The 142,388-nt window shown below is 46.7% G+C and overlaps 4 protein-coding genes across 8 annotated transcripts; 1 reads left to right on the top strand and 3 right to left on the bottom strand.

Annotated features, from left to right (window-relative positions):
- Positions 1–32,182: 32,182 nt before the first annotated feature.
- On the top strand, positions 32,183–52,904 carry Zscan2 (zinc finger and SCAN domain containing 2). Of its 3 annotated transcripts, none has more exons than XM_052763537.1 (3): positions 32,183–32,212; positions 33,702–34,212; positions 51,343–52,904. In XM_052763537.1, exons 2-3 carry the CDS (start codon positions 33,807–33,809, stop codon positions 52,782–52,784), a joined length of 1,848 nt encoding a protein of 615 aa, XP_052619497.1. In that variant the 5' UTR covers positions 32,183–32,212; positions 33,702–33,806; the 3' UTR covers positions 52,785–52,904. The 3 variants fall into 3 exon arrangements, with proteins under 3 accessions (XP_052619497.1, XP_052619496.1, XP_052619495.1); XM_052763536.1 differs by having other exon boundaries at positions 32,197–32,312; positions 33,705–34,212; XM_052763535.1 differs by having other exon boundaries at positions 32,197–32,312.
- Positions 52,905–75,385: 22,481 nt separating this feature from the next.
- On the bottom strand, positions 75,386–84,952 carry Wdr73 (WD repeat domain 73). Its single transcript, XM_052760027.1, has 8 exons — positions 84,884–84,952; positions 84,359–84,426; positions 84,052–84,140; positions 82,568–82,656; positions 81,996–82,060; positions 78,587–78,751; positions 77,937–78,302; positions 75,386–76,022 (listed from the first exon to the last, which is right to left on the bottom strand). Exons 1-8 carry the CDS (start codon positions 84,922–84,924, stop codon positions 75,787–75,789), a joined length of 1,119 nt encoding a protein of 372 aa, XP_052615987.1. The 5' UTR covers positions 84,925–84,952; the 3' UTR covers positions 75,386–75,786.
- Positions 84,953–85,935: 983 nt separating this feature from the next.
- Nmb (neuromedin B) lies at positions 85,936–94,782 on the bottom strand. Of its 2 annotated transcripts, none has more exons than XM_052760028.1 (3): positions 88,536–94,782; positions 87,790–87,962; positions 85,936–86,202 (listed from the first exon to the last, which is right to left on the bottom strand). In XM_052760028.1, the coding sequence occupies exons 1-3, from the start codon at positions 88,984–88,986 to the stop codon at positions 86,068–86,070; spliced, it is 759 nt and encodes a 252-aa protein (XP_052615988.1). In that variant the 5' UTR covers positions 88,987–94,782; the 3' UTR covers positions 85,936–86,067. The 2 variants fall into 2 exon arrangements, with proteins under 2 accessions (XP_052615988.1, XP_052615989.1); XM_052760029.1 differs by having other exon boundaries at positions 86,054–86,207; positions 88,536–94,773.
- A 3,955-nt stretch (positions 94,783–98,737) lies between these two features.
- Sec11a (SEC11 homolog A, signal peptidase complex subunit) lies at positions 98,738–140,817 on the bottom strand. 2 transcript variants are annotated; one of them, XM_052760030.1, is made up of 7 exons: positions 140,480–140,817; positions 122,601–122,710; positions 114,201–114,350; positions 108,852–108,971; positions 108,179–108,232; positions 99,530–99,587; positions 98,738–99,258 (listed from the first exon to the last, which is right to left on the bottom strand). In XM_052760030.1, exons 1-7 carry the CDS (start codon positions 140,528–140,530, stop codon positions 99,208–99,210), a joined length of 594 nt encoding a protein of 197 aa, XP_052615990.1. In that variant the 5' UTR covers positions 140,531–140,817; the 3' UTR covers positions 98,738–99,207. The 2 variants fall into 2 exon arrangements, with proteins under 2 accessions (XP_052615990.1, XP_052615992.1); XM_052760032.1 differs by lacking the exon at positions 108,179–108,232 and having other exon boundaries at positions 140,480–140,811.
- Positions 140,818–142,388: the final 1,571 nt, after the last annotated feature.

The following is a 142,388-nucleotide window of genomic DNA, read 5'->3' as shown; positions in this document are numbered from 1 at the left end:
TTGACAGCATGGACTTTGGGGAGGGTGGTCCAAGTTGGCTACTACACGGATTGGTGATTCACTCAGCCATTAAATGCCATAACGCATTGGGGGTCACCAGGAAACATGAGATGATGTTTTTTCCTTAACGAGTTTGCAGTAGAGAGGTTGGGGAGGTGGCTGAGATAAAGTGCTGGCCACAAAGCATGAGGGCCTGAATTGGCATCCCCAGCTCCCAGACAGGGCGGTTGGTGCACATCAGTAACGCCAGCATTTGACAGGGAGTGCAGCCACAGGCAGATTTCTGACCAGCCAGACCAGACAAATCTGTACTTCCAGGTTCAGTGAGAGACCCTATCTCAAAAATTAAGGTGGAGGGTGATTGACATTGACCTCTGACCTCCAAGTGCATGCACACATCCACACATGCATATAACACACACACACACACACACACACACACACACACACACACACACACACACACACACACACAGTTCCAGTAGAAACAAACAGAAGTTAGCCAGTTGATCAATCACCTGTTACTAAGAATTCTCCATTTTAGTGGAAAAAGAATCAGATAGGGATGAAGTCTCTGTGTTGCCCCAGATGTAATGGAACTCCCTCTTGTGGTGATATATTGTGTACCCCAATAAAGCTTGCCAGAGGCCAGACAGTGGTGGCACATGCCTTTAATCCCAGCACTCGGGAGGCAGAGCCAGGCAGATCTCTGTGAGTTTGAGGCCAGCCTGGTCTACAGAGCGAGTTCCAGGACAGGCACCAAAACTACACAGAGAAACCTTGTCTCGAAAAACCAAAAACCAAACCAAACCAAAACAACCAAAAAAACCAAAACAAGGTGACGATGATGATGATGATGATGCGGGCTGGAGAGATGGCTCAGTGTGGCTCACTGCTTTTCTGGAGGACCTGAGTTCAGTTCTAGCATCTATATCAGGCAGTTCATAACGCCTGTAACTCCAGCTCTGGGGATCTGATACCCTCTTCTAGCCTTCAAAGGCACATGTATACATGTGGCGCGCGCGCGCGCGCACACACACACACACACACACACGCACATACACACCCTTAAGTAAAATTAATTAAGTTTATTTTTTAAAAAAGTGATGAGTGACTAAGGAAGACATCCAAATGTTAACCTCTGGTCTCCACAGGCACCACAGGAGCAAGTACACCCACACACATTCATGTATCACACAAACACACACAGAGGAAGAGGGTGGGGAGTTGGGGTTGGTGTGGGGTGTCCCTCTGAGCCTGGGTGGTACACAGACCCAGGGGCCCCACAGGGTGAAGGAGTTTTCTGTGGGCTCAAAAGTCTAAGGGCAGTTTGAACAATTTAACAAGATCCTGGGGTCAGGGAGTAGAAGGGGGAGGGAGGCTCTTGTTTACAGATATCAGAGTCAGGGACCCTCTTTGTGGCGGGAGGGGAGATTTCTGGGGTGCTTCCCACCACCTCCTGCCAAGAGCTGAAAACCAACTTCCTTTCCTGCCCTTGAACTCCACATGGCTTATAAAAGACTTCTCTGTGTTCTGAGAGCCCTGTGATGAAGCTGTTGTGACCTCATACATTAACTAAGAGGACAACCAATTCTCTATTTAATGACTCATGCTGAACTCACAGCCCTTCCTTCCCCATGGGAAGTTTCTCATTTCTTCCAACAGAACATTTTATTTTTATAAACACATAGTAATATAAGTTCATTTTTAAAAATATAAATACAAGTAAGTAAAAATGAGAAAAATACTTCATTTAGGGGAAAAAACAACCACCACCAAAAACTCACTATTGCTGCATTTCTTTCCGTAATAGAACAGCAGTTCTCAACCTGTGGGTTGTGACCCCTTGGGTCAAAGGACCTTTTCACAGTGGTTGCCTAAGATCAGCAGAAAACACAGATATTTACGTTACGATTCTTAACAGTAGCAAAATTACAGTTACGAAGTAGCAATGAAAATAATTTCATGGTTGGGGGGGGTCACCACACCGTGAGGAGCTGTATTAAAGGGTCACAGCGCTAGCAAGGTTGAGAACCACTGGAATAGAAAAAGTTGTCTAGAGGGCCAGGCAGAGTGGAACAAGCCTGAAATCCCAGCCCTTGGAAATTAGAGGCAGGAGGATCAGGCGTTCAAGGTCATCTTCTGCTGAATAGGACTTTGGAGGCCGGTCTGGGCTACATGAGACCCTGCTACCCACCACCCCACCTCAAAACAACGAGAAAAAGAAGGCTTGGGGCTCAGGAAATGGCTCCACTAGGAAAGCTTGCCTGGCTGAGTGCGATTCCACAGAACCCACTTGAAAATTCAGGGCACAGTGGAGCCGGCTTTTAACCACCCCACCCCCATCCCCAGAGTTCACTGAGGAGCTCCAGGCCAGCCAAGAGCCTCTCTCACGGATCGACCACTTCCTGAGGATGAAACCTGGGTTTGTCCTTGGCCCTCCACAAACTGTCATGTGCACCCACATCTACACATTAAATATGTATACACACACGTATATAATCTTGTGGGTTTTCGTTTGTGTAGCCCACGCGAACCTGGTACTCACAATCCTCCTGCCTCAGTTTTGAGTGCTGGAATAACAGGTGTGTGCACCTCTAAGGGATTTCTAGGTTTTGCTTTTGTTTTGAGTTGTTTAAAGAGGCACAGTAGAGTGGCAGGGGCTATTGTCTCTGCAGAGGGCGGGCCATGGTTCTCTTCACGTGGCTCTGAGGTGGGTTTCATGTGCTCTGAGGTCTTGAGTGATCTGGTTTACGGGCATCACAAGAACAAGCAGGATCCCCATCTAGCTTCTGCTGAGGCCTTCCCCAGTGCCGAGATGTGGGCCTTTGACTTGGGACTGAGGAAGGTAAAAGCTGATGGATTCCTATTAGGTGGCCACATGGTGTCACATGAGTGTGAGCAACCCTCCTTCAAAGCCCTGGAGTCCGCCCACCCGTGTGTGTGCCAACAATACATTGGGAAGAGCTGTGGGGAAATGGCCTTCATATTTCCGTGAGGACATTCCCTTCTCACCGTCTGCAGCAACAAGATGCTGTCCTGTGTGGGGCTGACAGGCTCCAGCCTGGCATTCAGAGTGGAGCGCTTCCGGGAAGCCTCTGGGCACAGTGGCCATGATGTCCGTCCTCACCAAGCTGCAGAATAAGGAACATGTGGCTGAAGTTCTGCCAAGTTCAAGTTCCCTGGCCACAAGATGATCCACCTCTCAAAGAAGTGAGGCTTCACCACGTTTAATGCGGATGAATTTGAAGATAATGGCAGCTGAGAGGCGGCTCATCATAGCTGAGGGCTCTCATAGCCCCAATCATCCCCTGGAGAAATGGTGGGTGCAGTGGTCAAGGGCTTCCATTGCGCTGGGTCCTGTACCATACCAAATTGTATCCAGTAATAAACCTCACATCCAGCTTGGAGCCAAGAGGGGAGTTTTGGTGGCTGGCAGGTTTGGGGAGAAGAGAGGTCCAATTTCAGGATAGCCCGAGGTCTGGCTGCTTTCTCCTGCCATCCCATGGACAGCAAATGAGAACAGAGTTGGGAGGTGACTCTGGCAGGTGACACTCTACAAGCTAGAACCTGAGGAAGAACATTCCTTTTACAGCCAGTCACAGGCGGTGGTACTGCCAGGCGGACCACGCCCTAGGGGAGGCCTAGGAGGAGGAAGTTGCTGGAGATGGGGATGGGGGATGTGGTTCTTGCGTAGAGAAATGTGACAGAGCTGGGGATTCCCAGAAGGGGAGAGTTTTTCCCTATGAGGGAGGGGGAGAAAGACCCTGCAGTCTCATAGCCAAGGAGATGGTGTTTCTCAAATGTCAAGTTTCACAAGTTACCAGGTGAGCTTCCTGAAAAGCAACGGAACAGAAAAGCCTCACATTGCCTGCCCTGCCCCACCACCCCCAATATTCAAGAGCAAACCCCCAAGGCTTCCTGTGCTTGCTTGGCCAAGTGCTGTGGTACCTCCAGTCTTGGTTGGCAACTTTACTTTTGGTAATTTCTCTTCCTTCCTTCCTTCCTTCCTTCCTTCCTTCCCTTCCTTCCTTCCTTCCTTCCCTTCCTTTCTTCCTTCCTTCCTTTCTCTCTTGTTTTTGTTTTTGTTTTTTTTTTTTTTTTTTGGTTTTTCGAGACAGGGTTTCTCTGTGTAGCTTTGCGCCTTTCCTGGAACTCGCTTTGGAGACCAGGCTGGCCTCGAACTCACAGAGATCCACCTGGCTCTGCCTCCCGAGTGCTAGGATTAAAGGCGTGCGCCACCACCGCCCGGCTGTTATTTTGTTTTTTGACACAAGGTTTCACTGTGTAGTCTTGGCTGTCCTGGAACTCTATCTGTAGCCCAGGCTGACCTGGAACTCACAAAGCTCTGCCTGCCTCTGCTTCCCGAGTGCTGGAATTAAAGGCGTGCGCCACCACGAGCCTCTTTCTCTTTTTTCTCATATGTATGTGTGTATGCATGTCTACATTGGTGTGGACATAACTGTTTGGCCGTGAAGGCCTGCTTTACATCTGGTACCCTCCTTAATGGCTCTCTATTAAGGCAGGGTCTCTAGCTGAACCTGGATCTCCCCAGTTCCAGCTTACCCTTAGGGCCACGCCCCCAACGCTGCCTCCCAAGTGCTGGGATCGTGCCTGTGAGGGCATCTTGCCTATGAGGGGTTTCTATAGGTTCCATAGGTTGGGTCTTCACCTACATGGTTGCATGGCAAGTGCCTTTTCCAGGGAGCCATCCCCGCAGCCTGCCTGTCTGGTTTTGGTTGTGTGTGTGTGTGTGTGTGTGAATACAGATTTATTAGGAGAAAATGAGAAAAAACTGACAGTGGGACTCTAAGATTTTTGTTGTTGTTTGAGACAGAGTCTCACTATGTAGCCCCTGCCAGCCTGCTTTCTATGTGGACCAGGCTGGCCTTGAACTCACAGAGCTCCTCCTGCCTCTGCCTCCAGCGTACTGGGATTAAAGATGTGTGCCATCATGCCTGGCCAACAGCAGTATATTTACAAAGAACCTTTTACATTACAGTCATAGGGAATGGTTCAAAATAAATCCCCAGGACTTTTGAGTGGGGAACTGAGAACAATAAAAACCAGATGATGTAACCTGGGTGGGGGACTGAGAACCTTAAGTCTCTATTTTTGAACATGGAAATTTAAGACATTAAAGTAGACACAAAGCTCTAGTGTTGATTAAATACACACATTTAAAAAATGAGATTAGAATCATGCTGTGAACATTACTTAGTAATTTGCTTCTACAACTGTGGGGCGTTTACCCAACCACCCCCACAGTTCCACAGAGTTTTCTTGAGTGCGAGCAGCAGGAAATATTAGATAGAAGGATTTATTGCGGAGAATATTGCGGAGATAAACAGATAGAAAATAAAGGATAGCCTCGAGAGGGCCTGGAACCTATTCCAACGGGCCCTGACTGTCTCTGCCCCAGGGATTTTATAGAGACACCAAGGGGTGGAGCAAAAGACCTCCTCCCCCAGCACAGCCAAGTGCAGACCATCCCAGACACCTGCACTTAGGCCCATGGTCTAATCATCCTCTATGGGGACCTGCTGGGTAAAGCCACGAGGAACCCGAGAACGTGCTCCCACATACAACTTAGGTAGGAACATAATGACTTAGCAAATAAATGCACAAAAGACTCCTGACTCACCAGGTCTGTACTGGAGCAGTGTACAGACCATCAGGTCTCTACTGGAGCAGTGTACAGGCCATCAGGTCTCTACTGGAGCAGTGTACAGGCCATCAGGTCTCTACTGGAGCAGTGTACAGGCCATCAGGTCTCTACTGGAGCAGTGTACAGGCCATCAGGTCTCTACTGGAGCAGTGTACAGGCCATCAGGTCTCTACTGGAGCAGCCTGGCTTCTTTGCACAGGTGTTGGGCTCTATTCTTTTGTCCTAGCTGATGAGCTGTTAATCCTTAGCCTTCAGTTAGTCCTGCCTCACTCTAAACTGTTATTCATCATGAGCACAAGAAATAACTTGTTTCACAGCCTGGACTTGACCTTAGCTCACATTTAAAATACTGTTTCCAGAAGAAACCACACACTGTCCTGTTAATTATATGAAGTCGCTTATTACGGATCTCTATCCCCCCTCTTTTTTTTACATTTTATTGTTTATTTTGTGTGTTTGTGTGTACTCATGTGTGAGTGAATGCATTTTAATTGAACATGCCAAAAAATAATTTTAGCACATAAAGAAATGAATTTAAAAAGAGAATTGAAATGGCTGTAATGTGTTAAAAATCTTTGACATAAACAGCATATGAAATCAATCATAGATACATGAAAACAATTACCATAGACCCATAACACAATTACATGATAATAGGGCATCCAGATTAGAAAAAAAAAAAAGTTAGAAAGCTTATCTCTATTTCTTTAAGATGATAGGGGAAGTAGTTTGTCCTGTAAACTTAAGGTAATCCCTTTCTCACTCTCTCTAAATGGCTGACGGCAGGGGGTTGGGGGGTGTTTTTTGTTTTGTTTTGAGAGACACACGTGTTCTTTCCTTCCATCTTGTGGGTCCAGGGTTGACAGCATCTGCCCTTACCTGCTGAGCGATCTTTACAGCCCCGCCTTGTCTTTTTCCTCCTGTGCACGTGCAGGTATGTCTGCGCATGCCTGTGGAGACCTGGGGTTGATGGCAGGAGTCACTCCGTCTCTTCTTCCCTTGTCTTTTGAGGCAGTGTTTCCAGACTCCACGCTCACTGTGAAGTCTCAGACCCTGGGATAAATGGCTGAGGTGCCTATTTTACATATCAAAGTGGACCTGGCCGCCCGGTTCTCCCAGCATCCTTCAGTCTCTACCTGTTGGAGACTGGCATACCCCACCCTCTACCCTGAACTCTCCCGCCCAGGGGTTGGGCTGCTCTTCCTTATATAACCCAGGCATTTTGGTTACCGGCTCCTTTTGTACCCTTGTCCTCTAGGCTGTTGCACCTCCCCCTCTCCGCCCACACCCCGGTCCCCATCCCCGCCCCTGTCCCCGACATGGCCCAGCTCAGTGTAGTCATGCCCACTCTGAACTCTCCCACATGTTCCTGCCTCTGGCAATGCTCTCCATAAATCTATAATAAATTTTCTCCTTCACCACACCTAGAATCAGTCATGTTCTTTCCTTTTGTGTGTGTGTGTGTGTGTGTGTGTGTGTGTGTGTGTGTGTGTGTGTGTCTGTGTGTCTATGTGTCTCTGTGTGTGTGTTTCTGTGACAGGGTTTCTCTATGTAATAGCCCTGGCTGTCCTGGAACTCACTCTGTAGCCCAGGCTGGCCTCAAACTCATAGAGATCTGCCTGCCTCTGCCTCCCGAGTGCTGGGATTAAAGGAATGAGCCACTACTGCCTGGTACTTTATTTCTTTTTTTTAATTCACTCACCAATAACAGCTAGTCTCACTAGCAGCTTGTTTCTAGTGTAATGATAAATAAAAAAGAAAGGCAAAGTGAGTACCTTTCGGGAGGCCCAGCCAAGGTATGCCACTAAGCAGACAGACAGACAGACAGACAGACACACACACACACCCAGAGTTAGTGCAAGAGGTTTATGGGGGAGGGGAGCAAAAGGCTGTGTTGAAGTATGGACATGAGAGAAGCAGACAGACAGAGAGACAAGAGGAAGAAGAGGTGAGAGAGAGAGAGAGAGAGAGAGAGAGAGAGAGAGAGAGAGAGAGAGAGAGAGCGCTGTGCCTGGCAGGCCCTTTTAAGGGATGCACATGTCACATAGCTGACGTGAAAGACACTTGGTGACAGGTGATAACTGCTTTGGTGGCAGAGGCAGGCTGTCGGGGGCAGAAACTGACACCTAGACCCATCCATTCTAAGCTTCTGGATCATACTTAGTAACATGGTGTTTCTGGGAAATGTCTTTGTAAACGTGATGCCCCCATTCCTGTACAGTCCGGTAGATATGAAGGTTCTAAAGAAACTTCCGTGTCTCTCCTGCTGGGAAAAGGAAAGGGCGCCAGCCACAGAGGGAACTTGTCTGTCTGAAAGATTTCAGACAGCTGTAGGGACTTGTCAAACCCACCTCATAGGATGAGCCTAGACCCCAGATGACGTGTCGCTGGTGAGTATAACTGTCTCTTGACCAGGATTGCTTAGATGTGCATACCCTTGGCCCTCTGTTTAAACTTTTTTGGTTCAGGACCCTCAGGTGGACTTGAGGGTTTTGCTGGATCTTTGTCCTCACTTCCCAGTATGAACACATTGAATAAATCTTCTTTTTTCTGCTTTTTACTTTGAATTTGGCTCTTTTTTTTTTTTAATTAAATTTTTGCTTGTTGTGGAAGGGTGGCCAGACCTAACTTGGCACAAGCTGTGACCTCCAAGTTACCTGCTAGAAAGCAGTCTGGGACACAATTAAAACCAAGCCGAGGGCTGGAGAGATGGCTCAGAGGTTAACAAAACTGGGTGCTCTTCCGGAGGTCCTGAGTTCAATTCCTACCAGCCACATGGTAGCTCACAACCATCTGCAATGAGATCTGGTGTCCACTTCTGGCCTGCAGGCAGAATACTGTATACATAATAAATAAATCTTTGAAATAAAAAATAGAGATAAGCTTTCTAAATGTTTCTAAACTGGATGCCCTAGTTTCATGTAATTGATATGCATCTATGATAATTGTTTTCATGTATCTTTGGTTGTCTTCATATGCCATTTATGTTAAAGATTTTAACACATTGTGGTCATTTCAGTTCCCTTTTTAAATTCATTTCTTTTATGTGCTAAAATTATTTTTTCTGGCATGCCCAATTAAAATGTATGAGCAGATTCAAATTTAAATATTGTGATCATATATTAAGGTCTGATAAATACTTACTATTCTATAAATTTGAGTACTCTAAACATCTTAAAACCTATTAAAATGATATCTTTGGAGTATTAAATGTTTTTATAAACATTTAATGTTATATACATAGATTTTGATAAGGATTTCTTTCCAAAGCAGATTCTCATTTATATAATGGGTAGGGTAACAGAATTCAGATGATTCCTTCCAAAAACTTTTTTCATATAAAATTGTTAAATGCGCCGGGCGGTGGTGGCGCACGCCTTTAATCCCAGCACTCGGGAGGCAGAGCCAGGCGGATCTCTATAAGTTCGAGGCCAGCCTGGTCTACAGAGCGAGATCCAGGAAAGGCGCAAAGCTACACAGAGAAACCCTGTCTCAAAAAACCTAAAAAAAAAAAAAAAACTTTTTTCATATAAAATTGTTAAATGCGCCGGGCGGTGGTGGTGCACGCCTTTAATCCCAGCACTCGGGAGGCAGAGCCAGGCGGATCTCTGTGAGTTCGAGGCCAGCCTGGGCTACCAAGTGAGTCCCAGGAAAGGCACAAAGCTACACAGAGAAACCCTGTCTCGAAAAACCAAAAAAAAAAAAAAAAAAAAAAAAATTGTTAAATGCAGGGGTTTTTATTAAGATTTGACTATATATAAATTAATAGATACATGTTTCCCTTTCATAATTAGGATTTTAGAAAATATAATTCCAACAAATAATGAAGTTCAAATTCTGTTTATTAAAAGAAAAACTTACGTATGATTGTGTATATGAACTATTTATCTATGTGGTTATATTTTATTTTTACATAATCCATTTATTGCCCAATTGGCTTGTGAGAAACTGCTCATGTTAACAAAGAAATGGCTAACGGTCCTAAATCTTTCTTTGAGACGTATATCATAAGTTTTTAAATTAAAATTTTTTAAATCTGCTTTTTAAACAGGGTGTGGTGGCATACGACTTTAATCCCAGTACTCGGAGGCAGAATCAGTAGGATCTCTGTGAGTTTGAGGCCAGCCTGGTCTACAAAGAGAGTTCTGGGACAGCCAGGGCTACACAGAAAAGCCCTGTCTTGAAAAACAAAAAACAAACAAAGAAAAGAAAGCAAAAGAAAAAAAGATGATTACTCATTCCTACTGCAGAATGTGTTTTTTCTTGTAGACAGTTGTCTTCCCTTGAGATACCAAACTCTTTAGTCCAAAGATTAAAAGGATAATTTATGTCTGTGCTCTTAAATATGTCTTGTTTATATATGAGTGTATAGATAAATACAAACATTTAAAATATATTTTTGACTACTACTGCTTTAAAAATAAAAATAAAACAAATAGTTTTTTTTTTTTCAAGATCCCTGCTTTAACCAGGGTCCACGTAAGAGGAAATTCAAGGTATTTTCTGTTTTCTGTTTGTTTGTTCTTGAGACAGACGGGGTTTCCCTGTGTAGCCCTGGTTGTCCTGGAACTGGCTCTGTTGACCAGGCTGCCCTCAAACTCTCAGAGATCTGCCTGCCTCTGAGTGCTGGGATTAAAGGCATGCACCACCACCGCCTGGCTACTTTTTATTAGTATTTTTTGAGGCATCAAGGTAGGATAAGGCATCTAGAACAGGATAAAGTTTGGCATTTAAGACTTTAGTATCATTTTAACTAAAAATAGAGATGAACACTTTAAAATATATCATTATGGTACAACACATTAAGATGATCTGTAAACTCTAAGATGTTTATGTAAGCCTCAAAGTACATTTTCAAAATGACAATTAAAAATACTTAGTTCCTCGGGAGGCAGAGGCAGGTGGATCTTTGTGAGTTCGAGGCCAGCCTGGTCTACGGAGCAAGATCCAGGAAAAGGCGCAAAGCTACACAGAGAAACCCTGTCTCAAAAAAACAAAACAAAAAAAATACTTAGTGCTGCCAGGCAGCCTTGGCACCAGCCACTGCCTTCCATGCTCCTACTAGTATGGCCCATTAAGCAGTGCTTAAAGCATTCCACTGCTTTCCTAACCCAAAGTCTCAAAGTCCACATTCCTCCAAACAAAAGCATGGTCAGGCCGATCACAGCAATACCCCCTTCTGGTATCCACTTCTGTCTTAGTTGGGGTGTCTATTGCTGTGAAGAGATACCATGACCATGGCAGCTCTTATAAAGAAAACATTTCATTGTGGTGGCTTTCATTTTCAGAGGTTTTGTCCCATGATCATCATGCTTCGATATGATGGGGCATCCTCATCTATATCGGATCCTAAGAACAGGCTTCCCAGCTATGAGGGACCTTATAATATTTAATAAATAATAATACATAAATTGTGACATTTGGCCAGTAGGGAGCACTGTGAATGAAAACTCTTGAAAAGAAGCTGTGAAGACTGACTGACTGACTGACTGACTGACTGACAGACAGTATTTCAGTATTCAGTATTGTGGGACGATTGGAATGTTGCAGGTCCAGAGGTTAATTGTCTTACCTTGGGCTAACTCTAGCCTCAGAACAGCTATCCCTTACAACACTCAGGAACATTCTCTTCCCTTGCCACACTCTTCTATGTTCTCTTTTTTCTCCACTCACCAGTCTGGACTCCAAGGTCTGCTCTTCAACCTTGCTCCTACTAGTAGGTCAGTTTCCCTGTTTCACATTCTAATCCACCAGTTTCATTCTCCAGCAGGGGATTCCTCACTATCTACTTCTGCAATTTCCAGGCCGGTTGACATGCTCTGTGTGCTCAGACAGAGAGGTGTGACCAGCAAAGACAACTCCATCTAGTTCCTGTCTCTTTCCTCCCAGCGGACCGGCCTGGGGAGTGAGGAGGAGATGAGAAACTTATAAGGGAAGCAAGCAATAGAGAACAGTGCCTTGGGCTACCCAGCCCAAGCAAACTCTTTTCTTGCCTCTTCCTCCCTGAGATCTTCCCGATGTCCTAATATGTACATAAGAGCTTCCATGTCACTGGGAAATTACTTTCACAAATGTTCTTATTGTCAGTTTGGAACTTAGGGCCTGAACACAGGGACTCCCCCAACGGCACCCTAGCTCCTCCAAAAAGAGGCTAAGGGTAACAGAGTAGAAAATCGAATTCACGGAAATAAAAAGCCTGCACCTTGTCTAGTTGAAAACTTGGAAATGTGCGTGACTTTCTTTTGTGTATCCAGCTACACGTACCTGTGCGCGCGCCCACACACACACACACACACACACACACACACACACACACACACACACACGGAGGCCAGAGGTCAATGTCAGGTGTCTTCCTCTATTGCTCTCCACCTTACTTTTTGAGACAGGGTTTCCCACTGAACCCAGACCTCAGCAACTGGCTAGACTGACTGAGCATCAGGTCCCAGGGATCTCTTGTCCTGCCTCCTTGCTGGGACTATGGGCATATCACTTTAGCTAGCATTTTATATAGGTGCTGGATCCCAGCTCAAGTCCTCATGCTTGACGGCAAGAGCTTTGACTAAGCCATCTGTCCAGCCCCTTCTTTCCTTCCTTCTTTCTCAAGACATGATTTTAGCTCTTCATTTTATTCTGTTGTGAGACAGGGTCTCACAATGCACCTGAGGCTGGCCTGAAACCCAGACTCCTCCTGTGTTAGCTTATGATGGTGTTTATGCCCGAGATGAAACTGATCTGTACATAGGCAAAAATGTGCTTATCCGTATAAAGCAAAAACCAGTGCTGTGCTTTGGGTTGGGAGCCTTAGCCTTTAGCAACTGAGGCTTCTCTCCAGCCCAGCACTAGGAAGGCAGAGGGAAGTGGATCTCTGATTTGAGGCCAGTCTGGTCTACATATTAAATGCCAGGCCAGCTAGAACTACAAAGTGAGACCTTGTCTCAAAAAGCAACAACGAACAAAACAAAACAAAACAAAAAAGTGACTCCTGGAAGCAAACCAAACCAAACCAAAGTAACTCAGGTCCATGGAACCAGTGGTGTGGTTTGTGCCAGATTCCGAAGCAACCTCCTGGCACAGGCTGCTGGGCACAGAACCTGCTTGATGCTGCACCCCATGTGGACTTAAACTAACAGGAAGCAAATAAGTAAAAGTAGATTGGGGGGGAGTCTAAATAAATACATTAGCTGGGTATGGTAGTACTTACCTCTAATTCCAGCACTTGAGTAGCTGAGGTAAGTGTATTGATGGCAGGTATGAGGCTAGCCTGAATTACATAGAGTTTAGGGCTAGCCTGGGCTACATAGTGAGACTTTCTTCCTGCCTCAGGCTCCTAGGCACTGGGATTCAGGCTGTGCCCCGACTGCAGAAAGGTAAGCACCATCCTATATGCTGTTCGTATACAATAGTGCAAGCTTTCTGGGAGTCTTGCAGCATGCACAAAAGGACTTACAGGTGGTTTTGCCTCAATAATTCCAGTACTATTTCTTCCATAAGGAAACAGTCAGGAAGTAATATAAAGATATGAATAGCCTGTAGAAGCCAAGCATGGTGGCACATGTCTTACAAACCCAAGCACTTAGGAGGATGAGGCAGGAGGATTGCAAGCTTGAAGCCAATTTGGGCTTCATAATGAGTTTAAGTCCAGCTTGAACTACAGAATGAGATCCTTCTCAAAAACCAAACCAAACCAAACAAAAGGTCCCTATGGCCAGGTAATAGAAATAAGCAAATTAGGGCTGGTGTGATGGTTCACCAGGTGAAGGGACCTGCTGCCAAGTCCAATAACCTGAGTTTGAGCCCCAGGACCCACTTTGTGGAGGTAAAGAACTAACTCCAGAAGTTGTGCTCTGACTTCTCCATACTCTTCATTGCATGTACACACACACACACACACACACACACACACACACACACACACACAATCAGGAGTTGAGTGTTGCTCAGTGGTTAAGTATATGTTCAGCATTTACAATAACACGGGCTCAATTGCCTGAACATTAAAAACAGAAACAAATAAATCAAATCAGGGTATGGACTTTTGTATGTGATATTTATAGCCATATAAAAATATATGTTCCTGCCGGGCGGTGGTGGCGCACGCCTTTAATCCCAGCACTCGGGAGGCAGAGCCAGGCAGATCTCTGTGAGTTCGAGGCCAGCCTGGGCTACCAAGTGAGTTCCAGGAAAGGGGCAAAGCTACACAGAGAAACCCTGTCTCAAAAAAACCAAAAAAAAAAAAAAAATATATATATGTTCCATTTATCTATTTATAGCTGAAGACACAAACTTGTGAGTTGTATTTCCACTATTCTACTAGAATGCCAAAAAAAATCTCCCGCGACTGACTCCCACAAGGTCCCAGTCCTCCCGGGGAAATAAACAGAATTAACTGTTGGAGAGGGCTGTTCCCTCTGAAGGCTGTCGAGTTCACCGTCTGGGAAAGTGGGGACCAGTAACCAACCTTTTGGGTGAGGGGGCGGACAAAGAAGACAGGGATGCCAACACAGTACTAGAAATGCCCTTTGGACTGAGTGTGGTGGCATGGACTTGTAATTGTAGCACTTGACGGACAAGAGGGTCATTATAAACCGGAAGCAAGCCTGGGCTACAGAGTAAGACTGTCCCAACTCAAAACTAAAACCAGAAGTCACTGTGGGTCCACACCTGCGATCCTAGTTCATGGGAAGACAAAAGTTAAGGTCTTACATAGACAGATTCCAGACCAACCTGGGGTACGTGAGACCCTGTCTCAGAAACGGACAAGTCAGCCTTGAGAGTCGGTGAACTTTGTATCTCTTTGATCTGGTGAAAAATTCATATCAATGAAATCCTATTTGTGGGTAGAAAAATCTCTGGAAATGAAAGTGGTTTGTTGTCTGGACCAGGAAAGGGACTCTGGTAGCTGGTAGGAAGTGGGATCTTACTGGTGTGTATCTGAAGGACCGGCAATGTCACCCTGGGGAGAACTTGCAGGGCCATCAGAGAGTGACACCTGGTGGTGGTCGAGAGTAACAACAGAAACAGTCCAGTGCTTGGGAGAGTGGGGCTTTCCTTCAGCAGGTGTGACAGGCCAAAGGGCCTCTATGGGGAATTACTCGGGTCCTTAGCCTCGGTGAACCTTGGAGCGGGGACAGCTTCAATAAAGGTAACTGGCTATCCTTCAGTCTTTGAAGGATAGTTAGTTTTTAGTTTCACTTATTTTGGATTTTTTTTTTTAAGAGACAGGGTCTTACTATGTAGCCAAAGCTGGTCTTCAGCTCAGGATCTTCCCGCTCCAGCCTCTTGGTGCTAGGATTACCTGGCTGGGGGGTGGGGGGTATTTACTGAAAATTCTGATTGCTGAGCTGGACACGATGACTTATATCTGTAATCCCAGCACGAAGGATGCTGAGCAGGAGAGCAGAAGTCTAAAGTTGCCCTGCGCTGTGGTGAGTTCTAGGCAATACTAAGCTACAGAGTAAGATCCTGTCTCAAAAATCTCAAGCCAAAAACTCAACCCCATTGAGATTAAAGGTGGCGGTGGCACACGCCTTTGATCCCAGCACTCTGGAGGCAGAGACAGGTGGATCTCTATCAGTTTGAGGCCAGCCTGGTCTACAGAGTGAGTTCCAGGACAGCCAGAGATACACAGAGAAACCCTGTTTTGAAAAAAAATGCACTCACATGATAAAATGGAGTTAAGAGCAGCCAAACCACCACCAACAAAGCCCCCACCCTCGTGTTTTTCATTCTCCCTCACTAATACAAACCATTATCAACATTCTTTGTGTGTATGTGCAGTGAACCTGTGGGCCCGGGGAGGTCAGAGGTCGACCTCAGGTGTTGTTTTGAGGCAGAGTCTCTCCCTGAGACCTGTAGCTCACCCATTAGGTCAGGCTGGTTGGACAGGGAGCTTCGGAGATCAGTCTCCCCAGCCATACCATGAACACTTTCTGATGGACAGAGCAAGAAAAATGTGACCAGGACCTCGAAGACTACACACTTGATGTTTCTTTAGCTGTTCTCACGAGGGGTGTCATATACATGCACACTGCATTGCTCCTTGTCCTTTCTACCCCCTTGGGGACCGTCTGTGTTAGCACAGAGAGAGCAAGCCCTTTCTCCCCTCCTCCTCCTCCTTTATCTCCTTATTCTTCTCCGGGCTAGCCCCTGAACTCAAGGCCTGCAGAAGCCCTGCTCTCTATCTTTTGTTCTTTGCGGCCTCCCCCCACCCACTTGCCCCTCCGGGGTAATAAATCTCTTTGTGCTGAGAATTTGGTGTCTAGGGGTGTCCTGTACTGAATCTGGGGGCAGACCCTCCCTTTCACACTCCAAAACAGCTGAGGAAAAAAGACAAGTTACTAGTGGAGTGGAGTTTATTTTTCCTTTATTTCTCTTCTGTGATCTGTTTGTTTATTACCTGTTGTCTTGTGTTGTGTGTGTGCGCATGTGCTCATTTGTACAAAGTCACAGTAATTAGAGACCAGCACCTTGTCCTATGTGCTACAAATACAACTCACTTGTCCTTGGACTTCATTTGTGGTCATTTTTGGTGGGGAATGGAGTTGGTGTGTGTGTGTGTGTGTGTGTGTGTGTGTGTGTGTGTGTGTGTGTGTGTGTGTGACATTACACGTGTATGGGCCTGTGCAGATGACAGAGGGTGTCCTTCTCTGTCTCTCTCTGGTTTATCCCCTTGAGACAGGCTCTCTCACTGAACCTCAGACTATGTCGGCAGTCAACAAGCCTGATCCTGTCTCCACCTGTCTCCCACCCCTGCAGTATGAGAGTTACAGGAACCTATAGCCATACCCAGCTTTTCACTTGGTCCTGGGGATCTGAACTCAGGTCCTCATGTTTTCACAGAAGATGCTCTCACCTACAGAGTCATCTCCACAGCCACCTCACTTCCTTCCTTCCTTCCTTCCTTCCTTCCTTCCTTCCTTCCTTCCTTCCTTCCTTTCTCTCTCTCTTTCTTTCTTAAGACAGGGTTTCTTTGTGTAGCCTTGGCTGTCCTGAAACTCCCTCTATAGACCAGGCTGGCCCCGAACTCACAGAGCTCTGCCTGTCTCTAACTCCCAAGTGCTGGGATTAAAGGCCACCATCGTCTGGCTCACTTTTCTTTTTAAAAAAATATTTTAATTTTTAGTTTTGTGTATGAGAGTTTTGCTGAAATATATGTCTGTATACCACATATGTGTCTGGTTCCCACAGAGGCCAAAAGAGAGCACTGAATCCTCTGAAACTGGAGTTATGGGTGGTTATAAGCCACCATGTGGATGCTGGGAATCAAACCCAGGTCCTTTGGAAGAGCAACAGGTGCTTTTAACTACTGAGTTATCTCTGTAGTCCCCCAGTTTCCTTTCCTTGGAACGGCAGTGCTACAGTGAGACCAGGGCCTTGCCCATACTAGACAAGCGCTCCAGTCCTTAGCTGTGTCTCGATCCACTGAGGCCTTTCCATGCTGCACCAATACTTTAATTTTATGTGCTTTGTTTTTCTTATCTGTTCAGCTTAGTAGATGTGCTGTCATACCTGGTCAGGTTCTGCTCCACTCCCATTTTTCATGTGTGCGTGTGTGTCTACATGACTCTTCCTGTGTGTGACTGCACTTGCATGTGGGTGTGTGCCAGGCTGATGTGGCTGGCGGATGTGGGGAGTCCTCCTCCACTGCTTTTCCACTTCCTTCAGGGTCTCCCAATCAAACCCAGAGCTCACCGATGTGACTTGTCTTGCTAGGTGGCTTACTCTGGGGATCCCCTCTCTCCACTTTCCAAGGCTGAAATTACAGGTAGGCCATCATGCTTACCTGGCATTTATGTGAGTTTCTGGGGATCCAAACTCTAGTCCTCAAGCTTGCAAAGCAACTGTTTAATCTGAGCCATCTTTGAAAGCCCGTTTTTCATTTTTTTAAGACATGTCTTGCTATGTAGTCCATGCTGGTCTAGAACTCTATGTAGCCTAAGCTGGCCTTGAACACGTCATCCTCCTGCTCTACCTCTTGAGTGCTGAGATCGCTGGACTGTGCCACTGTGTCATACTTATTTACACATGCAAATTTGTCTTTATTTGTTCTGATTTCTTTTCTTTTTGTCTTTCGTTTTTTCAAGACAGGATTTCTCTGTGTTGCCCCGGCTGTCCTGGAACTCGTTCTATAAACAAGAGTGGCCTCGAACTGAGAGATCTGAATGCCTCTGCCTCCTGAGTGCTGGGATCAAAGGTGTGCACCACCACTACCCCCGCTTGTCCTGATTTCTAAACGGATTACTTTTTGTTTGTTTGTTTGTTTTTTGGAGACAGAGTTTCTCTGTGTAGTTTTGGTGCCTGTCCTGGATCTCACTCTGTAGACCAGGCTGGCCTCGAACTCACAGAGATCTGCCTGACTCAGCCTCCCGAGTGCTGGGACTAAAGGCGTGCACCACCACCGCCCAGCTTGGATTACTTCTTTTAAAAATTCATTTAACCCTGTCTCGAAAAACCAAAAAAAAAAAAAAAAAAAAAAAAAAAATTCATTTAATATATTTATTTGAAGTAGGGTTTCATTACATTCATTATGTAACCCTGTCTGCCCTGGAACTCACTATGTTGTCCAGGCTGGCCTCCAGCTCATAAAGACCTGCCTGTCTCTGCCTCCCGAGTGCTGGGATTAAAGATGTGTGCCACTACGTCTGCCTGCTTTTTGGGTTTTTTTTTTTCCAAGAATAAATTCAAGTTGCTTGTGTGTGAGTGTGTGTGTGTGTGTGTGTGTGTGTGTGTGTGTGTGTGTGTGAAATCAAATACATAATAGTGAAGTTCATTAAGTGTAATCTTTGGCACCAGACAATTCCCTGAGGCGATCTCAACTTTCCCAGCTGTGTGGCTCAGTTAATTTCATAGTTAGCAGTGGGATTTGGGATAAGAACAGCTAATGGTTAAGGAACTTGCCTGGAAACCGCTTTTGTTTGTGACAAGTTCATTATTTTTGCTGAAGGTTACAAGATTTTTTTTTCTTTTCAATAGCTAGGTAACTATTTTAGCAAAACCTTTTTTTATATATAAATTAAATAGCTTCTGTGTGTGTGTGTGTGTGTGTGTGTGTGTGCTCCCTCCCTCTGTGTGTGTTACATTTTTTCTTCTTTTTATTTCAAGCCTACCTTTATAATTAGTTTGTAATACCTTAGGAAGCATCATAAATTATGGAGATGAATCCCTTCTGAGACACACCCTGTCCCAAGCTCTCTCTGGTGCCGCTCATGTCTCTGTGTCTTGGCAAGAATCATCCCACACTGGGACTGCCTCTGAGTCATTTCGTTCAGCCTGGAGCACCCTTGTGCCTTCCCATAAATATCTCTGAATAGAGAAATTCAGACTAGGGCATGGGAACCAGCCAGAGGTTGCAAATCCATTCTCCTCCTTCCTCTTGGCGGGAAGGGGCTGGAATAGAGCCTAGCCCCCAGTCCCAGTGAAGCTCTGGCCAGCACAGACAACTAAGAGAAAAGCCAGCTTCCCCTGAGGAATAACACAAGGTCCTAAGGGCCCAAACCGCCTCTCTGTCACACTCAACGCAAAACATGAGTAAAAAGCAAAAAAAGCATGTGACCACAGAGGATGGAAAAGTCCAGTTTTGAAAGATCCCAAAACCTTCCATGTGTTGTAAGGGAGGTTGGTGTTGGTACAGGACACACCCAGACACCATATTCTTAGCACAAAGGAGATTTATTACCCCGATGGGCAAGCTGGGTGGGGATGGGGTGGGGTGGAGAGGCTGCAACGGTAGCCGCAGCCAGAGCAGCAGCAGCAGCAGCAGCAGCAGCAGCAGCTGCAAGTGCAAGGGAAAATCAAGAGAGTAGGAGAGGGTGTTTCTGCAGGAGTTGGGTTTTTAAGGGGAAAAGGGGGGAGTTTGTGCTACAGTGAATTGGTGAATCTTGATTGGACATGTTAGCCAAATAATGAATTTTGATTGTTGGAACTTGGTGTTTTGTCTCAAGAATGCGTCAGTGGCCAAATAAGGGAATGGACCTTATGGGATAGTGAAAGGACCAAGCAGATGCTTAACAGGCTGCTCAGTCTTCTCTCAGAGATCAGGCCTCAATTTCAGTTTCCTGAGACGTGAGCAAGCAGTTTCTGGGAGGGCCAAAAACAAAAGACATAGTCCTTGCAGTAGCTCCCTTTCTGCATGTACTCTGACTGCTCAAGGTTCAGTCAATTGTTTCCTGTCTGGGACCCCTCTCCAACTTAGAGCTATGTGCATGGGTCAATGTGAATGTGTGAGGCCAGCCAGCCTCCATGGCAGCTCAAGGACAGAGCCTGGGCCACAGAGTCAGCCCCCACAGTCAGTATGTGCTAGGCCAGCCAGCCCCCATGGCAGCTCAAGGACAGAGCCTGGGACTTGTCCAGGCCTGCCCAAAAATAACTGTAACCCCCAACCAGTAAATTCAAAGGTTACATACCCTCACCCAATCATATGATGCAAAGGCTTGTACCACCCTGCTTGTGGGTTTTTCCCTTTAAAAACCCCTCACTCTGAGAGCTCAGGGCCGTCCTCCTCTACCTGCTGTGTTGGAGTGTTGGACATGGACCAAGCCCAGGCTTGCTAGTTATCAATAAACCCCTGTGTGTTTTGCATCGGGTATGGGCTCTGTGGTGGTCTTGCTCGGGAGTCTCACGACGAGGGCACAGCAATAGCTTTAGGAACGTCATGGTTTTTAGCAGGGGAGCGGAAAGGGGGGAGAGGGGCAAAACCTGTCTGCAATGCTTGCCATGCTCGGCCTGTTAGGGTCCCTTCATGCCTAGCCATCTGGAGGCAGAAGCAGGAGGCTTGTCACAGCCTCAAGCCGTCCTGGTTTACAAAGTGAGTTCCAGGCTAGGAAGACCCTGTCTCACCAAAACCAAAACCAAAATGCCTGCTCTGGTTTTCTCTTCATATGTCATGTCATGTGATACTAATTTCACAGCTCTTCAGTGACACTTCCTTGTTGGAGGCCCCCACTGGTCAGAGGTTGCCGTCAACCATAGCTTAGCAGTTCTCCCCGGGCTCTGTACAATAAAGAGGACTCCCTTCCCCTCTCCCCCAGTGAAGGCGTCCCTGCTCTCTACCTAGTCTACTGGAGGATGTCTCTAGGCCCAGATGCCTGACTAATCTCGGGGATGACACAGTTCCCTGCGGACGCTCTTTCCCTGCTGCCCACATGGTAATTAAGTAGCATGCTCTAGCTGTTTTCATAGGGCCATGCTATGTGACAGGAGCGTGCCACCTAATGCAAATTAGGGCTTGCCCCAGCTACCACCCCAATCCTGTATATCCCTATACTCTGGAAAAAAGTTGAGCTGTCTCACTGAAGCTGTCTCCCGGAAGGCTGTTTCCACCTTGCTCACAGGCTGTTCAAGGTTCTCTGTCATCGATTTTGCCCTTTTGTCCTCGTGGGCTGGTGGCCAATGGACCTCGAAGAAGAAGGGGACCCCACATTCCCTTGGACTGAATGCCATTCTTTCTTTCTTGAGATAAATGTTTCCCCCATCCCATTTTCCAGTCTCTTTCTGTCTTAGTGTTTTGTTTGATTTTTTTTTTTTAGTCTTTTCTTTCTCCTTAAGCTGGTCTTACTACTTCCTGTACAGTGTGCATTTAAATGGTCTTTTACGAATCACATTTAGCAGCCTAGGCCTACGGTATAACTATGAACACTGAAACAGCACTGTGTTCAGCAGGAAGAGGCCCCTGAGGAACACCAAGGAAGGAGCATGGATTAAGCAATGATGGGGCGTTAGATGGCCCAAAGCTTCTCTGCCCCAGTGACTGGATCTCATCCTCAGGGCTCGTCGGTCCTGACTGTGAACAGGTGCCCTGAGAAGCAGGCTCTCCTTGTCCTTACCCTGGCTGTCTCCATCAACTCTAGAAGAGCAGAGGGCCTCAGGGGGACTTAGGCTGGGCATTCCTTGAGGTGAGCATCCTTCTTGCTCAGCATCTAGAGAATCAGTGACTACACAGCTCCTAGCAGACTGTCACAGTCTCTGCTGGAGAGCCTGCTTCTGTGTGGGGTGGTAGTGAGGAAAGGTTGAAGGCCAGAGCCACCCACTCCAGACTTAGTACTTCTAGGGAGTGGACATGTGACTTAGAATCAGCCTGTCCAATGTTCCTCCCTTCCTCTCAGGAGGTACAGTGAGGAAGAAACATGGCTGACTGTAGTATTGCCAGGACTCATGGGTGGGAAGGCGGAACTTTGGCTAACGGATTACTGTTGAAGTTCTTGGGGGACTTACACTTTGTTCTGTGGTCCCCAGATGTTCCCAAGCCTGGCTACTCAGCTCCCATCAACTCTGAGAGTTCCCTAACAGTCTTCCGATTTGTTTAAATTGGCTATAAGCAGTTTCATGAGGGTTGTTTTATCTATTTTATTTTATGTGTTTGAGTGTTTTGCTTGCATGCATGTCTATGTACTTCATATGTGTCTGGTGTCTTCAAAGATCAGAAGATGGTGTTGAATCCCTTGGAGCTGGAGTTACAGATGGTAGTGAGCCACCATGTGTGTGCTGGGAGTCAAACCCAGGTCCTCTGGAAGAGCAAGCTTTTTTTTAATCATGAATTCTTGGTGGAGCAGAGCCACTCTTTCCCTGTGGTTGGCCAGTGGTAAGAGGAATCTCTTGGAGGAGGTACCACAAACTTATCTGTATTTCTTTCTTTCTTTTGTGGGGCGGGGGGTGAGGGGGGTTGAGACAGGGTTTCTCTGTGTAGCTCTGGCTGTCCTGGATCTCACTCTGTAGCCCAGGCTGGCCTCGGACTCACAGAGATCCGCCTGCCTCTGCCTCCCGGGTGCTGGGATTAAAGGCGTGCGTCACCACCGCCCGGCTCTTGCTGTGTTTCTAAGAGGCCTTGTCAGCCGAGGCAAGGGTGGAGGCACAGCTGTCCTCTGATGTCCACAACAGCCTGACTTTTTAGTGATCTTGACTCAAGTTAAAGCCAGGTCCTTCGCTTTGCTGCAGAAAATAGTTGCAGGGTAAGCCAGTAGGAAGCAGAGGAGAGGTTTGTTAGGAGGTACGGGGGCTCGCGAAAAGACTCAGCTCTACCGCTCAGCTTTCCTGTCTGCTTCTCTGCAGAAATCTTCACTGGCTTCACACCTCCGTTTACAAAGGTTGTCTCTTGCACGTTAAAAGCTGTGTACCATCACTGCTCTTTCCGATTTGTCGCTTTATTTATTGGAATAGGATCTCACTGTGTAGCTCTGGCTATTGTAGAACTGTGTAATCCAGGCTGGCCTCAAACTCATAGAGATCCACCTGTCTCTGCCTCTGAATACTTAGATTAAAGCATGCACCACCATGCCTGGCCTTCTGTCTTTTACTTTAATGTGTATTAGTATTCGTCCGAATGTATGTATGCGTACCTACCACATGCATGCCTGGTGCCTTTGGAGCCCAGAGGAGGGTGCCAGTCCCCTGAAACTGGAATTAGATACTGTGAGCCCCCAAGTGAATGCTACTAACTAAACCTGAGTCTTCTGCAAGAGCAGCAAGTGCTCTTAACCATTGAGCCATCTCTCCAGCACCCTCCTTTCTCTCTCTCTATATATATATATATGTATATACATATATATACATATATATATATATATTTTTTTTTTTTTTCTGGTTGTTGGTTTTGTTTTTAGACAGGATCTGTGGCAGTTTGAATGTAACTAGCCCCCATAAGCTCATAGGAAATGGCATTATTAGGAGGTGTGGTTTTTTTTTTTAAGTAGGTGAGGCCTTGTTGGAGGAAGTGTGTCACTGTGGGGGTGGGCTTTAAGGTCTCCTTTGCTCAAGCTTCACTCAGGGTGATGCTCAGATCACTTCCTGTTGCCTATGGGATCAAGATGTAGCTCCTTCTCCAGCACCATGTCTGCCTGTGTGCCACTATGTCCTGCCATGATGCTAATGGACTAAACCTCTGAAACTGTAAGCCAGCCCAATTAAATGTTTTCCCTTATAAGAGTTGCTGTGGTCAGCCAGGCAGTGGTGGTGCCAGCCTTTAATCCCAGCACTTGGGAGGCAGAGGCAGGTGGATCTCTGTGAGTTCGGGTCTAGCTAGCATGGTCGACAGAGCTACACAGAGAAACTCTGTCTTGAAAACAAAACAAACAAACAAACAAAAAGACAAAAAAGTTGCTGTGGTCATGGTGTCTCTTCACAGCAATAGAAACCTTAACTAAGACAAGATCTCGCTGTGTGTATCCCTGGCTGTCCTGGGACTCACTATGTAGACCAGGCTGGCCTTGAACTCACAGAGATCCACATGCCTCTGCCTCCCGAGTGCTGAGATTAAAGGCTGGCACCACCATGCCCAGCCTCCCTCTCTATTTTCAATAAGTAAGTTACAGGATGGACCTAGAAGTGTCTTGGATGTGATTATAATCTGATAAAGTTAAACTAGGGTCTCACAAAGGGGTCAGGACATCTCTTCTAGTGTCAGGTGCCTAGAAAATTGGGGACCAGTGAGCTGGACTGCTCATCCGTAAAGGACTTGCTGTTAAGCCTGATGACCTGAATCCCAACCTGGGACCTGCCTGCATGGCAGGAGGAGAGAGCTAACTCCTGCCAGTTGTCCTCTGACTTCTACATTTGCACCGTGACTTACACTCATGTGCACACGCATGCACACACATGCACAGCAGATAAATGAATAAAAATGCAATTAAAATACTTCTAGAAAATTACAGGTTTATACCTGGGAAAGGAGAAGAAGCCTTAAGCAAATGTAATTGTGCTGGCATTCTTGATTCTCAGCTGGTGAGAGGTTTGAACCAGACTCCTGGGTGAAGGGCTCTTTTTTCTTCCCATGTACCCATAATTCCCCCCTGGCTGTCTATCCTGCCTCAGCCTTTCTGTCCCATGGGGGGGTCTCAGAGGCTAGGTTGGCCAGCAGGCCCCTAGTACCATTAGGCCATGAGTTGGTCTCACATATGACTTATTCTTTGTTTCACCTGGGATGGTTGACCTAGGCTAAGACCAGCTTCCTGGAGCCTGAGTCACAGGACAGCCATGGCTGGCTGTAGGACACTTCTGTGACAAACAGCTCCAGTCTAATGGTCCGCGGTTGGTTTGGGATGGGAGCAAATACAAATGGATTCTTGGACTTCTGGAAAATTTCAGATGGGCACCAGTGACCCATCCAATCTTTCCCTTGTGGAAATGTCCACTGGTGGTGAGGATGGACATACCAAGAGACAAATCTTTGTTGATATCAGGTCACCCCCTGAAGTCATCACTGGCAGTATTCTTTTAGCTCTCCTCTCCAGGCACACTGACAGCAGACAGCAGTGGCCGGCAATTGCATCCAGGACCTTAGTGTAGACTTCTCAGGCTGGCCTGGAGGTGGCGCTGTTTGCACGTGGTTGGTTTAGGATTACTAAATTTAGACGCTATCAGGGAGCAACTATATTGGTGATAAGATTCAATCTTATACCTACTAGCAAATCTGAATGCTACTTGGACATCTTTTTTGTTGTTGTGTTTTAGATTTATTTTATTATTTTATGTGTATGAATGTAAGTGCATCATATGTGTGCCTGCTACCCGCTGAGGTCAAAAGAGGTCCTTGAATCCCCTGGAACTGGATTTACAGACAAATGCTCTTAACCTGAGTCAGCTCTCCAGCCCATCTTTTGTGTTTGAATTAATGAGGTTAATTAGTGAAAAATGGTGAATTCAAATGATCTTTGGGGTGGTGGAGTGGTTTTTCTAACATAAAACTCAGAATCTATAAAAAGGACCAGGATGAACAAAATTGACTGGATAAAAATTCAGTGATTAAGAGCACACACTTGCTCTTGCAGAGGATCCGAGTTTGATTCCCAGCACCTTGTTGGGCACCTCATAACCTTCTGTAATTCCAGTTCCAGAGGATCCAATGCCTCTGGTCTCTGTGGGCACCCAAACTCATGCACATACCCACAAAGAGACATATAATTAAAAATAAAATGTAAACCTTTTTAAAAAGCCAACTATTTTTAAATCAGAAGCTTTTTTAAAAAAATACTTTTTTTAAAGATTTATTTATTTATTATGTATATGGAAGAGGGCGCCAGATCTCATTACAGATGGTTGTCAGCCACCATGTGGGTGCTGGGAATTGAACTCAGGACCTCTTGAAGAGCAGTTGGTGCTCTTAACCTCTGAGCCATCTCTCCAGCCCTAAAAAAAATATTTTATTTTGTGGTGTGTTTGTGTATGTGTACAAGTATTCTATGCTTATGTGGGCGCCTGAGGAGAAGAGAAGAATGTTGTGGGATATTTGTACACTGTGGGAAGATGTGTTGCTGAGATTAGTGTATTAAAAAGCTGAATGGTCAGTAGCTAGGCAGGAGGGATAGGCGGGACTTCCAGGCAGAAGTCAGAGAAACTGGGAGGAGGGATCTAGGTTTGAGATTTTGCCAGCAGACTTAGAGCAAGTCCTAAGAGGAGGTAATCGAGCCACATGGTAGGATATAGATTTAAAAAGAATACGGGTTAGTTAAGTTATAAGAGATAGTTGGGGAAAAGCCAAGCTACAACTAAGCTTTCAGAATTAATAATAAGTCTCCAGATCATTATTTGCGGGCTGGTGGTCCAAAGTTGGTTTGACAAGAAAGCTTGCTGGAGAAGAGGGTGTCAGATGTCCTGGAGCTAGAGTTATAGGCAGTTGTGAACCACCAACATGGGTGCTGGGATCCGAGCTCAGATCCTCTGGATGAGCAGGAAGTGCTATTTATCCAGTAAACCATCTCTCCAGCAGTCAAATTTCTTCAAAAATGAGAAAAATAGTAGTTACTGGGTCAGCAAGATGGCTCGGTGGGCAAAGGCACCTGTTTTACCACAGACCACGAAGGACTGTTTATTGCTTCTTCCTTGGATTTCCTACTTGGGTGTCCAGGTAGTTACTCTCCTGTTCTGGTTTGTTTTTTAAAGATTTATTTATTTATTTAATGTGCATTGCTGTTTTGCCTGTACATATGCTGCATGAGGGTGTCAGATCCCCTGGAACAGGAGTTAGACAGTTGTGAGTTGCCATGTGGGTGCTGGGAATTGAACCTAGGTCCTTCTGGAAGAGCAGTCAGTGTTCTTAACCAGTGAGCCATCTCTCCAGCCCTTCTCTCCTGTTTTTATTCAGTATGGAGGCAGCCATTTCTTTTGTAGCACCGAACTTGGCAACACAGAGGTGTAGTAAGTCTTTATCCCGGCAGCCAGCTCCCAAATAATGACACGGAGACTTCTTGTTAACTCTGAAAGCTTAGCCTATAGCTTAGGTTTGTTCCTAACTAGTCCTCACAACTTAAATTAACCTGTTCACGTTAATCTATGTTTTATCACATGGCATTACCTCTCTTCCATCTTGCACCTCCTGTTTCATCTCCGTGTCTCCTGGGCACCTAGATTCTCCTCCTTTTCCTTTCTCTTCCTGGAAATCCCACCTAGACCTCTTGTCTAGCTATTGACCATTCAGCTTTTTATTACACCAGTCATAGCACATATATCTTCACACAGTGTACAAATATAGCACATTTCTCCCTTTTTGTCTAAACAAAAAGGAAAGGTTTTAACTCTAGCATAGTAAAAGTATATAGAATAAGAACAATTATCAGGTAAGAACTACATTCACAGGGCTGGAGGGATGGCTCAGAGGTTAAAGAACACTGGCTGCTCTTTCGGAGGTCCTGAGTTCAATTCCCAGCACCCATATGGTGGCTCACAACCATCTGTAGTGAGATCTGACACCCTCTTCTAAATAAATAAATAAATCTTAAAAAAAAGAATTACATTCACAATGTCCAGTCATTTGTATTTGGCAAATTTGGAGAAACTACTGTATTATCTTCCCTATCTTAGTGAGGTCAAAGTTTTTTGTATCTAATTCACTTTTTATCCTAACTTGTATTACCAACCTAAAACTATCTTTTTAGACCTCAAAACATTTTCTTAGATAAACAATTTAAGCTTTTATGTCTCCCAACCTTATACACTTTATATATCTTATGTAATTTTCTTTTCTGATTTTGGTAATAAGGAAAACTGTAACGATAGCTATCTCATCTTCAACTCCACAAGTGACCTGAGAAGATATAATATTACCTGAGTAAATAGGAAGTGCAGAGCAAACAACTTCCAAAACTAAGAAACGACAGAGATGGGAGTCTGCCTGGACAGTCACCCAAGGTTCCTCTGTAATGTTAGGGCATCAATCTTTGGCCTACAGGCCTAGAACACCTGACAGACTTTTCTGTGAAGCAGGAAATTTGGAGGACTGTCCTACCTTATCTTGGCAAAGTTCAGCAGTCACTTTCTTTTATGTCTTGCTTATCCAATTTGGACAGTGTACTGTCATCAGTTGAGGCAAGGGCAGTTTCTTACCCAAATGGATAGCTTTGCCACATTGAAAGCAGATTGAGTTCTTTGATGCCCATCATCTTTTTTTGAAATAAATTTGTGCTGCCAGGAGCAGACATGTCTTACCATCATGAAAAGCCTTAAGTTATTAAAACATCTTAAATGCCATATTTGTAGGTTCCTGAAGTGTTTGAAAACCATTTACCTATCTAAAATATATCTCTGTATGACCTTGAAAACATACCTGACTACAAGTTTGATTGTTAAAGATGACTAATTTTTCTTAATTATCCTAAATGGTTTATAAAAACAGCTTTCAAGGTCTAGAACTTTACATTACATTTTTAAATGAGCTACAAAGGTACAATACCTTATACAAAAATAGAAACATATATATAGTTGTCACAGCTAGGTTTTACTATTGCTGTGAAGAGACACCATGATCACGGCAACTCTTATAAAGAAAACATTTCACTGAGGGTGGCTCACTTACAGTTTCAGAGGTTCAGTCCACTATGATCATCAAGGGGAGCATGGCGGCGTGCAGGCAGACATGGTGCTGGCTACATCTTGACCAGAAGGCAGCAGGAAGTAGACTGACACACTGAGGGAAGCTTGAGAAAGAGACCTCAAAGCCCGCCTCCACAGTGACACACTTCCTCCAACAAGGCCACACCTCCTAATAGTGCCACTCCCTTTGGGGGCCATTTTCTTTTAAACCATCACAACAGTATAATAAAAATAACCTTAAATTTGTATCAATATACAAAAATACCTTAAACAAAAGTAGAAACATATAGAGTATATTCTAACAAAAATAATCTTAAATTTGTATTACTATACAAAAATCCATACCAATGTAAAATATTTGAGACTAGTGGTTGTTTAAAAGTAGACTCAACAACCCATCCTTTTATCCCAACATTTCTATACTATATCTCCCCCTCTTCCCTTCAGAAAGAGATCCTTGAATTTAATCTCACTTTTTTTCCTAACCATTACCAATAACCACTTGTAACCAACCCCCCTAAATGATAACAAACATTCACAAACCCAACGAATGACCACAAACCACCTACCCCACCTCTTGGGAATGTGGCTGTTATGTTCTCTGGACTGCTTTCTGTTATCTGGGGGTGATGGCATCTTTAGAGGACCTGAGAAAATTGGGATAATGGTCAAGCCCTGGGAGAGCTAGCTGTATTATTTTTGCTTAGTCTCTGTGTGATGGGAAAGTGTACAGCTTATCTGAAGTCTTGGCTGGAGTAGTCTGTGAGGTTGGACCATCTCAGCTAGCAGCTTTGAAGTTGTTCTGGATACAGAATTTTGAGGAGACTGCAACAGAGGCATTCTGAGAGGCTGGATCACCTGGGCTACTTGTCTTTATTGGTGTCTGGTCTGTTTTTTTCTGAAAACACATACACTTTTAGCACCTTCTTATTTTTGTTTTTGTTTTTGTTTTTGAAACAGGGTTTCTCTGTGTAGTTTTGGTGCCTGTCCTGGATCTTACTCTGTAGACCAGGCTGGCCTTGAACTCATAGAGATCCACCTGGCTCTCTCTTCCAAGTGCTGGGATTAAAGGTGTGTGCCACCACCGCCCAGCTCTTAGGCTTGTTTTTAGCTAGCTCTTATAACTTAAATTAACCCATTTCTACTCATCTATGTACTGCCACGTGGCTCATGGCTTTTACCTCTCATCCTTCATGTCTTGCTTCCTCAGTGTCCAGCTGGTGACTTTGCCTTCTTTTTCTCAGCATTCTCTCTTCCTAGCTATTGGCTCTTTAGCTGTTTATTGAACCAATCAGAGTGATACATCTTACACAGTATAATCAAATATCTTGAAGCATTTACCCTCTCTTTAAAGACTTTATTATCTTTAAACTATTCTTTTCTAACACTGTCTATTTTTAAACCATTTTTTACTGTATATGTTTAAAAGTTTTCTCAGTCTGGACCACTTTACTGTGCACTTGCAGTGTTCTCTAGCCATAAGACAAACCTAAATGGCCATGCCAGCCATTTGGTGTCTGGCTCCACACACCTCGGTTCCTTGAGTGCCTAGCCTCATGTAGGTGTTTACTGTCCCAGCTCTGGAAAGCTGTTGTGTCCATGATGCAGCAGGCATTTTTACCTAGCACACCAGCTGCTCAAGAGCTCTGCTACATAGCAGGGCCTCTTAAAAGAGCCATGCTTCTGTATGCTGAGCCTACCTGAGAGACAAAAGACTGCTTTCTCAGACTCTATGTGGATATTCAAGCCCCACATTGGGCACCATATGTAGTAAGTCTTTCTCTATCACGGCAGCCAACTCCCAAATAATGACACGGAGACTTCTTATTAATTATGAAAGTTCAGCCTATAGCTTAGGCTTGTTCCTAACTAGCCCTTACAACTTAAATTAACCCATTCACATTAATCTATGGTCTATCACGTGGCATTACCTCTCTTCCATCTTGCATGTCCTCTTTCCTTTCTGTGTCTTCTGGTGTCTCCTGTGTGCCTAGATTTTTCTCCTCTTCCGTTTTCTCCCTGGAAATCCCACCTATACCTCCTGCCTAGGTATTGGCCATTCAGCTTTTTATTACACCAATCACAGCAATACATCTTCACACATTGTCCAAATATCCCACAACATGGAAGTGCTGCTATGACACCAAGGGAACCATGGAAACATCAAGGTGGTAGCTACATTCCTATTCCCACCCATCCAACGAGAACACCAACAAGCTAGCCTATTATAGCTTAAGAACTACAACGGAAACTTTATACAGCTGTGTTAGGGGTAGGGCTGACCTAGGCAGGTGATGCTAGTGTTATGGAGAGGTCCACACTTTCCTCTGGTCTCTACATCAGCAACAGTCTTTGTCTTGTGGTCTCAAAAGAGAAAAATTCAGATATAGGCGTAAAAAGACAACACAGGAGTAAAGTAGTCAAGAGTTCTTTGTACTAGTATTTGCCTGCATGTATGTACATGCACCATGTGCATGCCTGGTGTCTAAGATGGTCAGAAGAGGGCTTTTGAATCCCCTGGAACCAGACCTACAAACTGTTGTGAGCTGCAAGGTGGGTGTTGGGAACTGAACTAGGGTGTTCCTCAAGAGCATCAAGTGCTCTTAACTGCTGTGCCATCTCTTCAGCCCTGAAGTCAAGAGTTTTAACCAGAGCAAGTAAGGAAGTAAAAGTATACTCTGGAAAAGCAATCGGCTGCATTCTGGCAGAAGAGGGGTTTAGATTTGTCCTTTATCTCCTCCCTGTGCCTCCCTCACAGAGGGCAGTAAAAGAAAGTGGCATGCTCTTTCTTGGAAGCTCGTTTTACCCACTGTAAATAAACATTTAAGATGCAAGAATATGTCTAGGGATTTAAGTACCCTTGAAGTTGAAAAGTTTACTATGGGAAAAGGTAGTAGAACTCTAGGTATGATCCCTTATCCAGAAAGACCCCGAAGCCAGTTTAAGCTGAGCCAACTAGTAGACCACTGCTATCTATTGTTCTTTACATCCTTTTTGGGGGGCCCTGAGCTGACCCATCTGGAGAAACCACTATCACCTATTGTTCTTTAGGTCCTGTTTTAGGGGGCCTGGTTGGTCATAACCTCCTGCCTAACACTATGGCAGGCTCCAAGGAGAAGGCTATACAAGAGTAGCAGTTCAAAGCAGAGAGAGCAGGGCGGGGCTTTCATGCAGACGCAGGAATACCACGTGTGACAACAAAGGGGTGTGCAACACCCGTGCATGTGCGTAGCTGCCAACTGCGGGGAGAAGTGCGGGCTTGGGCCATGAGGGACTTTACCTGCGCAGATTTCTTCCCTGCTCAGTCAGCGTTTGACTGTGGAAGGCCCAACAATATCAATTGCCACACAATTTTCAGCTGAAAAAGACTGATAAATCCACCCAGCTTTCATTTTTTTTTAAATAGACAAATACACGCAGGCTTTGGAGAATTGAAGTTATCTGTCTCATGTAAGAGCCTTGGGCAGCACTAGAAAGCAGACGGATTTTCTCTGCTTCTGATCCTGAGGCATTGCCTAGGGCTATCAAATCCTGGGTAAACACTAGTACAGTGTTCGGCTTCTACCTGAGTAGACTACATGTCCCACAATGCCTCGGGCCAAGCTCCCCACCCACTACCCAGCTGGACGCTGCCTCCACCAGTAGCGGAGCGGAGTTTCCAGAGACTGTCCTGAGCAGCCAATGAGCGTGGCGGTGGGCGGGCCTCTCCCGTCCATTGTTCTCCGTACCCCATGGGCTTGAGCTGAGGTGAATCCAGAGGGGCCGGGCCGGGCCGAGGGGCGCTTTTGCTCGCGGAGCGACTGGGAGAGCAGGATCTGGTCCCCGGAGAGGCGAGCCTGAGAGGCAGGTCCGGAGCCGCGCGCCCCGCGGGGAACAGCCAGGGAGACGAGCGAGTAACGGGCCTGGAGCCAGCTGAGGGCAGCTTGGGGGAGGGGCGCCGGTGTGGGCGTCTGGCGGCCCGGGGGCTCCGCGCTGAGCTCTGCGCCCCGGCTGCTCCGGGCCGGCGGAGTTCCGCTCTCGCCGGAGCTCCGCACACACGCAGCCCAGGAGCGCAGCTCTACACTGGGAAGGGATGCTCGACGACATCCCGCCGAGCCTCCTCCTTGGTCCAGATGGGGAAACTGAGATCCCGAGGGGGCGTGTCGTCTCCCGCTTTAGCAAATGGGCTGTCTAGGTTCAGTGTACCGGTGCTGCCCGGGAAGAATTCCGATGTGTTTGTTTTTCCCGTAGTCGTTCGGACAAATGGACATTAGGAGCATCAGTTTTGTTGTTGTTGTTTTATTGCTGTTCTGTTTTTACTTTTGCTATTTTCATGGGAGTGGGAAGGCATGTTATCTGAATCTATGGTGTAATGATTTTTAAAAATAAATATCCATTGCTTCCATAATATTTAAATAGTTTTTAATTCCACTGCTCTTAATATTTTGTGGAGTTGCTCTTCAGCTCCCCCCCCCATGTATCCCCATGTATGTTCATTTTAAAAGGGAATTGGGAAATCCTGGGTGATGGGACATGGTAGTATCTCAGTACTCAGGAGACAGGGCAGGAAGATCAGGAGTAGCGAGACCTTGCTTCAGAAACAGAAACAAACAGAATCTCTGTACTGAATCTGCAGGGACGTTTTCTTGTTACTATCCCCAAACAGTACAATAAAACAACTGTTTACACAGTATTTACCCTGTATATGTTGTCTAGAGATGACGGAAAGTATATAATACATCATTTTATATAGGGGGTTTGAGCATTCACAGATTCTGGAATCTGTGCGATTCCTGGAACCAGTTCCTTGAAGATAACCTCCTTTGAAATACAGCGGTAATGCCTGCTCCTGGTGAAATGGGGAGCACATTGACACATGTTCCATTGCCAATCATTAAGATGTCCATTACGATAAGGATGAGTGTTATTGTCTGTTTATTAAGTGGTCACTGAGGTTGAATGACTAACCTCTTTGTTAGATGAGGGTCCCTTGCTCCGCAGGAAGTCTGAACTGACTTAGGGCAGGAAATGTCAGTTCTGTTTCCTTCACCCCAGAACGACTCATCCTTTGGTCTTCTGACAACGCTGTGTTATTATTTGTGTGTGTACGTGTATGAGCTATGTCTTTTGCCGCGGTCACTGTGTTCAGGAGTAAGGCAGCAAGCCTCTGATGGTTTTGAATAGGAGGTGGCCCCTGGGCGTTAGGTGGCTTAGGATGGTGTGCTTAGTGAATCTGGTTCTCTGTCTTGTTTCTCAGCAGCGTTTCTTGTTGAGATTGGAGGAAGGAGTTACCTTCTCAGAGAGCCTGCCTGGAGACAGATGCCAGGCTTGAAGCCTGAGTGATCATCCAGGAAGTTGGACAATGGCAGCTGAAGAGCCAGCGGTGACCACTCCCCTCAGCCCTCTGGTTCAGGTGCCTCCAGAAGAGGAAGATGAACAGGCCGAGGTCACCACTATGATCCTGGAGGAGGATTCGTGGGTGCAGGAAGCAGTGCTGCAGGAGGATGGCCCCGAGTCGGAGCCCTTTCCCCACAGTGCTGGAAAGGGCAGCCCCCAGGAGGAGGGTGCGGCCGAGGGACCTCAGGGTGCGCTTGTGCGATTTCGGGAGCTCTGTCGGCGCTGGCTGAGGCCAGAGGTACACACTAAGGAGCAGATGTTAACTGTGCTGCCGAGGGAAATCCAGGCCTGGCTGCGAGAGCACCGGCCTGAGAGCAGCGAGGAGACCGTGGCCCTGGTGGAAGACTTGACCCAGACTTTTCGGAACAGTGGTAAGCTGCAGAACCACAGAGGGAGAGGGTGGGTGGGAGCCTCCCGAGGTGGGGTAGTGTCATGTTTGTGCAGGAGCGAGTGTCTTCACAGAGTAGGAGATGGCGCTGGTCTCTCCCTACTCTGTCTGTGGCACTCAGCAAGGCCATGGCTCTTCATGCCCTCACTGTGTGCGGTGGCAGCTCCATCCAGGATTTCAGTATGAGGGGCTTGGAGGGCTGTTCTTGGAGTTCCACTTTCATACTAAACACAGGCTTGACTTGTTTATTCAGGAGGCTGGGAAGTTGAGGGAGGTCATGGGGGGGGGTCTGGGATAAAGTTCAATAAAATGTCTGCTTTTATTGAACAAAAGGTTATCTGGAAGCTATTTTTGTACTTGTGATTTTTAGTTTCCCTTGCTATAGAGAGAAAGTGGTAGTGGGGGGGGTCTCATTATGTAGACCAGGCTGGCTTCAGATGTACAGAGATCTGCCTGCCTCTGCTTCAAGAATATGACATTCTTCCCTTAAGATTAAGGAACAGAAAATTTCATTGCTTTGCAGGTATAAGCATAAAAATGACCTCTGTAATCCACCCCTTGGTCTTTTCAGTTGGTTGTAATCATTCAGATAATTCCAGCAATTAGGGGGAAAAATGCAATTTTTTCAAAGTGGTCATTGTATGAAATGATGATAAACAAGTAAACTGTCTGGGCTTCCTGTTATATAACATTATCTTAGACCCTTAAAAGAGTAATTAATGGGCCTGGCGGTGGTGGCGCACGCCTTTAATCCCAGCACTCAGGAGGCAGAGCCAGGCGGATCTCTGTGAGATAGAGACCAGCCTGGTCTACAGAGCAAAATCCAGGACAGGCACAAAACTACACAGAGAAACCCTGTCTCAGGGAATAATAATAATAATAATAATAATAATAATAATAATAATAATAATTAATGACCAGGCATGGAGGGGCACACCTGTTACCTTAGTACTCAGAATTGAGGCAGGAGGATTGCAAACTAGGTCTCTGTATATAGAATATATCCCATCTGGAGAGAAAAAAAAAAGCTCTTTATGATGGTTACTATATTTGTCTGCTTTGTTAGTAATAAGTTCTGGATCCTTCTTCCATGTAGCTATTGTGTTTGCATTTGGCCCTGGGCTATAAACAGTACTCATTTGGTTACCAATTATTTACTTCAGTTCTACCTTTCCCCTGGGACCATTTCAGGACCCATAGGATGTGGCTGCTTTGTGCTGATGAAGTACTTCAGGAGTTAGAAAGGTGTGTGGAGAGGCCAGGCCAGATCAGGGAAGGGCGCGTGGAAGACGGGGACTGTGAGTAGGAGGCTTCAGAGGAGAGTGTGGAAAGTCACAGGGCCAGGGGGAAGCTGTGACAGCTGAGAGGAGCTGTGTGCAGCCAAGCCTCTGAAGTGGGAGAGCCGCGGAAGTAGGCTGCTTCAGATGACAGTGAGGCAGGCTTGCTGATTGGAATGGAAAGTGTGTTTTCAGGAAGTGGTGGGAGTTGGGGGAAGGGAGGATGGAGTTTTGAATTTATTGTCATTGGCCTCTGCAGGTTCTTCAACTAGGGCCTGTGGGACATGAGAGGAAGCTGAGTTTGGCAACAGGATGTAGGTTTGATAAGATTGGGGAGAGGCTAGAGGCTGGTGAGCAGCTAGAAAGTAGCCTGGTCATGGGATGTTCAATGGTGGGAGTCAGGCCAGGGTGGAGACTGTCGGATGTGCAGTGACTGGAGTCAGGAGGAGGTGGAGACTGTGGATGTGCAGTGACTGGAGTCAGGAGGAGGTGGAGACTGTGGGATGTGCAGTGACAGGAGTCAGGAGGAGGTGGAGACTGTGGATGTGCAGTGACGGGAGTCAGGAGGAGGTGGAGACTGTGGGATGTGCAGTGACGGGAGTCAGGAGGAGGTGGAGACTGTGGGATGTGCAGTGACTGGAGTCAGGAGGAGGTGGAGACTGTGGGATGTGCAGTGACTGGAGTCAGGAGGAGGTGGAGACTGTGGGATGTGCAGTGACTGGAGTCAGCCTGTGGAGGAGACTGTGGGATGTGCAGTGAGTGGAGTCAGGAGGAGGTGGAGACTGTGGGATGTGCAGTGACTGGAGTCAGGAGGAGGTGGAGACTGTGGGATGTGCAGTGACTGGAGTCAGAAGGGGGTGGAGACTGTGGGATGTGCAGTGACTGGAGTCAGGAGGAGGTGGAGACTGTGGGATGTGCAGTGACGCGAGTCAGGAGGGGGTGGAGACTGTGGAATGTGCAGTGACTGGAGTCAGCCTGTGGAGGAGACTGTGGGATGTGCAGTGAGTGGAGTCAGGAGGAGGTGGAGACTGTGGGATGTGCAGTGACTGGAGTCAGGAGGGGGTGGAGACTGTGGGATGTGCAGTGACTAGAGTCAGGAGGAGGTGGAGACTGTGGGATATGCAGTGACTGGAGTCAGGAGGGGGTGGAGACTGTGGGATGTGCAGTGACTGGAGTCAGCCTGTGGAGGAGACTGTGGGATGTGCAGTGAGTGGAGTCAGGAGGAGGTGGAGACTGTGGGATGTGCAGTGACGCGAGTCAGGAGGAGGTGGAGACTGTGGGATGTGCAGTGACTGGAGTCAGGAGGAGGTGGAGACTGTGGGATGTGCAGTGACGGGAGTCAGGAGGAGGTGGAGACTGTGGGATGTGCAGTGACGGGAGTCAGGAGGAGGTGGAGACTGTGGGATGTGCAGTGACCGGGAGTCAGGAGGAGGTGGAGACTGTGGGATGTGCAGTGACTGGAGTCAGGAGGAGGTGGAGACTGTGGATGTGCAGTGATGGGGGTCAGGAGGAAGTGTAGACTGTGGGATGTGCAGTGACTGGAGTCAGGAGGAGGTGGAGACTGTGGGATGTGCAGTGAGTGGAGTCAGGAGGAGGTGGAGACTGTGGGATGTGCAGTGACTGGAGTCAGGAGGAGGTGGAGACTGTGGGATGTGCAGTGACTGGAGTCAGGAGGAGGTGGAGACTGTGGGATGTGCAGTGACTGGAGTCAGGAGGAGGTGGAGACTGTGGGATGTGCAGTGACTGGAGTCAGGAGGGGGTGGAGACTGTGGGATGTGCAGTGACTAGAGTCAGGAGGAGGTGGAGACTGTGGGATGTGCAGTGACTGGAGTCAGGAGGGGGTGGAGACTGTGGGATGTGCAGTGACTGGAGTCAGCCTGTGGAGGAGACTGTGGGATGTGCAGTGAGTGGAGTCAGGAGGAGGTGGAGACTGTGGGATGTGCAGTGACGCGAGTCAGGAGGAGGTGGAGACTGTGGGATGTGCAGTGACAGGGGTCAGGAGGTGGAGACTGTGGGATGTGCAGTGACTGGAGTCAGGAGGAGGTGGAGACTGTGGATGTGCAGTGACTGGAGTCAGGAGGAGGTGGAGACTGTGGATGTGCAGTGACGGGAGTCAGGAGGAGGTGGAGACTGTGGGATGTGCAGTGACTGGAGTCAGGAGGAGGTGGAGACTGTGGATGTGCAGTGACTGGAGTCAGGAGGAGGTGGAGACTGTGGATGTGCAGTGACGGGAGTCAGGAGGAGGTGGAGACTGTGAGATGTACAGTGACGGGGGTCAGGAGGAGGTGGAGACTGTGGGATGTGCAGTGACTGGAGTCAGGAGGAGGTGGAGACGGTGGGATGTGCAGTGACGGGGGTCAGGAGGAGGTGGAGACTGTGGGATGTGCAGTGACTGGAGTCAGGAGGAGGTGGAGACTGTGGGATGTGCAGTGACTGGAGTCAGCCTGTGGAGGAGACTGTGGGATGTGCAGTGACTGGAGTCAGGAGGAGGTGGAGACTGTGGGATGTACAGTGACGGTGGTCAGGAGGAGGTGGAGACTGTGGGATGTGCAGTGACTGGAGTCAGGAGGACGTGGAGACTGTGGGATGTGCAGTGACTGGAGTCAGCCTGTGGAGGAGACTGTGGGATGTGCAGTGAGTGGAGTCAGGAGGAGGTGGAGACTGTGGGATGTGCAGTGAGTGGAGTCAGGAGGAGGTGGAGACTGTGGGATGTGCAGTGACGCGAGTCAGGAGGGGGTGGAGACTGTGGGATGTGCAGTGACTGGAGTCAGGAGGGGGTGGAGACTGTGGGATGTGCAGTGACGGGGGTCAGGAGGTGGAGACTGTGGGATGTGCAGTGACGGGGGTCAGGAGGTGGAGACTGTGGGATGTGCAGTGACAGGGGTCAGGAGGGGGTGGAGACTGTGGGATGTGCAGTGACGGGAGTCAGGAGGAGGTGGAGACTGTGGGATGTGCAGTGACTGGAGTCAGGAGAAGGTGGAGACTGTGAGATGTACAGTGACGGGAGTCAGGAGGAGGTGGAGACTGTGTAATGTGCAGTGACGAGAGTCAGGAGGAGGTGGAGACTGTGGATGTGCAGTGACTGGAGTCAGGAGGAGGTGGAGACTGTGGGATGTGCAGTGACTGGAGTCAGGAGGAGGTGGAGACTGTGGGATGTGCAGTGACTGGAGTCAGGAGGAGGTGGAGACTGTGGGATGTGCAGTGACTGGAGTCAGGAGGAGGTGGAGACTGTGGATGTGCAGTGACTGGAGTCAGGAGGAGGTGGAGACTGTGGGATGTGCAGTGACTGGAGTCAGGAGGAGGTGGAGACTGTGAGATGTACAGTGACGGGGGTCAGGAGGAGGTGGAGACTGTGGGATGTGCAGTGACGCGAGTCAGGAGGGGGTGGAGACTGTGGGATGTGCAGTGACTGGAGTCAGGAGGGGGTGGAGACTGTGGGATGTGCAGTGACGGGGGTCAGGAGGTGGAGACTGTGGGATGTGCAGTGACGGGGGTCAGGAGGTGGAGACTGTGGGATGTGCAGTGACAGGGGTCAGGAGGGGGTGGAGACTGTGGGATGTGCAGTGACGGGAGTCAGGAGGAGGTGGAGACTGTGGGATGTGCAGTGACTGGAGTCAGGAGAAGGTGGAGACTGTGAGATGTACAGTGACGGGAGTCAGGAGGAGGTGGAGACTGTGTAATGTGCAGTGACGAGAGTCAGGAGGAGGTGGAGACTGTGGATGTGCAGTGACTGGAGTCAGGAGGAGGTGGAGACTGTGGGATGTGCAGTGACTGGAGTCAGGAGGAGGTGGAGACTGTGGGATGTGCAGTGACTGGAGTCAGGAGGAGGTGGAGACTGTGGGATGTGCAGTGACTGGAGTCAGGAGGAGGTGGAGACTGTGGATGTGCAGTGACTGGAGTCAGGAGGAGGTGGAGACTGTGGGATGTGCAGTGACTGGAGTCAGGAGGAGGTGGAGACTGTGAGATGTACAGTGACGGGGGTCAGGAGGAGGTGGAGACTGTGGGATGTGCAGTGACGAGAGTCAGGAGGAGGTGGAGACGGTGGGATGTGCAGTGATGGGGGTCAGGAGGAGGTGGAGACTGTGGGATGTGCAGTGACTGGACTCAGGAGGAGGTGGAGACTGTGGGATGTGCAGTGACGGGGGTCAGGAGGAGGTGGAGACTGTGGGATGTGCAGTGACAGGAGTCAGGAGGAGGTGGAGACTGTGGGATGTGCAGTGACTGGAGTCAGGAGGAGGTGGAGACTGTGGGTGTGCAGTGACTGGAGTCAGGAGGGGGTGGAGACTATGGGATGTGCAGTGACTGGAGTCAGGAGGAGGTGGAGACTGTGTAATGTGCAGTGACTGGAGTCAGGAGGAGGTGGAGACTGTGGGATGTGCAGTGACTGGAGTCAGGAGGAGGTGGAGACTGTGGGATGTACAGTGACGGGAGTCAGGAGGAGGTGGAGACTGTGGGATGTGCATTGACGAGAGTCAGGAGGAGGTGGAGAGACAGTGGTGATTGCAGACACGATTGGACACGACATGTGAGAAAGCAGTAGTAATACAACAGCATTTTTGGAGTTTTTTCTTCAGGCCCACAGTCTGCTTAGCATCTCTTGTATAAAACTTGTTTTTAAATGCCCACCATTTTGGAAGATAGGTGGATTATTGTCACCAGATGGGTAGGGTGACCCACTTTAAGATCATGCAGCTGGTATGAGGCAAAACCAAGACCCATGTTCTCAATGATGTCATCACATGAATGGTCCTGAGGATTCCTAGTGAGGCGCTGGAAGGAGGAGATTCCGGTAAGGACTAAGGCAGTGACTCGTGCCTTCCAGTCTAGTGGACTTAGCAACTGGGAAGGAAAGGATGAGGAGAAGGTAGTTTAGGGCAGACGGTGTGACAGTAGCCAAGGACTGAGAGACAGGGACAAGTCTGTCTTCGGAAAAAGGGTCCTGATTTTGAGGACTGACTGTGGTCAGCCCTGCACCAAGTATCTTGTATGGCCCTTGTACTGAGGGTCTTGGGAGGTGAGTGGGATGTCCCTTGACACATAGGTTGCTCAACAAGTTCACGCTGCTGTCAGTTGGTGGAGCCAGGTTTCAAACTCAGGTCTGTTTGCTTCTGCGTGAGTTTCACGGATCCTAAGTTTTCTTTGAAGTGAAGTATTTTAATTTCTTTAGCTTTGACAGATAACTTCTTTAGCAGTGTGCTTGAGAGCAAGCCTATGGACTGGATGGTGCCAGACAAGTACTATATCACTGAGATACACTTACAGCCTAGTAGCTTTTATTTGATTAATTAATCTTTGAAACAGGATTCTGTGTATTCCAAGCTGGTCTAAAGTTGGTTTTTCAAGACAGCATTTCTCAGTGTAGCTTTGGAGCCTGTCCAACTCACACAGTAGCCCAGGCTGGCCTCAAACTTACAGAGATCCGCCTGCCTCTGCCTCCCGAGTGCTGGGATTAAAGGTGTGCACCACCACCACCCTGCTACTCATTTATTTTTATGTGGGTGTTTTCCCTGTCTGCGTGTCTGTGTACTGTGTATGTGCCTGGTGCCCTCAGAGGTCAGAAGAGGGCATCGGATCTCCTGGTACTGGATTTACAGACCATTCTTGAGCTAACGAGGAGGTGCTGGGAATTGAACCCTGGTCCTCTGGAAGAGTAGCCAGTGCTCTAGCTGCTGAGCCATCTCCAGCCCGCCTTGACCTTCTGACCCTCCTGCTTCCACCTGTGGGACTGTAGATGTACATACATCTATAGTTTCGTTTGTGTGATGCTGGAGAGTCAAACCACTCCACCAGCTGAGCGACATCTTTAGTCTGTCTGGTTTGTGAGGTCTCACATTGTAGTCTAGGTTGGCCTCAATCTCATGGTAATCCTCCTGCCTCAGTCTCCTGAAATCTGGGATTACAGGATATGCTACCACATTCAGCTTAATTTTATTATTTGTACAAGGGAGAAGAAAGAAAAGAAACCCATCCCATTTTAGACTTCACTTTGCCTTCTGATGGCTGTGGCAAGTTTATAATGGACTTCAGGATTTCCAAGATATCACAGAAGTGTGGGCTGAGGAGAGGTCTGTCTGGGGAAGTCACAGACTGATGCCATTTCTCGGCCTGTATCTGAGATGATCGCAGCCCTCGCCATTGGTCATCTAAGATGGGAGATTCCCCCAGAGGAACCAGGCTCACTCCTGACTTCTGCCTTTAAGAAGATCTCTCTGGTGGGCGGGGCTGTGGGCGGGGCTGTGGCGGCCTGCGGCTTTGATCCCCGCAGAGGCAGGCCAGCCTGGGCTACAACAGAGAAACCCCCTCGTTTGTTTGTTTTTCCGGGGAGGGGATTCTCTCTGCTGGTCTTTGTTGGATAACACCTTGTGCCCTTCTTCCTCATAGTTGCTCACAGGAATCTACACTTTCTTGTTCCTTCTCAAACGTTGACTTCACCTGATACCCGCCTGCCTCTATTCTGTGTAAGATTAAGGTCTTAGGGTGTATTTACCCAGGAAAGGGCATTCAAGGCCTGGTTAGTCCTTGTTTAATATTTGACTAAGAGGCACCTCTGGCTGTTCACGGTTAAGTGTCCTGTAATTCCAGTTACAACCATACCTCTAGTAATAGTTTACGTGTAAAGCTCATTTCTATTTGTCTGTGTTCTCTGTGGATGTTTTAATACTATTCCAAGTCCTCAATCAGATTTCTTGGCTGAAATTGGGGTTTCTTGGCTGAATTTTTGCAGTCTCCTCTAAACTAAACCTACTTCTAGCCTCTTCCCCTCATCTGAGCTCCTCCACATCTCCCAGAGCAGTCTGCTTGAAGCGCCACAAGCTTTTGCCAGAACAAGTGGCCTCCTCCTCCTCCTCCTCCTCCTTCAGGGCGTTTGCTGTCTCTTTCTCTTTGCATTTTCGTTACTTGCTGGCTTTCCCTTTTGAGATTAGGCCTTACTATATATTCTGTCTAGCCCAGGCTGACCTTGAACTCCTCATCCTCCTGCCTCAGTCTTTTGACTTTTTTAACCAATCTTGTTTTTGTTGTTGTTTTATTTATATAAATACTCTTATTTCTTTTAGGAACTTAATGAAAGTCCCAAAGGCCAGGGACCTTGTCCTCTTTTCTTCCTGCTCTTTCTGGGTTCTCTCTCACAATGAGAACTCAGTGAGTATTGCTGGGATGAATAAAGGAAACTGTGTTTTGTTTTTTTCAAGACAGGGTTTCTCTGTGTAACAGCCTTGGCTGTCCTGGAACTCACTCTATAGACCAGGCTGGCCTTGAACTCAGAGATCTGCTTGCCTCTGCCTCCTAAGTGCTGGGATTATAGGTGTGTACCACCATGCCCAGCCATGAATAAAGGAAACTTTTGCCATTGAAAGTTGAGAGACCTCTGCTTCAAGGAGACAGACAGGTGGCTAACTCTTTCAAAGTCCATCAAGGAGACAGACGGGTGGCTAGCTCTTTCCAGACCCTTCTATTCCAGAAACAAGGAACTTAACATCTGCACCTCCTGCTTTCCTCCCCCAAGCCCAGAGTCTCTCATAGCCCAGGATGGTCTCATACTCTGTGACTGTGAGGGTGACCTTGAACTTCTGATCTTTCTGCCTTTGCCTCCCTAGAGCTGAGATCATAGGTGTATGCCACCATGCCCGGTTTATACAGTGCTGGGGATCAAACCCTGGGCTTGGTCCCATACTAGGCAAGTACTCCAAGCTGCATCTTTAGCCTCAGCATCTGCCTTTAAAAACTGAGATTTACCCTTTTGTTTGTTTTGTTGTTTGTTTTTCAAGACAGGGTTTCTCTCTGTGGCCTTGGCTATCCCGGAACTCACTTTGTAGACCAGACTGGCCTTTAACTCAGAGATGCCTCTGCCTCCCAGTGCTGGGATTAAAGGTGTGTGCCACCACTATCTGGTTAGGCTTTGATTTTAAAGATGAGTTTTTATTTTCAATTATGTATATACATACATACATACATATATATATATATATATATATATATATATGCATGCATGTGTGTTTATGCAGAGGTGTGTATATATGAGTGCAGATGCCCATGGAGGCCAGAAGACTATGGAATTACAGGTGGTTGTGAGCCTCCTGATATGGGTGCTGGGAACCCAACTCAGGTCTATTGCAAGAGCAGTATGAGCTCTTAACCACTGAGCTATCTTTCCAACCCCTAAGCTTTGATTTTGTAAAACAAAATGAGGTCAGGTCCAAACCTGGAAAGCACAGCCAGGATTTCTAAGTCTTCAAAGGAGGATTGGCAGGACATCATTTAGATCTAGGGAAATACTCAGGCCAATGGGCAAGTCAGGCAGCTTAGCTTCATGAAGGGACTCTCTTAGCCTGCAATGATTTCATTCACAGAAGCTCCCTCATTCATATTCAGGAGACCCAGTGAGTATGTAATATGTATCAATAAAGATATTTTAAAGCAGCATACTTCTCACATTACAGAGACTCAAGGAGATGGTCCCAAGTGTCCTAAGTAGAAATTTGTTGGGTAGCCCTTTCACCTGGTGTGATCCAAACCAGCCACAGGTGTGCGACAACAGCATTTACCCGAATAGACAAGGTTGGAGTTGAAATCTGAGTTACAGAGAATTCACTTTGGTTGTGGGAGGCCAGTGAAAACCTCTCAAGTTGAAGAGCTGGCTCTGTTGTGGGTTCCAGTGTTCTTTGATGGAAAATGAGATTGGGAGACTGAATGATCAAATCTCAGAATAAAAGGCTGAGGAGACGTCCAGCAGTTAAGAGCACTTACTGCTCTTGCAAAGGACCCGAGTTTGGTTACCAACACCCAGATAACAGTTTACAACAACCCGTAACTCCAGTTCCAGGGGATCTGATGCCCTCTTGGCCGCTCTGGGAAACAAGTATGCACATGGTGCACATTTATACATACAGGAAAATGCTCATAGAATAAAAAATCAAAGGATGAAATCACTGCTTCAGTGGGAGACTATCTCTCAAGTGGCTTGTGGGTTACATGAGATTGACAACATTGTCCTTGTTGGATGGCTGTGTTTTCAGTCCACTACAGACCTATCAAAAGACCACTTATACAAAGCAGAAGTTAACTCCTGTACCTGGTTATAGATTATTGATGTAAAAAACAGAATGCTTGTGTGTGTGTATGATTTGCTTTTGGGGGGAGGGCTGCTTTTCGAGACAGGGTTTCTCTGTATAACCCTGGCTGTCCTGGAGCTCACTCTGTAGACCAGGCTGGCCTCGAACTCAGAGATTCACCACCCTCTGCCTCCTGAGTGCTAGGATTAAAGGTATGGGTCACCACTGCCCAGTGTGTGTGTGTGTGTGTGTGTGTGTGTGTGTGTGTGTGTGTGTGTGTGTATGCATGTGTGTTTCCTCCTTAAATGCTTTGGGGAATGAGACTCAGGTTTTCCAGAAAAAAACCTGAGTTAAAAATATTTGTCTTTTTGGGGCTGGAGAGATGGCTCAGTGGTTAAGAACACTGGCTGCTCTTCTAGAGGACCTGAGTTCAATTCCCAACACCTACATGGCAGTTCACAACTTTCTTTAACTCCAGTTCCAGGGAATCTGACACCCCCACACAGACATACATGCAAGCAAAACACCAATGCATATGAAATAAAAATAAATTAATTAAAAAAAAAAAAAGATCTGTCCTTTGGTTGGAGAGATGGCTCAGTTGTTAAAATCACTTCTTGCCCTTGCTGAAGACCTGAATTTGGTTCCCAGCACCCACATCAGGTGGCTCACAACCATTTGTAACTCCAATTCCAGGGACCTGGGTGTGGTGGCACACATCTGAAACCTTAGCATTCAGGTGGAGCAGGGCCGTTCAAGGTTAGAGGCCAGCTTGAACTACATAGGAAGTTGCGTTTCTCCGTGGGAGATCGCTCAGTGGTTGTGTATTTGCCTGGCATACTTGAGGCCCTGGGGTAAATAAAGCCCATCACCTGGCCCCTCCCAACATTATCCAAACATTTCACATTTCAATAATTAGCAGTTAAACTGTTCCATGTGTTTCATACCTGAGGTTAGAAGTCATTTATCAAATTCATGGCCCGATTTTTGGTTCCAGTAATACATGGTATAAAATGGGCACGGTTTGTCTCTGACCTGCTCTAACGGCTGTCCCAGAGCTCACCCACCTTTCTCTGAGATGATGAGGCAGAGAAGGACCTGTAGAGTTAAGGAGACCAGTGAACTCATGCCATGGCTGCATTCCCCAGGCAACTCTGGGCCAATGTAGCTATCTCATCAGGGTTAAAGGGGAGAGAATCCTCTCTTGACAGAAGCACTGGCCTCATGGAATGATTAGTCTCAAAACGGACAAATTGATAAATTCTTGATAATGGTCACACCTAGCAACACACACCTATAGTCCCTGCAATGAGGAGGCTGAGGCAGGAGGATCATGAATTCAAGGGCAGAGTGGGCTACATAGTTTCAGGCAAGTTCTTCAGACCATTAGTGCAGTGTTGGTCCCCTGGACCAGCAGGATAAAACCTGTTAAAAAATGTAAATCTTACTCCACAGCTAATGAATGAGAAACTTTAAGTTTGGGGCCATTTAGCGGTCTGGAAGTCCAGCTCCCTGACCACTACCCAGGGTAACTTCAGAGAATGCTTCTCAGGAGCGAGGATTGAACGATTTCTATAATAACTTCACATACAATCTGAGGGTCATTTTCTTTTATTCTTCTCTAATTCTAATTAATTCTCTTGTCCTAATTGTCTATAATTCCTTAGCTCTAATTCTTTAGTTTCAGGTCTGTAGTTCTAAATCCTTTTCTAATTCTGTCTCAATTCTCTGTACCAGTTCTCTCTAGATTCTTGTTCATCTAGCTTAAATACACTTTTTTCAGGAGGCTTGAAGCAATTACAAGAGTTACATCTCATTGGTCAAAAGCTCATTCCTTGGGTAAGTGCTAAGGGCAGAGCCGTTTACCATGGCAACACAAAGTTTCAAGGTTTCAGGAGTAAGACTGATCAGAGCTGGGTGGCACAGTTCCCAATGAGATAAGCTTCAAGATATAGGTCTTTTATCAGCTAGAGACTTGACAAGCAAAGAATTGGCATGATTTTTTAGGCTGCTTTGTATTAGTAACCTTGGTTAGACACCTGCGACTCTGACCTTGTGCATGGCTGTAAAGTTTTAAACTTATGATCCATATACAGAGATATTTAGTCTAGTTTGAACTTACTCCAAGGTAAAAATGAGCTAATTGTGTGCCTTAGACTGAGGAGAAATTGTTATTTTCTTATGTTAGTCTGAATAACAGGAACAAAGCAGGCTTTTAAGTGTTTTACAGTCCTCAAGGGGCAATAGATCTAATTATGAAGCATATCCTAGTATATTTTCTGTTTATCAGAATCATACGGCTTAATGAGAAGTCATCTTCCTGACAGTCCACGAATACATGTGCCCATAAGATTGAGATGCAATCACGAGATTACGTATACGTATCACATGAAGTTAGACACTGCAGTGCAGGTACTGGGGAGACATCAGAGCTGCTTTTGCACATGTAAAATTACAGACAGGAGCAGTAGCGAGTCGACGATCCCACAGGCCACGCCTGGGCGTGATTCTCCTCCATCAGAGAAGCATTCCTTTGGTGGGTTGACATCTGAACACTAGTTGTCACCTGCTGTAACTCCACGGCCTCTGACAGGACCAACGCTTTGGGGTCTTACAAGCCCTGTGGATGACCTTGACTTGACCTCCAGTCTTCTAACCACTGTGCCAGGTCTCTGGTTCTTAAACTTGGCAGATGTTGAAACCATCTGTGGACCTGGAGCCCATGCCAGGGGTGCTGAAGATTGACCTCAGAGACTTCCTTATGCTAAGCATGTGCTCTACAACTGAGAGACACCTTAGTTCCCAGGCCAAGAGACAACAGCATTAATATAACCAGGGAGCTTGGTAGGAATGTACAGCCAGACCCACTGAAGCAAAATATACATTAGCTCTCTGGTGGTTGAAGAATGAGAAGCCTATCCTGTGTTAGAGAGGAATAGGATTAGTACCTTCATACTTGTTCTTGTCACAGCTTAGCTCTTCCGCCATCCTTAGCATCTTCTGATGTTCAGTGGCAATACCCAACAGGTTATCTATTTGATCTACCACGTGGGTGGGTTCTGGGCAACAAAATTAGGTCATCAAGCTTGGCAGCAAGTGTCTCTACCCACTGAGCCATCTTGCCGCCCTCCTTCCTCCTTTAAAGACAGTCTTCCATAGCTTAGGACTTGACCTCACTGTGTCTGTGACCAAGGACGACCTTGGACTGATCCTTTGACTCCCTCTTGAGTGCTGGCTTTAAGGTGTGAGCCACCATCAGGATTATGGGGTGCTGGAGGTCAGACCCCGGGCTTTGTACCAACCACTTGGCCAGCTTGAGTGCTAGGATTAAAGGCGTGTGCCACCACTGCCCAGCCATATGGAACTCTTAAGCAGAACTAACCCTACACTGTGAAATGCATGGTGGTCATTTAAACTGATAACTGAATTCATTGCTGTTCTCAGTCAAGCAGCTGGGTTGAGGCAGAACATAGCCAGATGTGGTAGCACCCAGATGCTCCCTAAGAGAGGCATGCCTGTATGTGGGAATTTGCACATAGAGGCTCTTAATCACAGAATTGATCACCTCACCTTAAGTAAGCTGTTTATTAGTCTGAATAATAGAAATGTGACTAGGACCTTATGTATCCATTTTACTAATTGTCTTCCCTGCTTTCTCAAGAGGTCTAATGTTGGGTCTTAGCAATAATTAGGTTATCATTTTTATCAATACAATTATTTATTTCTGTATACAAAATTCTACAAAGGAATAGAGATACTTTATAGAACTGGATCACACAGAAATTATAATAAAGAAGAAACAATGGGAAGAGAAACTTGGAAGGACACAAAATGCATGCTTATCAAAACATCTAGGGACCAGAGAGATAGGCCAGTCTGTGAAGTGCCTGCTGCACAAGCCTGGGGACCCAGCTTTGATCCCCAGCACCCAGGTTAAAAAGCCAGACAGGAAGCCGGGTGTGCTTGGGGGGCAGAGGCAGCAGATCTCTGTGGGTTTGAGGCCATTCTGGTCTACATAGGGAGTTCCAGGCCAGCCAGGACTGCGTAGTGAGACTTTTTTTTTTTTTAGGCCTGGCATGGGTGGGTAAGATGGCTATCAGATAAAAGCAGCTTGATGACTTGCATTTGATCCTGGAACCTCGTGAAAAAGCCAAGTGCAGTGGCCTGTGTCTGTATCCTAGCACTCCTGTGGCAAAATGGGAAGCAAAGACAGGAAAATCACCCAGAGGTTCACAGGCCAGCTAGCCTGGAGTATTCAGTGCAGCTGTGTGAGAGACCATACCTCGACAAGGTAGAAGGTGAGAACTGAACCCTGAAAGTTGTCTTCTGACCTTTATACATGGGCAGTCATGTGCAGGCCTTCACACACACACACAAATAATAATAAAGTTTATTTAAAAAAAAAAAAAGGCCAGGAATGGTGGTGCATAGTTATAATCTCAGCAGTGAGGAGGGTGGATCCCTAGGGCTCACTGGCCAACCAGCCTAGCCTCCTCATTGGACAAGTCCCAGGCCAGTGAGAAATTGGGTTTCAGAAGGTGCCTAAGGAAGAACTACACCAGATTTTGTCCTCTTGATTCCACATGCATGTAATATTTGTGTGCTGAACCTTTGGCCCTGTGCTTCTCATCAGGCAATGCAAAAAGGGCTAGAGAAATTTCTAGGTGGTTAAGAGCTCCTCTTGTTCTTCCAGAGGACCCAAGTTTGATACCCATTTCCAGCACCCACGTTTGATAGTTCACAACCACCTGTAAATTCAGCTCCAGGGGATCTGATGCCACTGGCCACTGAAGGCATTTACATATACAGATATATAAATAAAAATAAAACAAAATTTTAAAGAAGCTACAACCATGGGTACCAGTGAACAAAAACCAGAGGCTCAGAAGGATGGGTTTTGTTTTGTTTTGCTTTGTTTTCCAAGACAGGGTTTCTCTGTGTAGTCCTGGATGTCCTGGAACTTGCCCTGTAGACCAGGCTGGCCTCAAACTCACAGAGATCACCTCCCTCTGCCTCTCAAGTGCTATGATTCAAGGTATGTGACACTACCACCCCCACCAGGCAACTTCACCTTTTGAACAAGACTAAGCTATAGAGATATTTCTGTAATAATAAAAAAAAATCATCTGTAAGTCAGATTTCATTGAATGCCTGCTGAGCTCCAGGGACCTTGGTGACCATTAGGGTCACTGTGTACCTTGTCACTGTCCATTAACTGGGCCTTTCAAATCCCGACCTGATCTTATTTGCTTGTGCAGAAACAAGCAGAGACATGGGAGTCAAATCTTTAAGACTCAGTGATTGCCACGAAGATAGGAGGCCTGGCAACTAAACAGCCAGTCAGGGAAATGAACTTGGGTCCTTGTTGGTTTTGTTGTTTGTTAGAAATCAAGCCCAAAGGGGCTGGAGAGATGGCTCAGTGGTTGAGAGCACTGGCTGCTCTCTCAGAGGACCCAGGTTCAGTTCCCAGCACCCACATGGCAGTTCACAACTGTCTGTAACTCCAGTTCCAGGGGTTCTGACACCTTCACACAGACATACATGTAAGCAAAACACCAATGCACATTTAAAAGAGAGAGAGAGAGAGAGAGAGAGAGAGAGAGAGAGAGAGAGAGAGATTGAACCCAAAGCCTCTCACATACCTAGCACATGCCCTACTCCTGGACTTTACTCCTAGCCCCAAACCTGGCTTTTGTAAGTTAAGAATTTTGTAGCCACTGTGTGTGTGTGTGTGTGTGTGTGTGTGTGTGTGTGTGTTTACAGATGCACAAGTATATATGTGGAAGGCAGAGGACAATCTCAGGTGGTGGTCCTTAGACATTGCCCATGTTTTAAAAGTATTTATCTATCTATCTATCTATCTATCTATCTATCTATCTATCTATCTATCTATTTATTTATTTATTGAGACAGGGTTTCTCTGTGTAGTTTTGGTGCCTGTCCTGCATCTCACTCTGTAGACCAGGCTGGCCTTGAACTCACAGAGATCTGCCTGGCTCTGCCTCTTTAAGTGCTGGTATTAAAGGCATGCGCCACCACCGCCTGGCTTTAAAATAATTTTTATTTTATATATTTTGTCTGTATGTCTGTCTGTCCGCACCACACACATGCAGCACCCACAGAAGCTTAAAAGGGTGTCAGATTCTCTGGAACTAGAGATACAGTTGTTAGCCACCATGCAGGTGCTAGGAATTTGAACCCTGGTCCTTTGGAAGAGCAGCCAGTGCGCTTGACCACTGAACCAGCCCCATGTCCGCCTGTCCATCCATCCATCCATCCATCCATCCATCCATCCATCCATCCATCCATCCATCCATTGAAACAAGATCTCACTGGCTTGGAGCTTGCCATATGGGTTAGTCTGGCTGGCCAGCAAATCCCAGGAACCTGCCTGTCTCTGCTTCCTCAGCACGACATTACAAGCACCCACCACCAAACTATGTTTTATGTGGGTTCTGGGAGTCAAGGTCAGGTCCGCAAGCATGTTACCAACTAAGCCATCTCCCAGACCTCTTTATTCTCACTTAAAAAAATGTGTGTGTGTGTGTGTGTGTGTGTGTGTGTGTGTGTGTGTGTGTGTGTGTATTAGCATATGTGTGCAGGTCCCAGGACAACCTGCTGGAGTTGGTTCTCTCCTTCCAGGGTATGGTTCCTGGGATCTAACTCAGGTCATCAGACTTGGCGGCAAGCGCCGTGGAGCCGCTCTGCCGCCCACTCCGTTAACTTTCTTTTTCTCATCATAATGGGGGAATTGACCGGACATTGTGTGTTTCTTCTTGATTTCAGATTTTGAGATACAGAGTGAGAATGGGGAGAACTCAGGTCAAGACATGTTTGAGGATGTGGAGTCCCATGAGATGTTCTTGAAAATACCCGGAGGGGAAGGTGCCCAGCAATCTGATGGGGAGAGTGACTTTGAGAGGGACTATGGCTCTGGGGGCGCCCAGGGAAATGCCGCCGGTGTGGACCACGGGGACGTGCCATCCGAAGGAAGGGAAGTCGGCCAGCTAATAGGCCTTCAGGGCACCTACCTGGGTGAGAAGCCTTATGAATGTCCCCAGTGTGGGAAAACTTTTAGCCGGAAATCCCACCTCATCACGCACGAACGGACCCACACGGGAGAGAAATACTACAAGTGCGATGAATGTGGGAAGAGCTTTAGTGACGGTTCAAACTTTAGTAGACACCAGACGACTCACACCGGAGAGAAACCGTACAAATGTCGGGACTGCGGGAAGAGCTTCAGCCGGAGTGCAAACCTGATCACCCACCAGAGGATCCACACGGGTGAGAAGCCTTTCCAGTGTGCCGAGTGTGGCAAGAGCTTCAGCCGGAGCCCCAACCTCATCGCGCATCAGCGCACGCACACAGGTGAAAAGCCCTACTCGTGCCCCGAGTGTGGGAAGAGCTTTGGCAACCGGTCCAGCCTTAATACTCACCAGGGAATTCACACTGGAGAAAAACCCTATGCGTGTAAGGAATGTGGCGAAAGCTTCAGTTACAACTCCAACCTGATCAGACACCAGAGAATCCACACGGGAGAGAAACCGTACAAATGTACCGACTGCGGCCAGAGGTTCAGCCAGAGCTCGGCGCTCATCACCCACCGGCGCACACACACGGGCGAGAAGCCCTACCAGTGCAGCGAGTGCGGGAAGAGCTTCAGCCGCAGCTCCAACCTGGCCACACACCGGCGAACCCACATGGTGGAGAAGCCCTACAAGTGTGGGGTGTGTGCCAAGAGCTTCAGCCAGAGCTCCAGCCTGATCGCGCACCAGGGCGTGCACACGGGCGAGAAGCCCTACGAGTGCCTGACGTGCGGCGAGAGCTTCAGCTGGAGCTCCAACCTCATCAAGCACCAGAGGATCCACACGGGCGAGAAGCCCTACCAGTGCGGCGCCTGCGGGAAGAGCTTCAGCCAGCGCTCGCAGCTGGTGGTGCACCAGCGGACCCACACCGGGGAGAAGCCCTACAAATGCCTCATGTGTGGCAAGCGCTTCAGCCGGGGCTCCATTCTGGTGATGCACCAAAGAGCGCACTTGGGAGATAAGCCGTATAGGTGTCCTGAGTGCGGGAAAGGCTTCAGCTGGAATTCGGTTCTCATCATACACCAGCGAATTCACACAGGAGAGAAGCCCTACAAATGCCCCGACTGTGGCAAAGGCTTCAGCAATAGCTCCAACTTCATAACACACCAGAGGACTCACCTGAGAGAGAAACTCTACTGAAGGGGCAGGGAAGGGCGGGGGATGCTGGAGCTGACTGAAGGGAGACTCCCACAGTGCCCCCAGTGTTGTCCCTTTAAAAGAGCCGCTTTCCCAAATACCCTTTGGGAGTTTTTGCCAGAACCATAGTACCGTTTGTCCTCATTTCTAGGACGTTGTTATCTTGGTGGAGTCCTGTGCGGCTCCAGGAGGGAGTGTAGGAGTGGGAGGTTGCAAGTCGGGTCTTTTCTGTTTCATGATTTGGTTGCCCCTATATTCCTCTGTGCGCCTCTTCCCTTGAGATGGGGAGATAGTTCTCCATATGGGATGTCAGTCTGTCTGCAGCCTAGGCTGAGCCCTCCAGGAAATCCTGGACACTGTTTGTGTACTTGCGATTGTTTGGCTATGGCCTTGTCCCGCTTAGGTGCCTTTACCCCGAGCTGGTAGCATTCCTAGCCTCCCTCCCTGTGTCAGGCTCCACTCAGGCTGGCTATGGGTCAGGTCAGGATGATGGATCTCCAATTCTGAATCATCTGTATGAAGGCAAAGCCCTTTTCTGGTTTCCCAAAGTATCCAGAACACAGTTTGAGAGAGTGTGGCCTGGAGCTGATGTCCCAGTGTCTCTTCAGTTGGTAAGAGGGACAGTGACTACCAGGAAAGGTGCCAGCTTAGCTGTGTGCCTGCTTTTGAGTTTGCATACAGTCCTGTGTTAAGTTGGCTGTGTGGGGCGCACACTAGGACACATGGAGCTTTATGTTTGGACCTTGACCCTGGACCCCCAGCCGTCTGGTTAGTGAGACAGTGCTGTGTGCCATGGAAGCACTTGTGAATCACTCTGTGTACTTGTTTGCTCCCTGTCCATATTTTACACATGTGCACACATGGTTTTTGGAGGCAGGGTCCCATATAGCTCAGGCTGGCCCTGAACTTTCGATGTTTTTAAGGATGACCTTGACCTTCTGATCTTCCTACCATCAGCTCCTGAGTGTTGGAATTACCAGTGTGTACCACCCTGCTCAGTTTATGCAGTGTTGGGGATTGAATTCCAAGCTTCTTTCATGCCAGGCTATCACACTACTGAGTTACATGCTCAGCCTCTTACAGCTTTCATTTTATGTGTGTGTGTGTGTGTGTGTGTGTGTGTGTGTGTGTGTGTGTGTGTGTGTAAGTGTATGGTGATGTGTGTGCAGGTACTTGTGGAGGCCAATGGCTAACCTCCAGTGTCATTCCTAAGGTACTGTCCCCGTTGTTTTTATGAGAGTCTCTCACTGGGATCTGGGACTCTCTGCTTATGCTAAGCTCCTGGCGGGACAGCTAGGAGCTGCCTCCCAGTACTAGGGTTACAAGCATGTGCACCACACATGGCTCTCGAGTGGGTGCTGGGACTGAACTGGGGTTCTCATGCTTTCCCATCGTGAAAACTTCACCAACTGAGCAGTCCCTCCAGCGCACGCTTTTAGTTTATGTGTGTGGACCTAGAATACAGCCCTGCAGGCTTTGTATGCCAAGAGCATCCTTTTTAAGGAACTGTTGATTCTGAGGGTATCAGAAATCGCCTGGTGGGGCTGACGAGATGGCTTAGCAGTTAAGAGCGATTGCTGCTCTTCCAGAGGACCCGGGTTCAATTCCAGTACCTGCCTGGTGGCTCATAACCATGTGAAACTCCAGTTCTGGGGAATCTGATGCCATCTTTTGACCTCCATGGGGTGGTCACATATATGCATATATATGCACATATATGGTGCACATATATACATATAGGCAAACACCCATACACAGAAAATAAAAGTAAATCTTTAAAAAAGAAAGAGAATCCCCTGGTGAGATTTGGTCTTGAATCAGGAGTTTGCCCTGCAGATTCACACATAATCTTAGCTGCTACCACAGGGCTTTATTCTTAGGATCCCAACCCAGGAAAGCAAAGGCACGAGTGCTAATTGGGAGGAAAGAGGATAGATGCAGTATTCCCGAGAAATGTGAAGCCATCACCTCCTACAGAAGAGGCATCGGCATTTTTAAAAAAGTAGAGTCCCATTCTTTCCCTGACTCTGCCTTTAGAAAAAACAAACAGCCGGGCGGTGGTGGCGCACGCCTTTAATCCCAGCACTCGGGAGGCAGAGCCAGGCGGATCTCTGTGAGTTCGAGGCCAGCCTGGACTACCAAGTGAGTTCCAGGAAAGGCGCAAAGCTACACAGAGAAACCCTGTCTCGAAAAACCAAAAAAAAAAAAAAAAAAAAAAATAGAAAAAACAAACAAAAACAGAGTTGAACTATCTAGTTCAGACTAGCCTAGAACTTGTAAGCCTCCTGCCTCGGCCTCTTGAGTGCTGGGATTACATGCCTGGGTTACCAGGCCGAGCTCCTGAACCCTACCTTTTAATGTGTGTTAAAAGCTTGAACTTGACCAGGTATAATGGTGCATGCCTTTAGTCCCAGCACTCAGGAGGCAGAGTCAGGCAGATCTCTGTAAGTTCAAGACCAGCCTGGTCTACATAGTGAGTTCCAGGACATCCAGAACTACATAATGAGACCCAGTTTCAGAAAATAAAAAGAACTTGACCTCCACTGTTAGCAAACCTGTACCTTATACTTTCATATTGCACCCACCTCCTGCTGCAGGCTGAAGTGGCCTACGACTTTGAGGAAGAAAGAACTAGTTGTTTCAAAGAACCTATCATTGGATTACTCACCACTGCTATTTGTGAACCATACATCATATTTGTCACCCAAGCCAGATGTGGTGGCTTAAATCTTATAAACCCAGCACTTGGAAGTCAGAGATAGAAAGATCACAAGTTCAAAGCCAAGCTGAACTATACAAATCCAGGCCAGCCTAGCTTCCTGTCACTCAAGATTTGGTATGACACATTTGGCTAAGGAGTGAGATGGCATTGAGAATCAGTTTTTTAGACAGTGGGGTAGACTGTGAAGCCAAGTAGGGCTGTAAGATCCATCTGTGATTCCATCCATTTGCTTATTTGGCAAGCAGTCATTGAATACTATTACCATCACTGTGCTGGGTTTAGGGAAACTAGATGCCTATTAGGTGTCAAATAACAGATATTTGAATCTGTCCAGGAAGGGAGCAGAGCTGGAGTAGTTTCCCATGTAACACATGCTGCTCTTAAGCTCTATCTGTAGTCAAGGGTGATACTGAACTGAGCCTCATGGCTTAATTTCCCAAGTGCTAGGATTACAAGCAGGTACCAACATAGCCATCTCAGGGTTTTATTATGGTGTTGTGCCCATCCCCAAGCAGGACCACCACAGAGCTGATATCTGATGCGAAACAATAAAACAGGTTTATTGATAACAAGCAAGCTCGGGCGTGGTCCGTGTCCAACACTCAACACAGTGGATGGAGGAAGACGGCCCTGAGTTCCCAGGGTGAGGAGTTTTTAAAGGGAAAAACCACAAGCAATGTGGTATAAGCCTTGGCATCATATGATTGGGTGAAGGTATGTAACCTTTAAATTTACTAGTTGGGGGTTACAGTTATCATTTTGGGGCATGTCTGGATAAGTCCCAGGCTTTGTCCTTGAGCTGCCATGGGGGCTGGCTGGCCTCACATGTTCACATTGACTCATGCACATAGCTCTAAGTTGGTGAGGGGTCCCAGACCAACAACTGGCTGAACCCTGAGCAGTCATAGTACATGCAGAAAGGGAGCTACTGCAAGGACTATGTCTTTTGTTCATGGTCCTCCCAGAAACTGCTTACTTAAGTCTCAGGAACCTGAAATTGAGGTCTGATCTCTGAGAGAAGACTGACAGCCTGTTATGGTGTCTGCTTGGTCCTTTCATTCCCCCCCTTGAGTAGTATATCATCTCCAATCTTGGAGATGTTTCTTTTTGGTAAAAGACTTTATCACCAGGGTAGTAGATTATTTTGGAGACTAATTGGACCAGGACATAAGAGTTTTCCCATTATCAGTGGCAAAGTGAGCCTCCCTTTATTCAGTTTTTGCCATCTGCAAGTGTGTCATGGCTTTGGTTCAGGGGCTGATATTGGGATTCTAGCATCATCAGTTTAGTAGTACCCAGACAGGAATCTTCATTTAGTTAAGACATCAGTGACATAAGAGCCAACAGTAATTAGCAGAAGCACAAGGGCCAAAAGCCCTGCGATGGTTGACAGAGTTCCTTATCCTGAGGGAACTTGGAAATGAGAATGGGGACCAGTTATTACTTTATCTCAGGTCCCCTATGACATAAATTCCCGTTTGATCTAACATTCTGGGGTGGGGAGAACAAGGGCGATGTTTTCTCTTCTGCAATTACTTCCTGCTGATATTGGGACGTTGTTGTCAGGGCCCTGGAAAGCCAGAATGTTAGTCAAAGGCAAGGAGCAAACGTTTTATTGACCAGCTGAAGACATGGCATGTATATCAGCTAAATTGGTCCATCAGGTTTCAGCAAGTTCAGGGCTCGTCAGCAAATGATGCTTGCATGTGTCTGTCAGCCAAGTGGAAACCTGTGTGACAGATATAAACTAGGAACAGGAGTTAAAATTTATGAACTTATTTGGAACTTTCAGACCCATAGTCTCAATAATTGTAGTATTATCAGTTTGCCTTGAAGTACATACTGTCTTTTCTATCTAGAGAGCCAGGAATGGATTGGACTGAATTGTCCTTGGCCCGATGAAAAGCATCTGTAAATCTATATTCAGAACCTGTTTATCTCTTTCTCTCTCTTTTTTAAAGAGACTGAGTAGCTTTAATTAATTAATGCATTGATCAATTAATAAGGTGGCTATGACCTTGTGGAAGACTCTGGTTGCCTGATGTTACTAAGCTGACAAAGCTATAGCTAGTCCAGTCATCAATGCCATCAGAGATCTGAGAAGGATAAATTTTATCTGAGTGCAGACTTCCAAATCTATTACAAAAATGATAGCAACTATCCAGTACCCAGACTGCCATTATCCCAGGCTTATTCTGTAGTTGAAATCTGGATCTTCCCCTCACCCCCATTTGGATAAGAAGTGAAACTTCAGAGATTATAAGATTACTTTTACTGCTTATTTTTGTTTTTTTAAAATTTGAGACAGTGTATTAGTCAGGGTTCTCTAGAGTACCCTTAACTTACAGAATGAACCTCTCTATAAAAAGGGGATTTATGAGAGTGACTTGCAGGCTGTGGTCCAGCTAATCCAACAATGCTGCCTGTGAGTGGATGGTCCAAGAACCCAGTGGTTGTCCATGAGGCTGGATGTCTCAGCTGCGCTTCAGTATACACTGGAATCCTGAAGAAGTAGGCTTTAATGCCAGTGCAGGAATGGACTTGCTAGCAAGGAGAGAACAAGCAGGCAAAGAGAGAAGCTTCCTTCTTCCGTGTCCTTTTAGAGGCTTCCAGCAGAAAGCGTGGCTCAGATTAGAGGTGGGTCCAGGTTAGAAATGGATCTTCCCACTTCATATAATTTAATTAAGCAAAAATCCCTCACTGGTGTGCCTAGTCAAATGGGTTTTAGTTAATTCCAGATGTAGTCAAGTTGACAATCAAGAATATCCATCACAGAAGGATCTTGCTTTGTAGCTATGGCTGGCCTTAGACTTACAGTGATCCTCCTGCCTCTGCTTCCCAAGTACTTCCCAGGTTCCCAAGGGACTACAGTTTTATGTGCTACGATGCCCAGTCATTCTCATACATTAATCCAGTATATAATCATACCCTGAGACAGCCCCCTTATTTTAAAATTTTACTGAACTATGGCAGATAAGTACATTAAAGTATATAGCTTATTTCAGTCTCACAAGCTGCATACACTTATGTGACCAGCACCCAGATCCAGAAACAATGGAGCAGCAGGACCCAGATGTGCCACTTTGCATCTGCCCTGAAGTTTATGGTGTGGGTAGAGTGTGGGAAGCTCATCAGACCCGGTTCTAGACAAAAATTGTGTCACACACTTCTGCTTTTAGTATTTTACAATTGAATCAAGTCATGATGAGATGACTTCTCCATAGAATTCTCCTTTGGTTTGAGACACACCATGATATCTTATAGCACAATCGAAGGGTACAGCACAGTGACGGAGTGGCTGTGTAAGCTCCTCCTGACCTCTCATTCCCTGACAACTTCCTGAGGTAAGTAAGCAGCCTCACTCCAGGACAGTGGAGACTTGAGGTGCTTGGTAAGTCCATGACTAGTACCTGCTAACACACCCCTGTGGTCACTTAGCTACATCCTATTAGTTTCTCTTAAACTTTTACTTTTGTTTATATGAGGCAAGGTCTGAGAGTATAGCCCAGACTGGCCTCAGTTTTGTAGATCTTCCTGCCTCAGCTTTTCGGGTACTGGGTTACAGTCATTGGCCACCGCACTGGGCATTCAAATTTATTATCAAAGCCATAAGAAAGAGAATGGTGACTCAAGCCCATAATCCCAGCATTAGAAGATGAAGACCCGCTAGCCCCATACCAAGTTTAAGGTTAGCCTGTGCTACATGGCAAAAAGTGCCTCAGGCAGGAAAGAAGGCTCAGTGGGTAAAGAAGATGGCCACCAAGCCTGGCAACCTGAGTTCAGTCCCTGAGTCCCATGCAGAGAAAGGAGGAAGCTGACCCCCAGAAGCTGTGCTCTGACCTCTCCATTTGCATCATTACATGCCTTCCCTGCCCCCAGATACATTTTTTAAAGTATTTATTTATTTATTGTGTATACAGTGTTCTGTCTGCATGTTTTGCCTGCAGGCCAGAAGAGGGCATCAGATCTCATTACAGGTGGTTGTGAGCCACCATGTGGTTGCTGGGAATTAAACTTAGGACCTTTGGAAGAACAGCCAGTGCTCTTAACTGCTGAGCCATCTCTCCAGCCCCATTTTTTTAAGTCTCAAACACCAAGGCGAAACACAAGACACTAACAGGAACAAACGGATGAAAGAACAGATATTATAAAATCAACACATTAGCTCCTTTCCCATCTTGCCTCCAGTCAGCAGGGCTGTCACGGTTGTAATTGATCAGTCCTTGCAGATGACAATCAATCTTCCTGGCTCTTTGCCCCGATTGGGGCAGGGTCTCTACCTCATAACCGGGAAGCTCCACAGGAACAGCTATCTTGTTCCACCCACTGTCTCTCAGATGGCCATGGAGATTTTCACATGAAGGCTTCTGTTAGGCTTTTTCAGATCTTTGGGCAAAACAATAGTTTTTTTTCACTTCAGACAAAATTACCCAGAGCCATGGAGGAAATGGATATAAAACTTTGTGCGTGGTGGAGAGGTTTAGAGACAGATCAGTTCCCTTTGGTGTTCTGCATTCCCTACCCCAGCCCCCCTGTGGTCTAAGTAGTCTTGGTAACCTGAGCAATGGCTGTGGCTCCAGGGCCCACTTGCCCTTGAATTCCTCTCTGGGCTCACCCTAGGATGTCTCAGCTCTGAGTGTGTGACACCTGCTTGAAGCAATTGTGGGAGAACACTACTGAGTGAAAGATCTCACTCCAGGAGACAGCTTGGTGATGTAAAATCTGTCAAAGGATGAGAACCCCAAACTCTCCTGGGCTAGGCCTTTGTCAAACCGTTTTGGTCCCTAAGGCAACTCTGAAACTCCTAGGCTGGTACAGGGAATGGGTTAGAAGCTAGTTGTGTGCTGGCCTGGGTTTCCACATAAGACGCCTCATAACTCCTGAAGACAGAGAAATCTCCAAGGCCCAGTCTCGTTACTGGTCCCTCCCGTCATTCTGGCTTTTTGGAATTTTCACCTGGTAAATAGTGAAAGGGGCTAGGGAGAGAGCCCAGTTACGGCATGTAGTTAGCATCTGTCAGACACTGGGTTGGGTCCTTAACACCAAATACCAAAAACACAACAGTTTTTATTTTTGAGGCAAGGTCTTCCTGTGTAGCCCAGGCTGGCCAGAAGTCTCCATTCTCCTGCCTCCCCCTGAGTGCTGGAATTACAGATAAGGTACCCATTGCAGCCTCAAAAACCCAGATTAAATTAAGTGCTAAGTGCTAAGTGCCTTCCTGCCCCTTCCTTGGCGCCCCCACCTCCCTCTTCCTTTCTGGGCTCTCCCGGCCCCTCTGCAGTATTCCCACACATTGGCTTTGAACACACCTGCATTTGGCACGAAGCACGCTGCTCTGCAGGGCACTGGGCTGGTTGTTCAGAGCAGCATTTTGGAGAGGTTCTCTCCGCCCGACTCCACTCCACCGGGAATGCTGTGCCTTTTTTTTTCCCACCACAGCACACCTCTAGTCCAGTGCTTGCCCGGAAGAGATTCCCCACAGTTGGCTATTGATGTCGAGGATACTCTTTGAACTAACCAGGCCTGTGTGTGCAGGAAATAAGGAAGTGGGCTGTGTGGATGCAGTTTCGCATGGCAGGCACGTTACAGGGTAGAAGATGACAACCTGACTTGGAGCTCCATACTGGTTATTCACCTGTACACTAGGTAAGGATAAATACCTCTGCCCCTGCCGTGAGTGAACTTTGAAAAGGCCCGGGGTGCTCAGCGCCCGGAGTGCTGCGGCCCCCTCCGGTTCGTAGGACCAACCCTCCGGCGGCCACAACCGCCGCTCCCTTTGCGCCTTCCCGCCGCAAAGGAGTACGGAGGTCCCGCCCCTCGCCAATGATTCGCCTCCAGCAAATAGGCGTTGGGGCGTCCTCATACTTCATTGGGTAATGCTGCTGTCAGTCTGGGTGTGGAGGCCTTTGGGAAATGTAGTAGTTGCTGAGTCCTGGGGCGCATGGCTCTGCTTCTCGGGTTCTCTGGCATTGGGTTGTCCAATTGAGCTTCGGATCCCTGTTCAGGGTGGAGGGTCACGTGAGGATGCACTGTGGTCCGGGAGGAAGAGGCTCCGGCCTGTCTCCTCCCCGCCGGGTGGGCGTGGCCAGGCCGAGACTCAGGGTCAAGCTGCCCCTGCCCTCTTGACTGGCTGCGTTCTTGGTGATGGGGGTAGGCCTTCTGCTCACTGGGCTTGGAGAGGATATCCCTAATCTTGTAGCTTCCAACACACTCCGGTCCGCAAGGCCTGCGTTTGCCACCAAAACGATCCAGAATACATAGCGTCTGGAGCAGAGTAGCCTTCCTCTTTCTGGTCATGAGCCAACCATGCAACCTGGGGCAAGTCTCCGGGGTACCTGCATCATGATTGTTTCAGTTACAACGAGCTGTAGTTAGAGTATCCGGTAACTTCCAATACTAGCTTCCTGTGCTCCTGCATTTTTTATTATCTGTTCATAAAGCTTGCAGTCTTAAGAAGTAATGATCCCCTGTGTGGGAGAGAGTTATTATATTAGGGCTAAGAAGTTCTGATCAAGGTTGGAGTCTAGCTAGAGACACCGCAGCTCAGCTGTTGGAGCACTTGAATCTCAGCTTTGGGGCTGATTCGTCCAGGTGCTGCTCTTCTAGGTACTTCAACTTTTAAAAGGAAGTCAGCTCTGGAACGGACTGACCCACGGACAGGGAAAACAAAACTAAAAAACAGAAGTTGGCCTGGTCTTTACTTCGCACGACTTTAATCTCAGCACTCAGGAGGCAGAGACAGTTGGATCTCTATATGAGTTTGGGGCTAGCCTGGTCTACATAATGGGTTCCGGACCTGACAAGGCTACAAAGTGAGACCCTGTCTCGCGAAACAAAATAAATCAAAACAAAACGAAATAAAAACAGTAGTTGGTGGTGTTCAGCTCCCCAAAACAGGATGTGAAGAATAGTACTTGGTAGTGCCCTATGAGTCAGCTCAAACTGGCCTCAGGAAATTCCTCACAAGAGGAGTGTGCACAGTATCCTTTTCTTTTTTTTTTTTTTTTTTTTTTTTTTTTGGTTTTTCGAGACAGGGTTTCTCTGTGTAGCTTTGCGCCTTTCCTGGAACTCGCTCTGTAGACCAGGCTGGCCTCGAACTCACAGAGATCCGCCTGGCTCTGCCTCCCGAGTGCTGGGATTAAAGGCGTGTGCCACCACCGCCCGGCCCACAGTATCCTTTTCAACTTTAGGGGTATTTAAACTCCAATATGTATCCCAAAATTTAGAAAAAAAATATTAGCTACTCTTTAAGTTTTTTTTTTTGTTTGTTTGTTTTTTCGAGACAGGGTTTCTCTGTGTAGCTTTGCGCCTTTCCTGGAACTCGCTTTGGAGACCAGGCTGGCCTCAAACTCACAGAGATCCGCCTGCCTCTGCCTCCCAAGTGCTGGGATTAAAGGCGTGCGCCACCACCACCCGGCTGTTTGTTTGTGTTGGCACCACATGCCTGCAGTTACACTAGAGGCCAGAAGAGGGTGCTGGAATCTGCCGAGACTGGAGTTGCAGGCAAAGTTAGGAGCCACTTGTCTTGAGCGTTGGGAACTGACTGATTCTCTGCAAGAGCAGCAAGTGCGGTTAACCACTCTGAGCCATCTCTCCAACCCCATATTCTTGCATCTTGCATGTCTTCTTAGACTAAATTCTGAAAGCATTTAGCAAAATAGGCTTCCAAGTAGAATGTACCCTGGGTGCTGGAGAAATGGCTCTGTGAGTGGGAACACTGGCTGCTTCCCTAGAAGACCCGGGTTCAATTCTCAGCACCCACATGGTGGCTCACAACTATCTGCAACTCCAGTTCCAGATGGTCCACGGTACCAGGCGTACACGTGGTACACATATATACACATGCAGACAAAATACTCATATTCATAAAATAACAGTATATTTTTTAATGTACCCTTTTCCTGTAAGTTCTCACCCTGGGGGAAGGTATAGGAGAGGGACTTACAGAGGAAAGAGAAATTTAAACCCTGTGCCTGCCACGATAGAGGCCATTGCTGCTCAGCTCTTATTCTTGCTTTCTTGCTACACTTAGATACTTAGCGTTTGCTGTGTTGCTGTGTCTAGTTTGAATTCTCTTTTGGGAAGCTCAAGAACAGTGACCTACTGGGAGGGTGGGGGGCTGGAGGAAACTGAAGGCCTCTCCAAATACAGCTGCCCTGTAGGACCTCAGATTCACTCGGGGCTTTATTTCAAAATCCCCTGCTATTTGGAATGCTAGCTAGAGAGGGTGGACAGATTATTGGTTCACATATATGAGCTCCACATTGTCCCATATGGATAACTTGGGTTTCCTCAGCCCTGAGTGAACTGCAATGTAAGCACACTTCAAGCTCCTCTTACAGAGATAGAGACCACGCTGCCCCAGCACCAGGGCGGTTACCGGGCAGACAGCAGGGCTCTCTCTTCTTCAATCCTACTAATCTAACACTTGTAATCTTCACTAGGGTTCCAACATCTAGAGGCATCAGGATGCTTTGAGGTCCTCATCCTCCTGCAGAAGCCGTGCTACTATTGGCTAAAACCAAGTATTCAAAAGAGCTGATACTAGAGTCGCTCATCTCAGAACAGTTTCTGACTGTTCTTCCCCAGGAGGTCTAGAGCTCGGCAGATAGCAGCACCCGGAGGGTGGAGAGGGGGCTGTGGCTTTGTGGGGGGATTTGCTGAAGCCTGAGAGGCAGAGGCTGCCCCTGAAGTATGACAGTGTCGTTCTGACTACTTGAAGCAGAGAAATGAGACAAGCTTGGGCTGTCGGCAGTGTGCAGCTCTTGGCTGGTTCTGTCAAACGAGTTGGCTTATTCCTTAGTCTGGATAGTTACGACTTTGCTTCTTTGTGCGTGCTGACGGGAAAATGGACAGCTTGAGCTATCTGAGGGTTGGTCTCTGCACAAGGTCAAGACTGCCGTGGAGTGGACACCAGGGGAGACTGGAGATCTCCCCATAACCTATACCAGGTCTATTGGGAAAGAGTTGAATTGTTTGCTAGTGAAGTCCTCCCCACTTGCACACTCTGTTTTGTAGTGCAGATTTGTATACGGCCAGCTTTCTCCTTTGCTTCTGTGTGCCTTGAGATGCTTAACTTTCAGCATCCACCACTTTCAATCCTCAGAGTTAGGCTATGCAGTCAGAGGAGAAGTAGCCCTCAGAACCAGTACTGAGTTCCCTAAACATCCAGCAAACACAGAATCAATGTGTCTGTTCTGGGCAGTGATGGAGAGCTGGCAGCTAGAACCAGAGGAACATTTGAGTCCAGGACCTAGAGTAGAGTTCCCATGCATCCACAGAACAGTGAGCAGCAGTTAGAGGGAAGAAAGGGGGCGCTGTTGGGAGGGTATGGATTGGCCCTCCCAGGAATGTGAGGCAGAGGGCTTAAGCTCCCTTATACTTGAAAGATGCATCTGGTGAACTGAGGCTGGCTTCCTAAGTCTGTGATAGCCTAGTTCCTTACCATGGAGGCGGAAGAGGTGCCAGTGGACTGTAATTGGCATGTTCTATTTTTTGTTTGTTTTGTTTTTGTTTTTGTTTTCAAGACAGGATTTCTCTGTGTAGCCCTGGCTGTCCTGGAACTCACTCTGTAGACCAGGCTAGCCTCAAACTCAGAGATCCATTTGCTTCTGCCTCCCAAGTGCTGGGATTAAAGGCATGTGCCACTACCACTGGGCTAATTGGCATGTTCTTCTTCTTCTTCTTCTTCTTCTTCTTCTTTTTTTTTTTTTTTTTTTTTTTGGTTTTTTCGAGACAGGGTTTCTCTGTGTAGCTTTGCGCCTTTCCTGGAACTCACTCTGTAGTCCAGGCGGGCCTCGAACTCACAAAGATCCGCCTGCCTCTGTCTCCCGAGTGCTGGGATTAAAGGCATGAGCCAACCACCACCCGGCTGGCATGTTCTTAAAATGGCATAGGATAGCCAGCCATGTCTCTGGTTAGGTGAGCGATATTTCTGGTCCCATATGTTATAATAGGGACAGGTTTTAGGCCTGGTTGGTGGGAAGGTATAAGGTAGGGTTAAACCCAAAAGCAGTGATCTTTAAAACAACTGAGAGTCCCCAAACCAACTCAGATGACTCATGTATGCTACACACACTGAAAAGCCGAATCACAAACCCTTGATAGCATTTGGATGGATACAGAAGGAAAAGCTTTGAGCTTGGGTTCTAGAAACACATCTTTTTGGTTTTCTGTTTGTTTTGCCAGCCATGCTCTGATAGGACAGAGCAGACAGGAAGAGCAGGGAACACTGATGTTGCAGAACTCAGTGGTGACCATGTGCTCACTGCCTTTGACTGCTGGAGCAGGTCCTTTATAACCAACTCCTACTTCTCAGAGATTCCCAAAGAATGTCACCAGTTGCAGGCAGATCTTTGGGAGTTTGAGGTCATCCTGGTCTACATAGTGAGTTCCAGCCCAGCCAGAGTGACAAGGTGAAAAAGCAGAAAGCCGGGACCGTAGGCGTTCTCTCCGCTTCCTGGCTGCCCTGTGTGAGCTTCTCCGCTCCACCATGTCCTCCCTGCCACAGTATTCTGAAATCCCTGAAACCGTGAGCCAAGATAAACCTTTTCTCCCTGAGCTGGTAGATAGTTCCTGGTGTGAGAAGTCTGACACACAAGGCGATGCTTTGCGGTTTGGTTTCCACAGCTCTGGGGATGGGAACCAAGGTCTCACACATCCAGGCAAGGGCTCTACCTCAGAGCTGCTTCTCCAGTCATCGTGCTGTTTCCCCAGGAGTGATGCGGCTTTTTTTTTTTTTTTTAATGTCTCTCAGGAGATATACAGGTCCCCAGAACCTGGAGAAAAAGGGGACCTAAAAGAAGTAACTTGGGGCTGGAGAGATGGCTCAGAGGTTAAGAGCACTGACTGCACTTCCAGAGGTCCTGAGTTCAATTCCCAGCAACCACATGGTGGCTCACAACCACCTTTAATGAGATTTGGTGCCCTCTTCTGGCCTGCAGTCATATATGCTGTATACATAATAAATAAATAAATCTTTTTTTAAAAAAAGAAGTAACGTGGAGAATTCTATGCATCGAGTATCACTAGGTAAGGCCATCATTTTCTTTTTATATTTATTTATTTAAAAAAAATTTTTTTTTGAGCTGAGGATCTACCACTGAGCTAAATCCCCAACCCCTATCATTTTCTTTAGAGTCAATCATAACTTCGGAGTTTCTGTAATAGTCTCTACACTGGACCTTAAAAGATTCATTTTTCTATCTGTGTATGTATGTGTACATGCCGTGTGTGTGTGTGTGTGTGTGTGTGTGTGTGTGTGTGTGTGTGCAGGTACACTTAGAAGACACAGTACACATAGGAGAATTGAGGTTACAGGTAGTCATGAACAGCCTGACATGGGTCCTCTGGGAGAGCAACATGCACTGTTAACTGCTGAGACATCTCTCCAATCCCTACCCCAAGAATCTTCATGTAAATTTTAAAAAATTCATTCCTTTCCTCAATCCTGCTTCAAAAGGAACGAAAGTCAAATACCACTCAGTGGTAGAGAGAATGGTTTCCCCTTTCTCTCCTCCCCCTCTTCATCCTCTCTTTTGTGTGCATGAATGTCTTACCTACATGTATGTGCATGCACGCTGTGCATGCCCTGGTACATGAAGATGCCCAAAGAGCGTGTCAGGTCCCTTGGAACTGGGGATATGAGGAATGGTTGTGGACCACCACGTGGGTGCTGGGAATTGAACCCTCATCCTCTGCAAGAGCAACAAGTGCTGAGCCATCTCTCCAGCCCTCCCCCTGTTTCTTGAAGAGAGGTCTGTTATGCCCAGATTGTGACCCCAAAGAGACCACCGAAGACCTTGGATGTCCAGAATGCAACAGCAAGGTTCATTCTGAAGATACAAGTCTAGACAGGGAACTCACATTCCTACACCCAATAGAGTGAGGCAGGGAGGAGTTGCTCTTTCTTTGTGAGGCTAGCTATTTAAAGGCAAAAACCACAAGCCCTTCAGGGCGATTGAGGGGGTTTGCCACGGGTGCAACTCGGATTGGTTTATTTTTATCTCTGTTCTCTTTTAATTGGGTGAGGGTATGTAACCTTTGAATTTACTGGTTGGGGGTTACTATTATCATTTTGGGGGCAGTCCAGCACAAGTCCCAGGCTTTGTCCTTGAGCCGCCATGGGGACTGGCTGGCCAAGCACGTACTGACTGTGAGGGCTGGCTCAGTGGTCCAGGCTCTGTCCTTGAGCTGCCATGGGGGCTGGCTGGCCTAGCATGTCATGCACATAACTCTAAGTTGGTGAGGGGTCCCAGACAGTAAACATCTGGCTGAACTTTGAGCAGTCAGAGCACATGCAGAAAGGGAGCTACTGCAAGGACTATGTCTTTTGTTCATGGCCCTCCCAGAAACTGCTTGCTCAAGTCTCAGGAAACTGAAATTGAGGCCTGATCTCTGAGAGAAGACTGAGCAGCCTGTTATGGCATCTGCTTGGTCCTTTCAAGGTCTTCATTCCTTCGAAACACATACACCACCACTGTACCACCCTCTCTGGAACAGTGAGGCCCTGAGCTCCAGCTCCTTAGTTCCAGTGGATGGATTCCTTTTTTTGTTTGTTTGGTTTTTCAAGACAAGGTTTCTCTATGTAGTCCTGGCTGGTCTTGAACTCACAGAGATCACCCTGCCTCTGCCTCCTGAGGGCTGGGATTAAAGGTGTGAGCCACCATGGCCTGGCAGATGAGTTACTTAAACTCAGAAAAGATATCAAAGTAAAAAGTTTTCATAGGGAGGGAGTCAGTTTAGGAGTGTGCCTGGATTTTGATTTTGTGGCAGGATATGAGAACATGTATATATATGGATTGAGGCCTGAAATCTTCTTTTTGTCCCTTCACAGTCCTTAACATTATTTTCACTAGGCATCCCAAGAATCTTCTTAGACTTTTTTTTGTCTAGTATCTCTCCTGCCTGGAATATAAATTGGCTGGGACTGGATTCAGCAAGCAGTATACCTCTGTTTATCTCCTCTTGCAAATAGGTTTCCAGTCCCCAGGCCCACAGTAAATTCCCACGTGGGGCAGGAAGAGCCACAGAGCCACGGCTTATGTCTTCACTGCTCAGGGAGGAGCGTGGAAGAGAGAGTTCTTGGTTTGTTTGTTTGTTTATTTGTTTTTCAAGACAGGCTTTCTCTGTGGAGCCTTGGCTGTCCTGGAACTCACTTTGTAGACCAGGCTAGCCTCAAACTCACAGAGATCCACCTGCCTCTGCCTCCCAAGTGCTGGGACTAAAAGCATGTGCCACAATGCCTGGCTGGGGGAGTGTTCTTAGCAGGTAGGTAAGAGCCAAGCCTGGTCTGGTGCCAGGGATGAGAACAACCACGACCTTTGCCTTATGATTTCTGTTGATGTGATAAAATACCACGACCAAAAGCAATTGGGGATGAAAGGGTTTATTTCATCTTACACTTCCAGGTAACAGTCCATCACTGAGGGATGTCAGGGCAGGAACCTGCAGACTGTAACTCAAGCAGATGCCATGAAAGATGTTTTATAGCACCCAGGACCATCTGCCAGAGGTGGCATCACCCATATGGAGCTGGACCCTCCCACATCCATCATCAATCAAGAAATGCTCTCCAGGCTTGCCTACAGGCCAGTCTGGTAGGGGCATTTTCTCAGTCGAAGTTCTCTCTTCCCAAATGACTATGGCTTGTGTAAAGCTGACATAAAACTAGCCAGTACAGCCTTGAATGGGCAGGAGTGGCAGGGTCTGGAGGATCAGAAGGTAGCAGGGATGTATGAGGGCTGCAGAGACCAAAGTTTGACTTCTCAGTGACCCTTGTGTCCAAGAAAAGCCCCACACCTGCCTGATGGGGGGATGTCTTTCTGTACGCTGCGAATATGTGTTTCTGTGGTTGGTTGATAAATAAAGCTGTTTGGCCTGTGGTGAAACAGCTTAGAGGCAGGCAGGAAATTCAAAGGGAGAGACAGGAAGAAGGTAGGAGGAGACACCAGCCTGCCGTCCAGGGAGCAGCATGTAATGGCACACAGGTAAAGCCACGGTACACATGGCAACATATAGGTTAACAGAAATGGGCTGAGCTTAAGTGTAAGAGCTAGTCAGTGGAAAGCCTGAGCTAATAGCCGAACAGTTTTAATTAATCTAAACCTCTGTGTGTTTACTTGGGGGACGCGAGTGGGAGAGATTTGTCCCAACCGCCGGCAGGCCAGGACACAGGAAACCATCCAGCTACACCTGCCATGGGAACTGCTAGGGGGACCACACTAGCATGCTACAAGTTCTTAGCATTTTTTTTAAAGATCTATTTATTTATTATGTATACAGTGTTCTGCCTGCATGTATCCCTGCAGGCCAGAAGAGGGCACCAGATCTCATTACAGATGATTGTGAGCCACCACATAGTTGCTGGGAATTGAACTCAGGACTTCTGAAAGAGAAGCCAGTGCCCTTAACCTCTGAGCCATCTCTCCAGCCCATCCCACTCTTCTAACGAGAAATTCTTTGGTGGGAATCCAGCAGTACTTGAAGTAGTTTTGTACCGAAAGGATCAGGAAAAACAAACAAACAAACAAACCCAACAACAACAACAACAAAAAACCCCACAGATCTTTTCAGTAACATTTGCTGGATGCGTCTTTGGACTAGAGAATCCCATCTAATACCCACCTGAGATTGTCTTAGTGTTTTTCCCTGCTGTGACCTGCACAGCTTTGGACATAACCTGACTGGGTGACTAGGACTTGAAGGAATGAGAGACCATGAGCACATACAGAAAAGCTGGGATCAGGTGGGCTGTGCGCTCTGATGGAGACACACCAGTACTCTGGAAACTCGGTGAATTTATTTTATGAATCAAGGCGGTATGTCTACTGTATTCAGCTGGTCAGGGAGGCAGGTTAGCTACTCTAGTAGGGTCTTTGTAGAGGGGTAATCTCAGTCATCCAGGAGGAGGAAGCTGTAAGCTGTCATAGACTGTCAGCCTTTTTTTTTTTTTTTTTTTTTTTTTTTTTTGAGACAGGATTTCTCTACGTAGCAGCCCTGGTGACCCGGCTGACCTTGAACTCACAGAGATCTGCCTGCCTCTGCCTCCTGGGATCAAGGGTGTGCGCCACTAGCCAGGCGTCTGCATTTGTTCTTGGAGAAGGGAAAGCCTCGCTATGCCCTGAGCCTGGCCTGGGGGAGCCCTGCCATTCCCATGGATCTGAGGCATCCGGGTTCTTGGCATAGCAGTCAGCAGTGTCCATGTCAACAGCACACGCCCTCGGGACGCCATCCACTCCCCACATTTCCCCCAGGGAAGTAACGAGAAATGCTGGGTATCTATCGTCCTGCATATTTTATAATCTTTAGGGGAGACAGACACTCTAGACAGCTGCTTTATATAATGTCTGTCAGGGCTTCTAAATGGGACCCTCAGACAGTGAGTGAAACTGGTTCCAGCAGTCACATGTGATGTGATTGCCACATGCCCTGTTTTGACTTAATGTTTTGCGTGTTGGACCACATGTGTGCTTGGTACCTGAAGAGGCTAGCAATGGTGTTGAATCCCCTAGAACTGGACTTACAGACAATGTGAGCCACCACAAGAGTGCTGGGAACTGAGCCCAGGTATGCAAAGCACCGAGAACCCTTCATCTGAGTCAGCCTTCCAGCCCCGCAGGTGTCGATTTGGATTTGACTAAAGTCACTTTTTTACTCAAAAGCATTGAGGCCGCAGATACAGCTCAGCAGGACAGCCTTTGTCTAGTAAGGGCAAGGCACACAAAGAAATATTTTAGTTTTTTGAGACAAGGTCTCACCATGTAGTGAGAGCTCACTGTGTAGTCCCAGGGTGGCCTCGAATTCATAGAGGTCTGTCTGCCTCAGTTTCCCAGCACGGGGATTAAAGTTATGCACCACCATGCCTAGCCAAGTCTAGGGTCTTTTTTTGAGACAGGGTTTTTCTGTGTAGCCTTCGCTGTCCTAGAACTCACTCTGTAGACCAGGCTGGCCTTGAACTCACAGAGTTCTGCCTGCTTCTGCCTCCCAAGTGCTGGGATTAAAGGCGTACGCTGCCGCCGCCGCCACCACCACCACCCAGCTAAATCTGGGGTCTTAACCACTGTTTGCCTCAGCCTCCGAAAGACAGGCTGCTGGGAGTTACAGCTTGTAGGGGCAGGGTTCTACCATCAGGAACCAAGTGTGAAGAGTTAAAGGGTATCCTGTAAGGAACAAGGTCTTTCTCAGGAGATGCGGAACCCAGGGCATGCTGCTCTGGGTGGTGTGTCTCTGGGAAGAATGGCTGGCTGGTCATGTAATGGTTCTTGATCCGAGGCCTAGTTCTCAACCAGATTGCAACCATTCAGAACAGTTCCCCTGGGCTGGTAGAGTGCCTGCCTACATCGCATGGAAGACTGTGGGCTTGACTCTAGCACCATGAAGAGGTAGTACAGAGGGAGAGGACCAAATAACCAAACTCACTTAACTCAGAGACCCTCGATAAAGGACACATGGAAGGCCATACACACTAAAATGTCCAAGTATCAACAAACTTAACTCCTTGTTTGTTTGTTTGCCTGAGGCCGGGGCTCACTATGTAGAACAGGTTGCCCTTAACTCGCACAGATCTGCTCATCCTGAGTGCTGGGATTGAAGTTGGCCCTTGAGGTAGCATGTGCCAGTATTTCATTCCCATTATATGGGTTTTCCATCCCCGGTTGATGGACAATGCTCTTGCAGGCAAATGTATGGATGCCCATGCTGTAAGTCTAAGCTCTGCCCACACCCCTCACAGCCACCCCTTGGCTACCTGCTAGGCCTAGAGTGCACACACTGTTCTGCTCCTGGGAGGCAGAATCCAGAGGCTGTGCAAGCTTCAGAAGCAAGTGGAATTATTTGGACAAGGAATTTGGGGTCCCCCGCATCTATCTGAAGGATGATCCGGTAGGAGGGTAGAACTGTGGGTACATTCCCTCGGCCTTGTGGAGCGGGCACCGCGGAGGGACCTGTACAGCCCTGGGTCGTGGCTTCTGCTTTAGAGTGAGAACCGAGCAGCAACCTCAGACTCTTCAGTGGCTCACAGCTTAGTGCTATTAAGTACACCCAGCTGTGCAGCTGACGTTGCCAGGTCCAGGATTGGTTTGTTTGTTTGTTTGTTTGTTTGTCTGTCTTCCTAATGCTGGCTCCTGAACTCAGGGCCTGCTCACGTTCTACCCGAGCCACACAGGACACAACTCAACTGTCGCCTTCCCTGTGTGAACGTGCTCTCGCCAAGCACAAGTGGGCAGCTCACCCACGCTGTCAGGACGTCTGCTCCCTTCCCTGGGGAGGCCCTGGGTTATGCAGTTCAGGATCTCATCCTAGCGCCCAGTGTGGTGTGTGGCATTCAGAAATGTTCGGAGAAGGCTAAGTGAGAGAAACTGGGTCTAGAGCATCACCTTCTCCACCGCGGCCTCTTTCTCATCCCCCACATCCAGCCACGCCCTCTCAAGGCTTCTGGGAGAGTGGAAAGGAAAGCAAGCCTGTGCACTGGGCAGTAGTGGCGCATCTCTGAGTTCAAGGCCAGCCCGGTCTACAGAGTGAGTTCCAGGACAGCCAGGGCTACAAGAGAAACCCTGTCTTGAAAAATTTAAAAACAAGCATGTTGTAACCTTTCATCTCCTTTCCACCTGAAGCTGTGAGCTGGCCTAGCCCCACCCCCTCTCCCTAGACCAAGGACAACACTGGATTCTAACTAGCCTTTGTCAGGGTTTTCCTGACATCTGGCACATAGGCCAGGCTAGGCTAGGTCACATGGTATGGAACTAACACCCCCCACACACGAGAGAGAGAGAGAGAGAGAGAGAGAGAGAGAGAGAGAGAGAGAGAGAGAGAGAGAGAGAGAGAGAGATCTCCGAGAGTCAGGAACTCCCCTGGCTGTCTACAGACAGTGTCCTAACGCTAATGTCCCAGGACTTGAAGGGAAGGTTCTGGCTCCCTTTAAGGCCCATTAGGCTGGCCTTCTCTTTCTGCTAATGCTTCCCCTTCACAGCCGCCTGTGGGGTGAAGTTGCCTTTCCCAATGCAGCTCATCTGAAGGGAAATTTGTATTACCTCCGTGAACCTTTCTTTTGACCGACCCATTCTGCCACTGTACTTCTGTGGTAGCCAGCCATCTCTGTGTGTCCAGAGCCCCTGGGACAGCCTCTGCTCCATCATCCAGGCTCTGGCCACACAAGAACACTGCACAGTCCCTACCTGGAAGTCTGCTGCCTCGAGACGTGCTATGCTGTTTACCTCTGCAAGCCTCCCCTTCCTCTGCTTCCTGTGCACTGTTCCATTCAGTTCAATTCCCCGGTGTGGGTTTGGTCTTCCTGGCCTGCCCCTGACTGATACATCTGAGCAAAGCACCTTCTAGATCACACATCACTCTCCGATTTTCGAAATTACTCACTGCTCTCACTGAGTGAAACACTATAACCTAGCTAGTGGCTTCTGGTAGTCCCACTCTCTGGGGGAAACAAGAGCCCTGCTTTGTAACATTTGCCAAGTTTCTGAGATGTCAATACTCCCACCACGGCCAATTTCAAGCTATCAGCGTGACACCACTGAGCAGAGTGGGGAGCAGAGATCCAGAATGAGCTCCAGGAGGGGCGGGGATGAGAAAGCTTCCGAAACTCTGAGCATGAACATCATGTCGTGAGACTGCAACCCTCAGAGCTCTCCACGACGAAACCTCTATCAACTTCACTGTAAATAACCAAAGACCTCATTTCCACACTGGTCCTGGTGGCACACGCCGGTCTCCTAGCTACTCAGGGAGGGAGGGCACCTGGGCTCTCAGCCTTGTATTAAAGAGAAGAGAATCTACATGTGTCCACACCTGCTGGGAATGGCCTCAGGAGGCTGAGAAAGGAGCCCACATGTTCAAGGGCAGCCTGAGCTTTTACACACTGAGTCCGTGTCTCAAAAACAATAAATAAAATTTACTTTAAAACATTGTTAGGTTGTTTTTTCTTTCTTTCTTTCTTTTTTTTGGTTTTTTGAGACAGAGTTTCTCTGTGTAACAGTCCTGGCTGTCCTAGAACTAGTTCTGTAGACCAGGCTGGCCTCAAACTCACTGAGATCTGCCTGCCTCTGCCTCCCAATGTTTTTCTTATTCCCAAATATTTAAGTGCTACCAAAGAAAGTGTGTACCCCTTACCCATTCATACACTGAAGCCCCAATTCCCAGTGTGATATTTGGAGTTGGGGTCTAGGAATTAAGGTTAAATAAGGTCATAAGGATGGGATCTATGGTAGTTTGAATGAAAATGGTCACCACAGACTATTAGGAAGTGACATTATTGGGGGTATGGCCTTGTTGGAGTAGGTGTGGCCTTGTTGGAGGAAGTGTGTCACAGGGGGTGGAGCTTTGAGGTTTCAGAAGCTTAAGCCAGGCCCAGTGTTACTCTCTCTTCCTGTTGCTGGTGGATCCAGATGTAGAACTCTCAGCTACCTCTCTGGCACCATGCTTCCCACCATGATGATAATGGACTAGGCCTCTGAAACTGTAAACCAGCCCCAATGTTTTTCTTTGTAAGAGTTGCCATGGTCATGGTGTCTCTTCACAGCCACAGAACACTGACAACGACAGGCCTCTTATCCAACAGGGAGGAAGGCAGAGCTCACTCCATTCCACCAACATGCACAGAGGTCACAGTGCACACAGAAAGCAGCATGTATCCTTTAGCCAAGCAAAGAGGACTCACCATGAACCCACCTTGCCAGCACTGACTAGTGCCCACACTCATAGGCGTGCACAGAGACACACCAACACACAGACCCCCCCCCACACACACACCCCAGGAAAAACTCAAAAGAAATGAAGAGGTTAGGACAGAACTCAGTACAGCAGGCCCTGGGTTCACTCCCCTGTCCAAAAACTAACTAACTAAATGAATGAACAGCTATTGGCTTGTTACCATTTTTCTTCAATGTTTATTGGCCCTTAGACATTGTTTCCTTCTGTGAAAAAGTTCATACCCACACTCACACTCCAGCTCTCCTCTCACCCCAAGGCTGTGAAGGACAGGAACAGCACCGCCACTTCACACTTGGAGAGGTGGGCTCCTGAGCCACCAGCCGCTTCCAGCCAGTGCTGTACCACACGCCCACCAACTATCTCGGAGACTTGACCTGTGACGTGCCTGGGTGGCAGTTACTACCACCTTCATTTTACAGATGGGAAAAAGGGACAGAAGGGCAGGCTAACTGGCCTGAAGCCACAGCTGTGGTAGACCTGTGGTCACTCAGAGTCCTCCATCAGCGTCCTTGCCACGCAAGCAACTCCCCCTCTTCTCAGAGGCCCAGGAGGGAACTGCTGGTGTCAACAGGAAGTCTGGAGGTCCACCCAGTCCCACACATGCAGAGAGGCATCACTTGCCGCTGATAACAACGTTCTGGGTTTGCAAGGGTGCCAGGTATGGGTGGTGACCAGAGGAGCAGAGTCAACCTCATTTCCGTCCAGGAAGATGTGGCCTTTGTGAGTGAAAAGAGGTTCCACTTGGCCTTTCTTTCCATCCCATGATGTGACATCATAGATCTGCACTGTCCCATCAAAGCCTGGAGAAGAACACAGAAAAGAGAGGAGTGACCCTACATGCCCCACTTTCCTGGACAACTTCCTCTGTCACAAGACACTCAGTGGCCACCCACGGAGAAAGCTCGGCCTGCACCAGTGGGGGATGTCTCCGTGAGCATCTGTGAATACCTATCACCCAGCCAGAGTATGTATCACATAGCTAGGCCTGAGGGGAACGCACTGTGTGTGTGGGTGCATGAGTGTATGCATGTGTGCGTAAGTGCATGTCAGTGTGTCTGTGTGTATGTGTCTGTGTGTATGTGTACGTGTGTATATGTGCACGTGTGTCTGTGTATGTGGAGGTCAGCGAGGTGAACCTTAAGTATCATTTTTCAGGCATATTCCACCGTAGTTTTTGTCATAGGGTCCTTTCATTGGCCTGGAACTCACCAATTTGGCTAGGCTGGCCAGCCAATGAGCCCTAGAAATCTACCCATCTCTGTCTCCCTGGTGCTAGAATTATAAGAACATACTACCACATCCAGCTTTTCCCCACCTTTACCCCGCTTCCTCTCTGTCTCTCTCTCTCTCTGTGAGACAGAGTCTCACTATGTAGCCCTGGCTGACCAGGAACCACCTCCTCTGTCTTCCAAGTCTGGTCCCCACACTTAGCAATGTCCAGGTTTACATGGATTCTATTCTGGGGATAAACTCAGATCCTCAAGCTTGCATGGCAAGCTTTACTGAGTTATGCCCCCAACTTCAACATGTGTCATCTTTAATTCTCGTAACAATATCTCCACAGGAAATGGAGGCAGGAGAAACTTTCAACCCTTTTCAATTTGCTCCAAATTCCAATCCCTCCACCTCCAGGTCCTCAGCAGACAGCCTTGTCTCGTCTTTAGTGTTGGCCTTCTTGACCATCTGCTGAGGTCCATCTGTCCCTATCCCATGTTGCGGTTTCCTGTTCTCTCTGGCACACTGTGTTTCTTCTGCTCTTTCTGGATCCTGGAACTTCCCCTTTTTTCTGTCAACAGACCTTTCTCAGTGGCTTCTACAAGGCCCCATTGAACTCACCCTCACAATGAGAAACCCCAGGCTTCAGGAGCCTGCTGTTGAGGCTAGTTAAAAAATACAAGCAGACAAGCAGCTCAATGTGATGCTGTTGCCTTTCTGATGCAGCCTTTGTGCTGTAGAATATTTGTTGAAGATGTGTTACATTTGTTTATGCTGTGGAGCATTTGTTTAATGATGCAAAGATGTGTTGTATTCTTTTATGTTGTATTTGTTTAACTCTGTGAAGCTGTGTTACTTTGCCTGCCTAAAACACCTGATTGGTCTAATAAAGAGCTGAACAGCCAATAGCAAGGCAGGAGAAAGGATAGGCAGGACTGGCCGAGAGAATAAATATGAGGAGAAATGTGGGAGAAAAGAAGAAAGAGCAAAGAAGGAGAGCAGGACGTTGGGACCAGCCACCCAGCTACACAGGCAGCCACGGAAGTAAGAATGAAAATAAGATTCCAGAAGTAAGAAAAGGAAAACGCCTAAAAGCAAAAGGTAGACGGAATAATTTAAAGTTAAGAAAAGCTGGCAAGAAACAAGCCAAGCTAAGGCCAGACATTTATAATTAAGAATAACCCTCTGTGTATAATGATTTAGGAGCTGGGTGGTGGGCCCCCCAAAAGAGTAAAGAGCAAAAGAGTAAAAAACAACCAACATCTCTGGCTGGTCCAGATTGTACTGTCTACAATTCTCTCAACACACTTGAACCTCTGCTAGGCTTATAAGGCCCACTGCCAATTGGTGCAAATTCAGGGCCAGGGTGGAGGAGTGATGCGCCTTTGAGGAGTCCAGAAACCAAAGTGGTGCTCCTGGCAGGCAACCTGAACTTCTGCAGCTGAGTTACGTATGGGGAGAGAGCAGTGGCGGAACAGACACATCTTTCCCAACAGTACCTGAAATAGCCAAGCAGTTGTCCAGGCCTGGAGCCCAAGTCACTCGCAGCAGCTCTGGGTCAGGGCTCGGTTTGGACACTGGGCACTGGGCTGAGCTCACAGGATGACAGAGATTCCGGGGGTCAAGGAGACGGAGCTGCCCATCTGAGCCAAGACTGGCGATGCAGGGCCCAGGGCCTTGGCCTCCGTTCCTAACTTCTGCACACCATCTCTCTCCACTAGAGCCAGGGCTGGGGTTCGGAGTCTCCAGTGGCACCCACTTCTGGCGGGTGTCCACAAGCCCCAGCCGACCTGAGGTGCCACAGAAAGCAAAGGTGTCCGCGTCTAGGACCTGAAGGCTGCTCAACGACTCACTATCACTGGTACCTAGGAGACAGGGGTAAGAAAAGGTGCTGGGGTTGGGTGGGTCTGGCAATGTGGCAGGGCTGGCGGGCTGGGCAAGGCCTAGACAGAATATGTCAAGTTACACCTTTCCTTCATCTTGCCAGTCTGCTCCAGTGGGGGGGGTGCTGGGCCCGGAGGCCAGGGTTGCACTGCATGCCCCAGGTTCCCCCAGCATCCGGCAGAGGCTGGAGGATGTCTCTGGGCTGAGCCGGGATAAGGGACAGAGCAGGCTGGAGGAGCCAGCAGGGGGCGCACTGTGGCAGTACCTGAGCTATATGTGATCTTCTGGGATTCCAAGTCCACAGTCCTCAGGCCACTGAGCCGCGCCCCGTGGAGGATTCCAGGTGCCCCAGAGGAGAAGACGGACATTCGAGGCCACTGACTCTCCTCTCTGTTCTGCACATCAACAGTACTGACAGCTTCAATGACATCTGAGCAAAGGGAAGAGGCCAGAGTGCAGAGTGTCAGTGAGGGTGGGCCAGAACCCCGACATTTAGAAGATGAGGGAGAGAGGGCGCTAAGGGCTGCGAGACAGCGCTGAGACAAAAGCACTCAGGGTTTTGCTCACATTCTTGAACCTGCCAAATCACTTTCACGTCTTCATAATTTGTCTTATGAACTATTTCTGCAAATGGGAGACAATGAGTCATTGCAGCCATTTTGAAACCACACAGGTCTGACGTGTTTGTCGGAGAGGAGATAGAGGGAAGAGCATGCTGCCGAGGTCAGTTACATCTCTAGAGAAAAGTAACAAGTTCTGAGTTCAGGAACCAGTACAGCTTCTTCCAAAATATGCTATGAGCTCCCACAGCCCGCCAGTCTGGCGGCTCACGGCGGCGCTGCAGATGTTGCTGATGAAGACGGGAAAACAGGAAGGACCACCTCTTACACAAACTTGAAAGATGTACTTTCATTTTTAAATATCTGCTTTATTATTGTATCTGCGTGCATGTGTGGAGGTCAGAGAACAACGTGCAGGTATCAGATTTTTCGTTCCACTGTGTGGTCCTGGGATTGGATTTAGATTGCCAGATGGTCAGGCTTGGCAGCAAGTGCCTTTACCCGCTGAGCCATCTTGCTGGACCTTTTTTTTTTGAGGCAGCGTCCTGCTAGCCCAGGCTGGCCTCAAACTCTTGATTTTCTTGCCTCCATCTCCTAGTGCTGGAATGGAAACACATTATTTTAATTTCTGTCTGGTTCTCATCTCTAGTTTTGCTTTGTCTCAGCCTCGGGCTGTTCCATTAGCTGGCTGTTTCTAGTCTCTGCATTCTACATTATTTGATGCTTTTTTTTTAAAAAACTTTTTGGAAATAGGTCTCACTCTGTAGCCCAGGCTGGCCTCAAACTCACAGAGCTCCACCTGTCTCTGCCTCCCGAGTGCCGGGATTCATTGGTGCTTCTCTTGATGTCACCTGTCACAGTTTGGGACAAGTCAGTTGCTGCACAAACTACTTAAAAGAGAAATTCTTGTTTTATGCTTTGTGTTTTCTTTCTCCAAAAAAGAACTACTTCATACCCACACTGTATGAAGATCCGTGTGCGTCTCCAGTTGGAAAGAACGGGCTTGGTCTCAACAGTGAGTGGATGGTATGAGAAGGGCACTAGTGGCTGAAGGAGAATGTGTGGCAGCATGCGCCTTCCTGACAGTCCCCTGCACCATGAGCAGAGTCTCCTGGGCCCCCAGGGCCACGGCACCCTCAGGGCACTTCATCTAGATTTCTCAACACAGGAACTGCGCGCTCGCAGCAGACACCACAGCTGAGCTGCAGGGCTACAGCCGGTCTCTAGGGAGCACCAAAAGGCTGCACCGAGGCCACTTTAGTAGAGGCTGCCTGGCTCTCCTGGGCCACACTCCCCTGTGCTGACACCAAGGAGCCTGAAACCAACTCTCCCCAGATGAGCTGCTCTGAACTAGAGGAGGGCTCTCCACTGTGGGAAGGGAGACCGTTTCCAAGATTCAGGAGGGGCTGGAATATAATTCAACATCAAATCACTTGCCTGGCTTATCTGAGGCCTGGAATTCCCTCTCCATCCAGTACCATAATAAATGTATATATACATAAAACCAGAATCCAGCCTCTTGCTGGGCAGTGGTGGTGCACACCTTTAATTCCAGTACTCAGGAGGCAAAGGCAGGTGGATCTCTGTGAGTTCGAGGCCAGCCTGGTCTACAGAGTGAGTTCCAGGACAGGCTCCAAAGATACACAGAGAAACTCTTTCTTAGAAAAAAAAAATCATCTATGGACGCTATAACATGGACAGTCTTAAGAAGCATATGCTAAGGGACAGAGGCCAGATACAAAAGAATACATGAAAGGTTCCACTGACAAGACTTTTTCAGAACAGGCAAATCTCCTATAGAGAAATATGTTAATGACTGTCTGCAGCAGGGTGCAGGAGCAAGATTAACAGCAATGGCTAACAGATCTTACTGGGAGTAATAAAAGTGTTCTAACACTGATTTATTATGACGGCTGTAAAACTTGGCAGATTTCCTCTAAAAGTCATTGACCTGTACACTTGACTGGTAGGTAAAACATACCTCAATAAAATCATTAAACAGCAGCAGCATCAAACCCTACCACACACATGTGTAGGAAAGCAACATAGGAATGGGAAGGACCAGACAGGAGACAGGAGGCGCACAGGTGAGGGATGAGCTCAACAGCGCCCCTGTGTGGCGGGGCCTGGGAGAAGTAGGACACTGTGCTGACTGTGGGAGAGCTTTGCCACAGCGTGGGGTGGCCCACTTCCTGCTGTGAGGTGCCTCTCACTGGAGGGGGGTGTGGAGGCCCACAGAGATCTAGTGAGATCTGAGCTTGCTTTACCCAGCAGGACTTTATAGAGGGATGGACTGACCACATTTGTGGTTACCAGGTGACTGGAAGGGTCTGTACTTGGCTGTGCTGGGGGGAGGTCTTTTGCTCCACCCCTTGGCATTCCTATAAAAAAGCCCTTTAGAAGAGACCGAAGGGGCCGGTGGATGTTGATCCAGGCCCTCCCGAAGCTATCCTGTGTTTCTCTCCACACTGTATTTCTATCTGACGTTTCTTATCCCTCTCTCCTCAAGAGTACCCTGGGGAAACAGTGGGAGCTGGCCTCCCACAGGGGGATGGAATGAATGGCTGGATCAGGCTAAAGGGATACATGCTCTGGTACCTGCCTGACAGGGACCTGCAGTCCCAGTGCTATTCCCCACACGGGAACTTCCTGATCCTTCTCTGTGCCCCTTGGGAAGTAGTGTGACCTCTGGGCAGACTGCTGGGGGGGGGGGGGCGGTCCTGCTCACTTGGTATTCTCCTTCCCCAGAACTAGCGCACTGTAAAAAGAGGGACCTCTTCGAAGTCTTCTCCTCTTCTTTCCTCGAGCCGAGTGCTCCTGGGTGGCCCTAGCTCAGCACTTCCTCTGCCCCTGCCCAGCTGAGAGGCCCCAGCTCGCTGTGTTCTGCCAGCAGCTGGGTTGGTAAACTCAAGTCCTGCAGGAAGTTCAGAGAAGCTGTAGCATTTCGGCCTGCTGCCACACTGTGGATACGAACTCACCTTTGCGGTACAGAAGCCGACAGAAACGGTGCTGCCCCGTCCCCTCCCTAAGTGCTTCTTTACTGGCTCAGCATAAGGGACGGGAGTATGAGTCGTTTCCTAAAACCTCAGTTCCCACCAAGTGAACGTCACTCACCACTGTCCTCTCCAATTTGCCACACCTGTAAGGAACACCCTGGAAGGCCACTGGTCACCAGCAACCTGTTCCAGAGAGACAGAAGATCAGTCCAGACAGAGGGAAGCTCACCCTCACCCTGGCAGCCTTTCCCCTCCAGCCCACTCAAGATCCCTAGAACCAGCTGCCCTCATTCAACAGACGAGCAGGCTCACCCTGCTTTAGGGACAGGATCACAACTCAGAGCCACAGACTGAGCCCAGGCTTCCACAGGTCATGATTCACCTAGAAAGGACACAAGTGGGGAGCCTGAACACATACCCTTGACTGAGACCGCTCTGAGAAGCTTCAGAGTACTTTCCACTCTGTATTCGCCCCTGGAGCAACTCCAGAGACCTGTTGGCTCCACCAGTCAAAATGGCTGCTAAGCTAATGGTTTCTTCACATGCTAAATCTACATGTGCCCCAGGCCCATGTGCGCCCACCTATGTCTAGAGACTGAGACGTGGGCACGGTGGTAAGAAGACAGGACACCGAGAGCATTTCCCGGCATCCCCAAAGAATGGAAGGTCTGAGACACAGACTGGCCATACCTGGTATCTGGCACGTGCTTTAGGTCAAAGACAGATCTGTCTGAAAATCCTCCATGGCGCACTTTGAAATCTCTCTCTGGGAATAAACCCTAAAATACAAATGGGTGGGGAGAAATCAGACAGCATCTGATTTTTTCTTCTTTCTTCTTTTCTGTTTTGTTGTGTATTGTTGAGACAGGGTTTCTCTGTGTAGCCTTGGCTGTCCTAGAACTAACTCTGTAGACCAAGCTGGCCTCAAACTCACTGAGATCCACCTGCCTCTGCCTCTGGGGTGCTAGGATTAAAGGCGTGTGTCACCACCACTCAGCATAGCACCTGCTTTTCTTTCTTTTTTTCCTTAAGATTTATTTTTGTATGTACATTGGGGTTTTGCCTGTGCGAGGGTGCTAGATCCCCTGGAACTGGAGTTACAGACAGTTGTGGACTACCATGTGGGTTCTGGGAATTGAACCTGGGTCCTTTAGAAGGGCAACCAGTGCTCTTAACTGCTAAGCCATCTCTCCAGCCCTAGCACGTGCTTTACAAATGAACACTTCAGATGAGCACTGGGGAAGGAGGCCATGAAAGTTCCTCAGCCGGACCTTGGCAGGCTGATGTCTGTAAATGTCTACATTCCAGGTTCCTTTTCTTCCTGACTACCTCCAAGCCTCCTTCTAGCCTGTCCCCTGTCCCTCTCATATGGGGCAAAAACTTTCCTTTTCCTCCTCCTCTTCCTCCTCCTCCTCCTCCTCCTTCTTCTGTTTTGAGAAGGTCTCCCTGTGTAGCCCTGGCTGGCTAGGAGTAGCAGTAGCCACTAACTATACTTACATAGCTACCACTCACACATTCTCTTCCTCCAACTTCAGAAACTATTCTTTCTTTGTATCATTTAAATACATTCCCTAAGGTTCTGTCCCTGCTGTCTTCTCTTAACCCTCAGATCCCACACCTACATCCTAGGTGATCTTTCCCATCTATATGGTTTCTACCAACTCCTATACCCTCGTGCGCGTGTGTGACGCTGTGAGGATTGAACAGAGGCCTTGCTCATGCTGTGTGAGTGCTACACTACTGGGCGACTTCTCAAGCCCCTATATCTATTTTAAAAAATTATTTATTTTATGTGTATGGGTATTTTGCCTGCATGCATGTCTCTGTACCACATGCACACCTGGTACCCTTGGAGGCCAGAAGAGGGTGCTGGATGCCCTGGGTCAAGAGTTACAGAAGGCTGTGAGTTGCATGGCGGGTGCTGGGAGTCAACGCAGGTCGTCTGGAAGAGCAGCGGGTGCTCTCAACCCCTGAATCCTCTCTCCAGCTCCCTAAATCTATTTTTGATAAAGTAAGAGTGTCCTTTATCTGTAGCAGCTCTCTTGTGAACCACATGACTTTCCTCAGCATTCATCCCTATGCACAGGAGCCTCCTTCTGCTCGGTTTTAAGGGCAGATCCAGAGCTTGTCAGGCACAGTACCTGGTGGGTAATCAGTTTCTCTATTTAAGTTACCTGGTTTTCCTTCACAGAGAGTCTGAGAGGTAGTATCAAATGAAGAATCTCATTCTTTTTCAGACTTTCATAACCAGCAACAAAGACTCCTGAAACAAAAGAGTAACTATGACAAGCTGTTAGAAACATCGTGGATCATGGCTGCACTTATAAATTCCCCCAAAGGATAAATTTCTTCCCCGTTCATTAGTGGGCAGCCTTGTGTCAGGGGATGGAAGTTGGATGGGTCTCTCTAAAGGCTGAGACCTTAAAACTCAGCCCAAGAGGCAGAAATCCGTCTCCTTTAGTGGCAGGCTAGGTATATTACCTTTTTCACCAATCCACTCAAGGACTCGAGTGGCTCCTGAGAGGTCAAATGCATGGAAATCTTGGTACCTGCAAGGACAGGGATATAAACATCACATGGTGCACGGTACTGTGCAGCTGACCAAGCACTCTGAGATCACTGCAGGATTAGTGGATCCAGGCTCTGGAGTCAGGTAAATACGGGACTCGGACTTTTTTCCGCATTTGACTCCCTGTGTGAACAGGACCAGGCGCCGATCCTTGGTTCTTATCTGTGGAACTCCCAGGGTTCCGCAAAGTTGACTTCTCCAAGTTGAGATGAACAATCAATTGGAAAACCTGTGCTCGGGTTAACCTAGAGGCCGGTGCAACATAACCAGCCTTCACGAGTGAGCATCTGGTCACGTTACTTGCTTACAAAAGGGCCGAGAGGCGGGGGATCGGGACCCTCCGCCCGGCCGTGTCTGGGCACCGCCCGCGAGCCCACACCCGGGTCCCTGCTGCCCACGCCTGCTCCCACTGCCCACCAGCCCGCGGCCCGATTTACAAGCGCAAAGACTCCACCAGCCAGTCCTCCGCGAGCTCCATGGCAACTGTCGCTTCCGCCACTCCACTTCCGCCAGGCAGACTTCCCGGGCAGGCGCGCGCTCTCGCGAGGGGAGGGCGTGGTCTCCCGCCTGGCGGTGTCGGGAGCGCTCGGAGCTGCGCGGAGTTCTGCGGAAGTTTCCTGGGCTCTGTGCGCGGACTCCGGGTAAAAAGGACGCGAAAACAGATTCTTCGATATCAGCTGCATGCTTGACCGGAGCAGACATCAAATATGCCCGTGTTTTAGGATCAAGTATATGTAGCTAAAGAGCTGTCAGTGTCCCAAAGCTAGGTACAATACAGACTTAATTGGAACTTAAGGTGAACAGTTCATTTAAAAGTTTGCGTGAATATGTCCGTGAAGGATACTTTCGGATTTTTTTTTTTTAATGAAAGGAATCTTGTTGGGCTAGGTAGCTCAGCTTGCCTAGCATGCACCAAGTTCGCTTTCCAGAACCACGTAAATCACTCCAACTCCCCGGCATGGTGGCGCACGCCTGTGATTCCAGTGCTCAGGAGATAGAGGCAGGAGAATCACAAGTTTTAGGTCACCACCTGCTACACAGGAAATTCGAGGCCAGTCTACTTTACACAAGACACTGTATCAATAAAGTATCTGACACTCTCGTTTTTATTCAATAACTTTGGCAACCTGTACGGAGGTCCCTACATCCAGAGAAGAGTAAGAACACAGCGGGGCTGGATTCCGAAGGGGTTCTCTCCTGTATGCACCGTACTAAAGCATGGGATGAAAGATGGGGTGAGTGTAGCATAGTGTAGGCAACCCCCCATCGCAGGCAAAGAAACTTTAGGTAGTAGAAATGCAAAGGTCCAGTGCAGCCAGCATAGTACATGGTGGCTGAGGGATGGCAATCATTCATTGCCTGGTTGGAGCCATGGTGAGGGGTGATGGGGCTTTTCCGAGACCACCCCATCTCCACAAACATACCACTCTCCAGAGCTCTTCCCCTTTTCTTCAAATGTGGGTGGAAGGAGAGGCCCAGACAGTCTGTGTAAAGAGCAGTATTTTTATTCACAACTTCACCAGGGAAGCAAGAAATACAGCAGGAAAGACTCTGTGTCCGCATCATCAACATTCCTGGTGACCCAACCAGAAATCACAGTAATGGAGCAACGCGTTTGAGCTTAGGATTTACATCCAGATGGGGCCACGGCTGGGGTTCCATTCAGCAGCTTCCCCGGACGGACACATTCCAAGCCAAGGGGCCGTGTCTGCCCTGTTACTGGCATCACTTCTTCAGGACTGGCTGCAGCAGCCTCCTGTACTGAAGGCAAGAAGAGAAGATGACCCTCGAGTCCACAAGCCGTGGGATATGCTGGCTGTGCCCAGAGGTGGGCAGGGGCAGGCTCTCGGCTGGGTCCGAATGAGTACCTTTCCCCCTGAAAGGCCTGAGAGGACTCAGGAGTAATGGTTTCCCCAGAATGGAGCACCAGTTTCACAGGGTAGTCATGACAACTAAAGAACATCCCAGAAATCAAGTCCACGGCACTGGATAATCGTCAGTGACACTCCTCTACCTCCCCCAGGCTCTGCTCCAGACCTCTCTGATGCTCCCCGCCCCTGGCCAGGGCAGTGTTGCTTCCTCTGAGAGTCTCTGGTTGCTCTTGGTATTTCGGGCCTTCACAATAATGCCCCTAGAGGTGACGCTATGTCTCTTTGGACTCTGCTCTTGCACCTGCGGTTCCTGGCAGGGTTGCTGGGGCTGCAGGTAGACCTTCTCTAAGGACTGTCTCTCCCTTCGGCATGCGCACACTGAAGGGAGTCAGCAGCAGGTACTGTGGGGGCTTGCAGACAGGTGGGAGGAGCTCCTGCTTACCAAGGGCTTTCTGCGTGCCCAGCACCAGACTGTGCATGTGACGTAAAGGTGGGCCTGCTATTTCCATTTCATGAAGAACATGAGGCTCAGAGCAGCAGTTCAGTGACATTTCCAAGGACACCAGCTCCTAAGTAGCTAGGTGTGGCCCCAGTACACATCCCACCCCACCACACTGCCTTCTGCACACAGCAATAAGCACCAGGGACAGTAGTGAGCAATGGGGACAGGCCAGGAGCAGAGAATGGAGGAGCTGCCACCCAGCCAGGCAGCGCACGAAGGGCTTGACCACCACAGGTTAGTGCTTTACAACCAGTGGTGATTTGAGCCCGCTTCTACCCAGGGGACGTCAGCTTGATGTCTACAGGCTTTTTTGGTTTTTGTTTTTTCCCAAACTCCTGGTCTTAAACCAGCCTCCTGCCTCAACCTCCAAAGCATCAGGGACCACAGGCAAGTGCACTATTCTTGACCTGGAGGGAATTTTGGTTATCACAACTTGGTGAGGAGAGGGAATGTGTTACTGGCATCTGACAGGTAGAAACCAGGGATGGGATCAGCATCCTAAATGCACAGGACAGCCCCGCAGAGCCTATGCTGTCAAGAGCACTGACATATGATGAAAGCCTGCCATCGGAAGATGGACAGGAGGATGGAAAGCGAGCAGCTTCTGTGTTGTCTCCATTGGTGACTTCCCTTCCCACCTCTAGGCCTTCGAGGTCACAGCTCACACCACAAGCACAGACTGGAACCACAACGGTGGGCTTGGCTAGTGCAGTGGATGACAAGAGGGATGGACAAGGCTGTATGGCTGGGATAATCCTAGTCTGTGACTTCAGACTGGGGCTGGGCAAAGAGGAACTTCTTTCCCATGCAGTCTGCCGCACCATTTTCCGGGCTTTGGGATATTCCCCCTTTGAGGCCTGGGACCCTGGCTTTCTGGAATCCATATCCATCATGCCCTGGCTAGGCAGTCCCACCCTGAACCCAAGCTGGGTGGCAATTCTTGCATATTGGTACTGGGGCAGGGGCTCACCTGAATTGGGGAAGCTGGGCCACTGAGGTTCATGCCTAAAGCTTTCTTTAGCAGAAGGATCCTGAGCAGATCATGACTCAGCTGCAGGCTCTGGTCCCTCTGGGTGTTGGGAGGTGCTGTCCCCACCAGCGACAGACTTGGGGGCTCCAGACTCTTCTTGCCCATGAAGTGACCTGAAATGGAGGTACCAAGACACACGCAAGCTAAGGGATGAGGACCCTATTACCATAAGCAAGTTCTGGTCTATTCTACCTTTCGGCTCTCACCGAGGGAAGACAAAAAAACCTTCCTCCTCAGCAAGAAGCCACAGACATCTGGGTGTAGGCAAAGCTGACTGCCTCAGCTTTTCCCGACCTGCTGGAGGTCATCACCATTGGAAGAAGGGTAGATAGCCTGGGACCAGGGAGACCTGCCAGGGAAGGAAGTGGAGATGGTGTCTCGGAGACAGATGTGCAGAGAAGACGTGAGTGAGAAAATCCCGGCAGTCTGCCTAAGGGAAGGGGGACCGACGACGGCAACCAGATCTAAGATGCTGGCCTAGCTCTGCCTTAAACTTGCTTGGTGGATTATCGTAGCCAAGCCCCTGACTCTGGATCTGACCTGTTAATTCCCACCTGTTAAACTTGAGCCCCCCACCCCACCCCGGGGTCTGCAGGAACTTCGCCACTATGACCCTCCAGAGAGTTGAAAGGAAACTGGGGACCGAGGAGAATGAGCCACACTTATTGGGGTCCCCTAAGACTTACCGGTCGCCCAGAGGTTGCCCCGGGGGTGCACTCGGATCTTGCTGGCTCGGCTGCGGGGCTCCGGGAGATCCCAATTGAAGGGAGCGACGCCGGCAGTGAACAACACGAAGAGGAGGAGACTGCGGAGCAGCCGAGAGCCCCCTGCCCGCCGGGTCATGGCTGTGCCAAGCGGGCTCTTCTCTGGCACTCGGGCGCTAGTTCGCGAAGCCCGCCTTCCAGTCTTTGAAACTACAGTCGGAGCCGAGCCTGCTAGAGGCGCTGAGTTCGCCCCGCCCCGGAGCCCCGCCTTCCGCAGGCCCCGCCCCCAAAGCCACTGGGTGGGCACCGTCTCCCTGGAGTTTTGGCAGAAACCCACCAGCGTTCGTGTGCAACCTGGCGTGTGGCACTGCCCCGCAGCAAAGGTGGTTCCCAAGACCCTCCTTGGCCACCAACACCAGCTTTCTGCCATCATGTCGTTACATCAACCCTTAAAGCTTCTCCTTGAGGCTAAAGTGGAGCAAAAGGTCCTGCTCCTGGCAGCGTGGGTGTTTGGCGTCACCTAGCAGAAGAACTACATAAAGGAATTCTGTCACCTCCTCCGTCTCAAGGCATCTGACCCTTGCTTGCACCTCTCTGCTCTCTCACAAATAGCACACACTTGGGTATCCTGGAAAAGTTCTGTGCCCAGAATGGGGATAAAACGATGGGTAGAGGGGAGTGAGGAGTGGTACCATAGAGCGCCTGGTCTATCATAGAGGCAGGAGGCAGACCTGCCTCATGGGTCAGAGCAGTGCAGAGCGCTGGGCCAGGTGATGCTTTCTTCTATTGTAAAATGGAAATAACCACACTGCCTATACCTTTAATAGTTTTACATTTTCCAGCACAACGATTTGTTAAGGAGCAGCACTCTGTCTTCGCGAGGAGCTGTCTTAACTGGTCTTGGAAAATACCTTCAGCCATCATTGGCATCACTTAATGAGCAGGGGCAGATACGTGCTTCAACCCCCTTATTTTTGTTTAACTGTTCACTGCACACCAACATTTGGAGCACTGTGAGAGGGTCAGGAGGGGGCACCGACTCCCTGCTACCAAGACTTCACCTCATTGGAAACTAGGTCAAGGAATGATGGATGGAATGGGGCGTGAAGTCTTGGATCTTTTGTGGGACATGACAGATGATCTCTCTTTTTTTTTTTTTGAGACAAGATCTTGCTATGTAGCCCTGGCTGTCCTGGAACTCACTCTATAGACCAGACTGAGTTGAATTTATAACAATCCTCCTGTCTCAGCTTCCCGAGTCGTGGGATTACAGGTGTGAGCCACTGTACTTGACTCGCTGTCCTAAGTCCCACACAGCTAGCTGAGCAAGGCCTGGCAGGCCTATGGCCCACCATCCCAGAAGGGGATCTTGGATGTTCTTGTGGACGTCAGAGGTTAGCACACTGGACATTTTCCTCAGCTGTCCTCCACCTTTGTGTTGTGTGCGTGCGTGTGTGCACGAACACCCACATGTGGAGGCCAGAGGACGACTTTCAGGGGTCAATTCTTCCTGAATTGTTTGAGGCAGGACTCTCTTGTTTCTGCTGCTGCACCAAGTCATCCAGTTTAGCAGACCGATGAGCTTCTGGATTATTCTCCCATCTTGCCACAGGAACCCCGATTACATGTATGTGATACTACATAGTTTTTCACATGGGGTCTGGGAATCTGAACTTAGGTTGGGCTTGCTGCCAAGTCATCTCCCCACCCCCACCCTAGTTTTTGAGGCAGGGCCTCCTGCTGAACCTGGTGCTTACTGAGTTAGGACTGGCTGGTCAGCAAGCCTGGGAATCCTCCTGTCCCAGCTCCCCAGCACTGGGATTTTAGGTGCTGGCCAACAACCCTGGATTTTTATGTGGGTGCTGGAAATCTGAACTCAGGGCCTCATGCTTGCAAGGCAAGCACTTTACTGAACCATCTCCCAGTCCCAGGGATGCTTTCTGAGGCTGTGACGCTGAGGTTATGGAGCGTGGCACACGGGACAATGACAGTCCATTTCTGGCCTTGGCTTTTCCTTTCACTCTCCTTGCTTCTCACCCCCAACCTGACATTTACACCTCTCTGCTCTCTTGTCACAGCTTAGCCATGGTGTGCAGATATAGCTCTTACCACCTTCCCGTAATAATCATCCCTCTGCAATCCCCTCCTTCTCTTCCGCATCCATCACACTCCCAGACTGTCTCTTTGGTCCATGGATGTAGAAACCAAGGGGAAGTGTTGAGTGAGTGCTACTTTCCTTAACCGCTTGAAGGAACTTACTTGACAAGCTTCTCTCTTATGTTACTGGCAAAGATCACCCCAGAGGTTGAGTTAGTTGCCCAGACATTTCCCCAGAGTCAGCCTTCAGTTCTGTCAGGACACTTTTGGGGCACTGCCTCGCGCTCCCAAAGCTGTGAGAACAGACACAGTCCCCCTAACATGCACTCCTGTTTTCCCATGCTATCATTTCAGTACCAACTGCAGTCTGAGTTCTCAGGGAGCAGAGCTAGTGGGCACTACCTCTCCGGTCCCACTGCTCTCCTAGGAGAGACCCTGCGGCCTTGAGTTCTGTTCTCACAAGTTCACTTACACCGAAGATCAGCTCCATCTAACACATCCTCGGTTCACGGCTTAGAAGAGAAAGCCGGGAAGCCACTACCCAGCTGAGCAGCGTTCCTAACTATCTGCATAGAGTGTTGATGCATTTAAGGGGACAGTTACATAACCAAAGTAATACTTTCAACCCCAAAGAGGGTTTTAAAAAAGGCTTTGGATCTTAGAGACGCAGATTCACTGTAGAGCTGAAGGCTGGCCTTGAACTCAAAAATCCTCTTGCTTCAATCTCTCCAGTGCTGGGCTGTGTGCTCCATCACACGTAGGAATCTGGTAGAGAACCCACTACTTCTAAGAGATTTGATCATCTGAGCAAACCTGAGGAGGGGCTTTGCAAAGAGGTTTGCTGCAAGAGCCCGTTCAGCTCGCAAAGGTAGGACGGGGTATGGCAGCCAGGGCAGTAACACAGTCAAAGCAGCAGACCTCTGCTGTGCACAGACCTTGCAAAGACCCAGTGCAAATCCCGAACTCTGGTGTCTCTCCTCGGTAAGACAGGTTATTCTGAGACTTGTTAAATAGGGAACAATAGCTCTTCCTTTGCAGTCATGGCCGGGGCAGCTGCCACCAAAACGAAGCTCAGTCCCTTTGCGGGTTCTGACCAAAGCAGATAAACGCTGGCACACCCTCTCACTTTAGGAAGAGAGCCGAACCCCAAGTGTGTGCCCCTTTGATCTCTGCACATCTGAAAAGGTGATGACGTTCCGCTTGTCGGAGGGCACTGCAGAGGCAGCAGACTGGCAAGGTGGTCCAGGTGTAGAGGAAGCCATGTGTCACCTACCCTGAAGAGGTCGGCGAGAAAAGGTTAATGGCACACCTCTCCACACGGGCATCCACCCCAGCAAGGTGGTTATCACCAGGCTAAAGCTGGACAGACCGCAAAAAGATCCTGGAAGGGAAGCCCAGGCCCTCCCAGTAGGAAAGGAGGAGGGCAAATACAAGGAAGAAACGACTGAGAAGATGCAGGAGTGGAGGGACCTCATGCACAGCGCTCATTAAATAGGAAAGAATCAAAGTTGTTATAAACTGTAAAGCATTCTTAGCGGAGCACCGGGTGTGCTCTTAGGAAAAGCAAAGCCTGAAGTCCATTACCAGGAAATGTTCACTCATTAGCAGAGATCAGGGTGTGCACACAATAGAGCATGGCCCTGCCAACATGCCTGTGACACCTTGGTTCCTAAACCAAAATGCCAATGCACCTACATCAATTCTTTTTTTTTTTTTAAAGAGATCCGCCTGCCTCTGCCCCCCAAGTGCTGGGATTAAAGGCGTGCGCCATCACACTTGGCTCTACCTCAATTCTTAACCAGTTCTGAGAAAAGAATTCTACAGCATTCTGTTCTTGGCTTAAGTAAGTTGTCAGGCTGAGAGCTTTGATCAAAGCTTGATGCCAGCTAATTTACTTGTCTGACGTTAAGTTCTGAATACAAATTTGTCTAACTAGAGTCTTTGAATTAAAGCTAGAGCCTGATTTACCAATCCAAATAGATGGGAAATTAAAGTGATGGTTCTAGAGAAGTGATTCTTAATTGAGAGTGGGTAGAAGCATGCTGGAAACGCTGAGACAGGATATACGGTTTGAAAGTCAGATTCGGTAGCAAGCTTTAACTACATACAAGAAAAGGGCATTGTTTTTATAAAGCAAGCTTAAGAAAAACTAAGGTAGAAAGGTAAAGTATTCTTGGCTGATGAGAGGAAGAGCCTGGGGGGGTGGGGGTCAGAATAACGACAATGGATTTCTAGTTCCTAAAGAGGCCGTGGGGTTTAGAAGTTTACAGGAGACCATCACAGGGAAAGTTGAAATTCCTGACGGATGAGATGAGGTGGCTTTTCTGGTTCGTGTTTTGAGACTGGGTATCATGTAGCTCAAGTTGGCCTTGAAGTCACTATTGTAGCTAAGGCTGGCTTCGATTCCTGACATACCTGCCTCCACCTCCCCTGTGCTAGGACCACAGGTTAGGCTGTTGCACCCACTCAGGAAGCGGCTTTCTGTAGAGGTTGCCAAACTAACTATACTGAGAAACAGGGTGATCCGGGTGTTCTCAGTCCTTGGGAACTACTGTAAACTTCCTTTTTATTCCATTTTCTGTCCAATCCACAAAGAACAGCAATGGCAGTTTCCTTCTTTGTGCTGAAGACCATGAAACCAAGCGTCAAAAGATCTGGAGTTCTTCCAGCAGACAACAGAAATCTTTTGCTACCTTAGGTTTTACAAAAGGCAAATGATTTTGCACCTGGTTTTACCTGTTTCTTCTCCAACAATTACTTCAACTCTAACTTCTTTGATTACTGTTTTATAACGTAGTACTAGATTTATCTGTACAGAACAAGATATATAGATCAATTTAAAAACAAGCACAATAGTGTAACAGGCACTAGGGGGTACTCAAAGATTTACTCCAAAACCGGGCTGTCTCAATGCCTAAAGGAGTCAACACACACTCTGTTGGGAAATGTTATTTTAAGGTGTGTCACTTTTGTTGATGTTGATTTGTTTAACTCTGTGCTACTTTGCCTGTCTAAAACACCTGCAGAGAAAAGGAACAGCCCAGAGGCAAACGTAGACGGATTAAAGTGAAGGAAAGCTGGCAAGAAACAAGCCAAGCTAAGATTGGACACTGAGAAGTAAGAAAAAGCCTCTGGGTGTGATTTATTTGGGAGCTGGGTGGCGGCCCCCCCCCAAAAGAGCAAAAACAACCAACAATAGCACTCTAGTCGGGAGAGGAACACAGAGAAAGCCAGCTGCCCTGCGAGAGTGTTAGAGAGGAAGATGGACAAGGCACTGGGCAGTCTGAAGCAGGAAGCAGGACCCCACAGAGAACGCCCCAGCACCTCTGTGGTCACAGTGGGATCCTATGTGGGAAGTGTGTCAGTGCATGCCCCGCCCACTAAGATGAACTCTGAAAGGGCAGCAGAGGCCTTACTTCCTTCCTTCTGTAGCCAGGATCCAGCTGAAAATCTGAACATCTGCTGAGTGAATGGGAAAAGTCTTAGCTGTACCCCACACAGCAACCAGCATAGCAAAGGTGGCATGTCCACCTGGCAAGTCCCATGTGGATGCAGACTGTGGCGTCTGGGGAGAGCTGAGACTGGAAGAGTCTTGGAAGGAATATCTTCACAGTTTGTGGGAAGCCCTGCTCATTTCAACCCAACAACATTCCTTGATTAAACAGCATTCTGTCTATATCCAGATACGCTCTGTGTGGAAAGCGTCGGCTCTGCTGTTGGACTTCTCACAGCCGTTGGTGGTGTTCACAGTCCTAGCCACCGTGATGAGGAAGAGTGATGAAGGCACAGGTGGACAGAAAACAGCTTGGACCAGCCTTCCTGACCCAAAGCACCATGAAGAAGGGAGAGACTCCGTGTAAGTAGCTACAGTTAGCTGGATCATGTCAAGCTCAACAATGTTAACCCTGTCATGAGAAGGGTGACCACAGATGATGGAATAGTGCCCCCCACCCCATGTTATGAGTGACTAGTTGGGCTTGATAAAACACTAAAGCAAATAAACACCCAAGCACTATGCTAGAGGTCCTCTGTGTGACTCCCCAGCAAGCACACAAGCAACCAAGAAAGCCAAGGCTCTCTCAGAAGCCTATGACTCCCTAGGTAAAGTGACAAATGCCAGCAGTCCCACCAATAAAGAGGACACAGGCAGAGTCTACAGGAATACAGAAACAAGAAAGCAGAATTAACATTAAAAAAAAAAAAAAAAAAAACCTGGAAAGGGTACATGCTGCTTAAATGGAGCCATGGCGAGAGGAAGTTTTCAGATTCAAATTTGGCAAGGCCAAGAGAGAATGTACTTACTAAATAACAGGAAAGTACAAATCACTTTAATGATTCATACGCTTGCTCGGCTCGACAACAGCACTGATCTAAGCTACTATGCCTGCTCCCAGTGCAGGATTATGCCAACATTTAATACACTCTGCTGCGTGCTACTGGGCAGCAGAGTGCAGTGTCTACAAAATGAGGCTCCTGCCCAGAGGAGCTCACAAGCCGCCAGGAATCTTGAGGCCATACCCCAAATCCAAAGCACCGCAAAGCTGCTGAAGATGGGCAGCGGAAGAGCGATTATGTTGAAGGATGTGAACCTCAGTCATGCAGAGCTGAGAGAATGAGGCAATACAGTGAGAACACCAGGGAGGATGGCACGGGAACGCTCACTCGGTGTCAGCTGCACTCAAACCCTGAGCCTCACATGCAGGGGAGAGGTAGGGTGAAAACAAATGTATGGTTCATCCAAGGGATACCCAAAGGAATCATCTACTGTGCCCAGAGACCGGATCCGTGGGACAGGGGAACACAAGACAGAGGACAGGAGCAGGCATGGACACTAGGGCTGGTACTCAAGCAACACGAAGCAGTAAATGCCAATGCAGATGGATCGCTACAGGGAGATACATTTAGCAACGAGATGCACAGGGAGATAATAGAGCTAGCTCCCCCCTGAACATGCGAGAACTGGCTTGGCGGAGAAGCTTGCCAGACTCCCCAAGGAGCTTGAGTTCAAAGATGGAATGGTCAAGTCAGAGTTGTAGGACTGGAGCTGAGGAAATGACACAAGACTTGTTAGCTGGAGTTGTGAGAGCCAAGAGATCCCTAGTAAGAAATTCCAACTTAAAGTTTTATTGGTTCTCACCCCTTTTCCAGTTCCTTCCAGAGGCCGAGTCCTCCACACTTCCCCTTAATCCTGCCAAACACCAAAGAACTGGGAAGTTCTGCTCAACCACTAGTTAAGTTTCTCTGGCATTTCTTACATTTTTCTTGGGTTTTTGTTTTGATGAGTTGAGTCTCACTATGACGCCCAGGTAGTCTCAAATCCATGGTCTCAAATGGTCCTCCTGCCTCAGCCCCCGTGCGGTTTGGACTACAGGTGTGTACTGACATGCCTGGCTCATTTCTTACATTTTCCTTTTTTTTTTAAAGACTTATTTTATCTTTACTTGTGTGTGTGCACATGAGTGCAGGTGCTCAAGGAGACCAGAAGGTGTGGGGTCCCTGGCGGTACAGGCAGTTGTGGGTGCTGGGTGGGTGCTAAAAACCCAGGTCCTCTACAAAAGCAGCAAGTGCTCATTACCCTAATAAGCAGACTGTCTCCAATCCCCCTTTTTAGGACTTATTTTAATTTCTTATATTTACAAAGAGCTCAAAATATATTTATATTTTTTTAGTTTTAAAGATTTATCATTTTTGAGGACAGACTGCAACCCACAGATCCAGGGAGGCTACCTAGCAGGGGTGACCCTAGGATGACTGTGGCTTATAATAAGTTTTAGTTTTGTCCAATCACTGGGCAAGCTTTAGTTAAACATTTCACCATTAGGATAAGAATCTGTACCGTATCAAGCTGATGAAAGAAAATGCCGGCTGTACTTCCAGGAGGGGAGGCTAAAATCTTTTTAGATTATGGATTAGCCTATAGAAAAATGTCTGCCATAAACCAAACAGTGAAGGGGAAGATGAATAGGAATCTCACACAACTTAAGTAAAACATAGCTCTCTGAATAGATGAAGATAGGTCTCTTCTGTATCCCAGAATCTAATCAATATTTATATGTATAATTCAGCTATCATTTGGTTTAAAAGGGCTTGTTGGGAAATGTTATCATTTTTACTATTTTCTGCAGAGAAAATATTTTCCAGCTTCAAATAACCCTAGACTCTTGAATTATAACCTGTTTTTATGTTAAAAAAGATTTATTATTTTTGAAAGATATATTTTTATTTGTACGTGTGTGTACGCTTATGGAAGACAGAAGGTGGCGCTGGATGCCCTGGAACTGGAGTTACAGCTGGTTGTGAGCTGCCCCGTGTGGGTGCTGGGAACTGAACTCACATCCTGCCGAGGAGCAGTGTGTGCTCTTAACCCAATGACAGACCCATCTTTCCAACCTTTGTTTTTTTATGTGTTTTGCCTGAATGTATGCATGAATACCATATGCCTGCAGTGCCCACAGGGGCCAGCAGAGGGCACCAGATTCCACTGGAACCAGAGATACAGGAGGTTGTGATCAGCCATGTGGTTGCAGAGAACAGAACCAGGTCCTCTGTAAGAGTGCTCCTAACTGCTGAGTCATCTCTCCAGCTCCCTAAATCTTAGTTCTAAGTCTTATGTTTTATCTTTCAACAATATAAAAATTGGCTAACAGAGTGATTCAAATGTTTTTAAATGCTCTGGCTACTTTTAAAGAGAAATTTACTTTGGGTTTCTGTTGTTGTTTTTCTGGTTTTTGTTTTTTCTTTTAAGATTTATTTAATTATTTCATGTACATGAGTGCTCTATCTGCAGGTACATCTGCACGCCAGAAGAGGGTACCAGATCTTACTACAGACGGTTGTGGGCCACCATGTGGTTGCTGGGAATTGGAACTAGGGCCTCTGGAAGAGCAGCCAGTGCTCTCTAGAGCAGCTCTCTCTCCAGCCCCAGCCTTTGTTAATAGGAGTATCCAGCAAAGGAAGAAAGCCAGGGCACCGAGCAGGAAGATTTTTAACCCTGTCTCCCACGGACGACTAGGGAGGAAGAAATGAAGTAATAATAGCCTGCCTTGCTGGAGAGGCAGTTGGAGCACCCTCTGGGATCGAGAGGAACTAAGAAGCCCCACAGGCTGAAGAAGCCATCTGTTACCATTAAGTATTCATATGCAAAGTTTGAAGGGTAAGCCTAGTTAATGGGTTTCAGATGGAAGCATTCTCCACAGGGAAGGCTCTGGAAGCTTGTCTACTCCATCAGCAACAGCACAGGCTGTCACCTCAGCTGAGTAAACAGAACCTGACCACGTGCCCAGTAGAAATCCTGCTTACTTTTGAGATTTCACATTAAACAAGAATGACAAAGTTAGAAGTATTTTGTGTTACTGCATATTGGTTTACCCTACATTCCATTTCTCTGGTGGCTTCAAAATTAAAAGAAAACACAGTTGGGCTTTTAGTCACTACTTCAAACTCTGTCTCCTTAAGTCTGATTAGAGAAAATGCAGAGCCAGCCATTTCCAAGAATGGGTTTAGACAAATTAAAGAAGAGGAAACTGTGGGCCTCTGCTACCTTGCCCTGCCTCATCCAAATGCTAATACAGTGTGGAGAAGGCAAAGAGGCCTCCAGCGGACAAAGGGTCAGGTGTTTCCACAGCCAGGTGAGATTTTTCGGAACCTCTCAGTAACACCACCTGGGACTGTACACATCTGAGTCACCCTAGTGAAGAATCAACTGTGTGAGGAAAAGATTTCCTATGAATATCAATGGCTGCTTTGGCTTCAGAAACAAAAACAAGCCTAAACAACAACCCATTTGTTAGTATTTGGTCAACCTTCATAGCTGAAGGATGGTTCATACTAAAGCTTTTTCTCTTTTCTAGTTTCTTGAGATCTCATATAGCCCGGGCTGACCTTGAACTCACAACGTAATTGAGGATGACCTAGAACTGATCCTGTTTCTGGTGCTGAGATATTCCAGGTTCTGGGATAACAAGCATGTATTTTCATGCCCAGCCACATCCAAGCCTTATTGTATAAACCCATAATGGGCACTAGTAATCGGCCAAGAAAGGCACATTTCAGGAGCTTTCCCAACAAACACAATTCCGGGAAAGGGGTTCAATGTGCAAAGTCTTTTATTTAAAATTTTGAAAAGTTAAGACTTAATGACCACCTCAATATGTGCCATCCCACTGTAAGGAAGGATGACAGGTGTGAACTCATGCAGAGCTGTGTTTTCATTTACAGAACTCTGTAGGCACTTTAAAAATGAAGCTTGGCTTCAAAATACAAACACTGGGGGCTTTGGCTCAACCTTTTAATATAAAAAATTCACCGATGTACAAAAATGTGAGTGACAATGACAGCATATGAAATCTGTGACTGAAAGTCCCCGTGAGTGCACGCCATGTGCACACGCACCCGCCCACACATCCTCGGTGTGGAAACAAAACTAATGCAAACCAGTGCTACCAAGAAGCGCCAACATGTGTGTCCTCCGAATATCCGCCAATCACAGACCAGGATCTACTCCAAACATCCAGTAACAAAAAGCACAGCATCTTCCAGGAGCAGCGCAGCCGACTTCTTACTCACGATGGACCAGCACAAATAAACCCAGCAGAAACAGTACTGCATACTAGAAAAGGAAACAGGGACACACGTCAGGAGCACTTCCAACAGTTCTTAATTAACTCTTTTGTGACCAGAATCAATGACTAAACTGTCTAATTATTCCTTCACGCTTTAACTGTAATCCATTTAACAGTTTCCAAAATTAAACACAAGACACGGTGGGGGAGGTGGACTGAATCCAGGGCCTCACACATGCCAAGCATGTGTGCTGCTGATCTATACCCTCAACCCAAGAGCACTTCCCTTTCAATCAAACATACCGTAGGCGCTCTCACCTTAAATTTAGGATAGTCATTCATGAGGATTGTCACAATTCCAATATAAGGAACAAATCTAGAACAAACAAGCAAACAAACAACTTATCATCACGAAAAATGCCCTAAACGAAGCAGCTGCTAACTTTTACTGAATTTTAATTACCAGTACCTTCCACAGAGTACTCATGTTCAGTCACCAAGTCCATTGGCATCTATTACATTTGCTCCTTTCACCAGCCTGTTACAAGGAAGTTAGGATTGTCACCACTGCAGATGAGGAAACAGGACCACGCACCAAGCAGCATGGCTGTGTGGCAGAAGCAGACCGGAGATCTCAGGTCTCCAGCTGGTATCTCTGGTATCTCTAATGGTTAGGGGCTGGGTGTGGCCCTCACCAATCATGGTGAGGAGCTAAAGCCCCCACGGCAGCACACTACAAGGTATTTCATGTTGAGCGCCAGTGAACAGAAGAGCTTTCTTACAGAGCTCAGGGCTTCACCACCTGCCCCTTTAACTGTAGTCTGGTCTTGCCCTCTTAATCCTGATTTTATTTTTTAGACAGACTCTTGAAATGTAGCCCAGGCTGGCCTTGAGCTTACTTCCACCTGCCTTAGGCTCCTAAAACGCTGGGATGAGGACATGTGCCACTATGCCTAGTTCTGAAATTTTTCTAGAACCACCTTTATCACCACATACAGCAAATCAGTCTTCGCCTCCATCTTCCTGTACACCTACCTCTTCAGTATTTTATTCTGATGACACGAACTTGCTCTTGAGATGCTTCCTCTTTGGTTTCAATAACCCGCAAAGCTGTTTCCACACCTACCTCTAGACTGCTGTACCTGTACTTTCATTTCTTCCCCAAACTGCAGTTGTAAGTGGAGACCAAGCCCCCCAGGCATTTACAGAGGCTCTGGGGATCAGAACTCAGGTCCTTACTCTTGAGCTGCAAGCACTTTAACCAGGAGCCACCTCCCCAGCCCTGTGTCTCCACTAGCACTTTAACCAGGAGCCACCTCCCCAGCCCTGTGTCTCCACTAGCACTTTAACCAGGAGCCATCTCCCCAGCCCTGTGTCTCCACTAGCACTTTAACCAGGAGCCATCTCCCCAGCCCTGTGTCTCCACTAGCACTTTAACCAGGAGCCACCTCCCCAGCCCTGTGTCTCCACTAGCTTTCCTTTTCTTCAGCCCCTCAAACTAGGCAAAGCCGCCCAGTGAAAAAATCTCTTAGCACGTGATACACTACCAGTGAGGGTTTTCTCACAATTCTAACTAATCTGTTTTACACAATTATATGGTACCAGCCTCCCACTTAGACTCTGAGAGGGGCAATCTTGATGCCCCATAACCATTAAAGCCAACATAGTGTCTTGTACATCGAACCTTCCAGTAAACATGTACAAGTTCGCATGAGGACACACATGCACACACAGTTAGTTCCCCAGGCTGGAGATCAAGCCCAGGGCTTCACCCAGGCCAGGCACTCACTCTATCGTTGAACCAAGCCTTTGGCCCAATACTGCCTGATGGAATATCTGAATATTGGAGGTTTTTCTTTTCATTTTCTCCAGGCTTTAAATCTTCTCTCTACACAAGACACCTTAACATTGTAAGAATACAGGGCAAGGGCTAGGCACAGTGGTATATGAATTTAATCTCAGCCATTATATATGGGAGGTAGAGGCAGATGGATCTCTATAAGTTTAAGACTAGCCTGGTCTACATATTAAGTTTCAAGTCAACCAGGGCTATTCAGTGACATCCTATCTCAAAAACAAAACAAAACAACTCATAATAATAATAATGCAGGACAGAATAAGAAAATTACCAGGGCACCACTGACGTGAGAAAAGATGGTAAGCAAATACACATTCAACCTTCTTCATTATCTCCTCCACGGCTGGGCTCCAGAGTAGACTAGACACACTGTGTGTGTGTGGGGGGGCACACTAGCATTTATCACAGAGAGTAGACTGGACACACTGTGTGTGTGGGCACACTAGCATTTATCACAGAGAGTAGACTGGACACACTGTGTGTGTGGGCACACTAGCATTTATCACAGAGTAGACTGGACACACTGTGGGGGGGCACACTAGCATTTATCACAGAGTAGACTGGACACACTGTGGGGGGGCACACTAGCATTTATCACAGAGTAGACTGGACACACTGTGGGGGGGCACACTAGCATTTATCACAGAGTAGACTGGACACACTGTGGGGGGGCACACTAGCATTTATCACAGAGTAGACTGGACACACTGTGGGGGGGGCACACTAGCATTTATCACAGAGAGGAGACTGGACACACTGTGGGGGGGCACACTAGCATTTATCACAGAGAGGAGACTGGACACACTGTGGGGGGGCACACTAGCATTTATACAGAGAGGAGACTGGACACACTGTGGGGGGGCACACTAGCATTTATCACAGAGTAGACTGGACACACTGTGGGGGGGCACACTAGCATTTATCACAGAGAGGAGACTGGACACACTGTGGGGGGGCACACTAGCATTTATCACAGAGTAGACTGGACACACTGTGGGGGGGCACACTAGCATTTATCACAGAGTAGACTGGACACACTGTGGGGGGGCACACTAGCATTTATCACAGAGAGGAGACTGGACACACTGTGGGGGGGCACACTAGCATTTATCACAGAGAGGAGACTGGACACACTGTGGGGGGGCACACTAGCATTTATCACAGAGAGGAGACTGGACACACTGTGGGGGGGCACACTAGCATTTATCACAGAGAGGAGACTGGACACACTGTGAGGGGGCACACTAGCATTTATCACAGAGAGGAGACTGGACACACTGTGGGGGGGCACACTAGCATTTATCACAGAGAGGAGACTGGACACACTGTGGGGGGGCACACTAGCATTTATCACAGAGAGGAGAGGTTGGGCCCCAGTGGACTCCGAACTCTTTATCACAGTCCACTCTCACTTTGTAAACTGAAACTTCCTGCCATGCCAAAGGCCACAGAAACAGAAATCACTTCAGACTTAACATCTCCACCATCAAAGCCACAGGCAAACTTCCACAGACATTGTCTTTAGTGTCCTTCACTTCCTGTTAAATGTCCTTCACTTCCTGTTAAGAACTCTCCTTATTTCCTATCTTCTGTTCTCTTTTTTCAAAACTAAACCGCCTATCCCCTCTCCCCCAATTTCCTTTCCCTTTACTGGTGTTTCTTAACAGCTGGACCTTCTTTGACAGAATACTTGGGGCTGCAGCTGTAGCCCAGGTGGTAGCGTGGCCTAGCATACAGGCATGAAGCCTTGGGTTTGATCTTTACCACCATGGAAATCAGGTACGGTAGTGCACACCTGTAATTCCAATGCTTGGGAGGTAGAAACAGGAAGATCAGTCATTCTCAGCTACAACAGAGTGTGAGGCCAGCCTGGGCTACATGAAACCTTGTGTCAAACACACATAAAATCACCACATATACTGTTCTACTGCCCTCAGATTTTCTGAGTAAACAAATCCTTGAAAGATGAACTTCAAATAATGCTCTTGCACACTCAAGTTCAAGATGTTTAGGTCTGAGATAAGGTGCATGACACAGGTACATGGTGACAAGCAGTTTCACCACAGAGGACCTGTGTCAACATGTGGGTTCCCCAAGAGCCGAAAAGAGACACCTACAAAACATTGCTAAGCCCTGGGAAGGGTATCCTTAGCCGGTTTAAATCCAAACCCGCAGTATTTTCCCCCTCCCATACTGCTCAGCTAAACAGCTATATTAAAGCAGAGCTGCTAGTAAACAGACTAAGATTATAAATAAGTAACCAAATGCCACTCACAAAACGACCTCCAGCACCAGCTGATGCCAAGTTCTTATCTAGAGGGTAGCGTACGGTCTAGAGTTCACGTGTGCCAAAGTGCTGTTCAGGCTGCTGTGGCGCCAAGCCAGTAACCTCAGCTAGGAGGGAGGCCGGGGCCGCATTGATTGTGCCCCCACACGGGTTCTATTTTTTATTTACAGGAAAGACTTGTACACATTTATGGAATGCCTCTTAATGTATTTCAGTAGAAGTAGCCAGCCAGAGTACACTGATGTACAGGAAAAGGACTGGTACAGAAACAGCAGCACCAACTGATACTTCAAGAGAAAGTACAGGCCAGAGACGGCTCAGGACGGAAGAGCACAGGCCCGGCCAGAGGACCAGGTCTAACTCCAGCACTCCCATGCTTGCTAACAATGTCTGGAACTACGGTTCCTCTTCTGACCTCTTCTGGCACCAGATACACGGGTGGTGTGGACATGAACACAGGGAAAACAGCCATAAACATTTAAAAATATATTTAAAGAAAATGAACATATCAAACCAAAGACCAAACAGTAAAGAAAATATGCCACACAAAGTAAGAGTGGATCTATATTTAAGAGGTTGGGCAAGTTGGGAGTAGTGGTACACACCTTTAAATGTAATGGCTAAAATTATGTTTTATGTTTAATTTCTGTGCTTAAGAGATCTATAAAACAAGAATGTCTCTAAACTGTAATGCCCATTTGCCCAAGGACAGATAACTTCTTGAAATGTTGGGAGCTGTTGCTCATGTAAGATAACAAACGTGTTTTCACGTCTGTAAACAAGCTTGGTTGCCCCAACTGTATAGGATGTGCTTGATCACACACAGGCAGGAGGTACGTAGGCAGGAAGTACGTAGCCTTGTGGGTTCTGCCTTTATAAGCCTCTGACTAATGTAATTTGGTGTCATACTCTGGGCATCCCAGGTATGGACCTGGCTAGTGTCCATTGTCCGAGCCAATACTTAATGAAGCTTGCTTCAAATCTGGCTCAAAATTTGTGGTAGTGGTTTTATTCTGGTGAGATTAACATAATTCCAGCACTTCGGAGACAGAGGGAGGTGGCCTACTGTAAAGTTTGAGGCCAGCCTGGTCTACATAGTGAATTCTGGGACAGCCAGATCTCCATAGTAACACCTTATCTCGGAAAAAACCAAACTAAAATAAAATAGAAGTTTGGGCTGACAAGATGGTTCACTGGGTAAAGCATTTGCCATTAAGCCTGACGATGACTTTGAACCCTGGAACACGCATGGTGGGAAGAAAGAACCAACTTCCCTGGGCTGTCCTCTGACCTCCACATTGGAACTGTGAAATAACCACATACACATTTATAAAAATAAATATTAATTAAAAAAAAACAAAACCAAAAAACCAGACCTGGTGGATGCCTTTAATCCCAATAGAGAGGCAGAGGGAGGCAAAATCTCTGGTAGTTCAAGGCCAGCATGGTCTACAAATTGAGTTCCAGGACAGCCAGGGTTACACAATGAGACTATCAAACAAATAAACAAAAAGTCTGGACCTGAGAAGCCAATTTAATAAAATACTATATAATGACCCCAGAGTAGAGTTTGGTTTTTGAAATGATTTGCTTCAAATTAAATAAAAAGCAAGGTTGTTTTGGGAGATAAGATTTAATGTAGCTCAAGCTGGCCATGAACTTTTAATCCTGTTAACACAGGCATACAACCACCAAGCTTAGCTGATAAAAAGTGCATTTAAAAATGTATATTCATAAAAAATATATACATTGTAGTTGTTGATTTCAGTCAAGAGAAAGCTCACGTCAAACTCTTATATTTTTAATTTTTTATTTAAAATCATCATTTTTAGACTTATTTTTATTATTTTATGTATATGAATGTTTGGCCTGCGTGTGCGTCTGTGCACATGTGTGCCTGGTGCCCAAGGAGGTGGTGAGCCTCCATCTGGGTGCTGGGAATCGAACCTGCGTCCTTTGAAACAACAATAAATACTCTTAGCCACAGAGCCAACTATTCAGTCCCGTATTTTTAATTTTCAAAATAGGGTTTCCCTGTGCTGCTGCGAACAGCTTCACTTGAAGAGAGCCCTGTTCCAGTTTCCAGGTAGCTAGGATTATACACATGCGCCACTGGACCTGGACGCAAGCTTTGTTTTTTATTTATATGTCACTTACATGCATTTTACGGGCTACCACTTACTATATTTTAATACATGTATCCAGAGTGCACTAAACAGTCAGGGTAATTAGCATTTCCGGTGTACCACCAAAGCCTGCGGCAAACTTGAAGAGCAGAAACCTTGTCTCTGCACTTCGTTTCCTCTTAAGAACACTGCTTCCTCTTCTGTTGGGACGGTCTTGTTTGGATGCTCTGAACATCACTACTCTAGTTTTCCCTTCCTTGGCTTCCTTCATTTTTTTCACGATGACATTTCCTACCAGCTATTCTGTCGTCTCTCTTTTCTCCACTGCTCTCTTCTCTGTGACCAACAGGCCCTCTAGTATTTTTTTAACTTTCTGGTTTTCCAAAGTCATCTCTATTAAATCTGTAGTTGGTACAGTATTAGTTTCATTTCTAAAGATTTATTACATGCTAGAAGATGAATTAACCTTGAAAATTAAGCTAGGCGATAGAAGCCAAGCAGAGAAGACCACAACTGTATGATTCTGTTTCCATGAACTGCCCCAACAGGCCAGTCCCTAGACAGCACGTCAGCAGCGGCTGTCAGCAGCTGGAGAGGAAGGGATGAGACGTGACTGCTAATGCGTGTGAAGGTAGAGAGGAATGTTCTGGAATGAGGTAGCACAAACTTGTGGATATACTAAAATCTGTGAATTATACCCCTTAAAATAGAGAACCTTCTATCCCCATATACATAAATTCTGTTTCAGTAACATTTTTAAAAAGAATTTTGGTTCAGAACCTTAGGTATCAGTGTGCAACAGCTCAAAAAAAAAACACAACTATTTTTTTTTTTTATTTCTAAAGGTATTTGTAGCACAGTCACAGGCTTGCCTGCAGAAACGCCCTATCCCCAAGAGTGGGGTCCAGCCTGCTTCTGAAATAGCAGCCTGGTGCTTTATAAATTCACTTTCCACCAAGGAGGGCGACTCACTTCAGTGCATGTCAAGTTAAGTGCTGGGGCAGTCGGGGAAAGTGAGTTTGTCCAGGGAAGCCTGTCTGCCAGCTGTTCGTGTCCCAGGTGTTTGATATTTCATAGAAATTCAGATTATTGATTTTTTTATTAACAGCCATTAAAGGGCTTATATTGTTAAAGTTGAGATTTTAGTTTAAACTTTATATAGTTTGGAATTAAAAAAAAAATTCTTCAGAAAGACAAGTTAGTTGAGAGAAAGAAAGCCTGATTACTAACCTGGAGAATGAGACATCTTTTAACCAACAAAGGGACAGAATAGGCAGACACAATTGTGACAATAAAGAATCAAACACACATAAAGGGACCCCCTACCCAAGGTTTCTCTGTGTACTCCTGGCTGTCCTGGAAGGAACTGACTCTGTAGCCCAAGCTGGCCTGGAACCTGGAGATCCACCTGTCTGTGCCTCCCAAGTGGTGAGATTAAAGGTGTGCGCCACCACCGCCCAGCTAAAGGGACACTCTTAAATGGAAGGTGTATACAAAAACAGTTCAGCAAAATTTGTCAAAAAGCTTTAAAGTGTACATATGCTTTACCCAGTAACTCAGTTTTTTTATTTTACTGGGAAGACGGGGTAGAATCACTGGATATATCTAACAGCAAGACGTTCATTCTAACAGTGTTCACAAATCAAACAGACAACTAAAAACAGGCCGGGGCTAATGCTAGGACACCCAGTAGCTGTATGAGCTACCCCAAGAACGGAGTACTAGCTCTGCAAGTGATGGTAAATGTACTCATTTGTAAACACACCTTGGAGTGAAAAGGGAGTTGTACCATAGTGGGACTATTCTCCCCTAGTATAACAAATGTTTTTATGAATGTGTGAGCATGTACACATTAACACCTGCATCTTTGTCCCGTACATAAAGGCTAAAATCACCAGGTTGATAGTAAAGATTGATGGAGGTGGAGAAAGTAAAGCAGCTGCTTTACCTTCTGACAACTGAAACTTCCTTATCATTCTAAATGTATCTGCAGATTTACAACTGAAGGAAAAACAGAGGCTAAAAAGAGATTAATGAGTCTGAAAAACCATGAAAGGAGCGTCTTTGGAAATGAGGAAATTTGGAGATCTTTTTCTCAGAGGCACGGACAACCTGATGTGGATCATCTTTAGCTCCAACACGGTTATAAACATTCTCCTGAAGTTGGATACGCACGCACACACATGCAGACAAAACACAACACAATGGTACTGTTCTGATCTGGATTCCTTCCCACCTCTCAGGCTACAACTGACTTAGAACCTTACATTCAGGAACAGCCACCTCCTTCTGCACAGCAGTGTCTCAGGGAGGTGGCTGTTCCAGCTGATTTACGTAGTAAGGACAACATTCTGACAACAGTAAGAATGCTATGAAGCACCGAAAGAGAGAACCAGCATCCGCCTATGTGTGGGACGCCATGCCAGCAATTCTGCTGTGATGGCTCAGAAGGCGGGCTCTGGAGCTCCAGCCACTTACCACCATCAGCGTGATCTTACATACATAACATGGCTTATCTGAGTTTCCTCATCTGCAGAATGGGAATATTAGCGTTGTTTGGAGGTTAAAAGAAGCAATACTTATAGGGCACATACAATGAGTGTCTGGTATATAGCAAGCCCTAATGAAGATGAGTTATGTTAATACTATTAGTACATTAAAGTAGTAATTCCATACTTCCTTATACCGTAACTTACAATTCCTGTCCTCCACTGATATCTGTTCTCCTGATAATATCTGAAATGAACAGGCTTAACATAATTTAAAAATTTCATTTAACCTCATTAACGTCAAGACTAGAATCAAACAATATAGGATAAATCAACACAATAAAATTAATTTAGATGAACAATTAAAATTGTCCCAATAAATTTCTAATAACATAAGTTTCATGAAGCAGCATTACTACTACTCTGGACCCAACAGCCTGACTAACTACTGACATCAATATCCTTGAGTGAACTGAATAACTGATTCTTGGTTTTAGAGAGAGAGCCTCATGTAGCCCAGGTTAACCTCAAACTCACAGCTTTTTATTGAGTTTAGCCTTGAACTCTTGATCTTCTTGCTTCTACTTCCCAGGAGCTGGGATTACAGGTGTGCACCACCACACCTGGCTAACAAAGTTTTTAGTTAATTGTGATATGCAGTATTCATCTTATCCCTGGTATTCTACTCTTATTTGTACCCCACTCCTCCCCTCAGGAGTAGTATGACTTAAGACTCAGATGCAGTTTAAGATGTGTATCTCTTAAAGACAAAAGGTGACTTGGTGGAACCAGGGCTGACTGCTACGCATTCAGTTGCACAGTCAGTAAGACCATGTTTAGAGTGATATGAAAAGGCCAAGATGATCCCCTGGGTACTTACCCCCTCGCTCTCCCTACAACGTCTTTCTTCTCTAGCCAATGTTGTCCTTGTTTATAGAGGCCTCGGTCATCAACGGCATTATTATCTCCTTTGGTTAAAAACTTGATATGCCCGTTTTGCCTTAAAAAGAGTAAGGGAAACAAGTCATCAAAAATCTTCATGGCACTCACTGCACAGAACCTGCTCTTCTTAATGAGTGCCGTGGAATCACGCCTAAGAGCAATTCTTTAGCTAGCTAGAAGAATGTTTATAGCTGGACTGCTTAGCTAGAGAAAGATTAAGAATAAGTGAGAAGTGTAACATTAAGGAGCTGAAATACTTATACGAGCATTATGAACACAGTTGTAGAAAAACATGAAATGATACTAGATGATCATACACATTTTACTACTTGAAGAAAAGATAAACTAGCATATATAATGAACTTCATTTATATTAAAATATGCACAACCAATTTTCTATAAGCATAAAAATCAAAGGGAGCTACTAAATTATCCCTCAGGATATAACTGTTGAAGTACAGACTACGGGAAATTAACAAACAGCACAGCTCCTTTAATAGCATGGACATCTTCCCCTGGAACAAAGAGTCCTGGAGAAGGAACTCTAGATGAAGTAAGAGTCTATACAGTGCAGCCAGTGAATGGCTCAGCAGGTAAAGGCATTTGCCACCAAGTTTGCCTGACAACCTAAGTTTGGTCCCCAGAAACCACATGGTACAAGGAAAGAACCAACTTCCCTAAGCTGTCTTCTGACTACCACATGCACCTGGTAGTGCCCCCAAATAAAGAAACATAATTAAAAAACAATAAAAGTAATTAAAATAACATCCTAAGTGTCTATTAAAGCCACATCAACCAACTTCGGCCGAGGACCTTAACTGATGTAGGTTCAAACAATTTTTGTTTGTTTGTTTGTTTGGTTGGTTGGTTTTTCGGGCTTTTCAAGACAGGGTTTCTCTGTAAAACAGTCCTGGCTGTCCTGGAACTCGCTCTGTAGACCAGGCTGGCCTAGAGCTCACAGAGATCCGCCTGCCTCTGCCACCCAAGTGCTGAGATTAAAGGCATGCACCACCACCACCACCTGGCTTCAGTTTTAAAAGTCATAATGAAATTGGTAAATTGAACAACAACTAAAAACTTAATAATCTTAAGGAAATGTTCATTTTTAATTATCATATATTTAGTATTTATATTATATTTAATTATTGATTAGATTATATATTTATTTATTCACCATACTAATTATAGTTATAGTTTATAAAAGCTTAATGGTTGTCTTATAGACATTTGTTGAAATATGATACCGAGGACCTCGCCCAACATGACATAAAAAGAGGAAGAGAAGAGAATGTAGATGCACAGAAATGGCCTTACACTAGTCATCTGGCAGATGGCAAAGGGCAGATGAGTGGGCTCATCAGACTCTGCTATGCATGCCAGCAAACCTCTAAATACAAAATACAAGGCCTAAAGTAGCACAGATCAAGGGGTAAACAGTGCCAACCTACAGCATTCTCTAGTTTCACACTGTCTTATTTTTTTTTCTCTCTAACAAATATGCAGTTGTTAGAAAAACAAGTTTGTTTATTGGCTTTGGTTTTTTGAGACAGGGTCTCACTGCACAACCCTACCTGGGCTGGGACTCACTATGTAGACCAAGCTGGCCTTGAACTCAGAGATCTGCCTGTCCTCTGTCTCCTGAGTGCTGAGATTAAAGGTGAGCACCACCACTGCCCAGCAGAAAAATCAGTTAAAAAAAAAAAAAAGCCTCAATACTTTGAGTACTTCAAATTCAGATTTGGTAGCAGTTATAATACTATCTTGGGCCAGGTATGGTGGTACATGCTGTTAATCCCAACACTGAGGAGGCTGAGGCAGGTGGATCTCCATGAGTTCAAGGCCAGTCTGACCTACAAAAGAAGTTCAAGGACAGCCAAACCTATATAGAGAACCTGACTCAAAAAACAAGACCAGGGACTGGAGAGATGGCTCAGCAGTTGAGAACACTGGCTGCTCTTCCAAAGGACCCAGGTTCAATTCCCAGCACCTAGATGACAGCTCATAGCTATCTGCAACTGAGTTCCAGGGAATCTGACACTCTCACACAGACATATATGCAGCCAGAACACAAACGTCCATTAGAAAATAAGAAGACCAAAACCAAAAAAAGCAAAACCCCAAACTATCTTGCCTAATCAAAAAACGATTACTTCAGGGCTGGTGAGGTAGCTTGGTGAATGCTTGCCGAGACATACTAGGTCTTGATTTGATCCCTGCACCAAATAAACTGCACACAGCAGCACCTCCTATAATCCCAATGCTTGGGGGGTAAAGGCAGGAAAGTGAAGGAAGACAGTGGGCTACATGAGGCTCTATCTCAAAAAAAAAAAAGAAAGGAAGGAAGGAGGGAAGGCTGAAGGAGAGAGGGGGAGAGAGAGAAGTCACGGAATTTAATGCTACTAAACAATGGTTGAGACTTACAGTTATTTTTAAAAACTGCTTTTAGATTTCTTTTACATGTTTTAGTGTTCTGACTGCATGTCTGTGGACCATGCATGTGTCTGGTGCCTGGAGAGGCAGAAGAGTGCACTGGATCCCTGGACCTCGAATCCCAGGGACTTGTGAGCTGCCATGTGGGCGATGGGAATGGAACTGGGTCCTCTGCAAGAGCAACAAGTGCTCTTAACCACTGAGCTACCTCTCCAGCCCAACATCTAGTAATTTATAATGTAACTGAAAGCAAAGCACAATTTACAGTTACTAAAGATCAGACTAAAATTAATAAGTTTCTTTAACAATCACAGCCTGTAAAAAAGAAAACTAGCTTCAGGTTCCTACTGACTAATATCCACTCAGGAAACCGACTCCCAAGATGCTAAGAAGCACAGGTGAAAATTGGGAGGTGTTACGAATACCAAAGACAGTTAAGTGCAAACGCCACATTCCAAATGAGGTTCCAGTCAGAAAAAATGCAAATATATACAGAGAAAAGTAACCTGTAGCTGACAATTCAGTAAGTGAAAGAGTGTCTGAGCTATCCTGGGGGTTGAAGAGGACAGTCAAGAGCATCAGGAGAAAGGGTCAGTTAAAACAGAAAGGGAAGGCAGAAGGGAAGGGATACTTCAGACTGGGCTCTTCCCAAGGGCCTGCTTGGCAGCAAAACCATGCACATGCTTCCCTCTGCTGGGCTCTGATCAGGTCCCTACTGTTTCCTGAGAAAGCACACATCTCCCTCATCTACTTAGTGGCAGAACAAACACTCTTCCCTGGTGACTACCCCTCAATGCACCTATTAAGATATGCTCCAGCCAGGTGTGGTAGTGCCTGCAAGAAATCCCAACACACAGGAGGCAGAGGAAGAGATTCCTCCCAAATTCTGATCCTCCTGAGTGTTCGGGTACAGGTGACCTTTCCTCACTCTGCTGCACTGGGTGGCCTGAAACCTGTCATCCTCTTGACTCCACCTCTCTGGTGCTGGGATTAAGGTATGTGCCAGCCCAGATGTGTAACTATTAAATGGAGAAAAGCTACTAGATGCTGAGCCAGTGTTCATTTAGGACTTTCTCAATGCAAGAGAGCCTTTTGGGTCTCCAGCATGCAATCCTTTTTTGTTCATTTCTTTCTCTCCTTCTCTTGTGAAAGTTCTTGAACTACAAATATTACATACTGGAATGGACAGGAGTGAACAGCTGGACAGGGACCATCCACTTGAGAGTTCATCTTTCTGCAATCTTTACATTACCTCAGAAAAATGAGACCCAGGGAAGTGGAAGGTTTTGCTTGTTCTTCTCACTCTGAGGTGGTTGGAATGCTTTTTTCTATGTGTCCTTTCTGTTTCTAAAATGTAAGACTCTATTTAGAAAAATAATGTAGATTTTAGAAATTTATCTTGGGCTTGGCACACTGGCACATACTCTAAATCCTAGCACTAATGAGGCAAAAGCAGGAAGGTCGAGAGTACTCATTTAGTGTTGTACACACATGGAGTGTGCATGTGGAGCTCAGGGGACAACCTCTGAGAGTTAGGGCTCCTACCATGTGGGTGCTGGGGACTGAACTCAGGTCATCGGGCTTGGTGACACACGGCTTTACCCACCGGGCCATCTCACCAGTGCCTTGAGTTTGAAACTTTCAATTCATTTATCATTATATTGTGAAGGGATATTGCCACAGTCGTGTGTGGAGACTAGGGGACAACTTTGAGACTGGATCTCTCCTTCTGCTGTGGGTTCCGGGGATCAAGGCCAGGGCATCAAGCACCTTTAGCTACTGAGCCATCTGGCCAGCCCTCTTTACTGAACTTTGCAAAGTTGAAAAATTTGGGTCTGGCCTGGGTTTGAATCCAGTATTCCAAAAGAAGCTGACAAATGTATTATCCTTACACTGCCGGATAGCTTTTGTTTTCATTTTAGAGATTAAGGTTATTATACGCCATGATAGCAGGGAATTATATTTAGGATTAATCTTTATACCATGATTTTTGGGAGTTACACACAGACTGATAAGGAATTAGAAAAGAACATGAAAAGCCTCTGGAAAAATCTTCAGAGAAATAGATGAGTTAATAACTATTCAGCGTTTTCCAAATGTTCACCAAACTTTCAGACATTCATAAAATTGGATGGAAAGTAAAGGTCAAGCGGTTCCTTACTCTCTACAATGTTTTATTATTAGAGAAGAGTCTCATTTAGCCCAGGCTAGCCTTCAACTTGCTATGCAAGCCAACAATGACCCTGAACTTGTCTGCCTCTGCTTCCCAAATGCTGGGATTACAGACATGCACCCCAAGGCCTGGGTTTTGTATTGCAGTGTTGGGAGCTAATCCAGGATCCAGGGCTTCATTCTACCAACTAAGCTACATCTCCAGCCCTCTTTATTAATTAAAAAAAAAAGTTTTATTAGCTGGATGGTAGTGGCATGTGCCTTTAATCATATAGCACTTGGGAGGCAGAGGCAAGTGGATCTCTGTGAATTCAAGGCCAGCCTGGTCTACAAAGTAAATTCCAGGACAGTCAAGACTGTTGTACAGAGAAACCTTGTCTCGAAAAAATAAAAATAAAAAGTTTGATGTATATGAGTGTTTTGCCTATATATGTGCACCAATGCCTGGTGCCTCCGGGGTCAGAAGAAGGCATCAGATCTCCTGAAACTGAAGTTGCAGATGGTTACATGCTATCATGTGCTTGCTGGGAACCAAACCTGGGTCCTCTGTGAGAGCAACAAGTGCTCCTAACTGCTGAGCCATCTCTCGAGCCCCGCTCTTCAATAATTTTCATATGTCAATATTAAACACTTCAAACTGTGAAACAAAACTTTTCAAAGACACAAACAAAAAGCTGGCATGTACTTTTCATGGATCTTCAAGACTCGATGCACAATAGGAATCTCTCTTCCTTCTATCCTGAAAACGACGATTTCCCCCACTCGTATGGGATCTTCAACACGGTTCGTGAGGAAAAGGAGGTCCCCTCTGTGAAAGGCAGGTTCCATGCTGCCACTGTGGGAGAGAAGATACAGAAAGATAGATACATCTATTCAAAATCAGATATTCAATAGAGCAACATATACCAGTGTGCCCCATGATGTACTCAGCATTTTAACAACCAGGGCACGTAGATGACACTGTCTTCAAAACAAGTTGCCTTACTCCATGCCATTTCATTTATTCATTCTGGGGACATAGTTATAGTCTCACAGTATAGATCAGGCTGCCCTCAAACTTGTGGCAATTTTCTTACCTCAGCCTCCCAAGTCCTGAGATTATATGTGTGCACCATCACACCCAGCTTGGTTCCCCTCAACTAGTAAAGAATTTTTTAGTTATTAGTCTTTACTAACTAGTTCCATTTTAAGCATTACGATTCAAAGATGCTCAAGTCTTGAAAAGGGCAGTGTTACTAATTCCTTAACCTTTTAAAATTTCAAATGACAAACAATATAAAAGAATGAACTTTAAAAAATACTGCCCTTATTCTGGCTTCATCTGAAAATACTAAACATATTCAAATATTCAAATGAGAACCGGATCATCCTCTGCCATTTATAAAGATACAGACCACGATGACCTTATGAGTTCAACTGATTATGGAGGCAAACAGCTCATCAAGTCACAAAACAGAACAGAGAGAACACTGGTGTTACCAAGTCATTTCTTTATTTTGAAAAGAGAAATCTAAAAGACTACTGGGTTTCTGTCTGAATTTCAGGAACTAAGAAGAAGCGAGAGGAGCTCATGGAGAGCATCTTTCTCCACTGCCTGTCCTGCCTCATCCCCGGTTCTGAGAAGGTCCTAAGAGATTTGCATGTACATCTTCAGGAACTCAAACTCCAGTTTTCAATTACAAGAACATTAGTAAAAAGTAAACATATCAGCAGGAAATAGAACATCCAGGCACAGACACTGTTGTTTGAAGACTATATACAGGAACAGCAGTGGTTCCTAAACTCTCTTGTACACTGGAACAACCTGAGCAGTTTAAATAAAATCCTCATGCTCAGGTCACACATAAACCCATTCATATCAGAATGCCTGGGAATGGGAGGCAGACATCACTGAATCCCAGGAAATTCCACTGGAAATCAAAAGTGGGGAACTATGAGGAACATGTTGTTTGTTTGTGTTATTATTTGTGTTGAAGGCTAGCCTGGGCTAGGTAGCCCAGGTTGACATAAAATTCACAGCACTCACCCAGGTGGTGGTGGCGCATGTCTTTAACCCTAGAACTCAGGAGGCAGAGGCAGGTGAATCTCTGTGAATTAGAGGCCAGCCTGGTCTACAGAGCAAGTTCCAGGACAACCAAGGCTAGATAGAGAAATGCTGTCTGGCAAAAGCAAAACACCAACTCACAGCACTCTTCTTGTCTCCCAAGTGCTGGATTATAGGCATGTTTGTCTGTATATTTACTGTTTTGCTGAACTTGAACTCACAGTAATCCTCTGTTGGGATCACAGTCTTGCGCCACCATGCTAGGCTAGCACATTTAAACCCCCTCATTTCTCTGTGTACTGAGAGATCCGCCTGCCTCCACCTCCTCCTGAGTGCAGGGATTAAAAGCATGTACCACCACCGACTGGTGTACATGTTTATTCTTAAAGCTTTTGGTACAGGCAGGCAGATCTCTGTAAGTTTAAGGCCATCCCAGTCTATATAGCAAGCTCCAGGACAGCCAAGACTACATAATGAGATCCTGTCTCAAAATTAAATAACTAAAATAAAATTGTTATTTAGAATTGTCAGGTTGAGGCTGTAGCTCAGTGGTAGAGAACTTGTCTAGAATGAACATGGCCCTGAGTTGACTCTCCAGTTGGATCTACCAAAAAGAGAAAAAGAAAAAAAAAAGAACTTGACACACAGGGCTACGCACACACACACTCACACATACACTCACACACACACCACACATGACAAGGAGAAAAGGAAAAAAGGATGCACATACAGAATTATTTCCATTAAATGTAAAAATATACATGAAAAGAGACTACAAGGTTAGCAGTGATTTTTTATCTCAGAATTACAAAGACAGGTTCAGCTAGAGTTTTTCTGTTTCCAACATTTCACACTATGGGAACATATTGACTTTTTCTTATTAGAAAAGCATTTCTCCTTAAAGGTCACTATGACAGTCAGGCAGGAAATGACAAGGGCCTGAAATAGAACAGCAAGGGGAACAGCTATAAAGGAGTGGAGAGGGGAAACAATCAGTGGCCAATGAGACACAGGAGAAAAAAGAATGACCCGAAAGTTTGTGGCACTGCAACTGAGCAGATACGGTGACAGTCACAGACACAGGAAGGAAGGGTCAAAATGAAGATGAATTTTATTTTTATCATGCAGAAAATCAAGTGTCTGGTCAGTAGTCAGGTGAAGCTGTCCAGTGGAGTGAAATAAGCAATAAAAGCTTTTAGGAATTCCTATGAAGATGCCAATTTAAAACACATGAAAGGAGCCAGAAGTTGTAGAAATGCCCGGTAATACCAGCAGCACCTGGGAGGCAGAGGCAGCAGGACTGAGTTCGATGTCAGCCTGAGCCACATGCCAAGACTGTGCCCCCCAAACCGAAATAAATAAATCAAACATATAAAGTACGTAGTAGAGGGTAGGGAGGCAAGGGAGTGACTATGCTTGTATACCTTATATAAAAACAGCCCTATGGCTTGTCAGCCTGAGCCACATGCCAAGACTGTGCCCCCCAAACCGAAATAAATAAATCAAACATATAAAGTACGTAGTAGAGGGTAGGGAGGCAAGGGAGTGACTATGCTTGTATACCTTATATAAAAACAGCCCTATGCCAAACTAGCCGCAAACAACAGCTCAGCAGTTAAGAGCTGCTCTTACAGAGGACCTAAGTTCAATTCCCAACACCCAGATGACGGCTCACATCCTCTCTAACTCTATTCCAGGGGATCTGATGCCCTCTTCTGACCTCTACAGGCACCAAGCACAGAAGTGGTGCACAGACATGCATGCAGGCAAAATACCTATACACATAAAACAATACAATTTAAAAATAGTAACAAAAAGAAAATTGACTAATGCAAAAGAAATCTTAAATATTAAAAAGTATGTAGTATGCCTACCCAAAGATGGCACACACCTTTAATCCCAGCACTTGGGAGTCAGAGGCAGGCAGAAATCTGTGAGTTCGAGGCCAGTTTGGTCTACTGAATGAGTTCCAGGACAAGCTAGGGCTGCACAGAGAAACCCTGTCTTGTGTGTGTGTGTGTGTGGGGGGGGGGGGGGGGGGGGGAGTACGTAGTGAGACCATTTAACATGCTGTTATCACCACTATTATTCTGTTATTATTTGTGGTGTTGGAGAGTGAAATCCTGACCTTCCTCATGATATGTAAACATTTTACCACTGAACTACACCCCCAGGTTACAAGGATCATTAAAAAAATAAAACTAGCTGAGCAGTGGTGGCACATACCTTTAATCCCAGCACTCGGGAGGCAGAGCCAGGAGGATCTCTGTGAGTTCAAGGCCAGCCAGTGGTCTACAGAGCGAGATCCAGGACAGGCACCAAAACTACACAGAGAAAACCTGTCTCAAAAAAAATAAAAAATAAAATAAAACTGAGGAAAATTGTTTAAACATTAAATGAATTAGTAGTAAATCTAATATCTGATTAAATTACACCCCTTATTGTGTTGCTTTTCGAGACAGGGTTTCTCTCTGTACCCTGGCTGTCCTGGAACTAATTCTGTAGACCAGGCTGGCCTCTAACTCACAGAGATCACCTGTCTCTGCCGCCCAAGTGCTTGGATTAAAGGGGTGCGCCACCACTACCTGGCTAAATTACACTTTTAATACGCCAAACATGCTTCCCTTTTCCCTTTTAAAATGAGACAGGGTTATATGTATCCCTGGCTGGCCTTGAACTGGATATGTAGCAGAGAAGGACCTTGAATATCTGATCTTTCTGTCTCCACTTCCTGAGTCTTGGATCAAAGGTATGCACTGCCACACATTAAAAAAACAAACAAATGAGTAAAAACTGTATGGGTGTTTCACATGCATGCATGTATGTTTGTGTACTGTGTGCATACCTAGTGCCCTCAGAGGCCAGAAGAGGTATGGTAGCACTATAGTCAGACTGGCTGGAACGATATAGCCCAGGTCGGCACCAAACTCAAGATCCTCTTGCTTCAGCCTCCCAGGTGCTTGAATGTCAGGTATGAGCTACCACATTCAATGACACTTTTAGTTTTTTAACTGACACATTAAAAAATGCATACATTGGTGCTGGAGAAATGGCTCTTGCTACCAAGTCTGATGGTCAGAGTTCAATCCTGGTTCTCACATGGTGGAAAGAACCAATGCCCACAAGTTATCCTCTGACCTCTACACGTGCATCTTGGCACATGTGCATCTATACACTTCCACAAATAAGTGTAATAAAAAGTTTATATATTGGGGTCTGGGACTCAGACTAATCGGGCAGGATGCCTGCCTGGCAAGCAAAAACCCTGAGTTCAATTCCCAGCACTACATACTGGGCATGGTGGCAGACGCCTAGAAGCCTAGCACTTGGGGGAGAGGGAGAAGGAAGAGAAATTCAAGGCCATGCTTGACTACATATAGAATTCAAGCAGCTTGAACTATATGATTTCACAAAAGCGGGGAGCAGGAAGCCAGGCGTATTGGCGCATGCCTTTAATGCCAGTACTCTGGATGCAGAGGCAGGTGGATCTCTCTGAGTTTGAGACCAGCCTGGTCTACAGAGTGAGTTCCAGGACAGTCAGGGCTACAGAGAGACCCTGTCTCGGAAAAAAAAGAAAAAGAAAAAGAAAGAAAACAAATAAACAAAACCAATTCCCTCCCCACCCCAAAAAAGGAAGCAAAGTAAGAAAAAAGCAGCAGCACAAGCAGGGAAGCTCTGAGTTTGTGCCCGGCCTGAGCCATGCAGCAAGACCTGGTCTAAAGAAAAAACCGACTGACAGGAGGGAGATCTTCAGAGAAAGGGCAATTCATGCTTCTGCGGCCAGGAAGAGCTTTCACTGAGGGAACATCCCAACACTGAGGGGACATCCCAACACTGAGAGGAGAGAGCATGATGCAGCCGGAAGGGGAGAGGAGCACCGTGAGAGTTTCTTCTGGGTTACTTCAGATTTCACTCTCTTCACTGGAGGTACTGAACTTCATGGACCTTAGTATCTACCTGTGGTCAGCTATGCCTAGGAGGACTCATGCAAACTGAGTTTACCTTTAGGGCTTTGGTGAAATTGCTGGATTCTGGGAATAAAACTCTCTGACATGATTTATTATATTAATTGAGATTTCAGGTAACAGGCAAAGCTTTTTTTCTTCCCCGAGACAGTGCTCGACACTCAATATATAGATAGAGCTGATGGGCTTTAAACTTGAAAAGCTCCTCTACCTCCTGAGTACTGGATTAAATGCATGCCCTGTACACCCAGCTCAAAGCTCCTCTACCTCCTGAGTACTGGATTAAATGCATGCCCTGTACACACAGCTCAAAGCTCCTCTACCTCCTGAGTACTAGATTAAATGCATGCTCTGTACATCAAGTTCAAAGCTTATTTTTTCTGCCTTTACATAGCTGTTAAAACAACAATAACAAGCTGGGCGGTGGTGGCGCATGCCTTTAATCCCAGCACTCGGGAGGCAGAGCCAGGCAGATCTCTGTGAGTTCGAGGCCAGCCTGGGCTACCAAGTGAGTTCCAGGAAAGGCGCAAAGCTACACAGAGAAACCCTGTCTCGAAAAACCAAAAAAAAAAAAAAAAAACACAATAACAAAAACAAAAACAACCTAGCTGGGGATGATGTCAATAGGCAGAAGACCAAAGATCACTCCAAGTTCCAGGCCAGCCAGGGTTACATAGCTAAATAGCAAGACCCTGCCTCAAATAGTGTAAGACATTATCTCAAAAACCCAAACCAAAAGCACTACCTTAATTTTGCTAGGGGCCACGTAGCAGCAGAGCATTCGCCTAGCACACAGGGTGGTCTGGTGATATTTTATTTGTATTAAAATGTTATTTGTATGTTAATAAAGTTGCCTGGGGGTCAGAGCTATTAGCAAGCCATAGGAAAGCAGGGCAGTGGTGGCGTACGCTTGTAATTCCAGCACTTGGTAGGCAGAGCTGGGTAAGTCTCTGTGTGTTCAGGGATACAGCCATTATTGGATACACATGCCTTTAATCTTAATACCAATCATGGAAAACCTGGAGGCCTATACAGACAGGCTGTGAGGAGGCAGTCATGTGGTTGGGTTTACAACCAATGAGAAGGCAGGACAGGAACTCTATATAAAGACTTTAACACAGGGGTAGCTCTGGTTCGGAGAGGTAGGACCACCGCAGGAGGAAGGGTAAGGTTTTAGCTCTTAGCTCTGACCTCTTGGCTTTCTTCTTTGCATTGGTTCTGTGTTTCTCTGTTAATAAGAAGGTTGGATACATCTACAGTGGTCCCTAGGCTTCTCCAACCCTGAAAACATGTGTCCAGAGTACTGCCCCATTTTCACCTGGTCTTGTGTTCCAACCCTGAAGTAGAGAGCTTCCGTTCGTGCTGCCGTCCAGCACTAAGGGAACACCAACCACACCACTGGGAGGAGGTGCAGGGCTTGGGTCCTGGAAGTTCCCCTGGGAGACTCCTGCTGGGGCTATTTCCAATTTAGTCCTCTTTAGCCATCAGGGGCTGACTGAGACCACTGGGAAAAACCGGAACTGGACTAGGGGACTTGGTAGAAAAGAAAAAAATGATGGTAGCTATATGATATGGTTGCTATATACCTATAATCTCAGCACTTGGAAGTCTGAGGTAGGCGGATCATGAATTCAATGCCAGCACAGGCAAAACTGTTTAAAAAGGAAGAAAGGCAAACATTCTAACATTCTTTTGTTTTGTTTGTTTTTTGTTTTTTGTTTTTTGTTTTTTTTTGTTTTTTTTTTTTTGGTTTTTCAAGACAGAGTTTCTCTGTGTAGCTTTGGAGCCTGTCCTGGAACTCATTCTGTAGGTCAGGCTGACCTCTCCACCTGGCTCTGCCTCCCAAGTGCTGGGATTAAAACACCCAGCTGCTCTAACAGTCTTTACCAGAGAAACTCAACAGAGAATGGAGCGCCTTATGAAAATGGCAGGCACACTTACGGTAGTGATTGTGGTGGTCTCGCAGGTCTATTAAAAATTACTGCTTCTGCATATCATTCATACCTACTTAAGTCCTAAAGAGGAAGGTAGCTAACTCAACTTCAACAACGGGGACAGCTGCACTGCCTTCTTCCTATTTGTATTGTATTAGCTCCAGAAGACAGAGCTATAATGATTCAGCTCAATAACCACATAGTAATTTCCAAAAATTAGATGCTAAATTAGGTTTTAAAATCAGTAAGATTTATAGTGCAAAGATAGGAATGGAAACAAGGTGGGAAAAAATTCAGTATTTTCACCAAAAGAGATGGTATTATTCCCTTTAAAATTCCTGGAGTCCAGCTTAGAAATGACATTTAAAGGTCAAGAGAAAATATGGAAATAATTAGTGATGCTGCTAGCACTGAATACATAATGCAGGAACACTCCAGTGGAGGCCTATGCAGCCTAATGAACTAAGCTCCAGGCCTCGTATACTTTGCAAACTAAGGAGCAAAAAGAGAGAAGAATCTGAGGGGAAAAAAGTACAATGAATGAAATACACTTTCTTAAGGGAGGAACCAAAAATAAGGTCCACATAGCAACCTTTTTGTTGTTGTTTTTTTTAAGACAGCCTTCTCATGTAGCCCGGGTTGCCCATGATCTCCATATATAGCTAAGACTGGCCTTGAACTCCTGATCCTCCTGCCCGATTCCTGAGTGCTGGGATTACGGGCATGAGCCACCACATTCAGCACACAGCAACCAATGAGTAGAAAGGATCCTGGAGAAACAGCTCAGTGGTTAAGGGCACACACTGCTCGAACAGAGGACCTGAGTTTGATACTCACGATGGGCAGCTCATAACCACCTGTTTGTCTTCTGGCCACCTGCACTCGTATGCATATCCTCCCCTCACCCACATATATGCATAATTAAAAACAATTGTTTTTAAAGAAAAGGATATGGGTCCTTTGGGGTTCAGAATGGAAACACCTCCCATGGTATTTCTTACAACTGAGTAGAAACCGATTTCCTTCTGGGCTCTCTCCTAGGTAATAGTTTCTAAGGAACTGGTATACAACTATTTATTGAATACCTCTATTTTTCTCCCAAGTAACCCCAGCAATTCTGTTTTGAAAAGGAACAGTGTTACCTGAGCACCACTACAATTGGACTCTCACTTCCGGTTATCACCATCAGCCCCTTCCAGATCATTAGTGCCGAGGAGACAATCATTCCAAAATTTAGGACTTGGTAGTATAGCTGCAGGAACAAAGAGAAGAAATCAGATCCACTATTTTCTCCTCAGGCAAGTAAATGGTAGTAGCTATTAATGTAAAAGTTTCAAGTAGCCAAGATAGGGATGAAGCTGTTGGTAGAGTACTTGTCTAGCATGTGCAAAGCCCAGGGTTCAATCCCCAGCACTGCATAAGACCAGGCGTGGTGACTCATGCCTATAATCCTAGCATGCAGGAGGTGGAGTCAGGAGGAGGGTAAAAAGCCCATCATTATCAGGCTACTTACTGAGTTTGAGGCCTACCTTGGCCAGAAGACCACCTAAAAAATAAATACATCTAAGGAAGAGAAAAAGAAAGTACCATACCAATAAACTATCAAAATACATAAATGGGAGGGAAAATCTTTCTTAAAAGTTTTAAGTAATCATCACGGTGTCCAGGCTACAATTCCAGCACTTGGGCAGTACTATACAAATTTGAGGCCAGCCTGGGCTACATGGTGAGTTCTAGGACCAAAAACAAAAACCAAAACAAACAAAAACCCAAAAGTTTCAAAGTATTACCACTAATGGCTGCTGAAGTCCTGAGCCGTTTTTCTTAGAGCGGTGTCTCATGTAGCCCGAGGTGGCCTCAAACCAAGGAGCTGAAGGTAGCCTTGAACTCCAGATTTGTTTCCACTTCCCAAGTGCTGCTACTGTAGGGATGCACCACAATAGGACCTTTTTTTTTTTGGTTTTTCGAGACAGGGTTTCTCTGTGGTGTTTTGGTGCCTGTCCTAGATCTCGCTCTGTAGACAAGGCTGGCCTCGAACTCACAGAGATCCGCCTGGCTCTGCCTCCCGAGTGCGGGCATTAAAGTTGTGTGCCACCACCGCCCGGCTAGACTTTTTTTTTTGAGACATTCTTTAAAGTAAAACTTAAAACCAACACTCCTCTTACCCAAAGGACATTCCTAAATTCTGTTTGCTAAAACACCAGTAACATCTATGCAATAACTAATATTTCAGAACCTTGCACTGTTTCATTTGGGCTGCTTGTCTCCCTCAACAACCACTGAATAACCCCTCCCCCGAACCCAGGAGGGAAGAAAAGGCAGCCTGGCAGTGGTGGTGCACACCTTTAATTCCAGCACTCAGGAGGCAGAAACTAGCAGATCTCTGTGAGTTTGAGACCAACCTGGTCTACAGAGTGAGTTCCAGGACAGCCAGAGCTATGTAGAGAGATCCTGTCTAAAAAAAAAAAAAAACAAAAACAAAAAGAATTCCAGAGTCAAGAACTATATAGGCCACATTTGTTTACTAAACTTGCACTACTCCACAAATTCTAAAATTTCCTATCTTGAACTGATACAACACTAAATCTACACTCATTGAAAGACATTTTAAATGAGAAAAATAGTAAAATTAGTGTTGAGTCAAGAATGAAAAAACAGCCAGGTGGTGGTAATGCTCGCCTTTAATTCCAGTCCTCAGGAGGCAGAGGCAGGTGGACCTCTGTGAGTTTGAGGCCACCCTGATCTACAGAGCTGGTTCTAGGACAGCTAGAGCTGTTACAAAGAGAAACCTAGCCGGGCGGTGGTGGCGCACGCCTTTAATCCCAGCACTCGGGAGGCAGAGCCAGGCGGATCTCTGTGAGTTCGAGGCCAGCCTGGTCTCCAAAGCGAGTTCCAGGAAAGGCGCAAAGCTACACAGAGAAACCCTGTCTCGAAAAACCAAAAAAAAAAAAAAAACAAAGAGAAACCTGTCTCAAAGAAAAAAACAGGGACTGTGAGAGATGGTTCAGTAGTTAAGAGCACTTGCTACTCTTATAGAAGACCCAGCTTTCGTCCCCAGCACCCACATGGTTATTTACAACTGTCCAAGGCTCCAGTTCCAGGGGCTCCTGAACCTGCCTCTGGCCTCGGTAGGCACCAGGCACACATACTGTGTACTTACATACATGCAGACAAAATACTCACACACATTAAAAATAAAAAATATTAAAATTACTAATTTTTACTTCTTCCTGCCTTTATTTTTGAAACAGGATCTATGTAGTCCAAGTTAGTCTTTTTAAACTTTATGTGTATGAATGTTTCACCCCTGCATGCATGTCTGTGCACATTGTGTGTGCCTGATGCTCTGACTTCAAAAGAGGGTGTAAGATGTCCTGGAATCAAAATTAAGGATGGTTATAAAGTACCATGTGGGTGCTGGGAACTGAACCTGGGTCCTCTGTAAGAGAAACAAGCACTCTACATTAAATGTCAGGGCCATCTCTCCAGCCCTCTCAATGATGGATTTAATGTATTTTATGACAACCTTGAAACTCACGATCCTGCCTCAGTCTCCAAAGTGCTGGGATTATAGGTAGGTACCACCATGCAAAATATCCTTTATGGTTGGGACTTCTTCCCTTTCTTTTTGGGGTTTGAACTAGGATCCAACAAAAGGTTTCCCATTACATTTGGTTGTTAGGTCTCTCGTCTTTCCTAATATGGACTATCTTCCCAACTGCTTTTTTTCCATGCCATTTTCTTTTCTGTAGGTTGAAGAAAGGAGACTTATACCACAGAGTACATGTGGAGGTCAGAGGTCAACTTGGGGAAGTTGCTTCCCTTCTTCCACTATGTGGGTCCTAAGGTTCAAATTGAGGTCATCAGTCTTGAGGGGAAGAGAGATCTCACTGGCCCAACACCTAGTTCAGCTGTCTCCCAGACCATCGGTCACGTACAACTTGTTTGTTTTTGCAGTACTGGGGACTAAATGGCTTCTGATGTTCTGGGTTTTTTTGAGTCAGGGCCTTGCCATGTAGCCCTGGCTGGCCTAGAACTTGTCAAGTAGATCAGGTTGGTCTTAAATTTAGGTTAATGTTCCTGCCTCTGAATGCTGTGATTACAGGTAAGTGCTACCATGCATGGCTTGAACTACATTTTTTTTTTAAATAGTAAAGCTGAACTTTTACTGTTCATAGTTTTAAAACCTTTATTTTTATATGTCAAGGTATACCATAAATATTTGGAGGCCCATATTATCCGCCTTATAGTTAAGGTTCTCTGTAATCTAAACTTAATAGGAAGGTTTCTTCCAGTACTTTCTAGCCCCACCCTTTCATTTGTCTTGGTTCCTAGTCACCCTTTACCCACTTTTTCATATTACATTTAAAATTTTTTATTGTATGTGGGGCAAGAGTCTGGCTACATTGCCCAGGCTGACCTCGAACTCCTGATCCTCCGCCCTTGGCCTCAAGAGCAGTTAGAACCACTGAGGTGCATCACTGCACCTGGCTTGATGATTGCTCTTTAATTTTTTATTAATTCACTTGCAGTGCTAGTGATCAAAGCCAGGGCTTCACGTGTACTAAAGCAGGCACTAGTGAACCCCATGCCCCAGCCCTACAACTGCTGTTTAAAGAAGTGATCAGGAACAGAAATTGAAGGTTGGAGGCTGGAGAGATGGCTCTGTGGTTCCTGGCTGCTCCTCCAGAGGACCAGGGTTCAGTTCCCAGCACCTACATGGTGGTTCCCAACTGTCTGTAACTCTAGTTCCTGGATATCAGACGCTCTCTTCTGACCTCTATGGGCAACACACACACACACACACACACACACACACACACACACACACACACAAACACACGGTACATGTACATTCATACACACATGCAGGCAAAACACACACAAAATAAAGTTAAAAAAAAGAAAAAAATTTTAAACAATGAAGATTTATGTTTCTGGAAGAAGTTACTTTCCCATTTACATTGGTCCTCCCCTTTCCACAGACACAGGACACCACACTGACTATAGGAGCTTTACTCTGATTCAGCTAATCAAGATCGTCACTTACATTTTTAGTATTTTAGTTTCTTTTCCCCGATTCTGTGCTAAAATAATGGCAAAAGCAATCTAAAGTAGCAAAGGTTTATTAGTGCTCACAGTTCAAAGGGACAGTCCATCGCTGTGGGGAAGTCAAGACACAGGAGCTTCAAGTAGCTGGTCATAGTCCAGCCACAGCCAGGAAGCAGAGAGAGGGAAAAAAAGCTTGCCCAACATTCAGCTGGCTTTCTCCATTTTCTCCATTTATCCTCTGGCTAGGATAGTCCCACCCATAATTAAAATGGGCTTTTCCACATCAGTGAATGAATGCAGTCAAGGTAACCCCACAGGCATACCCTCAGGTAATTCGAGATTCTGTCAGCTGACTAGTAACCAGCACCCAGAGAGGTCAGAGTCCGTCCGTCGTGCCCCCCCTCCCCCCAGTGTAGTTCCTGAAAAGAACTAGTCAGTCAGTCTAGAGAGAAGCACAGCATGCTGAAGCCATGTCCTAGGTAGCAGGGCGTCCCACGCTCTTACCCCTCCTTCCTCTCTTCTAACCTGCCAAGAGACTCACTCCAAAGTCAAATACACCGCTTCTACTTACTGCTTCCTTACCCTACATGCGAACACTTCGGGGTATAAATTATTAACAAAAAAGTGTTATTATCTGCCTGGTATTGGCAGAAGAAGTTCCCCAACCTCATTCCATTGGCCACACCAAGCCATTAGTAAGAAACTGTGACATGTGCACAATAACCACCACAGAACTGAATCACTCTTCTAAGAAGTGACCAGAACAGCATGTTCCTCATTGTTCAAGGGCAAACTATAAAAGAAGATTAGTAAGTCCAACGAAAACATCCAGCATGCCACACACCTGTCATCCCTGCAGTGGGCAGCCAAGGTGTGTGTGGGGGGACCTGCCAGTTGAAGGGCTACATGAGACTATCTCACATTTTAAAAAAAAGAAAGAAAAGAGAATTAGTTTTTAAGCTCTGTTCAGCTAGGCAAGGTGGAGAATGTCTGTAACCTTAGCATCTGGGAGGCTAAAGCAGGAAGAATGCCAGTTCCAGGCCAGCCTGGACACAAGAGTGAGAGAGACCCTATTCCCAAAATCACCTCAGGCTGGGCTCAGTTGGTAGAGTACTTGCCTAGCATGCACAAAGCCCTGGGTTAGATCCACAGCTACACATACGCTGGGTATGACAATGCCCACCTAGCACTGGGGAGGTGGAGGCAGGAGGATCGTTAAGTTCAAATTCATCCCCAACTACAGGAATCTGCCTCAGTTGCTCTTCTACCTTATTCTTTGAGTCAGTCTCTCAAACACAGAGCTCACAGACATGGCTACTCTTGCTAGCCAGTTGCTCAGGGAATCTCCTTGGGTCTCCACCTTCCAAGACTGGAATCATAAGCCCACCGCTACATTTATCCAGCATTCAGCATTTTTGTGGTACTGGGAATACTAGATCTGGTCCTCTTGTTTGCCTAGCATACACTTTAACCAGCACCACCCCAACAGAAAGCAGTTAAAACTGAATGAAAATAAAAATACAACACAACAGAATGCACAGGATATACCTACAAAAGTAATATACCGAGGGGATTTTTCTAACTGTAAAAGCCTGGTTGTTAGGAAGTCATCGCTGTCTTCAGTACTAGGGAGGTAAGACACCAGCTAAATGGCACTCAGTATTGTGCAACTGGAGTAATGTCTAATGTCCTCCAGTGAGTTACATGTACTGAAACAGCAACCAACACATTCTGTAGCTCGAATTCACTAGGCCAGTGGCCAATGAGATGTCTCAACATGTGAAGGCGCTTGCTGCCAAACCGGATGATCTGAATTCAATCAGAATGGTAGGAAAGTATTGACCTCCATATGTGCACCACCATGCAACACACACACACACACACACACATACATACGGAGTGGGGGGAGAAACAGACAGATATAGAGATAGAGATGAGGGGGAATAAATAAATGTAATTAAAATTTTTTAAAGAAATACTTAAGATACGACCTGACAGTGTTTCCTATGCTCAAAACTCTCTAACATCTACTAACTTAAAGGCTTTAATTCCCAAAAGAGACAGAATTCTCTTAGAGAACACAATGGTTCCACTAACTAGAAGCTAAGAAAGAATGCAAGGAACTGAGATGCTACTGGTTGATGACTGGTCTTGACTCTCAGGGAGAAACTGAAAGTCTATCACACGTGAAGGAAGAAGTATAACTGGAAAAAGTAGATCCCGAGAACTCTTAGGTTCCCATAAAAGTTAGTGAAAATGTCCCAATTCCAGCAGGACTCTGTGACACTAACCTAGTCCTTCAGTGGCAAAGGTCTGAGTCACCCCATCAGGAAAGGAACTATGGCCAGTTTAGATCTTTGCCCAGAGAGGATGAAAACAGCTATGGCCACGTGATCAACTATGGAAACAAAGGTTACATTCTATTAGCAGCATCCCTGCTTTCCTCTTTATGAGAGCTATGGTCAAAGCAGGTGGGACCAGATGCCAAGGCGACATAGGGCAGGTTGCAGCAGCTCTGTACTCTGCTAACCCACGGGTAAAGCAACACAGCTTCCCCAAGTGCCCTTTGCTGTATGGTTCCGAGTTAAATCTGCCCCCACAGGGCAACCTGCCAAAGCTCAGGGAAGGTGAAGGGAAGCTGTGCTCATGTCTGAAGGTCACATGGTTACAGTGAGGGAGGGCACTGGGAGGCACTGCCAGAGTCCAGTTCGTCCTTGCTTCCCGCAGCTCTAGGTCTACTTCTGGCTGACAGATTACAAAAGCAACAGCCTTCCATGGGCTTCACCTGCTTTCCTCTGCGGCCCTGCTCCAGTAGCCACATCCAGACTCAGGTCCATGGGAAATGTGGACTTACTCACCTGTACATACCAGAGGTTCACAAGAGCTAGTTGGTGACAATTTTCTCCTGAGAGTCTCATTATATAGCCCAGGCTGGCCTTAAACATGGTAATCCTCCTGCTGCAGAGTAATGAGATTACAGGTGTGGCCACCGAGCCCAGTAATGACAATTCTGATTCTCTAACTTCTTTTAGACTCTCATGTATGTAGCTTCTCCCACAATATGAAAGGTTATTTCTATAATAAATCTTTCATTCCATGTCTGTTATTAATAATGTTTTCACCAACCACACTGTGCCAGCTAACATACGTGTGATGGTTAGCTTTAACCATCAACTTGCCATACCCGAAATCACCCAAAAAGGGAGCCTCACCTGAAGGACTATCTAGATCTAACTGTCAGGTGGGAGTGTCTGTGGAGGGCTGTCTTGATGGTTAGCTGACCGAAACCACTGTGGGCAGCACCATTCCCTGGGCAGGGGGCGCAGGCTGTAGAAGAGTAGAAGGGCTGCTGAGAGGGAGCAAGCAGGCAGCATGGGTACATCCGATTCCCTCTGCTCCTGACTCTGGGTGCGGTGTGACTAGCCGCTTAAGTTCCTCCTCCCTCAGTGATAACTAGTAACCTGGAGCTGTAAGGCAAATAAAGTCTTTCCTTTCCCACAACGCCTTTCAGTTGGTGTTTTATCATAGCAACAGAAAGGAAACGAGACGACCGTGTTTTCCAGGCAGTTTCTGTCCCTGTAAATACCGGTGTTTGGACTCTGTTCTCCTCGAGTCAGAAGACAACTCTCCTGAGGAAGAGCTACACTACTCTTCTTTCCATATTCACATAAGCTGATGGGAATGAATAATGCTTTTAGGTCCACAGAGAAAATGGTTAAAGATGCAAAATATTGAGGAACAGTAGCAAAAAGAAGCCTTTAGGGGGCTGGAGAGATGGCTCAGAGGTTAAGAACACTGCCTGCTGTTCCAGAGGTCCTGAGTTCAATTCCCAGCAACCACGTAGTGGCTCACAGCCATCTGTAATGAGATCTGGTGCCCTCTTCTGATGTGTAGGCATACATAGAGGCAGAATGCTGTATACATAATAATCTTAGAAGAAGAAGAAGCAGCAAGCAGCAGCCGCTGCTGCCTTTTAAGCTTTATAAGTGCTGTACTCTAGATTTCCCAGTTTCAAATGACAGACAGTGATTTCTGGATGCTTAAAAGTATAATTGAGGCTGGGCAATGGTGGTGCACATCTTTAATCCCAGCACTTGGGAGGCAAAGGCAGGTGGATCTCCGTGAGTTCAATGCTAGCCTGGTTTACAGAGCTAGTTCCAGGACAGCCAAGGCTACACAATAAGATCCTGTCTCAAAATCACACACACACACACACACACACACACACACACACACACACACACACACACACACACAAATAACAAGCAAACATGGTGGCACAGCCCTCTGATCCCAGCTATCAGGAAGTTGAGGCAGGAGGATTTTAAGTTTGAGGCAGCCTAGGCAACTTAGAGAGACCCGTCTCAAAATCATATAGAGACCAAAGAGTGTAGCTCAGTGGAAGAACATTTGGCTAATAAGTCCACACAGCCCTCCACTGACTCCTGAGTAGTAGCATAGAAAGCAGAAGTCGTGGACATTCTGTAATGTACCCACCCACCACCCACCGCAGGTACTCAGGCCCAGAGCTGAGAAATCACTGAGCTTCTGGTTCCTCTCTAAGGGTCACTTCATTAAAAAGGGCAATGGAAAAGTGTTACTTTGAGTTCAAATATCTGTTTAGGTAGCCATTAAGAGTTGGGTAGTCCTGCTGAGAGGTGGTGGCACACACCTTTAATCCCAGCACTGGGGAGGCAGAGGCAGGTGGATCTCTGTGAGTTCGTGAGTTCGAGGCCAACCTGGTCTACAGAGTGAGTTCTAGGACAGCCAGGGCCACAGAGAAAAACCTTGTCTTGAACAACACCAGAAACCAAAAAAACCAAAAAAAGAAGAGTTGGATAATCCTAAAACGCACACAATAAAAGATTTTATCAAGTCTTAAGGGCCTTACACTTGCCAGTCATGGTGGCACACTCCTTTAATAGCAGTGTTCAGGAGGCAGATCTCTGTGAGTTCAATGCCAGCCAAGGCCAAGGAGTGACATCCTGTCTTAGGTAGAAATACAGAGCAGATAATTAGAACCCAAAGCAGAGCAGCCGCAGTGGCACAGGGCAGTGATCCAGCACTCAGAAGAGAGATGGAGGCCGGGGGATCAGGAGGCCAGCTTCCCCTGTACAGTTTGTAACCAGCCTGGGTGACAGAAGAACCCATCTTTAAAACAAAACAAACAAACAAACAAACAATTTCAAGGGATCCAAGAGACAACCATATAATGCTCATACACTCATTCAGGCAAAACATTCACACAGATAGTACAAAATAAGTTTTTAAAAAGTTCAGAGAAAAGATGAGTAGTGGGGAGTTAAACAACTTTGATGAGTCAGATTGATGCTATCAGGGCTCAGGCATGGATCAAGTCACATCCTGGCCAACATCCCTGAGTCACTAAGAAATCTCAAACAAGGCCAAGCATGGGAGTTCATGCCTATAATCCTAGCACTTGGGAAATGGAGGCAGGAGAGTCACCAAGAATCACCAAGCCTGTTATACATAGGGAACCCCAAGCCAGCCTGGGCTACAGAGTGAGACCCTATCTCAGAGAGACATACAGAGAATTTTCAAATTTATAAACATTCTACAAAAACCCCATCAAGTGTGCTGAATAACCAAAGTTCTCAGGAGGTAATTTTTTTTTAATGAAATTTTGTCTTTAAAAGGTGTGTGTGGTGGTGGTAATCCCAGAGATAGAAGGTAAGTCCCTACTGTGAAGACACCATGCACTTTAGATACGGAGCCCAGAGGCCCCGAGCTGGATCTAACCTGAAAGCCTCCTCCTGAGGACTAACTTTCACGGTATAGAAGGAACCATGCAAGCTTCCAAAGGATGGAAGCTACCAACAGTTCTACCAATTCCGATACCATAAACCGGAGCAATGACCAGCACGGTACATTAACCCTAAGCTTAGGGGCAGTGGTGACACACACGCCTCAGTGGTCCCCAACAGCTTTCTCACTGGACCTATGACCTGCTCAACCAGGGGGAGTACAACTGGGACTACTGGAAACCTAGCCTACTACTCCAAGCTAGTGAAGTCATGGGTCATGAATTATAACCAGCCTAATCCCTAGCTGCATTCTAAAGATTTGTTCTTCTACCCACAGCTATGTGAAGTCCTCACCCTCACTTCTTCTGTAACAGACAGGGACCATTACAGAAAACTACAGCCTATCCAAATGCACAGTGTGGAGACCAGATACATCGACAACACAACTTCTTCACCTAAGGCTCAGGGATCACTGTGAAAGATGGGGAAAGAGGATAAGAGCCAGAGGACCAGGGAGTCTGCTGTGAGACTGTGTCAGAAGCATCACCTATGAAGTCTCACCTGCCTGGTCACCTAAGCATGACCTGAACAACACATATGCTAATGTGAAAGGGGTAAAGCCTATGAGGCCTCACCCTAGACAAAGAACTACAGGCCATTAAGGAAAGCTGACAGTGGGAAAAATAATCTTCCCCAGCCAAAGAGCACATCAACTGGTCACCCAATACCAAATGGTCAGTCCTGAAAACAGACACATACAAGGAACATTATATATGGACTGAGCAGCAGTTTGTATTTATGTATTTAGGGACACACATGCACACACTTTATTTTAGTTTTCCAAGACAGGGTTTCCCTCTGTAGCCCTGGCAGTCTTGGAACTCGCTCTGTAGACCAGGCTGGCCTCAGAGAGAGATTCACTTGGCTCTGCCTCCCAAGTGCTGGGATCAAAGGTGTGCGCCACAACCAGATGGCTACTTGTTACTTTTTTTTAATTGAAAATGAAATAAAACAGAAAATAAATTTGGTATTTGCACAGGATTAGGAAAATACAATCTTTATTAGCAGGGAGAGGGGTGGTGCCAGCATTCTTTAGCTAACTGTTGAGCACCGGCATGGAAGCACAAGTAGTCATCCCTGGTACGTCACAAGGAAAGCACAAGTGGGATTTTGTTCTGAGCTGCACTGTCTACCTACTGCTACATTCTTCTTTCCTTTTCTTTGTTTCTCTCTTTTCTTTCTTTTTTCTTTTTTTTTTTTTTTTTTTTTTTTTGGTTTTTTTCATGACAGGGTTTTCTCTGTGTAGCTCTGGCTGTCCTGGAACTAGCTCTGTAGACCAGGCTGGCCTTGAATTCACAGAGATCTGCCTAAAACATACTCTTACTTGTATGTCGCAGTTCAAGAAAAGGGCTATGACTTTGAAAGAAGCAAAGAGGAATGCACGAGAGGGTTTGCAGGGAGGAAAAAAGGGAGTGATATAGTATATAATTACATACAATCTCGATATATATAATCTCAAAAATAAAATCACTTTAAACGGGGGGTGGGGTGGGGGGTGGTCCTATTTATAAACTGAGTTTAACACTGGTTTAACTCTGTGCTCTATGCTGCAGAAGTATGGTTCTATGTGGAGTACGCAGGTGTGCAGACGCACTCAGCCATGTGGGCATGTGAGACCAGAGGTCGACACTCCAGTCTTCTTCAACTGCTCTGTCTTAATCTTTGAGAGGACCTCTCACCAAACTTAGAGCTTGTCATTTCAGCTCGACTGTGTGGCCAGCATGCCTGTGGGGATCCACCTGTGTTAGCCCCCATCACTGAGGTTACAGCTACATGTTGTCACACCCAGTTTTTCACATGGGTGTTAGGGATCCAGACTTAGGCGTTCACGCTTACACAGCACACAGTTTGCTACTGAGCCATCTCCCTACACTCAAGCTTAATTTTTATATATATATATATATATATATATATATATATATATAAAATATTATTATGTATATTATACATATTATATATATGTATTATATATAATATATATATATATATGTACACACAGGGTTTTTTTCCCCCAAAAAACAGGGCTTCTCTGTGTAGCCCTGGCTGTCCTGAATTCCCTTTGTAGACCAGGCTGGCCTTGAACCCAGACATTCACCTGCCTCCGCTTCTGTCTCCTGAGTCCTGGTATTAAAGGTAAGTGCTACCACCATGTCCAGCTCTTAAGTTTAATATTTTTAAAAATGTTTAAATTTGGGTTTGGTCCTCAGCTGGAGGCAGGACCGACAACAACAAAATAATAACAACAACAAGTAACAAAAATGTTTAAATTTGCTGGGTATGATGGCATATGCTTATAATCATGGCATATGGGAGACTAATGTGGGGACACTCTGTGTTTGAGGCTAGCCTGCACAACTTAAGGAGACAACGTTGTGAAGAAAAAATGAAAAATGTAAGCCAAATGTGATGGCTTAACCTTGTGCTCCCAGCCCTTGAGAGGTTCTGACAGAGAACATGAATGTGAGGCCAGCCTGAGCTACACAGTGCGTTGCAGACTAACCCAGGCTACAGAGGAGCCTGTGTCCCAAACAAATAAAAACGAACAACAGGAACAACAAACCGCACAGGGACTGGGGAGATGACTGAGTGGACAAACTAGGATCCCAAGTCCTAGCTGAGATTTCCAACAACCACGGAAAGCCAGACATGGCGGTGCTGGCCTGTAACCCCAGTACTGGGGAAGCCCACACAAATGGATCCTGGGGGCTCACTGACCTGCCTTTCTAGATGAAAGGGCAAACTCCACATTCAGTGAGAAGAGCTGTCTCAAAAAGTAAGATGGGCCGGGCGTTGGTGGTGCACACCTTTGATCCCAGCACTTGGGAGGCAGAGGCAGGAGATCTTTGTGAGTTCAAGGCCAGCCTGGTATACAGAGTGAGATGCAGGACAGGCACCAAAACTACACAGAGAAATCCTGTCTTGAAAAACCAAAAAAAAAGTAAGGAGATTCTGTGCACAAGCCACAAGTGTAGCTAGCTACCGCCTCTCCTCAAAGAGGCTTCTCTTACAGCAAATGGAGACCATCACAGAAAACCCCACCTGGGCACTGCAGAGACACACAGAGGGTGGGGAGCCCAGCACTGACGGACGCATCTGCATCACAGCTCCTGTATCTATGGCTCAGAGAACATCACAGAAAAGGGGACAGAAAGACTGTACGAGCCAGAATACCGGGCAGTCTGCTATGGAACACTCTCCTAGAAATAGCTCCATAATGCCGGGTGGTGGTGGCGCACGCCTTTAATCCCAGCACTCGGGAGGCAGAGCCAGGCGGATCTCTGTGAGTTCAAGGCCAGCCTGGGCTACCAAGTGAGTTCCAGGAAAAGGCGCAAAGCTATACAGAGAAACCCTGTCTCGAAAAACCAAAAAAAAAAAAAAAAAAAAGAAATAGCTCCATTAACAAGACCGGAACAATGGACATGTTAGGGCGGAAGGGGGAAAGCTTTGAGGGGTCCCACCCTCAGACAAAGAACTGCAGGCAACTAATGATGCTGGGAGGAGAAGGACTGCCCTCTCCCAGGGACAAGCCCACTCACTGGCTGTCCAATGTAGAGTGGTCAGCCTTAAAGCCATATACACACCACCAACAAAAACAAACTCAGCAGGTTGTGTTTGTATTTAGCTGTGCATACACACACACACACACACACACACACACACACACACACACACACACACACACAAGTATGTAATGATAATATAGAAAAAAGTTATTAAAAGTGGGGGAAATGTGAAGGAAATTTGAGGAAAGGTAGTTGGGAGGGGCTGGAGGAAGGAAATGAAAGTGGGGAAGTGATGTGATTCTATATCAGATAAAAACATATTAGAAACAAAATAAATAAAAAAGAAATTAAAAATGGACCATAATTTGTCAGACATTGGCGGCGCACACCTCTAATCCCAGCACTCAAGAGGCAGAGGCAGGCAGATCTCTGAGTTTGAGACCAGTCTGGTCTACAGAGAGTTCCAGGACAGCCAGGGCTACACAGAGAAACCCTGTCTCAAAAACAAAACAAAACAAAACAAAAAAGGGCCATAACTTTAAAAGTCTTTCTATCCAAGTGACATAGTTACATTTATAGATCTACATAAAGTTTACCATGATATCTTAATATGGAAATAGTAATGAAGTGGGAGCAGCTCAGATAATTACTCTCTGTTTTAAAAGTTTGGCAGATAAAGTTATTAAAATCTTTTTTTTTTTTTTTAGTTTCTCTGTGTAATATCCCTGGCTGTCCTGGAACTCACTCTTAATTCCCCTTCCATGATATTGTGTTAATGGCATGACATTAATCTTTTTAGAAGGGTTTATATCACAGAAATAGATAAACTCTACACATCTGGGCTTCATAGATTAAGCAAGCCCTAGTTAAAAGGTGCTCTTTGCGGGGAGGGTGTGTGTGCGTAAAGAGATGGCTCAGTGAATTAAGGTGCTTGCCACCAAATCTGATAACCTAAGTTGGATCTCCAGGACCCATAGGATGAAGGAGAGAACCAACTCCCTAAAGTCATCCTCTAGCCTTTGAATTCTTGACACACCTCCACCTTCAAAGTGCTGGGAATACGGTGTGTACCACCATGGGTTTCAGTTTTAGGGTTTTTATTTTTTATTTATCTATTCATTCACTCATTCATTCATTCATTCATTTTTTCATTTATTTTGGTTTTTCAAGGCAGGGTTTCTCTGGCTGTCCTTGCTTTGTAGACCAGTCTGGCCATCAAAGAGAAGTTTCTTTGAAGGATGAAGACACTTAATTTGTGGGTATAAAGACAAATATTTAGAATGAAAGACAAATATTTAGACTGTAGTTTAGGGATTATGCTGGTTTAGTAAAGCGGTGGTTGTAGATTCTTCTCCAAGATCCATGACTTTACTAGCCTTGGGTAGTTGGCTAGGTTTACAGTACCAGGCATGATTTTCCTTCTGTGGAGAAGATCTTAAGTTACTACCAAGGTGTATGTGTGCCGTTATTGTATCCTTAGGGTTATCAAGCCATGCTGGTCATAGTTCATAGGCATCATAGCTGGTAAGACTGTTGGTCCTTTGGAAGTTTGCATGGTTTCTTTTTGTACCATGAAAGGTGGTCCTCAGGGAGGAGACTTTCATGTCAGTTCCAGCTCAAGGGCTTCTGGGTCCCTGTGTCTTCATAACAGGGACTTACCACCACCTCTGGGGGACCACCAAGGGCAACAACAATAGCTTGTGTAATGTTCTGGGAGTCTGGCTTCTGTGGTGCACACACCCTTAATACCAGCACTAGGGAGGCAAAGAAAGGCGGGTCTCTGAGTTCAAGGTTAGCCTGGTTTACAGAGCCTTTCAGGATAGCTAGGGCTACAAAGAGAAACCCTATTGGGGGTAGTAGGGTAGTAGGGTTCTCAGGCCTGATGTTGGGTTTTTGTTGGATGGTCTTTAGCTCTTAGAGGGAGCCCAGATAAGAGAATTTGGTTTAAACTATATATGTATATTTATATACAGACTTATGTGTTATAGGTTCTCTTTGTTTTTATGAGACAGATTTTCTCTGTGTAGTTAGTTCTGGTGCTAGGGTTTTTATTCAGTGCTTTTTTCTCAGCCTGCAATTATGTTGCCCAGGCTGGCTCAGCCTTCCAAACGCTGGGATTATAGATGTGTGCTAACATAAAGGCAAGGCTGCCTTTCAAAAATCCGGGGGCAAGCAACAGCATTGATCAATGTGGTAAAGGTGCTTGCTGCTAAGCCTAATGATCTGAGTTCAATCCCTGGGACTCACATGGCAGAAAGACCTGTTTCTGGCAAGTTAGTCTCTAACTTCCATATGTGTCACATGACACATTCATACCCATACACATATATGCACACACAAAATGAACATAATTTTAAAAAGGAGGGAGGGGCACCAGCCAGACAACTCAGCCTGTAAACTCGTGGACCAGCTATCCTGGAATCCATAGTATGGCAGGACAAGAGGGATCCTGCCTCAACAAGGTTACCCAGTAGGAGAGAGCAACCCCCAAAAGTTGTCCTCTGACCTTCACATGTGCCCTGTAGCTTGTGCATGCCCACATTCACACACACATACATCACACACACTACATAATAAATAAAAAGAAGTAAGTAAGGGGCTAGAGAAACAGCTCAGCAGTTGCAGAAGACCTAGGTTTGGTTTCTAGCATCCACATGGCAGCTCACAACTATAAGTCCAAAGGATCCAGTGCCTTCCTCTGGCCTCCCCTGGCACCAGGCACACACATGGTGCACATACATATGTACAGGCAAATACTCTTACATATAAAGCTTAATAAAATTTTTTTTTTAAATAAAAGTTTAAAAACAAAGGTTCCAGATATAGTTTACTAGTAAAGCACATGCTTAGAACCTGAAAAACCAAGCTGGGCAATGGTGGTCCATGCCTTTAATCTCAGTACTCGGGAGGCAGAGACAGGTGGATCTCTGAGTTCGAGGCCAGCCTGGTCTGCAGAGTGAGTTCCAGAACAGCCAGGGCTACACAGAGAAATCCTGTCTCAAAAAAACAAAAACAAACAAACAAACAAACAAACAAAATAACAAAAGAAAGAAAAAGAACCTGAAAGGTCCTGGGTATGATACCCAGCAACACACATACACAAAATTATTCTTCTAGGAAAGGAATAAGGGGGGTGGGGTGGGAGTTGGGATCATCCAGCCAGGCATGGTGACTCACGCCTTCAATCCCAGCACATGGGAGGCAGAGGCAGGTGGATCTCTGAATTTCAAGACACCTTGGCCTACACAGAGGCCCTTTCTCTTAAAAAAAAAAAATTCTTTCCAGATGGGGCTATAGTTCAATGACAGATCAATTCCCTAGACAGAGCACTTGTCTAATTTGCAAAAAGCCCAAGGCATGATTCTCAGCACTACATTTGAAGAAAAAAAAAAGTTATTTGGCCTGACATGGTTGTGCGGCACTCAAGACCCAAAGGCAGGATTCCAAGTTCAAGGCCAGCCTAAGCTATAGAGTGAGTTCCAGGCAGCAGGGGCTACATATGGAGACTTCATAACAATAGACAGATAGTTAGATAGGCATTCTAGCCAGTAAGGCCATGCAGTGACATATATCTATAAATCTTCCTCTCATGACGCTGAGGCAGGAGGTCTGCCTGAGGTACATAGCAAGACTCTGTCTCAAAATAAAGCAATAAAAATAAGGTCTTTCAAGACTAGGGGTGCAGCTCTGTGGGAGCCTGTGATGAGCATGTGCAAGGCCCTGGGGTTCATGCCCAGCACTGATAGGAGTTCACGCAAAATACAGCTAAGTGACAGCTGCTGACTGGAATGTCTCACAATTGTGTAGGTATGTCTAAGAAAAGATGCACCTACTTTTCTATATGCTAATTATAACCAGTGCAAAACAAATGCCCCATTCCAAAAAAAAAAAAAAAAAAATCATGTCGAGACAATTCTTAACACCAAAAGCTAAAAAAGAGGTGGGGGTTAAGGTCAATTGCTAGCAAAAGTAATCACCAGACACACCTGGTTCAGATGACAAAAAGGTGAAAACTTTTGTAGTAACGAAATGATAGCCTTTTAGCACATGAGCCAGAAGACCGAGAGAGTAAGGTTTCAGGATAAAAATCAGGAGACCTAAATTTCAAGGTTTCTGTGCCACCGTCATCTGTCAAAGGTTCAGAGGGCTGTCACCTTTCTGCTAAGGGAGCTGGTACACAAGTGGTATGTATACCTGCTTCAACTCGGAGCTCAGAGACCCAATAAAGTGGATGAAGTCCACTGAGGTCCAGCGGGGCTGGAGAGGTGACTGAAATGAGAGCAGCAAGACGGCTTTTGTGGGACCTGCAATGGCCCTCCCCAGAACCCCACCGGAAACGTTAAGTCTACCGCCTTACAGTACCCAAAACAGTAAGCAACCCCAACTCCCATTTACAATTTCCAGTTACTCCCCTGCCTTCTTGGGAGGAAGGGATGGCGAAGGCGTGCCTTCCCTCTCGGTCCCCTGAATCTGGAGCTATGAATGGGGGCACAGGGGCCTTGGCTACAGACTGCAAAGAAAGGAATGATCCATTCAGGCGACCGACCCACGCAGGCCCTCAACCACCCGGCCCAGAGGTCCGCAAGGCCCCCCAACGGCAAACAGACCAGAAGAACCCGGGCAGAGACAGGCCGGCCTCACCTGCCTCTTGTTCATCCGCCGCACATCATCTAGAAAATCTAGAGACAGCATGGTGAGATGGAGAACGCGACAACCAGCAGCCAAGACGGCGCGATAGAATCGCCGGGAGGAACCGCTGCCACACGGGCCGGGCTCACAGTGGACAGGACCCCCTGACGCCTGCACTTCCGCTTCCGGGGCGGGAGCAAGAGAGGCTCCGCCCCTTCGTTGCGAAGAACGGACAAAGAATGACTCGCGAGCCTCCTAGAACAGCCCGTGGCCTGGCCTTGTCACAGGAGGACCTCCCGAGCTGACCTTCGCCGGCCGAACCCGCCGAAGCCCGCTTTCCGTGCTCAGCCCGCGGCTGCTCGTGAAGGCGGTGACCCTAGGTTAGATAGGCCCGCAGGCTGCAGAAGGCGGGCCCTTGCGCACGGCTGGCCAATTGGAAGCCGAGTCTGCACCAGGGCGAGGCCAGCAGTCTTCCTGCGTACTGCCGGGTCCTGGGTGTGGCCCGGGACGTGTTAGCTAGCTGTTTGTTCTCAGGTTGAAGATGCTGCGGAACGCTCCGGGAAGCTGTGTGTCTGTTAAAGCATTGTGTACAAACTCTCTCTCCTCTCTCTCTCTCCTCTCTCTCTCCTCTCTCTCTCCTCTCTCTCTCTCTCTCTCTCTCTCTCTCTCTCTCTCTCTCTCTCTCTCTCTCTCTCTCTCTCTCTCTCTCTCAATAATTCTGGCTAGTAGACCCCTTCACATAAGCTTGTCAATTTAAAATTCAACCTAAAGGTCAAATTAAGTGGGTATGAGCTTTTGTCCATTTCTTACGTACCTTGAAGAGCTCCAAGAATATCCTATGGGTCCAAAAAGGTGAATAAGCTATTTATTTGGGAAGCTTTAAAAATGAATTGGCGGGAGGCAGAGCCAGGTGTATCTCTGTGAGTTTGAGGCCAGCCTGGGCTACCAAGTGAGTTCCAGGAAAGGCGCAAAGCTACACAGAGAAACCCTGTCTCGAAAGACCAAAAAAAAAAAGAATTGGACAAGTGCGGGGGTGGGGGGGGGGGGGGTCGAAAGAGCGAAGGTGGATCTCTCTGAGTTTGAGGTCAGCCTACATAGTGACCTCTTACATAGTTCCAGAACAGTCGGGGCTTCAAAATAGAGAGAGGCTATCTTTAAAAAAAAAAAAAAAGAGCTGGGCGGTGGTGGCACACGCCTTTAATCCCAGCACTCGGGAGGCAGAGCCAGGAGGATCTCTGTGAGTTTGAGGCCAGCCTGGGCTACCAAGTGAGTTCCAGGAAAGGCGCAAAGCTACACAGAGAAACCCTGTCTCCAAAAACCAAAAAAAAAAAGAAAAGAAAAGAAAAGAGCCTGGAGCTCACTGACCAGTCAATGTAGCCTGATTGACAAGTTCCAAGTCAGTAAGAGTAACCTTAATCTCAAAAAAGGGAAAGGGGGCTGGAGAGATGGCTCATTGCTTAAGAGGACTGGCTGCTCTTCCAGAGGACCTGGGTTCAGTTTCTAGTACTCATCTCAATTAGCTCACTATCACCTATAACTCCAGCTCTAAGGGATCTGACATCCTCTTCTGAACTCTGGGTGTCTGTACTCATGTGCACATACCCAGAGCCACACACATAAACATCATTTTAAAATAGTGAAAATAAACCTCTAATGTTTTAAATAAGTGAATAGCACCTGAGAAACAACACCTGAGGTTGTCCTCTGGCCTCCACAGGCATGCATACATACACACATGCACACCTGCCTGCTTACAGAAGAGCATGCATATACACATGAACCACTTAGGTTGTTGCTAGGCCTGATGGTGCATGCCTGTGATCCCAGCACTTGGAAATTTGAAACTCACCTGGTTTTTTTGTTGTTGTTGTTGTTGTTGTTTTTGTTTTTTGAGACAGGGTTTCTCTGTGTAGCTTTGTGC

The sequence above is a fragment of the Peromyscus californicus genome, unplaced genomic scaffold (assembly GCF_007827085.1).
Source record: "Peromyscus californicus insignis strain IS unplaced genomic scaffold, ASM782708v3 Scaffold_4__1_contigs__length_199733344, whole genome shotgun sequence".
NCBI classification, from domain to species: Eukaryota; Metazoa; Chordata; class Mammalia; order Rodentia; family Cricetidae; genus Peromyscus; species Peromyscus californicus.
This window is presented reverse-complemented; position numbering and strand designations above follow the sequence as displayed.

Excerpts from the sequence above, each read along its gene's own strand:
- Sec11a (XM_052760030.1), bottom strand. The coding sequence starts at position 140,530 with ATGCTGTCTCTAGATTTTCTAGATGATGTGCGGCGGATGAACAAGAGG. Across the intron at positions 108,233-108,851 it reads GTTGTAGGGAGAGCGAGGGG|CCTGTTCATTTCAGATATTA; the intron begins GTAAGTACCCAG and ends AATTATGTTAAG. Across the intron at positions 99,588-108,178 it reads ATCAGTGGAGGACAGGAATT|ATTTGTTCCTTATATTGGAA; the intron begins GTAAGTTACGGT and ends TGTTTGTTCTAG.
- Zscan2 (XM_052763537.1), top strand. The coding sequence starts at position 33,807 with ATGGCAGCTGAAGAGCCAGCGGTGACCACTCCCCTCAGCCCTCTGGTT. Across the intron at positions 34,213-51,342 it reads CCAGACTTTTCGGAACAGTG|ATTTTGAGATACAGAGTGAG; the intron begins GTAAGCTGCAGA and ends TCTTGATTTCAG.
- Wdr73 (XM_052760027.1), bottom strand. The coding sequence starts at position 84,924 with ATGGAGCTCGCGGAGGACTGGCTGGTGGAGTCTTTGCGCTT. Across the intron at positions 82,657-84,051 it reads TCTCTGTGAAGGAAAACCAG|GGTTTATTCCCAGAGAGAGA; the intron begins GTAACTTAAATA and ends TTTGTATTTTAG. Across the intron at positions 82,061-82,567 it reads AAGCACGTGCCAGATACCAG|GTTGCTGGTGACCAGTGGCC; the intron begins GTATGGCCAGTC and ends TCTCTGGAACAG.
- Nmb (XM_052760028.1), bottom strand. The coding sequence starts at position 88,986 with ATGATGGCAGAAAGCTGGTGTTGGTGGCCAAGGAGGGTCTTGGGAACC. Across the intron at positions 87,963-88,535 it reads GGGCAACCTCTGGGCGACCG|GTCACTTCATGGGCAAGAAG; the intron begins GTAAGTCTTAGG and ends CCTCCATTTCAG. Across the intron at positions 86,203-87,789 it reads GCCCAGCTTCCCCAATTCAG|GAGGCTGCTGCAGCCAGTCC; the intron begins GTGAGCCCCTGC and ends CCTTCAGTACAG.